This window comes from Trichomycterus rosablanca, chromosome 1, assembly GCF_030014385.1.
Source record: "Trichomycterus rosablanca isolate fTriRos1 chromosome 1, fTriRos1.hap1, whole genome shotgun sequence".
NCBI lineage: Eukaryota > Metazoa > Chordata > Actinopteri > Siluriformes > Trichomycteridae > Trichomycterus > Trichomycterus rosablanca.
The window spans coordinates 53678537-53800432 of NC_085988.1; the positions used below are offsets into that span (position 1 = coordinate 53678537).

Sequence of the window (121896 nt, forward strand, 5' to 3'; positions counted from 1 at the left end):
AGGATTATAAAACTCCTTCAAGAAGATAAATCATTGTGGAATGTCGCAAAAGATGTTGGTTGTTCCCAGTAAGCTGTGTTTAAAATCTGGACCAAGTACAAACAAAATGGGAAGGTTGTAAAAGGGAAGCATACTGGTAGACCAAGTAAGACATCAAAGCATCAAGATAGAAAACAAAGCAATATGTCTTGAAAACAGAAAATGCACAACAAAACAAATGAGAAACAAGTGGCCGGAAAGTGGAGTCAATGTCTGTGACTGAACTGTAAGAAATCACCTAAAATAAATGGGATTTACATACAGAAAAGCCAAACAAAAGCCACCATTAACACCTAAAAAGAAAAGAACAAGGTTAAAGTAGTCTAAAGAAAAGCAATCGTGGACTGTGGGTGACTGGATAAAAGTGATCTTCAGTGATGAATCGCGAATCTGCATTGGGCAAGGTAATGATGCTGGAACTTTTGTTTGGTGTCTGTCCAATGAAATTTATGAAGATAACTGCCTGAAGAAAACATGTTAATTTCCACAGTTGTTGATGATATGGGCCTGCATGTCAGGTAAAGGCACAGGGGAGATGGTCTTCAATAAATGCCAAAGTCCACATTGAAATTTTGGACGCTTTTCTTATTCCATCAGTTGAAAGGATGTTTGGTGATGATGACTTCATTTTTCAAGATGATAATGCATCTTGCCATAGGGCAAAGGACGTGAAAACTTTCCTTCAAGAAAACATATAATGTCAATGGCATGGCCTGCAAATAGTCCGGATCTCAATCCATTTGAAAATCTCTGGTGGAAATTGAAGAAAATGGTCAATGACAAGGTTCCAACCTGCAAAGCTGATCTGGCAACAGCAAGAGACAGTTGAAGGCAGATTGATGAAGAATACTGTTTGTCATTAGTTAACTCCATGCCTCAGAGAGTTTAAACCATTATAAAAGCCAGAGGTGGTGCAACAAAGTAATAATGGTGCAGTGTTTTCTAATGATTCCATAATTTTTTCCTCAGATTTGAGTGATTCCATATTTTTTTTCTCTACTTGATCTAAAAAAAAAGCAATTGTGACTGACCACAACTATTATATTTGTTTCTTTTTTTATTGTTTCTTAAATGCCAGAGGGTTGGCAGTTTGAGAAATGATAGTTTTGTGGCATGTCTGTGATTTCTTTTTTTTCTACAAAATTAAATAATTGAAAGAACATCTTCCAAGAGTGGTGATTCCATAATTTTTGCCAGGGGTTGTATCAGTTTTCTTCCAGAACTTTCCAGAGTTGTTCTCTAGATTCATGCGGTCTTTTATTTATTTCTCTGTCCAGGGAATTCCACACTGCCTCTATAATATTCAGGTGTGGACTCAAGTCTGGAGGCAAGATAGATGGATGGATGGATGGATGGATAGATACTTTATTGATCCCGAAGGAAATTAGAGAAAGTCCATGACCGTCAGTGTTTGATCAGCTGTTTTTTTTTGTTTGTTTTTTTTCCAAAAATTATTTCACTGCATAATCAATGTGCTTGGGATCAATGTTATGCTGAAAATAATAATTCCTAATCAGGTGCTTTTCAGAAGGAATGGCATGATAAATTAAAACCTGTTTGTACAGCCCTCATGTTCCCATCAATTCAGACATCACCACCAACAGCACTGGCAGAAATAAAGTCCCAAACCAAGATAGACCCTCCATAATTTTTCACTAAAGGCCGCAAGCACTCATTCTTCTATCTTTCTACAAATCTTAGCTTCTTTGGACTGTAGAAGAGTCAACTTGGCGTTTCTAAAGAAGCTTCCAGATGCTGAGCCAGGTCCTTGCTGTCTCTCTCGAAGAAACTCTGAGAAGCTTCTCATTTTTTTTTCTATTTTATTTATGCATTTTCTGCAATTTTTTCTCCCAATTTAGTGTAGTCAATTTGTCTTCCGCTGCTGGGGGAACCCTCATTGCAGTCGAGGTGGGTATATTGCTGCTCACGCTTCCTCCGACCCGCACGCAGCCCTTAGCAGAATCAGGGTCCTTGCACAGCGTTTGAAGACCCCACCCACATAGTCCGGTAACCCCCCCCCTAGCAGACAAAGTAGCCAATTAGAGTCTGCTGCAGGCACTGCCAATTATGTCCGCTAGATGGCACCCAGCTGGAGTTCAGAATCTCGGCGCTGGTGTGCTAGCGGAATATCCCGCTGCGCCACCTGAGCGCCTAGATTTTTACGTTTTCTTGGCCTTCCAGTCCTTTTTGTTTTTGACCTCTCCTGATTCCTCAAATTTCTTTATAATAGCTTGAATAATACATCTTAAAATATTCAATTTGTTTGCTTTCTTTTTGAGCATTGCTGATGCTAAATTAGGATTGCATTTCTGTCAAATTCTGCGTTCTTTGACAATTTAAATGAAATGTGATTGAAAGTTGCCACTTTATTTGGAAAAAGTGACAGCAACACTTGTGCTTTAATATAGTTTTGAATGAACCCTAATATATTAATACACAAGTGAGGAAGTAAAATTATTTATTAATAGACTACCATTGTCTGTACTCACCCGGCTGTAAAATGTCAGACTCAGGAAACTCATCAAAATTTGAGGTGTCATCAATGCTCTTGATCTCAATTGAAATAGCAGCTGGTCTTTCTCTGTGTGGGATTTATGAGCATTATTTATTGAAAAACAGCTCAACATAGGAAATGTGGCAGTGATGTACAACAGTTATATGAAAAAAAAAAAAAAAAAAAACATTTTGAGCACAGCTAGCTTTGCTTTCAGAATGTAGATTTTAAACAAAAAAGCTTACAATTTATTCACGATGGAACTCGGTAAACATGCTCGTCAGAAATATCGATGTAATCGTCGCTCTTTCTGACAAGTAGAAATGCACATTTTGCTAATTTCATTTAAATGATAAACCAACCATCATTATTTAACAGTTATTACTCATAAGTTCATACCACCTGATCAAAATAGAAAACACATCAAGTCAAACATGCTTAACTGATTAATAAACATGTAGTGATGTAGCAAACAGTAGTAATGTAGTGGTAGTAATGTAAAAACGTAAAGTGTACATGAACACGGTGAGCAGAAACTATTTTTTTTCCGAATGTACGGTACATTAAAATGTAGATTTTAAACAGTCATAATTTACTACAAGAGTCTTTAATACAAGCAGTATTATAAGATGATAAGCAGTTTTATATATTTTTATATATTTTTTAATATTTTTATTTTGCTAAAAGTTAATATAGTACTTGCTGAAAAAGTGCATCATACCTGATGTGCTCCCAGTCAACTGACTCAAAGAAAGGGTGACTCTTAATTTCATCCACGCTTACTGCCCCAATCCTGTTTTCAGCATCTGTACAATATCTGAAATACATACATACACAACATTTTTATATATGTTATATTTTTCTAAGCTTTATGATGTTAATACACTAAGAGCTAGATATACAAACTCAGTACAAAAAAAATTGATGCCAAAACAAAAACCTGTATTCAGTAGAAAACAAAATATTTAAAACTATTTAGCTTTATTGTTTTGTATATATATATATAAAGCTATACTTTATTGCTGTATATCATGTTTGCCAGGTCCCCGGCCATGAAAATTGCATTTTCATGACCGTGAAATGAGACGTTTCCCGTGAAATATTTAATTTGCTGTGAAATTCAAAATGTAAGGTTTGTGTTTAGTGATTTAACTTTTTTGTTCGTGTAGTGTATGAAATATGAGACGCATTATGCAATATGAGGCAGTCGTAGCAATCATACGTAAGCATCATAGCATCATAATTAAGTGTAACAGATTTTTCTCTGGTGTAGTGTGCTGATAATGGGTCTGTTCGACATCAAACTTATACAGCAGGTTATTCAGACACTACTTAGACAGCGATTATGTCACCGCAGTTTTCGCTTACTAAGCTAACACAGTTAGCCTTAGACCACTCAAACCAATGGGCTGAGGTGGCACAACCCGCTAGCATTCAAGCTAACATCTCTTAATCTCTTAATGACTGCCGTGAAATGTGGCACTTTTCTTTATAAATTCATAAAATCTATGAATTTTGAAAAACGAGGTCCGTGGAATTAAGTAAATTTCCTTGTAAATTTAGTAGGGCCCTACTTATATTTTTTCGTTGTTCCATGAGTTTACCGATTACTTTTAATATTTTGATTATTGTGGTGTTTTTAGATGTGTCTTCAAAGCATGGAGGCATGATTTGCAACTGGTGCATATTAAAATGTTGTATATATAAAAAAAATTCCAAGTCATTTACTTTTAGTGCTTTGATATGTGGACTGAAAGAGTTTTTAGTCTATGATTTTCTATAATCACTTCTTCATCCAGAGTTTTGGATTCGGGTGCAGTGTTTACCCTGGCGAAAATGAATACATGTGGTCTTGTTTTTTCATAGTTGAAATCTACTGGAATTTGTCTATTTGTGGGTTTTATTGATATATGTTTTAATTTTTCCGTTCTATTTTGTTAATATCTTAATTTTTGTAGTCTGCACAGAGGTGTTCAGTGGTAAGTCCTTTATAATGTTTTTTTATTTTTAGGTTGAATAGTGTAACTGTGGCTACATCCCTGTGTACTTCTGTTTCTTAAATGCTTTTAAAAAACTAAAATCCTTGCAATTGCTTTTTCTTTTGCATTTCCCCCTTTTTCTATTAATCTAGTTGTATCCAATTCCCCGCCTGCCTGCACCACTTGTCAGAGGAGAGCTGCAGACTATCATTAATCCTCTCTGACACATGCAAAGCTGCCGGACAGCTTTTTTCATCTGTCTGAGGCAGATGCCCACTGAGTGTCCTGTATAGAGAGAGACGCTATGCTGCTTGTCTCAACCAGACAGCAGTGGCCACATTTGTAGCACCAATAAGGAAACCAGAATACTGGTTTGTAGATCCTTTTAACAATGTTTACAGTAAGGTGTGGTTGTGATCGAGTCCCTATTCTTGCTTTTAATTTGTCTATAAGATCATAAAAAGAAAATGCAGACAAGCCTAAGAATTGAGAATTTTAAAGCAGGGACTTCTTTTTTGTTCAACAACCTTTAAGTCCATGTTTTAATTGTGAACAGCATCATCCATTTTCCAGTAGCTTGTTTTTGGTGCTTTTTAAATTATCTACATACAGCAGGGCAAGTAGTTTAAAGCAACAGTTTGTATTTTTTTTTAAGCCTTTACAAGATGTGATTTCTAAAAGTGTTTGTCATGTAATCACAAAAACAGAACAGTTAAAGAAATACTTAAAATTACAAAACTGCAAGGATTTACATATGTATATGTACAACCCCAAATCAAGAACTGCCACTCAATAATAGCTGATATTACCACATGGGCAAGGGATTACTTTGCCAAACCTTTGTCAAGCACTACAATACGGAGTTACATGCACAAATGCCACTTAAAACTTTACTGTGCAAAAAAGAAGTCTTATGTTAACCATGTGCAAAAGCGGTGCAACTTCTCTGAGCTCTGAGGCATCTAGGATGGACAATCACACAGTGGTAACATGTATGATGGTCAGATGAATCAGCATTCCAGGTCTTTTTTTGAAAAAATGGACATTGTTAGTTCTGGACCAAAGACAAAAAGAACCATTCAGAGTGTTATCAGCAACAAGTCCAAAAGCCAGGGTCTGAGTCAGTGCCCTTGGCAAAGGTAATTTACACTTCTGTGATGGAAGCATTAATGCAGAAAAGTACATTGAGATCTTAGAGCAGGGACGTCCATGCAATTTTTCAACAAGACAATGCAAAACCACATGCTGCACACATTACAAAGGCATGGCTGCGGCAGAAGAGGGTACGGGTACTGGACTGGCCTGCCTGCAGTCCTGACCTGTCCCCAGTAGAGAATGTGTGAATAATTTTGAAACAAAAAATGTGACAATGACGACCCTGTACTGTTGCACATCTTAAGACGTGTTTGCAGGACGTCTTTTAAGTGTGGTGAAAAGGAATGGCAACATTACAAAGTGGTAAATGCTTTACTGTCCCAACTTTTTTTGGAATGTGTTGCAGGCCTGAAATGCAGGAATGGATGTTTATTAATAAATGAAATTAAGTTTACCAGACAAAACATAAAAATATATCAGGTTCATACTGTCTGTAATTAAATAAAAGTTTAAGTAAATGTAAGAAACTCTGTGTTTTTTATTATTTGCATTTTCCATGCTGTCCCAACTTTTTACATTTAAGCAATAGAACACGAGAGAGAGTGTGTTATCGCGAATAACATCACGACTGTGATTTGGTTGCAGGCACGAGCCGAAGGCTTTTTGTGAAAAGGCTGTGCTGTTATCACAAATATCAGCACGGTTAGAACGCTTCTCAACCAATCAGATTGTAAGGTCGGAACTAACTGTTGTATAATGTTATATTTAATTATACGTAGGGATGTAAGATTTATGTTTTGTACCTGAGAATCAGGTCCTTAGCTTTCTCTGAAATGGGAACCTCAGGAGGGAAGATAAGAGTTTCTCGCCAGTTCATGACTTTTCGGTAAGTTTCCTGTGGTGTCTCAGAACAGAAGGGTGGGTAGCCTAGAACAGAATGAAAGAATAAAAACCCTATAAAAATTTTCAAAAGACTAAAAAATAATAAAAAAAAAGTGATTAAACAAATAAAGTGTGTTATCTGGACAGATTCTGTTGATTGATACTGATGCAGTATTAAAAAAATATTATACAATCACTACATCTAAATACCTATTAGCATCTCATACATGATGACCCCCAGGGACCACCAATCACACAGCTTATTGTATCCTGTCTGCATAAAGACCTCAGGGGCGATGTAGTCAGGTGTGCCAACAGTGGAGTATGCCTGTGCAAATAAATTACTGGTTGAAACTTGACCTAAAATAATTAATTTTATTGCAACATTGCCAATAACATAATCCAACATAAAGACTAAACCAACACACACACCTACCAGCTGTCGTCTGTTTTTTTTCCAGGTTTCAGCTTTCCTTTTTGAGTTCATATTCTGAAAAGCTTATAAAAACAACGTACATGCATAAAAGTATTAATGATAACCACAATATAAAATTTTACTCACAAATTATTGACAATTTCTTTTTGACTTTGTAAAACAGTACAGAGACAAGATATTTATAGTTTTTATTTATCAACTTTGTGTTCTTTTTTTAATTTGATGGCCACAACAAAGTGGAAATGTATTTCCTATTCTTGCTGGACATAACACTTCAGTCTAGACCTGTATCCTATTTATAATGTGTGGCACCTTATTAAGATCACTGTTCAACAACAGAGTCTACATGTCAACAAAAAAGGACCGTCAGCCATGACCTCAGAAAAGCAACTGTTACTGTTCATAAATTTAGGAAAAGTTAAAAGACCATCTCCAAACAATTTGAAATGCACCATTATACAGTTAAAAGTACAGATTACTGACCATGCTCAGCACCATGTTGGTATTTTTGGCTTGTTTTATAGCCACAGGACTTTGTAAACTTATTAACATAATGATGAAATTCACCAGAATATTTGAGTCTAATGTTGGGTCATCTTTTCAGCAGCTTAAAGCTCTGGAGTCTGAGGCCTCTCAGCTACTTCTAAAATAGTCTGACATGCCTTGACATTTTTAAAAATTTTACCTATCTAAAACACTGATCCTAAGTGCTACATACAGTTGCAATTAAAAGTAATTAACCCCCATTGCAAATTAGGTTTATTAGCAAGGTTTACAAACTTTCAGCTTATTACAATAAACCAAATACAATAAACCAAAGTCAAACACGAACAATTTGAATAGCTCTGCAGAACTAATATAACAAGTGGTTTCTCCAAATCCAACAAAATAAATGCTACTTTTAATGACTGCTGCAGTCTCAGAATTATTTAACTTCTCCATGACAAACATCTTTAGTACTTAGCAGAGCACCTGCACCTGTTATAAACTGCTGCAAATCGGCAATGGCCTCCAGTTCATTTACATTCTTGGGTTTGTGTGCAGCAACCGCCTTCTTCAAATCCCACCAAAAAATTTCTATGGGGTTCAAGTCAGGCGACTGGGACGGCAACTCCAGAATCTTCCAGGACTTCTTCTAAAACCAAGCCTTGCTAAACTTTGAGGTATGCTTGGAAGCATTGTGCTTTTGGAAGGTCCCATGAAGTCTAAGCTTTAGCTTCCTTACAGAAGCCATGACATTTTCTCTTAGGATTTCCTGTTACTTGATTGAATCCATCTTGCCATCCAGTGCCCAAGGAAGCAAAGCAGCCCCAGAGCATCACTGAGCCAATGTCATGCTTCACTGTAAGCACTGTGTTCTTTTCAGAGTATGCTTCATTATTTCTTATCTGGACAAATCACTGATCCACAGACCTGGAAAGCTTCATCGCTCCACAGAACAGAATCCCAAAACTTCTGTGGCTTCAATCAAATGTCACAATCAACAAACCTCTAGCCAGTTCAGGTATTTGATGTGTTTTATCTCAAGGAACCCAATGAAACTAATGAAGCCCTTGATAAGTTGCAACGGGTGTGCCTGAAACATCATCTAATTTGCAAATGTGTGCTCTTATAAGGGGTTCTATTCAGGGGGTTGACATTTTTCATATTAGTTGTTGAACTATTTAAATTGGTTTATTGAAAGTTTCAATTGTAAAAGTTTAAACTGTAATTTGCTTTTTTTTTTTTTTAAAGCCAGTGGCTCACATGTTGAATAATAATGTGCAGTGGTGGATACCTGAAAGCCATACTTGAGTAAAAGTACAAATATCTTACCAAAAATTTACTTTGATAGCAGTCTGCCACACATTTTACATAATTTAGCTACCAAATTTTTGCTATTTTATTTTGTAGTAACGAAAAACGAATTTGCATAGGGCAAATGTATCAGAGTTAAAGTATACATTTTATTTAGGAAATGTAGTGGAGAAAAAGTGACGATATTTAAAAACTCAAATAAAGTACAAATACTTAACAGTTTGGCAGTTTAAACTATTTAAAATTAAGAAAATGCAATACTCACAGAAGTCACTTGGAGGGTTGTGTGTAAGGTTTCTGTAAAACTCAGTGCGATGGGCTTTCTTCAGGCCTGTGCACAGGCCAAAGTCAGAGAGCTTAACATGACCCTAAAATTCAACAGGACATGTCATGTGTTTCAAATTAGGTTCAAATGACAAAACTTTGCACAGGGTAAGAAAGAAACACCAGACAGCATCAGTGTAAATCTGGATTTCTGTGTTTGTTTATATGCATATTACCCTCAAGTCAAGCAGTAGGTTGTCTGGTTTAATATCTCGGTGAATGAAACCTAGCTGGTGAATGGAGTCAATAGCCAGGACTGTTTCTGCTATATAAAACTGAGTGACCTCCTCTGAAAGAGTGTCTTTCTTCATCAGCAACGTCATCATGTCACCTGATGATGTAGAGATAAAAAAAAGAATTGGAACAAAAAAAAAAGAAAAAGAAAAAAAAGAATTGGAACAAAGATGCACATAGCAAACACTCAGTAGACAGACTAATTTGGCTAAAAAGCCAAAAAAAAAAAAAATCAGTGGAAGTTATTTTAATGTTAGTATTACTTAGCGCCAAGCTCTACTACAGATTCAACACAATTATATTTTATACAAGTGAATTAAATAATTAGAGTCTAAATTAAAACTTACAAAAGCTAAATTATACCAAATTATTTCATATTTTTGCTTAAATATTCCTCAGGTCTTACCTCCAGGCAGGAACTCCATGATGAGGTAAAGATTCCTTTTGTCCTGGAAACTATAAAACATTTTCACTACCCATGCTCCATCTGCTTCCACAAGGATATCCCTTTCAGCTCTGATATGTGCAACCTTTGTAAAAAAAAAAAAAAAAAAAGAAAAAGAAAAAAAGAGGAACTGTGAATCTATAATAAAGCACACACACACACACACACACACACACACACACACACACACACACACACACACACACACACACACACACACACAAAGAATAAAAATAATTATACCTGCTCCTTTTCTAGCATGTCAGCTTTTCTTAGGATTTTCATTGCATAGATGTGACCTGTGTCCTTTTTCTGTACCAGACGCACCTTATGAAAAATGCATCATAGAAAACAATTAGTGGTAAAAGGTTTTTTATCTTTCAGATTTGTCATCTAGATCTTCAAACCTATTAATATCAAATAAAGACAAAAAAACACAGTTAAAAAAAACACATGTATTAAAGACCTTGAGTGAAAAAGTAAACACCCTCTTTGTTACTTACTTAATCAGCCAACTAAATAAGCAATTAGACTACTCCCACCCAGCCTTGATTACAGCCAGCTAGTTTGAATTTAAACATCATATAAATTAGGGACACTTATGATTAACCAGTCAACAGATAACTGACAAAGTAGTCATTGTTTTGATAATGCTGTTGATAAAAAGGTCATTTAAATTCAGCTCACGACTGATTTCAACTGAGTAAAAGTACTCTACATAAACGCAATTCAAAGAGCTGATTTGAGGCTCACTTCCACCCACCCTCAGAGGACACTGGCAATTTTCTTCATTTCATTAATGCTGCTTTTTTACCTTAACAGGAAAAAAATACATATCTTTGCGATTTACATAATGAATGATGGAACTATTATTAATAAATTAGAATTGGTTAAGCTGTTTTGCAATGTTTGGATGTTAACCTGCATGTACTAAGGAGTGCGTCCGAATAATCTGCCCTATAAGTTAATGTCTTATATGTCAGAATTTCAATATACGCTCATGTCCATGACACGTGAGCGATGCACCTATGTTGGCTTATTGCACTTTTTAGTAATAAAAGTCTGCATGATTTTTCCGTCGTTAGGATGGAGAAATTTACATCCCTTTTCCTGAACAAGCTGAAATGTGAAACAAACATTTTGATTTATCTGAGATGTGTTTCTGCATAAAATTGATGTATAGTAAGAACTGTTTTTAAATTACTTCAAAGCCCATGTGTCTATATTTATCACAGCATGACGATTTCTCATGCAGTGCCATCTGGGGGCTTGAAGGTCACAGGGAATTCCAGCCTTGTCTTACATAGATTTCTCTTTATTTCCTTAATTATTTCACAATATTATGGGGGGCAGATAAAGAAAAATAAATTAATTATTTTCAGTCTTACATAGAAAATAAGGATGTATAATGAGGATATAATTTTTGTCAAATTCTATTAACCGATAACCATCATTAGTCAATGATTACCCAATAACAAGCATATAGTAACCTACTGCATTATAAAACACACCACCAAGTTTCGTGTCAACATTTAATAAACAACAACGTAATGTAGTGAACATGGCAGTGATAGAACAGCAACAGTAATATGAACACACACACACTTTTAGCAAAACCAGTGCAGCATTCAGAATGTAGATATGATATGGTATTCATTATCAAACCGTTTATTACAAGCACTAATTAAACATGCTAATTATAATAGTCAAATTAGTCAGCAGCTCTTTTGAGTGTTGTTATTAGAAGATAATGAGCAGGTTTATACTGAGACATGATGCAAAATCTTAACAATATTTGTAAGAATGAAATAGTAATTAAGGTTACACATATCCACATTTGTACAGTTTAACATGCAGTCTAACATCATACTGACACAAACAACTTCCATTTGTTATTTAATGTGTTCATTCAGAATGCATAACTGGTTCAGCTTACAGTGGTTATGTTTATCTTACTGGTGATCATTTCTGCCACATTTACTATGTCACACTTTGTGTTTGTATGAAGTCCCTGCCTCAGTGACACTTGCATGCTCTACAAGGACGGGATATTTTGTTTCTGCAGACTCTGTTTCAGCGCCTTTTGGCCATCACAGAGAAACCATCATTAAAAGGCAGGCTGCCTCTAAAGCTGGTGTGACTGCACCATTTTGAATGGCGCCACATAGACAAATTCACACTAGATGCAGGTGGCATCAGTGATGAAGTGGCCGCTCTGCTCCTTATTAATTGCCGCCCGGTGTACACTGAGCTTCTTTCTCTTTTATCTCTCTTTTCCAGAAACGTTATCACACAAGTAGCTAGTGTTGTGATAACTGAGCTTATACTGCTAATAGCATCCCTTTATTTTGTAGTTTGTAGCAGTTCTACCTATGCATACTGGGTTTATCCTACCTGTTCTTGCAGGTATGGGGCTATATATGTTGCTTCAGTGGCAGGGCATGCCCTACCCTGCATCATAAATGCATAATCCGTTTTTTTTTCTATTCAGATTACTGAACATTTGCCAGCAACATAAGACATATTTGGGGTCCAAATAATCCTTCAGAAATTACATTACTTAAAACTACGTTTTGTGTTTCATTTTAAAGTATGATCTAAAAACATTTAATGTCACAAATATGCAAAACATTAAATCTAAAAATCTAAAATACATTTTGAGCAAAAAACACAAACCTCTCCAAAGGCTCCTCTTCCAATGACTTTAAGGGACTCAAAGTCGTCAAGCCCCAGTCGAGTACGCTTCAACCGCAGAAACTCTGTTTCCTTACGAGCATGTTGGGACCGTCTCGTTATCTTCTACAGTATCAGCAGACAGAAAATCCAGCAGGGATTACATGCTAATTTAAAAACGTTACCTGCTAATATTAACAGAGTTAAATTTTATTTAATGCTCATCGGAGTTTAAAATTCTTTAATTAATGAGTTCACACCTGAAATGTTTTTAGTGTAGTTTAGTACAAAAATACATTTATGCAGAAGGAAGGTGATAGTTAGTTGCTCTGTAATTCTGACTGATAGATAGATATAGACAGACAGACAGACAGACAGACAGACAGATACTTTATTTATTCTGAACTAAGACCTAGACTTGTTTCCAAATGTGCTTAATTTGGGATTTCACCTCTTCATCAGGCAAGCCTTCCTCATCCATCACCTTCTCCAGTTTCTTTTGCCTAAAAATCAAGTATCTTTAATCAGTCACGGGTAGACAAGTATGTTTCAATAAAAAAGTTGGCGCAGTATGAAAAATGCATTTTACATTTACTTGCTCTTACAGATAGGACTTTTACTGTTTTGTCTGGTCAACTACATTTAATTTGTTAATATACATCAATTCCTGTGTTTTAGTCAGCAAATGCATTCCAAAAAAGGTTTAAAAAAAGGTTTAAAAAAATAAATAATAACAATGTAATGATGTGATTTCTTTTTTTTTATTATTGCATTTTCTCCCCATTTTTCTCCCGATTTAACGCACTCAATTTTGTCTTCCATTGCTGAGAGGTACCAGATTGCATCCGAGGAGAGCACGTCACTGTACATGCCTCTTCCAACACGTGCACAGCCCTCCTCTTCTCGCCCATGCATTCTGCACAGACGTCTCTTCCGCCAATCAGGGTCCTTACACAGCGTATGAAGATCCCCCACCCTGCAGATACGGTGGCACTGCCAATTATGCCCACTAAATGGTGCCCAGCCGACCAGTGGCAACACCGAGTTTCAATCCGAGGAGTTCAGAAACTCTGTACTGGTGTGCAAGCGGAATATCCCGCTGCACCACCTGGGAGCCAATGATGTGATTTCTAACAGATGATTTCAACCTGTCAAACCTGCAAGTTTGAGACTGCTGTGACAACGATGCCGTCCCTGCTCGATTTGACGGGAACCTTTAGTTTCTGTACTGTAAATGTCCATAACTCACCACTGACTTTATCACAGACTGGACTGAATAATGAGAAACCCAAACTGTTTTTTTTTTCACTAGTTATAACTTTTAGTTTAAACTATTTTTGTGTATGTATGGTTTGTTTAAATCCAATACATTCAAATTATTTTCCATGCCACCCAAGAAGGATGGGTTGGCTTGATTGTGTTTTGTAAATATATATATAAAAAAAACTTTTGAACCTAATGCCCACAACACACTCAAAAAAAAAAAAAAAGGTTAATAACTTATTCAGTTTACACCATTTTGGTTGTTGTTTTAAGTTAGTAATAAAGGGTACTACAGTAAAACATTCTGACTGAAGCTTTGAATGCAAAATAGACTAAAGATATTGCAAATGAAAGTATGGAAGTGTTTTAGTAAATACCTCATTTCTCTCTCTTCGTGCTGGGTAAGAAGGGTGCTGTAGAAGTTCTCCAGTGTTAATTTGGCCACAGTCACTCTCTCTCTAGTGTGGTTACTCATTGGAAGCGGTGCTGCCATTCCTCCCGTCATGGCCAAACTATTCTATAAGACCAAGACGCATTATTTAAATTTACAACATGGCATCAGTAGCTTAAGTGTGGAAGGCATCAACATTTTTGTACTGCTGCCTTTATTGAGCTGCACCATTTCAAATTTGTTACATAACCACACTAAATGCTTTTAAAGACAAAGGCCAAAACTGTCATGAATTATTGTCAAGTTAACTGCTTTTATATTCTATTACTAGGGCCCTACTAAATTCATGAAAAAATTTGCTTAATTTCACAAATCTCGCTTTTCAAAAAATACAGATTTTACAGAGAAGTGCCACATTCACGGCAGTCATTAAATAATGCACATATGTTGAATAACAGAATAAACAGAAGCTAAAGTACACAGCACAGCCTACCCTAATAGTTGAATGTAAACCTAGAACATCCAGCAATGGTGCGAGGCTTACCGCACTATCACTTACTATAAATAAATCTTGTAATTATAATTACATTTCAGTATTATTAAATAGACACTGATAGGTTTGTCTGCTAATGCCATTTTGAAAAACGCTAACACTATGAAACAGAAGTCTTTAATTTGTGCTCAAATCTTAGGGTTTGTTTGTTTGTTTATTAGGATTGTAACATCATGTTCACACTTTGGTTACATTCATGACAGGTCAGGTGGTTAGGTTACACATGATTCATCAGTTCAGGCAGTTCAAAAGTTCAATGTCAAACACAGTCACTGGCAATTCATCTCCAATTCTCCAATTTATCTCACTTGCATGTCTTGCACGCAGACATGGAGAGAACATGCAAACTCTACACAGAAAAGACCCGCACTGCTCCACCTGGGAACCGAACCAAAGACCTTCTTGCTATGAGGTGACAGTGTTACCCACTGAGCCACCATGATGCCTCTTGAATCTTAAGATAAAATTTATGAGTTCAGTTTAGTAGTATTACAGCAGCTAAAAACCTCCAACAACATTATTATAAAGTTGAATATTAATTGTCAATATGTTTATCTACAACACTGAAAAAAATATTACAGTCAAGTTGGTTGCAAAATAATAGTGTTTATATTAAACTGTGGAGAAATACTGCAGATTTGTTTTCTGTGGGTTGTTATGAACATAGCCAAACGTCTAAGCTCTGACAACCTCCATCTGACCAACTTGGTTTTGCTTCCCATAAATAAATTTAACACAGTAGGGGCCAAAAGTCTTGTCACCACTAGTTAACATGCTTTTGTTTTGCATTTCTCTTTAACTTAAATGTTTTTCAGAACAAATAATTTAGTCAGCATACCAGGTGAAAAGTTAAATCTAAGGAAAATACATAAATGTTATGACTTCTTAGTATTTGGCACTACTGAAATGCAGGTTAGGCCAATTATGAATTCCTTAATAATAATAATAATAATAATAATAATAATAACACACATTAAGAAAATCATCCTGTTCATTCAAACTGTTATGCAGGTTAATTTGTAATGAAAAACAATATACTTGAGAATATGCAAAAAAGAAGCAGGTTTATTACTGCTTTCACCCATTTGGCCCTACTGTGTGTGTGTGTGTGTGTGTGTGTGTATACACATCAAATATAACTTCTTTTTAATTTTGTATGTCTTGGTCGACCAACCTGATTGTATTTTATTCATATAAACACATTTCAAATTTGATCCCTGCCACACAATCAAAAAAGTTTGGATGGAGCAAAATAAAAGTTAAAAGTTAAAGTAAAAAGTTTAAAACATTTCACAATAAGCAGATGAACTGAAAATGTGTTGGTATCACAACTGGCTAAAATGGACAATCTACTAAATGTTTGGGGCTCACCACTTTGTGCCAAATTTTGTGAAAGAAATGTCAATAGTTTAAAAAACAGAACTTTTCTTAAAGAAAGTTTACACAATGTATACTATACATTTAACTTTGATTCAGGAAATGCAGAGAAAGCTTAGTTTGTGTAGGGCAAGACAGGAATCACTTCTGAATGTGCATGTCCTTCAAGTTCTCAGGCAACACTGCATAAGAAACCATAATGCTATAATGCAACAAGTATTGCTACATGAGCTCTGGAGTACTTCAGAAAACTATTATCACTTAACACAGTACACCACTACTTCAAGAAATGCAACCTAAAAGTCTATTAGTCTATATATTACAAAAAGAAAAAATCATACATCAATTCTCTGCCAAAATGCAGTAAAATTCTTTGGGCCCAAGCTCATCTCAAAACGAAACACACTGGAAGCATTTGCTATGGTCAGATGAGTTTACTTTTCTTGTTTGTTTTTTGTCTTGTGTGCACAAGACATAAAAAGACCATCTAGACTGTTATGTGTAAAAGGCAATAAAGCCAACATCAGTCATGGTATGGGTTTGCATTAGTCCCCATTGCATGGGTGGCTTGCATGTGTAAGAAGGTACCATTGATGCCAAGGCTTATATTGGGATTTTAGAGAGACATGCACTACCATCAATTTCCTTGGATTCTTCCCATTAGGGTAGCCGGCGGATCGTGGTCTGCATTATTGATTTGGCACAGTTTTTACGTCGGATGCCCTTCCTGACACAACCCTCCCTATTTTATCCAGGCTTGGGACCGGCACTACAATGCACTGGTTTGTGCATCCTAGCGGCCAGGTATCTATAGGACAATTCAGTGTCTCTAGTTAGCCTGGCTGCATGTTTTTTGGACTGTGAAAGGAAACCGGAGCACCCGGAGGAAACCCACGCAGACACGGGGAGAACATGCAAACTCCGCACAGAACCGACCCGGACCGCCCCACCTGGGGATCAAACCCAGGGCCTTCTTGCTGTGAGGCGACAGTGCTACTAGTGGTGGGTTTATAAAATCGATTTTTCGATTCGAATCGATCTTTATTTGAACGATCCGATATCGATTCATATAAACGCGAGATCGGTCTTTTAAATACGCCCCTTTTTACGGTGCACATGGAAATCTGTTACCCCCTTTAATTTCGCGTGACCAGCCAGTGTTTTTTCATGCAACGAGATCTGACCTGCACATCAGTTTAGCATGGCAGAAGCTCAAGTTATGACCACTACACAACTTTTTGCACTGATTTTCGATCGGCGACGGGTCGGTGCTGGATTCGGGAGGAACTCGGTGTTCGCTCTGCGATCAAAACTCGGCTCTCAATCAATGTGAGAAACAGTGAGGGGAAACACAGTGGAGAGGTTGTAAACAGGTGGTGGAGCGCAATATAGTTTCTATCAGAATACATCAGCACACGCGAGTTTTACAGTATTTCTGACCTGATCGTTCTCTACAAAACAAAATATTTATTAACCTCCAACTCACTATAGAACAAGCCATGCTGCTCGTGTTGCCAAATCCACTCAGATTCATTTATTTCATCAGCGCACAAACTTTGATCTCTCGCTACTTGTTGATGTGCATGTTTGGACGTGGTATCATTAAACCTTATATCACTTCTCACGTGTGTTTTCGTGACAAAACGTAGTTTTGGAGACCAGAGAAGCTCGCCTGTGATTCCCCCTGGTGATGGATGGTGTAGTGTAAAACCCCCCCATCGCCGATCAGTCGTGTAGTGTGAACATTACAGCGACCAGGTGTTAATCAGAGTGTCATGTAGTGTAAACTTGGCATAAGCTGTTCAACAGCCAGGTGTATGTTTACATTACATTTACAATGTTGTAGCATGTCAGACATATAAAATAATAATAAAAAATGAATGTTACTGTTTTCTGTTTTGGATTAATTATTTATGTAAACAAAATACACAAATATTTTTAATAATGAGTGTTCTTTGTACAATTATCACATTCGTTCTCTGAACATCTGTACATATTTAAACAAAACCTGTTAATGTAACTCAAATATGCCTAACTGTGTTGAATCGAAATCGAATCGAATCGAATCGGAAATCGAATCGAAACCTTGTGAATCGAATCGATCCAGGAAATTAGTGGCGATACCCAGCCCTAAGTGCTACCCACTTAGCCACCATGCCGCCCAGACATGCACTACCATCAAGGTGACATAATTTGCAGGTGAGTCTACAATTACGCCAGCAAGACAATGCCAGGCTTCAGCGTGGCTTTGCAGACACAGACTGAATGTGATTGACTAGCCTGCCTGCAGTCCAGATCTAACTCCTTTTGAAAAAGTATGACGCATTATGAGGACGAGAATTAGACAATGGCGACTACAGACTGTTGAGCAGCTGAAACCTAATGTCAAGAAAACATGGCTAAAATTTCACTTGTAAAATTGCAGTCTAAAAATTTTTTACATTGTTTTAATACATAAAAGACATGTACATATTTTCTTCTATAGTACAAATTTGTCATTTTTTAATGCAACACAATTTCCTTGTTAATCTTCCAACCTTTGTGCTTTTACAAATAAAATAAAATTAATGTTAAAATCCATGACCTTTGTTTCTTCTTGTTTTCCTTTAGCAAAGCCACAGAAAAATGACCATACACGTCGCGTGTATTGTAACGATTACTTTTGATCTTCTGTCAGACGCATCGACTATAAACTGTAAAATAGTTTCAACCAAGTCTACTTTGAAGCTGTCAGATTACAATCAGTTAATTCAAGCCTCCCAGCCAATCAAAAACCAAGATTTCCCCCGGCAACTGTATAGCGGGTAGGTTAACGTCGTTATACCTACAATTGTTATTCAGCGCATATTTGTGTTTAAATGGATCTCATAGTAGTGTTTTGTGCCGTCATGTTTAATCCATACTAGCAGGCTAAGGCTAGAAGTCGTTTATACTATTATGCAAAAAACGCATTTTAGTAAGCTGGGTCCTTGACATAGCACATGTTCAACAATTTACACAATTAAGTACAATCTTATATTTTAGGTACTCCGCACTCCAGAGGTCACACATAAATATGCAAAAATGAATATAGTTATTTTGGTCAAATTTATTTTCAGACCTGCCGAGGTTAGCACTGAGTGACATCGCTTATGTAAACAAGCGATTTGACAAGTATAATTGAATGCGTGATTATGCGTTTACATGGCTTAAGCACGAAGGAATGACGCTAGAAACAGCACTGACCACTTCCGACAAAACATTGATCGGTAAACAACCGCCATAACACTAGCGGCACCAATCTCTCTGTATCACTAATAAACGCTTTAAGACAAGCTAAAGGGTTATTAAAAATCAGAAATAAAGAAAGCTTACCTCACCGTTTTCCTCCAGAGTAGACAGTTCGCTTCGCACACCTACCTATGTTTACCAGTAATGTTGCACAGCCAATTCAGCTGCTGTCGATTCGCAGATTTAGAATACACTCTTAATTTGGGTACATAAGAATGTATTTTCGTATTTCTTAAAAGATCAAAATATTACTAGTGCTGCAGGAATCGCCAAAAAAAATCCCTCGGGCTACATCCAATTGCAGGAGAAACCGGTGCATGAGTAGCTCGCTAAAAATACCATACAGCTGATCCAGCCACTCAATCCACCCCTCATATTTGTATGTGAGAACGGCTACGCTGGGACACACACTAAAGATGGCAGTTAAAACTACAATGCTAAGCGTCCACAATAAAAGTTCAAATAACCCTGCGTACATGTAAAAAAAAAAGATTAATAACATTAATTCTTAACCGTTTTACATTTACATTAGCTACGTATTTGACGATATATGGTCACAATAAAAAAAACCTTATTATTTACACGAGTCTGTACTTCTATAGTTCCGTGTCCATTGATGATAATTAAATGTATTAATTTTTCAAAAATGCTATATTTTACTTATTAATGAAAATCGTGTTATAATATAACATACATTATTTGCATATTATCCTTCATTTAGCTTGAAATTTGCCATTATGGTCCAAAATTGACAGTTTTTGCTATCTCCATTTTTCAGTTGAGGGTGTCCTGGTTTCATGTCAACAGTTTAAATATCTTAATTTAGTAATGTCTGCAAAAGTTTACTTGTGTACTAATAGAATTCCCCCCTGTATTTCAAAAATGGTTTGGCTATATATACCATGTGACCAGCATCACATGATTTCAGTTTCTCTGTGGTCGTGGTGGGCATTTTCAACAGGCTGTGGTGAGTGCCCTGCTACCACCACCTTTCAGCATAGGGATGGTAGTATGATGCTGCTACTACCACGTTTCCAGAGCGGTAGAGAGAACAGAACAGAACAGAGTGGCGACACTCTCATAGGGAACCGTTGTAACGGGGGCGGGACATTTTTCTGCGCAGCTTCCGGGTTGTGGAGCTCTGAATAGTTCCAAACATCCCATAGAGCCCCATTCATTTCCACTACTTATCAAGCATTTTCATCTGTATGTTGCTTTGTTTAAAAAAAAAAAAAATGAATTTAATGTCATTAATATACTTAATACTGTTATTGTTTAGCATTTGCTCAGCACTAAATGTTACATGTTTATCTTAATTAATAGGTATAACCCAATTTAGCTTAGTCAAGCTAAATTAATGACACGAGTCTTTTCACCTAAAATGAGTTGATTAATCAAGAGTCTTGTTACAGAAATTATAATAAAACATTAGAGCCATAATAAATCATGCTACTTTTTCATATTTAAGTACATTTGAAGGTAAATACTTTAGTACTTTTACTTAAGTGGAGGTAAAGAGTATTTTTACTTTTACTACTACTTTACTGGAGTAATATTTTACCTTGGATATCTCTACTTTAACTCAACTATATGGTTTGTGAACCTTGTCCACCACTTACATTAGACAAAATGAACTTGTGCATATTCATAATGAATTCATTAATGTATTACATGTAGGAATCAATTATTAATCACTCATGAAATGAATGCCATGTCATGTACCTGCACTATAATGTTAAAGGTACGGTAGTGTGTTTATGAATCTGTTCATTCAGTGCAGGTAAACCTTATGAATCCAGCCACATGGCTTAGTGTTTAGCCAAAATGATTATTATTATGAATCCTCAAAAAAGTGAAGGGAGATTAGTTTATGCAAAAACAAAACATAAAAAAACTGTACTGTATATTGTCTCTACTACTTAATGATATGGCATTATGTAATGTATGCTAATATAATGTACTGTGTGTTAACAAGAACGACCTATTAACAAGTCATTATAAACATTAATCTTACACTTCATATACCAAATTGACATTAAAGCAGATGCAGTAAATGTAAACGCAGTTGAAAATACCCAGAAATTGTACAAATGTGTATTATTTGCCGTTTAATATTTCATTCACTGCTGCCTGTCCCATATGAGAACATGACAGCGCCGGGTTTGTTTGGAACTATTGGAGGGTTACATGAACCACGTGACCGCGTAGCGGCGAGATCAAGGAGTGTCACAACTCTATCTACGGCTCTGCACGTTTCACCATAAGGATGGTAGTATGATGCTGCTACTACCACGTTTCACCATAAGGATGGTAGTATGATGCTGCTACTGTTGTATCTGATGAATCTTTTCTAGATAATTGATCAGGTCTACACACTCATATTATAATTAAGAGGTTTATTGAAAAGTTGCAAAGAAATCAGCTCTCCCCAGGCTCTCAGGCTGCAGCGTTCTGAGTCTTCACCCCTAGCAGGAAGATGAAGCACAGACCCCGTATTGTGCGTTCAATCAGTTTTTATACTTTTGGCAAAATGCCCTTTGCTCGCGAAGTGACACATACCTCTAGACTCTGACTGATCTAATCAGTTTTCCTGGTTTTCGCTGAGCTGTCTTTTTGCCAAATCTTTGGGGGGTGTGTGTGTGTGCAGCTGAGCGCATCAGTTTCAGAGAGCAGGATGTGCAGACAACAGAGAAGTTTTTAAGCTCTTACAACCCTTTATATGGAGTTGTTCTGTATCAAGTGTTGTTACTGTGTATTTTATTAAGCACAATTCCCCCTTTGAATGCAATCTATTGCATCCACATCAATTGCTTTAGGTGAAGAGCCAGAACTCAAAATGTTATACAATCACTAAACAATACCTGAGGCCAAGGTTCGAGGCACAATCATAGGCCTATATGTAATAATATTGTGTGCAATGCCTAAATCCCTAAATTTGAATGAAGTTGGTAACATCTTTCTAATAGCAATTATAAAGAGTGACTTCATAGTGGAAAAAACGATTCATTAAACAAGCCGCCGTTTGAGGTTTTCTTTTCTTTTTTTTTTTTTTTTGTCTCTGATGCAGGGTTATGATAATCAGTCCTTCTGTTTAGTTGTTATCTTCTTCAGGCTGCCCATCTCGGTTTCGTCTTCCCAGGATTCTCCAACCCTGGGCTTAGGTCCCCATTGATGCAACACCTGGAAGTCATTTCATCATCAGCTTATGCGATTGTGCCTGCCTTAGGTTGTCCTGGATTCAGTCAGGATCTTACCCATCTTTGGCTAACCAGTCCTCTCTAGCTGGAAATTGATGGACGAATGATTTTGCTGATACCCTTCATGTTGCTGGTAGTTTTACTGGCTTGTAATTATCATTTGAAGCATCGTTGCAGCGGAAATAATATAAAATTCACATCAAACACACAAATTCCAGTGTAACTTAAACCAAATCATACTAAACTACTAGACTACTAGGCTACATGTGCCTATGTGTATGTAATTACTTCTACTTTATCATAATTCTATCAAGTGGACCTATATGTATATGTATTGTTGTTATGCAAGCTAAATGTATGGAATAACACAACAAATTGTTAAGCTCAGATATTCAATCATTTCAGTCATTCTTGGATTTGGCGGTTCCTTGTCCCCCTTTAGATGGTATCAGTCCTCCTTACTTGTTCTAACCTGCAATCATAACACAGTACAGTACACACAAGAAACACACAGACATACAACACTTAAGCCCAGTACTCCTCATCTTCTTCCTTGTCATCTGGACTGTTGGGTCCAGTTTTGTTAGACTGGACAAGAAGGATGGTTTCCTTAGCATTCCCTTCTCCACCTGCATCTTTTTGAATTACAGCGTTTATGAATTTTACCATCAGTGCCTTGATACATGGCACACAACAACAACCACAAACTATTAGTAATGCCAATCCTACACACACTGCCATGGCCAATTGAGTAATTGCACCCTTCCAGGACCCAAAGAATTGTTCTATCTATTTTGTGAATGGGTTATCTATTCCAGAGTTCTCCTTCCATTCCTTGGATAGGGCCTTCAACCCCTCCAAGGCTCTGGAAACAGTTCCATCTGGTGCAGTGTTGTTAGGTATAAAGGTACAACAGGTGGCCCCAATCATTTGGCAGACACCTCCTTTGTCTGCTAGTAGCATATCCAATGCCATTCTATTTTGGATGGTCATTAATGAGGTTTTGTCCAATTGATCCCTAAGTCCTTCCACTGCTTGAACTGTGAAGTTTACAAAACGTTGTTGGTTATAGTAAAGATAATTTATCCAATCTACATTCTTATTGATAGTTGCCCACCAAAAGAATACACTTTCAAACCCTGCTTCAATTTGATTTCTGGCCTTAAACTCATCTGGAACTCCTCTAGGAACACCAATACCATTAATCCAGACTGTTTTATCAAAAGAACCGCCAGGCTTCACTTCTCTAGTCGCACGATGGTTTGCCATCACTTCAGCAGGATTGTTCACACCTCTTTGCTTGTAGATCCTGAATGGCATTATCAAATACACCAAGGTACATTGTCCTGTCCAATCACCCCCTTTTAGCATTCTCCTAATTTTCATACCTCCACACAACCATAATAAATCCACTCTAGCATACGATTGGTTTGTGAAGTCATCCTTATTAAATTCAATATTATTTATGGTTAACGTTTCCTGACACCAACCCTCAGGAAAGGTTCCTCTGTCCATGCCACCACTAGAGTTTGATGAAAAACAGGTGTATTTGCTCTTGTACAGTGTATCACAAAAGTGAGTACACCCCTCACATTTCTGCAGATATTTAAGTATATCTTTTCATGGGACAACACTGACAAAATGACACTTTGGCACAATGAAAAGTAGTCTGTGTGCAGCTTATATAACAGTGTAAATTTATTCTTCCCTCAAAATAACTCAATATACAGCCATTAATGTCTAAACCACCGGCAACAAAAGTGAGTACACCCCTTAGTGAAAGTTCCTGAAGCGTCAATATTTTGTGTGGCCACCATTATTTCCCAGAACTGCCTTAACTCTCCTGGGCATGGAGTTTACCAGAGCTTCACAGGTTGCCACTGGAATGCTTTTCCACTCCTCCATGACGACATCACGGAGCTGGCGGATATTCGAGACTTTGCGCTCCTCCATCTTCCGCTTGAGGATGCCCCAAAGATGTTCTATTGGGTTTAGGTCTGGAGACATGCTTGGCCAGTCCATCACCTTTACCCTCAGCCTCTTCAATAAAGCAGTGGTCGTCTTAGAGGTGTGTTTGGGGTCATTATCATGCTGGAACACTGCCCTGCGACCCAGTTTCCGGAGGGAGGGGATCATGCTCTGCTTCAGTATTTCACAGTACATATTGGAGTTCATGTGTCCCTCAATGAAATGTAACTCCCCAACAGCTGCTGCACTCATGCAGCCCCAGACCATGGCATTCCCACCACCATGCTTGACTGTAGGCATGACACACTTATCTTTGTACTCCTCACCTGATTGCCGCCACACATGCTTGAGACCATCTGAACCAAACAAATTAATCTTGGTCTCATCAGACCATAGGACATGGTTCCAGTAATCCATGTCCTTTGTTGACATGTCTTCAGCAAACTGTTTGCGGGCTTTCTTGTGTAGCGACTTCAGAAGAGGCTTCCTTCTGGGGTGACAGCCATGCAGACCAATTTGATGTAGTGTGCGGCGTATGGTCTGAGCACTGACAGGCTGACCCCCCACCTTTTCAATCTCTGCAGCAATGCTGACAGCACTCCTGCGCCTATCTTTCAAAGACAGCAGTTGGATGTGACGCTGAGCACGTGCACTCAGCTTCTTTGGACGACCAACGCGAGGTCTGTTCTGAGTGGACCCTGCTCTTTTAAAACGCTGGATGATCTTGGCCACTGTGCTGCAGCTCAGTTTCAGGGTGTTGGCAATCTTCTTGTAGCCTTGGCCATCTTCATGTAGCACAACAATTCGTCTTTTAAGATCCTCAGAGAGTTCTTTGCCATGAGGTGCCATGTTGGAACTTTCAGTGACCAGTATGAGAGAGTGTGAGAGCTGTACTACTAAATTGAACACACCTGCTCCCTATGCACACCTGAGACCTAGTAACACTAACGTGTCACATGACATTTTGGAGGGAAAATGACAAGCAGTGCTCAATTTGGACATTTAGGGGTGTAGTCTCTTAGGGGTGTACTCACTTTTGTTGCCGGTGGTTTAGACATTAATGGCTGTATATTGAGTTATTTTGAGGGAAGAATAAATTTACACTGTTATATAAGCTGCACACAGACTACTTTTCATTGTGTCAAAGTGTCATTTTGTCAGTGTTGTCCCATGAAAAGATATACTTAAATATCTGCAGAAATGTGAGGAGTGTACTCACTTTTGTGATACACTGTATATATATATATATATATATATATATATATATATATATATATATATATATATATATATATATATATATATATATATATATATCGTGTTCAAGTCGTGTTCAAACTTTCAGCTCATTGAGGTTTAATGGCTATCATGCTGCAAGCGTTTTCTTTAAATCCCACTAAATTTCTATAGGATTGAAATCTGGAACCTGAGAGGGCCACTTTTGGGTATTTCAAGACTGATTTCTTAACCAAGTTTTATTTTACCTGGAAGTGCATCAGCTGGTGTGGGGTAATGACAAAAAGCCACGTGCAAGCAGTGTTCTAGCCTATGTTCTAGATAGAATTATTTTGGTCATAAGCCTTGCCTTTCCTGCACTAGACAAACCACTGATCCATATGGCCAAACAGTTACAATCCTTGTTTTATTATAGTGGTAAAATATCTCCAATTGCAAATGCAGGTAGTCCCTAATCTCTAATTTTCGCTTAGGGGTGGGCAATAACTACGAAATATTAATGGCCAAATGTTATATATTCTATTTGTAATAAAGACTTAGACGCCATTATTAACTTATTCTAAGCTTAAGTGTGGGTTAAACTTCATACTTCTTATGTTAATGTACCCCAGAATTCAGTCTAAAACCATTGGATTCACTGTAAACCTTTGGCTACCCTATAAACATTTTTTCAAAAGTGGATAGTGGATGAATTAAGGAGTGACAGTTCTAATGTTGGCTACTGTTTGAAGTGTGTGATGTGTAACCTATTTATAACCTATTTATTTTCCTGTCAAGGTATAAATATAAGGGCGGTTCTCACAGAATACACACTAAAAGTTTGAATAAAGAAAATTATTCTAGCTTAAAGAAAAACTATATTCTGTAATATGTGCAGTGTTTTATGTTTAACATCAGTTCTGTGTAAGCCACACATATATCTTGCATATTTAAAACCATACATTATTTGTGATATTTCCCAGACTTTAATGATATTTAAAATCTTTTCAAGACCTATCACTTTTGGTATATATACAGTGTATCACAAAAGTGAGTACACCCCTCACATTTCTGCAAATATTTTATTATATCTTTTCATGGGACAACACTATAGAAATAAAACTTGGATATAACTTAGAGTAGTCAGTGTACAACTTGTATAGCAGTGTAGATTTACTGTCTTCTGAAAATAACTCAACACACAGCCATTAATGTCTAAATGGCTGGCAACATAAGTGAGTACACCCCACAGTGAACATGTCCAAATTGTGCCCAAAGTGTCAATATTTTGTGTGACCACCATTATTATCCAGCACTGCCTTAACCCTCCTGGGCATGGAATTCACCAGAGCTGCACAGGTTGCAACTGGAATCCTCTTCCACTCCTCCATGATGACATCACGGAGCTGGTGGATGTTAGACACCTTGAACTCCTCCACCTTCCACTTGAGGATGCGCCACAGGTGCTCAATTGGGTTTAGTCCATCACCTTTACCAGTTTTCGAAGGGAGGGGATCATGCTCTGTTTCAGAATGTCACAGTACATGTTGGAATTCATGTTTCCCTCAATGAACTGCAGCTCCCCAGTGCCAGCAACACTCATGCAGCCCAAGACCATGATGCTACCACCACCATGCTTGACTGTAGGCAAGATACAGTTGTCTTGGTACTTCTCACCAGGGCGCCGCCACACATGCTGGACACCATCTGAGCCAAACAAGTTTGTCTTGGTCTCATCAGACCACAGGGCATTCCAGTAATCCATGTTCTTGGACTGCTTGTCTTCAGCAAACTGTTTGCGGGCTTTCTTGTGCGTCAGCTTCCTTCTGGGATGACGACATGCAGACCAAGTTGATGCAGTGTGCGGCGTATGGTCTGAGCACTGACAGGCTGACCTCCCACGTCTTCAACCTCTGCAGCAATGCTGGCAGCACTCATGTGTCTATTTTTTAAAGCCAACCTCTGGATATGACGCTGAACACGTGGACTCAACTTCTTTGGTCGACCCTGGCGAAGCCTGTTCCGAGTGGAACCTGTCCTGGAAAACCGCTGTATGACCTTGGCCACCATGCTGTAGCTCAGTTTCAGGGTGATAGTAATCTTCTTATAGCCCAGGCCATCTTTGTGGAGAGCAACAATTCTATTTCTCACATCCTCAGAGAGTTCTTTGCCATGAGGTGCCATGTTGAATATCCAGTGGCCAGTATGAGAGAATTGTACCGAAAACACCAAATTTAACAGCCCTGCTCCCCATTTACACCTGGGACCTTGACACATGACACCAGGGAGGGACAATGACACATTTGGGTACAATTTGGACATGTTCACTGTGGGGTGTACTCACTTATGTTGCCAGCTATTTAGACATTAATGGCTGTGTGTTGAGTTATTTTCAGAAGACAGTAAATCTACACTGCTATCCAAGCTGTACACTGACTACTCTAAGTTATATCCAAGTTTCAAAAGATATAATGAAATATTTGCAGAAATGTGAGGGGTGTACTCACTTTTGTGATACACTGTACCTCTAACAAAATAATGATGCATGTTATGAACAATTAAACACACCTGTTAAAAATGAGCAACATCTTATAATTTTGACACAGACAGCACTGCTAGTGTTGTAAAGCATTGGAAATGTTGTTTTGTTCAGTAGTGGTAATTAGTTTAAAAGCTCAGAGAACCACGGTGCTATTTACAATATGGATAATCCATGGATTAGCATTGTTTCCAATAACAAAACACAAATACTTATTAGTGTGTGAGTGGGATGTCTTACATTTATTTACACAATTGTCAGTCTTTATATTGTACATGTTGTTGTGGAAACACACTATGCTACTAAATATCACAGTAAACCATTATATCACAAACAATAATAGTGGTGCATAATGAAATATATCCTAAACCACTAAACCACCCTCCAGTTGTCTACATTAAAGTTATTCGTGCTTTGGAACCACTCTAGTGTTTAGAGTTTTTTTAACGTTCTCACTTTCCTTAAAATCTAAACTCTGTGTTTTAATAAATATAGTCATGTTGGGTAAAATTGTATCCAAACAGTTAGCCACAAAGAATATCAGAGAGATTTTAATTAAAAAATATACCTTAATGGTATACAGAAAAAGAGAAACGTCAAGTAACGAGAGAAGTCAAATAAGAATAAAGAAAACTAAGTTAAAGTACAAGAATAAAAGTAAAAATAAGTGCAAGAGAAATGATCTTAATGACATTTGAAGGTATGAGATCTATGACTGGTTGCAAAGGGAGAGATAATAGACCTATTAGACTTAATAGTTTTAATGGTGATGTGGAACTGGCAGGGGCACTTAACTGCTTTTATTTGAGATTTGAACAGTCTTACTTTCTTTAGATGAAGACAGTGTCTTTAGACAGAAAGTTTTGAATGCTCTGATTTATTCAGTGTAAAAACATGCTTAAAACAAATTAAACAAGAGTCCTGGACCAAATAATATGTAGGTGAACTTTTCAATGCATGTGCGGAGCAGCTAAGTGATACATTTTCATCAAATTTTAAAGGGTTTTAGAGCAAGGATAAATTCCTATGCATTTGGGAAACTCATCAAAAAGTAACTGAAATCTGAAACGTGTTTTTTTGAGGCAAAACCCAAAATTGCAGAAGAACTGTGGAATGTAGTCTAATCATCCTGGACTGGAATACCTGGTCAGAGGTGCCAGAAGTTGGTCGACTCCATGCAACGGAAACAATTGTTATGCCACTGAATATTAGTTCAGTAATTTAAAGTAAAGTGAAACCTCAAACATTTTTTTATGTTATAGATAAATTTTTTTAGTTTTTAAAGAAAAATGCTGCCACTGCTATTTTTTTGAACAGCCTAATATTAATTTTTCTTAACTTTCTGTAAAGGATGAACACAAACTGGCTACATTTAGTTAATGTTTTGATTTAGAATTGAAAGTGTAGTATTTTCAGTGCGTTTGCATTTATGGAAATAAAAGTTATTATAATGATTTTGTGCTTTATTCACTTTTTTAAAGTCACTGCTATTTTTTTGAACACTACTGTACATGCTTGCGTCATACGTAACCTGGTGTCGCGATCTTGTCACCATGACTACCATTACCTCAGTTTGGAGCAACTCCATTGTGTCAGGAAATGCCAATCAGTCATAGTAGTAATCAGGATAAATTAGCAACTAAAGAATTAGGGCCACCCAGACCAAATTTAAACATCAAGCAAGTATCTACAAAGGGGGGAAAATCATATGTTACAAGTAAATTATGTAAGTAAGTAAGTAATATAATTTTTAAATTGTGAATTGTGTATTGTACTTATTGTAGATTTATTCTGGATCTGCTGCACCTAAAATAAAATGCTATCTGATGAAGACTGGATTAAATTGTTAGTGTGAAGGCTTTACTTAATTTTATGATTAATGGTAAAGCTGGTCTCTCTCCATGTTCAAAGTTATTTGTGAGGGCAAACTGACAGATGACTTAAGATGTTAATTATTTAAGCTTTAATTTACCCATTGAACAAGTCACCTTGGCCATCATCGCAACAATTGCCCTCCCTGAGAGATCTGGCACGAGCCGCCACTGCTGCTGAGCCTTTTTTATTGAGATCTTGAAGGTCGTAAAACCCATGCAAGATTTTTGTTTCTGGATTTTTCATCTGCCTTCAACACAATTAAACCTCAAATTTTATTAAGTGAACTTTTAACACAATTTAATGTTGACCACAGCAGGTTAGGGTTAATGGCATTTTTTTTTTCTTCCGCTGGCTCACCACATGATTGTGTTTTGACTCCCCTGCTGTATATTCTTTACTCAAACAACTGCATAAGTCGATATCAAAACAAATTAGTCTGCTGCAGGATGAGGGAAATGAACATGGCCCAATTGTTAAGAAATTTGTGCACTGGTGTACAGACATGAAATGACTTCTAAAAAGTGTCCCAGTCACCTTTATTGATTATTGGTATGGCAACTAAATTTGTTGACACAATATCTTATTACAAAAAGGCAGCAAAGACTGCACTTCTTGAGGACGTTAAACATGTTCAGTGTGGATAGAAAGATTATGAGCTCGAAATGTATTACATTTATTTTAACGTTTTCAATGACTGCTTGGGTTGGGAACCAAATGTCCAGAATAAGAATCATATTTTAAGGTGGCTAACAAAAAAACAGCATAGGTCAAACTCCCTTAAATGATACATTTATTGGTCAGGCCATCTGGAAAGCAGGACAAATACTCTAGATCAGTCACTCAACTTTGAGTTTCAGCTTCTCCCTTCTGGACATTGATTTAGGCTCCCAATGGTGAAAAGAAATAGATGGAAGAATTATATCATACCCAGTGCTATAGGATTATTAAAACTTGTATTTGTATCTATGTATTTGATGTATATGAGCTGTATTGAGATTTTGAAGATGTTGCTGAATGTTATTTTTATGTTGTATAATTAGTATGCCTGGCTTCAAAACAAATGTCCTTATTGGGGTATAATAAACTGAACTAAACTAAACTGAACTAAAAGTACTGACTAAAGCTTCCGTTTAACAGTTTTTACTTAAGATGGATTTAGGACCAAAACTAAAACTTTTATCTCAGTGAGGATGTAGGGCTGGTCTTGCTGCTAGGTATGACACATTCTTTTAATGGTTGTCAACCACCCTCGCACCCAACACACACAAACAAAAGCATTCTTGATTATAAGCTTATTTTACCCTAATCATTTTATTTACAGGTTTATTTAACATGCTGGTAATGTTTGTACCTAATTTATTTGATAGTGACTGGAGAAAAATGGCTTTGCTCTTTTCAGTTACTGTGATTGCTGCAAGATGTGAATATCCAGTGCAAACAAAATAAACTGTGACACGATATGAGGTTCTATAAGTGTTGGAATTGTTTGCATGATCACTCTGCTGATGGAAGGTCGTGACAGACCCAAGTCATTGCTGCTTCACTGTTGCATTTTTCCATTTGCCAAATATTTTAAAGTTATGTTGACTTTCATTCTTGGTATTATGGCATTTTTGCGCTGGTTAGGAGATGTGAGTGCATTTCAGCTCAACCACACAAATTATTCTTGCACTAATCTGTAGCATTTTATAAACTCACTGTTATTTAGTGCTTGAAGCACATTTCTTCCATTTCGTTATCTTTCCATTATTTTATTCTCTGCTAAAGAAACTCCTAAGCCTCTTAAAAGTCCTCTTTCTAACTTCTAAATGTCTTTTAAGGGTTAAGATGCTTTATGAATAACTATCTTTACTGGGATTTACTCTTAACTTTAAGTTTTTTCCTAGAATTTCATTAATAGAAGCAACTATTTGCACTAGGAATCTTTATGAATACGGCCACATTAAAAGCTGAAACTCTTAAGTGCATGCTCATTGAGTTAGGCTGTAGAAAGTTTGCAGTGCACTTCCTCTGCAAAGGGCTTTACCTTGCTCGTTATTAGGGGCACAGCAAAAAGCCATCAAGGCCATCACAGAGGCGCCTGAAAGGCCTCTAGATTGTTGTGGATCAGGAGGGCAAATTTAAAAGTTGTTCAGCCAAGACATTAAAAGTCATTTATTTTGTCAGCTAAATAAAAGCTCAACAGATTTTTGTTTTGTGTACATTTTACAAAATGTCCCAATTTTCCAGAAATGGGTTTGAATTTGCTACCGTCACATTTGGCTGTTACTGCATTTTTGGCCCAGTGAAGGATTTCAGATCATTAAAACATGTTTTGTAAAACTTGTTGTATACAAATGTATACAACATTTAAATAACACTTAGTAAAATAGTAAGTGAATACCTAATCACCCAGTTCATCAAATTCAATTATTTATTTTTTAATTAGTAATGCATTAGTTATTAGACAGGGGTTGGTTTGATTTCAGCCAGCCCTATAGAATATACACCTTATGGACAAATGTATTGAAACACAACTAAAGGGACTAAATAAACCATCAACCATCAACAGGTATTTCATATAGTCCCATTACCACAGATGTACAAAATCACCTAGCCATGCAGTCTGCTTTTACAAACATTTGTAAAAGAATTAATTCAAGTGAGGTACTGTAAAAGGATGCCATTGTTGCAACAAGTTTGTGAAATGTCTTCTCTCCTAAATATTCTATAATCAGCTATGAGTAGTATTACTAAAAAGCGAGCAGGAACCAGAGCAACTCAGCCACAAAGTGGCAGACCACATACAGGTACAGAGCAGGGTCGCTGAGTACTGAGGCATATAGTGCATAAAAGTCCCCAACTCTCTGCTAACTCAATAACTGCAGAGTTCCAAATTTCCTCTAGCATTAACATCAGTACAAAAACTGTGCATCAGTAAATTTATGGCATGGGTTTCCATGGCCAAGCAGATGCATGCAAACCTTAAAACACAAAGCACAATGCCAAGCATCAGGTGGAGTGGTGTAAACCATGCCACCACCGGACTCTGGAGCAGTGGAAACATTCTCTGGAGTGACGAATCACACTTCTCTATCTGGCAATCTGGGGTTGGTGAATGCCAAAAGAACTTTACCAACTGTAAAGTTTGGTGAAGAAGATGTAATGTAAAGGAGTCTCAATAATCTTGTCCATATAGTGTACATCACACTCATCTTTAACCCTCCAAGCAAAGTGAACATCTCACTCATCTTCATCACCTAACCTTACAAGTTTGGTAAAGAAGATGTAATGTAAAGGATTCTCAATACTCTTGTCCATATAGTGTACATCGCACTCATCTTTAACCTTCCAATCAAAGTGAACATCTCACTCATCTTCATCACCTAACCTTACAAGCAGTCACCATAAAGCCTCTGAAATGAACATTATACCAAAATCTGAGGAAAATTTAAAAATTGCTGAGAAAATAGGGCTCACCAACAACTAATAAAGATGTGTAATTAAATTATGCAGCAGAACAACAATCTAAGTTTAACAGATAGCCAAACGTGAAACAAGTAGATCATGTCCTAGCAGTCTGTTTTTAAGCAGTCAGAGTTGAACAGCAGCCCAACCCTCCATTTGCTCAAACAAGGGTAAAAGGGGATACGAATCATTGCCCCCTGGGATTCTCTCGCCTCCTGTCCACAGCTGTGTGGAACCAAAACCACTGCCAGACAACCAACTACACGATCCACCAATTAACTGACACTCTCCAGTGCTTCTCTCCAAAGGATAAGCTAAAAAAGAGAGGGTGAGAGAAAACCAACAAATAAATGAGTCCAGACTGGGAAATGACTCAGAAGAGGTTCAGATGTTTCAAATCAGGAAGAAAATCACATCTCAGTAATGGCTTCCAAGACGTTGAATTGAGTGTAGGGTAAACAAAGAGATACAGAGTGCAAAGCATGAAGAGATCTCTTAAAAAGTTAAGCAAGGTGGTAATGCACATCAGATGATTTATTTATCAAATGAGAAAAAACTCACTGGGGGTTTCCTTAAATAACTCTGAAAACAGGTGAGAGTGTTAGTGCTGATTAGCACTACAGCTTTTGCAATTTGTAGTTTACTTTGAACCACGATCTGCGCTTCATGTGATTGGCTGCGTCCAAAATCGCATACTTCCATACTGAACAGTACGTGAAAGCAGTAAGTGAGAGTGGTTAGTATGTCTGAATATGTAGTATACATTAAACAGTATGCGAAAAGACCTACTGCCTGGGCAGCCATTTTTGAGCATGCAAACGATGCACACTTATGCCCCGATGATCTATCCCATAATTCAACTAGAGCTGCAAAGGCGTTCGTAGCGAAAAAGAAAGATGGAGGAAAGTGAAGTAAGACAAACATTAAACATATTATAATTAAGTGCAACCCTGAATAACGTTATGGGTTGTGACTCTGACCAGAATGGAGCATTGATAAAACAATCAAGGAATGAATGAATCAATGTTTTGTTTAATGACATGAAATTTAGTGTAATAATTATGTCACTTTTTCCAACATGCATGAGGCCTCATATTTTCATATTAATAGGTGGTTTACACCTAATCATATTATTTAAGCTTATGTATACAAATAAATTTGGACAAATTTACAACTAGGTTTAAAACAAACCTGCCATGCTGTTAATAGTCGGGGTGAACTATGTGTTCTGTGTCTTTGCTGACCCTTTGCTGTGCTTTGACCCTTACTTCCAGTAAAGTAGGGTATATGTGTATAAAAGAATTTAACAGTACACATCTACAGTATTTGTATATATAACAATATAGGCATTCTATATATTGATTATAACTTTGCTATGCAATCACTGTCCGCTTTATTACATACACCCACCTTGTAAATACACTACTGGCCATTTGTAAAGACATACCTACCACATAAAAAAAAAAACTGGGACATTTTGTAAAATGCAATAAAACAAAACATCTTGTGATTTGTTCACTTAAACCTTTAACTGACAATAGTACAATAAAATGGTTTCCATTGTTTTTACTGACCAATTTAATTGTATTTAGTACAGAAATCTTAAAAATCTTGAAAGAATCAGGTTTACTGCTATTAAATTAGCCTTCCTATTAATCACACTTTTTAATCAGATACTCCAGACAATCCAATGACAATCCAATTGGATCAATGAGAGGAGTGTTGGCCTAGAAAACATTACATCATCTTTACATAGAATTAATGTATGGCTTTCTCTTTGTGTAATAAATGTGCACTTAAACCATGGTTTACAGCCAAATTAAGAAAACTTCGTCAAGCAAAGGAGGATGCCTACAGAAGTGGGGACAGATCCCTGTACACACAGGCCAGGAACATGCTGAACAAAGAGATCAGAGTCGCCAAAAACAGCTACACTCAAAAGCTGAAAAACAGGTTTTCAGCCAACGACTCTACATCAGTATGGAGAGGCCTGCAAGAGATAACCAACTACAGGAGATCACCCAACCCCATTGAGGCAAACAAAGACCTGGCTGATGACCTTAATGTTTTCTATTGTAGGTTTGATAAGGAAACATTCACACCCACCCTTCACCCCTGCACATCAACAGCCCATATCACACCTTCAGCTATCACCACACATTCTTCCATGGATACACAATCTGCATTACAAATAGGTGAGATGGACGTGAGACGACTCTTCCAAAGACAAAAAACCAGGAAGGCACCAGGCCCAGATGGAGTCTCACCGTCATGTCTCAAAGCCTGTGCGGACCAACTGGCTCCTATTTTTACAAAGATCTTCAACGAGTCACTGGAGCTGTGTGAAGTCCCATCCTGCTTCAAACGCTCCACCATCATTCCAATCCCCAAGAAACCCTCCATCACAGGACTTAATGACTACAGACCGGTTGCCTTAACATCTGTGGTCATGAAATCCTTCGAACGACTGGTTATGACACATCTGAAGAACATCACTGGCCCCCTGCTGGACCCTCTGCAGTTTGCCTACCGGGCAAACAGGTCGGTGGATGATGCAGTCAACATGGGATTGCACTACATCTTAGAACATCTGGACAGCCCACGGACTTATGTAAGAATCCTTTTTGTGGATTTTACTTCTGCATTTAACACCATCATACCAGAACTCCTTGACTTCAAACTGTCTCAGCTCAGTGTGTCCCCCGCCATCTGTCAGTGGATCACCAGCTTTCTGACAGACCGGACACAACAGGTGAGGCTGGGGGATATTACCTCTGACATAAGAACAGTCAGCACAGGGCTGTGTCCTCTCTCCACTGCTATTTTCTCTCTACTCTAATGACTGTACCTCTACAGACCCAACAGTGAAACTTCTAAAGTTTGCAGACGACACTACGATCATTGGACTAATCCAGGATGGAGATGAGTCTGCATATCGGCAGGAGACTGATCGGCTGGTGCTCTGGTGCAGTCAGAACAACCTAGAGCTGAACACACTAAAGACTGTAGAGATGACAGTGGATTTTAAAAGGAAACCTTCGACACTGCTCCCCATCACCATATTCAACAGCACTGTGTCTACCGTGGAGACCTTCAGGTTCTTGGGAACTACTATTTCCAATGACCTAAAGTGGGAGGCCAACACCAACTCCATCCTCAAAAAGGCCCAGCAAAGGATGTACTTTCTGCGTCAACTGAGGAAACACGGTCTGCCACAGGAGCTGTTGAAACAGTTCTACACCGCAGTCATTGAATCTGTCCTGTGCACATCCATCACAGTGTGGTTCGGTTCAGCCACAAAACAGGACAGATGCAGATTGCAAAGAGTGGTGGATAGAGCAGCAAAAATCATCGGTGCTCCTTTGCCTACCCTCCAGGACTTATACACAACAAGGACAAGAAACCGGGCAGAAAAAATTATCACAGACTCTGCACACCCTGGACACGAACTCTTTAACCTCCTACCCTCTGGCAGGCGCTACAGAGCCCTGAACACTAAATCAAACAGACACTGTAACAGTTTCTTTCCAAATGCCATCAAACTCATTAATAACAAAAACTGAACTACTGTTTACTGTTGTTTACATGCCACACTGCACTTTATACATGCTGTATAATACCGTAACTGCATCTTACCTTACTCAACTATTTATCTTACACTATTTTTATATTTTCTGTACATATGCAAATTCTGCTGAACATGTAAATTTGTACATTGTCTACATAGTCTTGTATGTATATTGTATTGTTTGTAAATTGTAGAGAGTCTACATAGTCTTGTATGTATATTGTATTGTTTGTAAATTGTAGAGAGTCTACATAGTCTTGTCTGTATATTGTATTGTTTGTAAATTGTAAAGAGTCTACATAGTCTTGTCTGTATATTGTATTGTTGTAAATTGTAGAGAGCTAACAACAGCCGGAAACAAATTCCTTGTGTGTGTAAACATACTTGGCGAATAAAGCTGATTCTGATTCTGATTATATGAGCACAGAATACTGTTTTTATCTAAGACGTGCTTGTTGGCCGAAAACCGTTTAATGCCGTTAACTTTGTATTCCTAGTTGGCTTTTGTCCCAACTTTTTTAGTGTGTTGTTTACAAAATATGAGCAGGTTGGTTACCAAATTATAGAATCTTGTTATTATGCCATTTTACAAAATGTCCCTAATGGGGTTCATATCATAAATGGAGGCTACCCAGATGCTAACACTGTCACCTTCCTATATATATATTATTAAAACATTACTAAAAACATACCTCCAAAGGACCCTAGCAATGACACTAGTATAGTAGTGTGTGCTGTCTTGGTATAAGCAGTACAGCTTGGGCTTTATATTTCCTACTGGCCTCTTTATTAGGTACACAAAACTGTTTTAACACATATTGCTATTGTCATTTCAGTGCAAAGAATAGTGCACTCATATCTGGGCAGGTAATAGGCTGGTTACAACGTTTATACAAAGTTGGGGCATTTAGGACAATGCAGTAAAAAAAAAAAAGTAATTAGTTTTTTTTTCTTTTTAACTGACAAAAGTAAATGAAAAGATTTCCAGTGCTTTAATTTCCAACTTATTTGTACTACCAGAAAAAAATGCAAGTAAAAAGAAAACACATTCTAAAATAAGTTGGGACGGTAGACCATTTTGAAATTCTTCACACAATCTCTATTGGGGACAGGTCTGGACTGCAGGTAGGCCAGTCCAGTACCCAGACCCTCTTTTTTCTGCAGCCATGCATTTGTAATGTGTGCAGCATGTGGTTTTGCATTGTCTTGTTGAAAAATGCATGGACGTCCTTAAAAAAGATGTCGTCTTGAAGGCAGCATATGTTGTTCTAAAATGTCAATGTACTTTTCTGCATTAATGCTGAACTCCGTATTGTTGTGCTTGACTAACGTTTGCCAAACGAATCCCTTGTCCATGTGGTTATATCAGCAATTGATGAATTATGTTTTTTGATGCAGTGCTGCCTGAGAGATGTTCAGCATAGGTGTTCAGCAAGGGCTTGCACCCTTGCCATTTACACACTAAAATTCTTTCAGATTTGTTGACTCAATAAACAATATTACACACTATTGACGGAGATCTTCCAAACTTTCTTTGAGAATAATTTTCTCACACATTTGTTGACAAACTGGTGATTGCTTCTTAAAGATTCAGTAATAGATGTATATTAACAAATAAAAAAAAATGACAAAACAAAATATAAAAAATAGCAGTTCATCCTGTCTGTAATGAAATGTCAAAGTAAATGGACACTGCATTTTTTTATTTGCATTTACTGTCCCATCTTTTTCAGATTTATATATAATATTGTGAAAAGATTTAAAGAATCTGAAAAAAGGGAAGAACAGTAAATACTACTAAATGTGTGTGACCTTTGAGCCCTCAGACAACATTGTATGAGAAACCATCATGCTACTGTGATAAATATAGCCACATTGGGCTCGGGAGTAATTCAAAAAACTGTTTTAATTTAACACAGTCTACCACTGCATTAAGAAATGCAACCTGAAACCCTTTTGCACAAAAAGAAAGCCAGAAGTCAATTCTGTGCCAAAACACCACCAAGTTTTCTAGACCCAAGCTCATCTTAGATGGATTGAAAGGCAGTGGAAATGTGTTCTCTGGTCAGTTGAGTTTAAGTTTCAACTTGTTTTCTGAAAAAAAGGTGACTGAGTTCCTCCTGATAAAGAAATTAGTGAAAGCTGCAAAAAAGCAAACAGATGTAATGGTATAGGGGTGCATCAATGTGGGTGGACGCTGGCGCATTTGGCTGCCGCTACAGTTACCGTATTTTATTGTATTTTTATCGTTTTTTTCTTTCATTTTCATCTTTTTACACACTCCTGTGACTCTATTTCTTTTTATGTTACTTTTGATACTTTTATTTGTTCTTTTGATACTTTTTGTTCTTTCTACTGTGCATCGCGTCTGCGGCTGGTGGCGAACGGTGGATGAGTTTTCCTGGAATCGGCACAATGTTGAACTATTCCGTTGACCAGCTGATGAAGTTCAACAATTGCACTACTCCATCGTGTATTCTAGTCATCAAACAGCTTGGACTCCTTCGCCGGCCTCGTTATATTCATAGGGGCTCCCGGAGAAAGCTTGTTTATTTTCGAAACGGTAACGCTATTCTGTCCTTCTGGTCATATGTGCGCACTGCCGCTCCGCAAACACGTCATCAGAGCGCTGCTGCCTTGCACACTAGTAGCGGTGTGGTCTCCATGACAACGCTGTCCACGGAGTGGGATGGGAAACGCGGAGTGGATTTTCATCTGCTTCGACCGATACCGAGATTCACTGCATCATCTAATCTCAAAATTGAACTGTTTAATGTACAATCATTAACAAACAAATCTCATTTTATACACGACCATATCCTGGACAAATATCTGGATTTAATGTGTCTCACAGAAACCTGGCATCAACCAGAGGTTCTTTCTGTTTTAAATGAGACGTGTCCTCCTGGCTATTGTTATCTTCAGAAAGCCCGGAGCACTGGTCGTGGTGGTGGCCTGGCTGTTATCTACCGGAGTGATTTGGATCTGTTTACTTTGCCTATACCCGAGCTGTCTTCTTTTGAATGTTTGGCATTCAGATGTAAACCCCCTTTCCCTGTGACAATTGTGCTCATTTATCGACCTCCTAAATATAACCATTCTTTCTTCTCTGAGATGTACAACCTTCTCTCATCATTCTGTACTTCTTCTGCCAACATTATAATACGAGGGGACTTTAACATTCATGTTGACACACCCTCCTGTTGCTCAGCAGTTGAATTTCTGCAAACAATTGACTGTTTTAATCTCAAGCAGCTTGTTAATGTCCCCATGCATACTAGGGGGCACACTCTTGATTTAGTTATTACTGGTTCCACCACTGTCAACAAACTATCTGTTTTTGATCTGGGTGTGTCCGATCATAAGGTGGTGTCTATGGATCTGCCATTTCTTGCACCTCTCCCTAGGCCCAAACGCCAAATTTGTTTTAGGAATTTGAAAAATATTAACCAAGAAACCATGACAGCTGATCTATGGCATCTTCTTCATTCAAATCCTCCTGGAAACTTTACATCAGTCAGTGATGCAGTGGATTTCTATAATAGAACACTAAGCAACATTTTGGATCTCCATGCCCCTGTTAAAACCAAGACAGTCACCTTCTCCTGCTCAGCCCCCTGGTTCACTAATGAACTACGGAAAATGAAGACAGCTGGGCGTGCCCTCGAGCGTTGCTACAAAGCTTCCGGTCTCACCGTCCACAAGTTGGCCTATCGGGAACATCAGAAGGCATACTCAAGGTCCCTTAGAGAGGCTCGCTCACAATTTTATTCAAGCGTCATTAACAACAGTCCAGGGAATTCTAAACAGTTATTCTCCACTATCAATCATCTCCTCAACCCACAGGTCCCCGCAATCACTACAGCTACAGAAAAGCGCTGTAATAACTTTATGACTTATTTCAAAACAAAAATTTACTCAATCCGCTCTGATCTCTCTAGTACCAACTCTCTACAAGTGCAGACTCTTTTTTTATACACAGGCAGAGGTTTCCCAGCCCCTTAACTGTTTCCCAGAAGTCTCACAACAACAGATTGAAGACATTATCAGGAAGATGAAATCCTCCACCTGTGCCCTGGACCCCTTTCCTACCGCTCTAGTAAAAGTGCACACCGTTACTATAAGTCCTCTGATTACAACTGTAGTAAATTACTCCCTCCAAGCTGGCTATGTTCCACCTTCTCTAAAAACTGCCATAATTAGACCACTTCTAAAAAAAACAGCACTTGATCCTGAAGTTTTGGCAAATTATAGGCCTATCTCCAATCTTCCTTTTCTCTCTAAGGTATTGGAAAAAGTAGTTGACACTTATCTCTAGGATCACCTTAAACACAACAACCTTTTTGAAAAATTTCAGTCTGGTTTCCGCTCTGCTCATAGCACAGAAACGGCCTTGGTTAAAGTTATCAATGACCTTCTGATGATGGCTGACGCTGGCTCACCTTCTCTGCTTGTCCTCCTTGATTTATCGGCAGCATTTGACACCATTGACCATGGTATGCTCTTACGCCGGTTATACCACACCATTGGACTCACTGATGCTGCTCTGGCTTGGTTTCAGTCCTATCTTACCGACAGAACAGAGTACATCTCTATTGGAAATGCAAGGTCCCAGTCATATGCTGTGACATGCGGCGTCCCCCAGGGGTCAGTCCTGGGCCCCGTCCTTTTCACCCTATACATGCTTCCCCTTGGCCAAATTATAAAGCGCTATGGAGTTTCATTTCACTGCTACGCTGATGATATACAACTTTACATGAAAATTGACACAAATTCCCTCCATTCTGCTGCTCCCACATCATCATCTTCATCAGCATCTCTTTCAATACTCTCTGCCTGCCTGAAGGAGATAAGTTTGTGGATGAAACACAACTTTCTTCAGCTAAATAGTGCAAAAACTGAAGTGATGTTGGTTGGCACCTCACTCCAGACCCAGTCATCCCCTATAACCAGTATTACACTGGCTGGTCATACTATTTCTCCCTCTTCAACTGTTATCAATCTTGGCATAAAACTTGACCCTCAACTCACTTTTGAAGCCAATATTAAACATCTATGCAAGACCTCCTTTCATCATCTCAGAAACATTGCCAAACTTCGTCCTACCATCACCGTCTCAGATGCTGAAAAGCTGGTTCACGCTTTTGTTTCCTCCAGGCTGGATTACTGCAATGCACTTCTCATCGGGATTTCTACCAAGAGTCTCCAGAGAATACAATATATCCAGAATAGTGCTGCACGGATCCTGCTGAGAGTACGGAAACACGAGCACATTACACCTATCCTTCATTCACTCCACTGGCTCCCTGTCTCTGCAAGGATAGAATATAAAATTTCTCTCCTTACATATCAGTGCATCTATGGAAATGCACCGCCCTACATGAAAGAACTTCTTACCCCTAAAATGTCATCGCGATCGCTCCGTTCTGCAAAATCAAATCTTCTCCACATTCCCAGAACTAAACTAAGTACCATGGGTGATCGGGCTTTCTGTTCTGCTGCTCCTCGTCTATGGAATGCCCTTCCCAACCATCTGAGGGCACCACAGACGATTGAGAGTTTTAAAAAGGGTCTAAAAACGTTTATTTTTAACAGATGTTATGACTGTTAGATAACCGCTGATTTTATGATGTATGTCTCATAATGCTATGTTTATATTTGTTTTTATATTTCATTTTTTTTTCTGTAGCACTTTGAGATTTGTTTTCAAATGTAAAGTGCGTTACAAATAAAATGTATTATTATTATTATCAATGTCCATGGCATAGGTGACTTACATATGTGTGAAGGTACCACTGATTATAAGGCATTTATTTTAAAGAGCTGTGTTGCTATCAAGTCAGTGTCTTTTCCAGGGAAATCCATAGTTATTTCAGCAAGATTCTGTATACTCTACAACAGTGTGGCTTCTTAGACACAGTGTGTGTGCTTGACTGGCCTGCCTTCAGTCCAGATCTGCCACCAACTGAGAATGTATGGTGCATCATAAAGATGAGAATCAGACAACAGTGACCACTGACTGTTGAGCAGCTAAAGTTTCATATCAAGCAAGAAGAACAAGAAGAGCAATTCCACTTGCAAATGCCTTTGTCTCAACTGCTTTGAGTGTGTTGCAGGCATTGAATCCCACATGTGTTTAAATTTACAAAATACAATGAAGTCAACACATTGTGAAGACATTGGAAATCTTTTCTTTCTACTTTTGCAAGTTAAATACTCAAGAGAGTTAACAAATGACAGATTTTTTTTATTGCATTTAACAATATCCTAATTTCTCTGGAAATGGAGTTCGTAGATAAACAGACATTTGAACTGATCTACTGCTTTTAAGTAGGCATTTACAGATAAGGAAATGTAAATAAGTGCTTCTTCATACAAACTGTATGAATTTAGGAGGTGCCATTTCAGTTTTGTTTAATACATTTCAAAACAAATGCAATTTCCTTACAAGAAAATAAAAAGAAATAAAACCACTGAAAACAAAGGTGTTTAAAGTAATTACATTACATCATCTAGGTACAATGATCAGCTTGTGACAACTACTAATAATTTCAGAATACACTAGAGGCACTTCCAGCATATCTGGTTATAGTTGAGCTATAGGATATTAGGTTAATTACAAAACAGTATAAATAAATAATGCAAAAATTGCTATTTTAATTTAGTCTATGCCCTGTACAGCACTGATTTTTGTACAAAATGAAACAATAACCAGCAATAAAATGAATATTTAATTTAAAGAATACTGGTAATTTTACAGCTCCCCTTAGAATATGTATTGCTACATGTCTTAAGTGCAACATACTAGTTAGAAGTGAGGTGTCCACTATTTTTTATAAAATTACATGTTCAGAGATGCAACAAGCTTGTGTTTTTTCATGAAAGTGTGTCCAAGAACCATCACTATCAGATGCATATAATGTAAGATTGAACTGAAAATATTACAGAAAACCATTCATAGGAATAAGAATAAAATACAATTAAGAATGGCAGTGAAAGAAGAACAATGACAGTAAGAAAAGAATCATTTTGTGTTTTAACAATCACATGATCAATATAAAAAGTCATTCCTACTTAAGTAGATTGCTGTGTCTGGAATGCCATAAGATTATCACATACAGGTCAAGCACATGTGATTGTTTACCCTGATTTCTTGAATAAACAAGCTATATACATCATACTTCTGCCCATGGTTTTACAGTGGAAAAATTTTATGTACACTGTGTGAAATGTGCACTTAAAACACTCAAGTTCAGATAGAAATTTGCTAGTAAATGAGTATGGAGTAACACAAATAATATCAAAATTACATCACATAAAAAGCATTAATTTCCTGACTTACACAAAACCCAAGGAGAGGAAGGATTGTCATTCATTATGAAATTCATTGGGAAATCAGTTACATTTAGACATAGACACAACACTATCTAGGCCTTGCTTTTATGCACACAAGAGTGGTTTAGTGGTCTAACACTTCTATTAATAATTTGGATGGGTTTAAACCAATTTTTTCATGATCTTAGTCATTCTTTTCGAAACCTGAAATAACAGCACCTCTGTTGACATGGGTGTACACAGAGTGGTATATAACAGTTGCTGTTGAAGTTGTATTTTCTAAATTCAAAATTGTGCATTTATTAAAGTCTCATGACATCCAGTTTTTTAGTCTTCTGACACACACAGACAAAACAAACAACTCAACTGCAAATCTGATAAGGGCTTATTAACAGAATTCATGGAATTAAAACAGGAATAAGATATTTGTTCTTCTCTAGGAATTAACATAAACCTTTCTGTCCTACATTCTATTATAAAATTTGCAAACCCCATTTATGGAAAAGTTGCAAAATTTGGTAGAATAAAAACGAGAATCTGTGATTTGTTAAATATAGGTTCCATGTAAGTTACAAAAGTACAAAGAAAAGGCCAGTCAAACACATGCAATCTTTGTCTACAAAGCTACTACGTTGTAGCACATGAATGAGACCAGTTAAGCACACATGATCTGTGTCTAAAAAGTCACAACATTGGTGCAGGTGAATGTGGCCTGGCATAGGTCTTGCACCTTTCATTGAAAAGTATGGATGGTACGTTTCGTCTTCTGCACAGAGAACTCACCATTCACTTTCCACAAAAACAAGCTAAACATGGATGTGCTTCCACTGTCTTTTGGCCCATCTAAGATGAGCTTGGAGAACTTGGTAGAGTGTCTGCATAGGAAATAATTTATGGCTTTTGCTTTGTGTAATAGAGATTCAGGTTGCATTGCTTGATGCAACGGTGGACTGTGTAAAGTGACACGACCACAGTTTCTCATGCAATGTTGTCTGAGGCATGCACATTCAATTGTGGTTTCCGGATTTTAGCTACACAGACTGAGATTTTTACAAAATGATGTATATAATTAAATAAGAAGACCAAAATAATTAGCATATTTGCACTAAGATATATTTTTCATGAAATAATTGACAATTCTCTTACAAGGTTTCGCACAACATGGTGAGCCATGATCTTTAGCTGTCACCAATTTGCTAATTCTGGAATAAATAACTTTATTCAAAACTTGAATATTCTCAAATAACAGATATAACAGATTCTCTTTTACTGCATTTTACAAAATGTCCCAATTTTCCCAAAAGTTAAGTCACTGACCCAGCTAAACAGTCTGAAAGGGGACATGTTTTTTTAAGTATCAAGGGACTCCAGGCGAGTATACTATAAAGTAGATTTGGGATGGCATGGGTGACTTGCATATGTGTGAAGGTAGCATTGATGCAGAGGCATTTATTGGGATTTTAAAAGGGACACATTCTGCCATCAAGGCAACATCTTTTTCTGAAAATAGCATTATTATTTCAGCAAGGCAATGCCAGACAATGACATTCTGTATCTGCCACAACAGCATGGCTTTGTAGACACATAATGCATGTGCTTGGTTGGCCTGCCTGCAGTCCAGATCTGTGTCCTATTAAAAATGTGTGGTGCAGCATGAAGAGGAGTATCATTCAATGGCGACCTCAGAGAATTAACAAATCATGGATTTTTTTCTGCACATTACACAATGTGCCAACTTTTTCCAGAAATGGGGTTTGTATTAAAATTACTTGGAAGATCTGAAACATTTAAATGCAACAAATGAGCAAAAACAGAAGAAAATAAGTGGAGCAAATACTCACAATATTCTATAAATATTGCTAGCTGATGATTTTAAAACCTGAGTTATGCTACAATTTAGGGTGGAGCTTTTTAAATAATGATGCATAAAGATGTTGGACTGCCGAACATCCAGTTCACCTAGTCTCCGTTTTACTTAGGTCCAATTTAATTTCTGAATACAGAGGTTTTAGGTGCCATCTGATCAGGTTTAAAAAAGGTTTTATCTTTTAATACCTATTAACAAAAACTGCTTCCCTCTGCTGCTCACAACAGTGCTGCTTTTGTGGTAAATTATACTGAGAAACTGTTTACTTGCATGGATCGCTATGCCATATCTAATGTAATAAGAATGATGAGCTGCTCACATGACTGTGTGTATGACTACAGTGCCTTTAGGTTATAGCTGCTACTTGAATGGATGAAGTATGATTGGCCTTTCTTGTTTAGGATGGGTGCATGGCTGCAAGTCATCTTTGCTTTAATTTTAGCCTCAAAATATGGCATGTCTTTTTTTTATTTCCAAAACTAGTTAGAGGTTTGTTTTGGTGGAACTGCATTAAAAGTATGGATAAATAGAAACTATTTTAGCATGCTGACACACTATAACAGAGATTTGTGTGTGTATGCAATACATACAGGTATCAGCACTGCTTTACCTATGATTATAATTAAGGGAGACTGAACATGAGCTTAACTATTAACATAAACTTAAAAGATCTACAATATATCCTTTGATGATTAAGCAAGAGAGAAAAGATGGAATGGATGCATGACTTACTAAATAACCTTGCAAAAATGTATTTGTCTTTGATAAACTACCTAGTATATATATACACACTGACAGAATAATAATTTAAAGAAAATAATAATAATATTAATAATAATAATAATGTTATACCAAGTAAATTACTACTGTACCTGTGAGAGTAAGGTATCTTATTTGACATGCAGAGGGCTGTAAATGCATAATATCTGACTCCACATAAAAAAGTGGCAAACAAAATAAATCACAGATATTTTAGAATAATATTAAAAGGGTTACATTAGAAAGCATATTTTTAAATGCAGATTATTGTGTTTTTGAGAGTTTAAGGAATGTGTACTCTTGTACACATTAGTGTGCACCTAAAGGGTCTGTTGGCATTATTGTGGATTTCTACACAGCATGTCTCTCTGATACCAGGCTTATCAGAAATGCTCATTGCATTAAATAGGAACACTCTCAACTGCAGGTCACCAAGACTCCTGTCATGCAAGTTAGGTGAAACTTCAGTGCTAAATTGTGGAAAGAGTGAAAAATGTTTCTGGTATTTACAAGTTAAGTAAAAAAGTAAGAATCCCATTTTATAACCCAGCTTGGCATTTATGGCCAACCTTCACCTTCTAAATTTGGCAAGTAAACCCTAGCCAAAGAAACTCAGATCCTTTCAACCCTGCTTTTATTAGGCACATGTTCTTCTGATGTATCTACAGTATTGTGTCTAAGTGAGGTGCTGGCAACTGTTTGTCATTAAACATATATGCCTTGTTAAAAAATAAAATCCAAAAACAATGTTCTTCACTAAAACAAAAGATAAAATTGTGTTTACTACATCTCCTCTACACTAATCTTTTAAAGTCTTATCTTATTCTTGCATTGATTCCCTTTAATTTTCTACAGTTGTGTGTCTTCATTTACAGTTTCAGGATATATTTTTACTGTTTATTGTCTTTAGTCTTTTAGTAATACCTCCCTTTATGCTTTATCTGTTTGCCATAACTCCTCTTTTTCTGCGTTGTGCTCCTGGACTGGCTTCTTAAACACTTTCTCTTCTTCCTCCTCATGGATGGCCATTATTGGCTGAGAGGGACTGCTGAAATATAATGACTCCTCCTCCTCTATCTCTTTTTGGGCCTCCTCAGAAATGACCTTCTTCCACATTTCATGATTCTCCAAAAGGTGCTGAGTTATCTGACAGAACACTCTTCGCCGCTTCTTGGGCACCAGTGTCTCTGCAAGACATACACAATTTATCTACATCATTTTAAATTACAAAATGTGCAAACTCCAATTCCAGAAAAGTTTAGTACATTTTGTTAAAAAAATTACATTTTGGCCATTTTGTAATATGCTTACAATTTGTAATAAAAATCTGTAATTCTTTGTTTCTTTGTTTTGATTGACATTTTTTTTTACTGTCAAAAGTACAAAGAATGTCTGTAACACTCAAAAAAGTTAGGACAGGGCAAAATATGTTGATAGAGTATTACAGGTACAGTGTTTTAACACATTCCACAATCAGCAGGTGATTTGGTTAAAGAGGAAGAAAATCATGGTTGGGTATAAATCTAAATAAAATTGCATTTTAAATATCCCAACTTTTCTGTAAATGGGGTTTGTAAAAGAGGACTCTTTAGTTACTCGTGTAAGTGACCACAGACAAGAGAGTAGCTCCTTATGCTTTTATGGTGGATATCAGAGCTCTATGGAAAGGTTGGGTGAGTTGTGTTAAATGCCTTTGTACATTACACTCCTTTGTCACCAGCAACTAAAAATGTTTTTATCAAATAAGACATTTACTACAAAGGAAGAGCTAAGCTAGATATATGTATTATTGCTGGACACAAAAGAACACAATAATTTGTATTGCTTTGGATACCCTGTCATTCAGCAGTAATAATTACAACTAAATGTATTTTTATTAGTCATCTTTTTGCTTTAGAGGGATTTTAGCCCAGTCTTTGCTGAATTGCTTTTGCAGAGTATCTCTGGAATTTGACAAGACCACTTAATTCTGTTTATTCAAAGAATTTAAGATGTGATCTTGCTTATGTATTTCAAAAAACCATCCAGCTTCATAAACCAATTACACACCAAAAGCTTATGGACCAATTATCTTCACATCAAAAATAGTCATTTAGATCCTCACGGAAAAAAGACGATCTCAGTGTTTAACCTGTAACGGGTTGATAAGCTTCATACATCCACTCACAGCAAGAAGGGCAGTCCAAAAAATGCACTAATGAACTGCACCAGAAAATCGAGGTTATTTAAGGGAACCCTGGTCATTCGTGCAGTGCAGACTAATTTACTGAGTTAATTGCTTTCTACAGACAGCTCTCTATTCTCGCTGTTCCAAGCGCTTATTGTTAACATTTGCAAACAAGTTCCACTTGCCATTGCTTACACTTTGAACCTGGTTCCTCCCCCTGATCATTTCTCTTGTTCTCTGTTCTTTTTTAGCTTAGCTCTGGAAGAAAAGCATTGGGACTTTGACTGTGTGTCAGTGAGTTGGTGCACCAAGTAGCTAGTTTGCGGGCTGTGATTGTGGATCCACTTAGTGCTCTCTCTCCTTAGTTATATTTAGGACCACAACAGTGTCACTGCACGATACAGTTGATTCCTTAACTCAGTTCTTCATGCTTTAGTTGATGACCAGTTGGGCCACTGCCTGGTTAACATTGTAGAGCGTTTGTCTCTAGCGCTGTGCATTCTGATATTAAATTCTGCTTCTGGAGTTGTATTTCAGTACATTTTTTCAGTATTTTTTCTGAATTTTCTAGACTGTTTTACCCACTTGCAAATATTTATTTATTTATTTATTCAAATTTTATCATCATGTTTTACTCTTTGGTTACATTTATGACAAGACGGGTAGTTAGATTACACATAACTCCTCACTAGTAGATCAATGTCAAACAGTGTCATGGGCAATTTTGTAAGTCCAATTCATCTAACTTGCATGTTGTTACATGTTTGACTGTGGACACTGATAATGCAAGAAAACATTCTTTTGATTAATTGCTAAAAAGCAAAGGGCCGGTAAAACTTAGGTGCTTAATCTGGCCATCAAGTCAGTAATTAAGTACCACTGATAAACAGTTTGATCAACTTATTTTGTTTTTGTAATTTTATACACTTCCAAAACACATATTTACTTCAAATTTAGAAACATAATGTTTTTGACATTGTGTATTTAAGTTTGAACTAAAACTTTGTATATTGGGAAAGTGTAACAGACATAGTGAGAGGGAAAGTATGTGTACAATCCTTTAAATTATTAACTTCAGATGTTTTACTAACAAGTGTATAAATCAAAATGAGATCAATTCTATACTTTCAACATTGTGAGGTGGGTTTTATAAATCTTTTGTCTGTGAATTGGCAATAGTATTGAAAGTAATGTTTAACATGTTTACTGTGGCTTTAAAGCTTTTCTCCATGTCAGTGTTGTTTAATTACTTTTGCTCCTGGGGATTTTAAGAAGGTCCTTAAACCGTCATCATGACTGTTGGGCCTTGCATTTTTTTTTGTATAATTAACATATTAAAGTTAATAGATTTTATTTAGTGACTTAAAACTTCTCTCACTGTTTGGTTTTTTAAAACTTTTTTTGTTTATGATTATGAATACATACTCTGTTCATATTTAAAAACAAAACGGTCAAAATACATTGTGTGTAAATTAAAAGGGATGTACTAGAAGCATATTAAATGACAAAAACAAAACAATTGTTGCCCCCCCAAATAGATATGAACATAGTAGAGTGATCTGAGTTGGTGTAACCACCTTCCTCTGTCATTTCCTCTTCTTCTTCATCAGTCTCATCCACACCAGATCCTTCTTCACCCTTGTTGAGATCTGGCTCCACCCACCGGCCAGGCATGAGGGCAGCTGTGTCATAAGAACTGCAAAGTGGCCCGACAATGTGCGTTATGAAGGACTCCTGCAACTTGGCTAGCTGTGGTGCTGAGCGGTCCATAAATGGGCTGATTGGTAATCCCAGACTGGCCTCTTCATCACCCTGACAAATTAAATGAATAAATGGAAATCAGAGAGAAGGAGAGTATTGATACATCAAAAGTAAACAAAAAACTTTTAATGACAAAGTAAATTGACTTCAGCTGTTACAAACAATGGCAGTACTGAACAGAGGTACTGTGTTGGGTGTGTGTGCAGCATACATCTCCCCTCTCTCTCTTATTCTATCATTCACAAGGGTGTTGTCATGGAAACATGCAATGAATTGTACCAGCAGGGAAGGTGGCAGAGATAAAAGTGATAGGCCATCCCATCCCACCATTAAAGTAAGATAACAGTTGTATGTTTTATCTTGTGTATCATAAGGATTATGTCTCCCAATAGATATCTATTTTTTCCACAGTACAGCCATAAGTAGTAAATCTAATCCTAGCCTTCAGCTGTATGGGGTGAAAGCCAATTTTCAGGATTTCAAATGACAAAGTTTTCTAGGTCATCTTTGGTGCTTCCCTGATTATTACCCACTAGCTGAGGGAGTCACATTTTCTAAAACCAAAACAATAAGACCTTTTAGCTGAATGCACAAAACAGTTTAGACTTCCAACTGGGACTCCGCTACCAAAAACCAGAGCCAATTACGCTCATCTGTGTCCCTCACTATTCCTATATTTGTCTTTTGCTGAGTGGTTACTTCAGATCTTGTTCTTTGTTTATTCTTTGTTTGTTCTTTGTTTACTCCTGACAGTCCCATTACTACAGTGAATGTCTCAAAGTAACAAAGAAACAATAATAAACAATTATGACATCCACAACCAGCTACAAAAAACAGGAAATGGAAAAGGGATAGCATAATAATGTATTAGCTGATATGTGATGGACTTACACCCCTGACAAGCCAATCTCTAGGAAAGCAGAACAGTAAGAAAACTTTGTACGCCTCCCAGTTTCAGCCATAAAATGGTAAGCACCCCAGCCACACTACTTGCGCTTATTCCACGTCTATGGTGGATTTACAGAAGTGCCTCAACTCATGAAAATGGGGCATTGCATTGCTACTGGGGTATTCTGCTCTCGCTGGATATTATTCGGTAAACAGACGGCCCTTATTCTGATTATTCACCACCCACACATCCTTACACTTCTGGACATTTTTGTACAGATGATCTTTTCAACAGAATACCAGTTGACAGCTCAACAGGGTTTACCAGCTTTGTCTGATGTAAGCTCAGCTTTTCATTTGTCATGGTGGGTGTAATGGACCAGGATGTTATAGTAATCCCTTTACTCATAAATCGTCTTGTTCCTAACCCAGCTGCACAGCTACGGCAAAATGTCATGATGAGTTCAGGGTCCAAGATAAGTCCCGGAACTTTGAAATTTGGGTTGATGCACCAAATCCCTACATGACAGGGAGGAACCAGTTGTCTGCTCCAGTTGGTGCTGTGAGTTCAACAACTTTAAACCAACTGTCACTCAAACAGCAACATGCTCAGTAAATTGATGAAGGCGTACTCCACCTATAGCAGGTGTTGTGCCCCTTATGGAGGGATTTGTGGAGGCCAAGCACTTTAGAATCTGCTCTAGATTCTGGTACACCCTGACGATTGGACTGAGGGTGGAACCCCAGGGTTGTAGCACATGCAGAATAAGGCGTGGCATTGTCTTGCTAAAATAACCGTGGACTTTCTGGGAAATGACCTTGCCTTTATGTCAACATAAGTTTTTCTGTGAATGGTACCTTGGAACATGCTGCAGGCACTGGTACACCCCCATACCATGACAGACAACAGTCATTTTCAACTTCACATAAAATGGCCATCACTCTATTGCCATTTTTCCTCAAAACAAGCTGTAACATGGACTCATTTAAAACACAGCACACATTCCACTGTCTTTTGGTCAATCTCAGTTGGGCCTACGGAACGTGGCTCTGTGAAATGACAATGGTTTTCCAGAGTACTTCCATGCCCATGCGGCAGGTGTTGAGCCCATAAGAAGCGAAAAGTGGAAGCCAAGCACTGTCTGCTTCAGATCGTGGTTTTCCCTAGTCATTAGTTTGAGGATAAAACCCAGAGGACAGACTGGTAGTGACACCCGACAACTAGCAGAAGTCCCTTTAAAAGCAACCTAAGAACTGGAGAACCCTGTCTGACACCTGACTGTGAGGGAGGACATGAACCCTAAATCCTAAATACTAGCAAAGCTATACTGCAACCCTTCGAAAAATGATTAACTATGACTTATATCACAGTGTTGTCCCAAGATGCAGCCAACACAAAAATAAAGTCTAGTCAGATATGGGACTGCAATTAGGAATTAGAGGGTTCCTGGAGGGCCCCTGCTTGGGTCAAGCTCTTGTCAGTGAGCCTCCCTCAAGTCTCCATCTCAAAGGGGCCATGATATGAGGCCTGATAACTATTTGGCATAAAAGGGTAATGTGACAAGAAAAAATTGAACCAGCCAAAGAACAGAGTCAATCTGACCTGGTGGGAATTAAGATGTTTGGTGCCTCTGGTTTCTTCCACAGTCCAAAGACATGCAAGTCAGGTGAACTGGAGATTGTCTGTGGCTGTGTTTGATATTGAACTTGAACTGATGAATCATGTGTAATCTAACTGCCTGTGCTGAATGTAACCAACGTGTAAAACAAGACATTAAAATCCCAATAAACAAACAAACATAAAAATCATATTAATTATCTTTAACATTGAATTTGCAGTATTGTACTAAGCATAGCAAAGTCCTTTAACCATACTTTTTAATTGTCAAATGGTAACAGCATGTTCTAAATAGTGACACATTTAAATAACCAATTAAATAATATATTCCAAACCTACACATCAAGACAAATGCAAGTTACAGTCAATAAATGGACTATAGTCTATAGAGCATTAATAACATTATAAAACAGAGTTTATTTGCTTTATGACATTGAGGCATTAACAGTGAAAACTGAACCACTGCTGCCAAGGCCCCCTGTTGTTATGGCAACCAGTGGCAACGGATCCAAAGGGCCATTTGATATGTGCGATTGATCTGTCAGGTTTAGGAGATGAATCATTTAAGAACCAGGAAAAAAGAGAAACAGAAGTATTCACTGCATATAACTTGTCTCTGTAAATGTTGTATTGGTTGGCTGGTAGCTGTCATAAGACAGGGTCTTCTCATGCTTTGAATAGGTCCTGACATAACTGGGTCATCTCTTCGTTGTTTACACATAAGCTTTTTTAAACGTACAGATGCCGTATAAAATTGTGCAAAGAATTTAGCAATATAACATTTTCTAAGGGTCTGTGTATGTAATTGACTACTTATATCCCTGAATACAAATCCGCAAAAGTTTTGTCACAACACCTTCCTTATTAAACTGTTAATTGTTGTCAAAATTACAGATGTAAAGCTATTATTTTCAATCATGTTAAAAAGGAAAAGAGCTGGTTGCCAGGAAACAACCTGCCAGTCAGTCAAAGTACAACTATGTACAACCCCAAATCAGAAAAAGTTGGGACAGTGTTGAAAATGCAAATAAAATAAAAATGCAGTGTTCCTTGCATTTACTTTGACTTTTATTTGATTGCAGACAGTTTGAACCCAAGATATATCATGTTTTGTCTGCTCAAATTCATTTCATTTGTTAATATACCTCCATTCCTGCATTTCAGACCTGTAACACATTCCAAAAAAAGTTGGGACAGGGGCAATTTAGGGCTAGTAATGAGATGAAAAAACTATATAATGATGTGATTCCAAACAGGTGACGTCAACAGGTGATTGTAATCATGATTTGGTACAAAAGCAGCATCCAGGAAAGTCTTTGATGAGCAAAGATGATTAGAGGATGATTAGAGGATTTGTCAACAAATGCGTGAGAAAATGATTAAAATATTTAAAAACAATGTACCACAAAGAAAGATCGGAAGGGATTTGCATATTTCTTCCTTCTACAGTGCATAATATCATTAAACGATTTAAGGAATCGGAAGGAATTTCAGTGTGTAAAGGCCAAGGGCGCAAGCTTAAGCTGAACGCTCGTGATCTTTGATTTCTCAGACGGCACTGCATCAAGAACCACCACTCAACAATAGCTAATATAACCACATGTGCAAGGGATTACTTTGGCAAACCTTTGTCAATTTGTGTGATTTTTTTATATGATTAGCTCCAAATCGAAGTGGGCGGAGCTATATGGTTCTTGAAGCTTGAAACAAGTAATTAAGAATAAAAAATTTTGTTTCTACGTCATACGGGGTATGAGATATGGACCCTACCCTTTAGCACCACCATCAGGCCAGTCAGACTGAGCTCAAGCGCCTAGGTAGCGGGAGGGACTGCTACCCAATGACCATCAAGTTTCATGTCCCACTTATGGTTTGTTCTGTGTGTTTTTTTTAATTGGAGAGGAGGAAGAAAAAGAAGAAACGGAAGAAGAAGAGAAAAAAAGAAAAATCTTAACAAAAACAAGAGGGCTCCAACGCCTTTGGTGTTTGGACCCCTAAAAAAACATGCAATGCATACCTGCTCATAGAACTCATTGACAATGCCGTCTGTCCACTGAAGATGAAGATCTTTGTACTTCAATGGCCCATTAACATCAGCTACCTTGATACACATCTGGCAGACCAGGAGCCGGTCATTTTCATTGGACCAGTCAATACCTGAGCAACCTTCATGCCCCACCTGTATGCACATGACAACTTTAAGCTAAAGCCTTAGTTTAATATTACTTATTAGCTGAATTGAAAAAAACAATAGATCACCTTAGTGTTAAACTCAGCCAAAAAATCAAAATGCTTTTTAAGGTCTGTGGCTAGAATAGCCTCAATAACCAAAAAACGAAAGCGCTTGAATTCCACATGGTTCAGGTTTCCAAGAAAGTTGTACTCAGGATGGGACATAAATAGATTCCAGGCAGAAGCAGCATGGTGATTTTCCAGAACTGAGCGGTCATTGTACAGCACTGCCTAAACAAGCAAGAGCAACACATTGGCTTTACTGGGATTAGACAGTTCTACAAATACATGTCATGGAGGAGAATACCCCCCAAAAATTTGGGAATACCCAAGTGTAAAAAAAAAAGAAGAAAGGAAAAAAGTGTAATAAAATAAGAACAGTGACCGGTATCCAGCATGTGGTAAAACAATAATTAACAGACATTTTTTCAGTATAATTAAATGTATCTCAATATATATAAAACTGTAATATGAAATATTTAAAAACAATATTGTCCATACACTGTGCTTAAAGTGAGGGATGAAAAAGTAAATGTTTATTGTACAGCTACATGGCATACTGTATATTATTTTAGCAAAGTGCTTCATGTGTCAATTGTATTGGCATCAACTATTGCTGATTGTTGTACAATACCCTTCACAAATATTGGCACTCCTTTATGTGAACAGAACAAACTGTAAAAAACATACTTTATTGCTTGAAACTTTCATTTAAAATATTAACAAAAAGCAACCATTTATTAGAACTACAATAATACAATGAAATAACCTTAATATCAAGAAAAAAAAAACATTTCTCAAATTTGTGTGTTATTGGCACCCCTTTGTTTAATACATTCTCCCTAGCTAAAATAACAGATTGGAATATTTTTCTATGCTTCATGAGACTGCAGAAAACATGTATTTGAGAGCATTGCACCTAGACAACCTCTCTAGATCTTTCAGAATCCTAAGTTTGAGAACTTTCTTCTTTCATTTCATCCCACAGGTTTTATGGGGTTAATGTGAGAGGACTGGGATGGTCATATGAAAACCCAGTAAGGTTTTGGTTTAACATCTGCTGTTTTTTGAGTATATAGACAGCTGTCCTCTGATAATGGATGCATCTCTTTTCTTGTTTTATTAGATCTTAGTGCAGCGTTCGATACTGTTGATCATAACATTTTATTGAATAGGCTAGAAAATACAGTAGGTGTTAAAGGACTCACACTCTCTTGGTTTTTACTGCTGTGCAGACAACACACAGCTGTATATATCAGCCAAACTCCAGTTGGTTAAAAATGTAGCAGTTCCAAGTGCTAACTAGAACTAGAAATTTTGATCATATTAGTCTTGTTCTCTACACTCTTGTTGTGATTACTCTTGTGTACAAAAACCAAGTAAATAAAATATTTCAGTCCTCCTTTGTAAAATGCTCTCACAGCAATATATGTTTGCTGGACATGCAAAGGAAAACAAGAACTTATTACAATAAGCCAATAAGTTATTTGGCCGAAAGTAAATGGACTTCTCTACATACTTATTAAGTTTGTGTGTTTTAGTCAGGCCCATTGCTGATAGAAATAAAATACATTCTAAGCTTTCAACTTGGTTCGTAAAGGCATGGTTTGGTAAGTCTGATGTAAAGGAACTCCAGTCCTACCACTGTGATGTTCTATGATAAGAAATGCAACCTGCTTTTGTTGCTGTCTCAGCTCATAATGTGTCTGAACCTACTGTTTAATTTACATAAACTTGTCCCAAAAATCTCATATTCATTGTGCTCTAGATGGTGTTAAAAACTGCTGTAAAATTCTGTAAATAGTCAAGCAGTTGTCATTACACAGAATTGACATTTATTGACAAGGAGACATGCTTGTTATGGGTTTTACCATTAAAACACAAGAAATTCCCAAATAATAAAAGTATTTCCTTGCTCATTCGCAAGTATTTTTAATTCGAACTGTACATTTGGCATTTAATCTTGGCTATTTTTACTAGTGAACAGCAGTAAGCTTTTTCATCCAAGTGCCCTGTCAAAACATGGACATTGCATTATTGCCAGATCTCTTTCAGATTTATCTATTTTAGAGGAAACCATATAAAGCCTTAGGGCTGCTTTAGCCCTTGCATTATCTCCAGCAGAACAAACTCAAGCAAAAATGACTTGTCTTTCAAAAGAAGAAACTTAAAAACGCTTCTAAAGACAAGCCTTAAACAACTGTTGAATATAGTGGTGGACCTGCTCTTGTGCTTAGGATCATAGGGAGCGATTACATGTGCACGAATAAGATGATTAAGCTAGAGTTCTAGCAGTAATCTGAGAATTCAAATGACCATGTACACAGCATAGTTTACCTATCTTAAGTCATACTCAAATTGATAAGTAATCTAAATAACATACCACTGTGAGAGCATGTGTCTCTCTAAAATCCCAATATACACCTTTGCATTATTAGTATCTTCAAGCATATGCAAATCACTCACTAATGCAAACCAAAACCATGGCAGGTGTTGGCTTTTGCACTTTTCACTGATAACAGTCTGAATGGACCATGGACTCATCTGACCAAAGTCTTTAAGGCTATCTGAGAGATAGACCTAGATATTTTCTGTACTCCCGAGTCCATGTGGTTCTATTTATCACTGTAGCATGATGGTTTGAGAGCTGTCTGAGAGCTCAAAGTTTACACACTTTTAACAGTGGTTTCCACTTTTGCCTTAAACGAAGATAATTAGATGAATATCTAAGAATATTAGATGATGAAAGATGAAAGACTACATTATGTGCATTGAGAGATGTTCTTTTTAAACTGATTGGCAATTCTCTTGATGTAAGCCACAACCCATTATTGCTTGTAAAGACCAATTCCCCTTGCTTATTATGGAAAGCTGTAACTTGAATGTTCCATAAACTTTTCACTATTATTTTGCCTCTGTCCCAACTTGAGTGTGTTATATGTTTCTATTTACAAAATACAGTACACTGAGGTTGATCAGTAAAAACATTGGAAATCATTTGTCTACATTTGTCAGTTAAATAAAGATTCAAAAGAATTAACATACACCGATTAGCCATAACATTTAAACCACCTCCTGGTTTCTACACACACTGTCCATTTTATCAGCTCCACTTACCATATAGGAGCACTTTGTAGTTCTACAATTATTGACTGTAGTCCATTTATTTCCCTACATACCTTTTTAGCCTGCTTTCACCTTGTTCTTCAATGGTCAGGACCCCCACAGGACCATCACAGAGTAGGTATTATTTAGGTGGTGGATCATTCTCAGCACTGCAGTGACAATGACATGGTGGTAGTGTGTTTGTGTGTTGTGCTGGTATGAGTGGATCAGACACAGCAGCGCTGCTGTAGTTTTTAAATATTGTGTCCACTCACTGTCCACTCTATTAAGACACTTCTACCTAGTTGTTCCACCATGTAGATGTAAAGTCAGAGACGATCTCTCATCTATTGCTGCTGTTTGAGTCTTCTAGACCTTAATCAGTGGTCAAAGGACGCTGCCCACAGGGCACCGTTGGCTGGATATCTTTGGTTGGTGGACTATTCTCAGTCCAGCAGTGACAGTGAGGTGTTTAAAAACTCCAGCAGCACTGCTGTGTCTGATCCACTTATACCAGCACAACACACACTAACACACCACCACCATGTCAGTGTCACTGCAGTACTGAGAATGACCCACCACCCAAATAATACCTGCTCTGTGGTGGTCCTGTTGGGGTCCTGACCATTGAAGAACAGCATGAAAGGGGGCTAACAAAGCATGCAGAGACACAAATGGACTACAGTCAGTAATTGTAGAACTACAAAGTGCTTCTATATAGTAAGTGGAGCTGATAAAATGGACAGTGAGTGTAGAAACAAGGAGGTGGACATAATGTTATGCCTAATTGGTGTATTACAGATTCTTCTTTTTACGGCATTTTACACAATGTCAGAAATGCAGTTTGTGACAAAATGCAAGAAATCTGATAGGGTACATAAAGAAGCACAGAGAGAAAAAAACATATGGCTTGGATTACATGGATTAATTGTGTTGCATATATCACAGCAATCACTGACAGAATTAGGATAGAATTTAAATAACTGGGACTTGGAACAATGGACTCTATGTAAAACCTTAAATTGTATTAGCTAAAGTCTGGAACACGGTGCACTTGTATGTATTTTACTTATTGCTCTGTCCAACCATTGCTAAATACACACAATGCCCAACTTCTGCTCCCAAGCACTTTTAATTTTGGTAAGAGAATGTACGTCTACAGCCATAATATATGAATACATTTTGGAAACAAGACCTTTAAGGGTATGATTTTCTATAGACTCTCAGCCCAAGAAACTTCAAAAAAACTCAGATTATGTCAGAAGCACCACTAAACTAAAAATCAATTAACCAATTAATTAAAGAAGAGATTATAAGAATTTGGAAGCCATACAACTTTGCGAAAACTGACTAGCCTAGGATACAGAGGGCGAAGCTTATAAAGCATTGCCCCAGTTTCAAAGAACTACAGCTGTTGTTGACCTGCACACCCTGACAGTCAAAAGGGGAATTAGGTCTGGATGCTAGAGCATTCTAATTATTATTCTTTAATTTTGCAGTTGCACATGTGTGTAGAAATACTTACTGGCCTGCATCATGCTGAACTCTGACAAAGTTGTATAAAAATAAAAAAACTTGTGGCACCGGAAGTCTTTTAAAAAAAATTGGTTGTCATTATGCTAATACACTGTCTGGCGCACTACTCTGTAATAAAAGGATATACAATAGTTAAATGCTTAAAAAGAGGCTTTAAATTTATCAGTACTTTAACATCAGTATTATCAGTACTTTTATATCAGTACTTTAGTGAAATGTTGAATTTTAAGTGAACTAAATTTAAAAGGTAACAAATTCATTTTACTTGAAAGTAAACAGCTTTACTACAGATGAACAATCAGATTATTAACTGATTTTTTTTAATAACTAGATTACTAAACCCAGTAATTTGATAATTGTTTTAATTTGAATTATAGTACTGTAGTTGCAAGCTACACTTGAGCTCAGATTACAACCTGATGATCAGACACTCTCCTTCCAAATTTGTCTTGCAAACAAATTAATGATTGGTTCCATCTTAAATGGCCGGCCAGCCAGCCAGGTCCTGAAGTAGCAAATCACCTTTACACCATTAGACTACCAACTACCACCACATTTGACTGTTGGGATAATGTTCGTATTGTGACCCATGGTGTACGAAAAGTTTCCTTTTCATTAGGTCACAAAGCATTATGGTTGGGATCAATAAAGACAAACTGGAGATTCTCTGCCCATCTTCACCTTTTATCAAAGTCACTTAGGTCTATTTGCCTGTTCATATCTGCTGTACACATACTTCATTACTGTACTTAAATATTTTTTATGTATCTTGCTTACTTGCTTACTTCTGTAACAATAACTTTTAATTTTACTCACTACATTTCAAAATAAAATGTTACTGTAGCTTATATGAAACTATGTATTTATCTTTCTATTTTTTTATTTTTTTTATTTAGACAATTCTAATCAGGCACCTAATAAAGCACATAATCAAAATCTGCAAGTAAAACAGGTGAGCGAAAAGGGGAACTCTTGACTGGCTGCTTTTACATGGCTTACCTTAAGAAGTGATCAGGTGGGAAAGGAAAAAAAAAGGTAGACAGTTCCCTATTCAAGCGGTGAGTCAGAAATTAAAAATCCTTTAAGGAAAGCCATGGATACCTTTTTATGTAGCTGTGTTAACAAATACCTTTTGGCAAATGCAATGCATGTTGTGTCTCCCAAAGAAGATGGCATTTAAGAATGTACTGTCAAATTTGAAAATGCAAATTAAAGTAAGTGAAGTCATTTACTTTTTTAACTTGTCATTTCTACAATTCAGTGCCTTTTGCATCACCAGCTGACAAAGATGTTTATTATGTTAAACTCAGAACAGTATAAAGTCTAACACCTTTTAATGTTCAGCACAATGCATTCTACAAAAAAATAAACACCCTACTTTCTTAATTAATCATACACTAGAGGTTTTCCCATGTCCCTGGGCCATCAAATTCTATTTCTGTTATGAATTGAAGAGGCACACTGTATGGCCAAAAATATTTGGACACCTGACCATCGTTCATTGGACATCCTATTTTAAACATCGAGGGTATTAAAATAAAGTAACCACTATGCAGTTTGCTGAGAAAGTTTCTCACAGGACTTATATTTGTGAGAATTTGTGCCTATTCAGTCAAGAGTGCATTTGTATGGACACTGGAGGCATATAATTTCATTTATATAATTGATTTATTACACCTGTTATCTGTTATGGCTGAAGCACAAGCATTTAATAAATAGAAGGGTGTAGCAATACTTTCCATATATTGTATAAGTATACTGATTTTAAAGGTTTTGCCCAAGTGTTTTGGGGCTTTGTATAAGCATTTTTAATTAAGATTTTTTTCTGGCATGATTGTATTAATTTTATCAAAGATTATAAGAGTTTTTTTAAAAGTTACTGCACATATTCCCCAAGCCAAATGGCAAAACACTTGGTGACCAAAATAGGATAGTGTAGTGGAGTGTTTAAAAGAACAACTGGTCTAAAAATAGTGAAGATGCAGTTTGTTTGATTAGAAGAGTCGGTGAGAACTATAGACCATATAACATGGACAGAATGTACTCCCATCTAGACACTACAGGCAGCACTGTGAGGATTATGTTTTTTTATTTCTCCAGTGTGTTCAACACCTTACAGCCTGTCTTACTTGGGGAGAAACTTCAGCAGATGAAGGTGGATGGGTCTATCATCTCATGGGTAATGGACTACCTGACTGGTCGACCCCAGTTTGTGCGATTGCAGGGCTGTGTTTCAGACATGGCTATGTGCAGTACGGGGGTTCCCCAGGGGACTGTATTAGCACCGTTCCTGTTTAACATCTACACCTCGGATTTCAGATACAACTCTGGCACATGCCATCTGCAGAAATTCTCCGACGACACAGCCACCGTGGGGTGCATCAGGAATGGGCTGGAGGCTGAATACAGGAAGCTGGTTTCAGACTTTGTCGACTGGTGTACACTGAACAAACTTCAGCTCAACATCAGTAAGACAAAGGAGATGGTGGTGGACTTCAGGAAACTCAGACCTCCCCTGGCACCAGTCACTATCAATGGAGCAGAAGTGGAGGTGGTTGACACAAGTACCTGGGTGTGCACTTGGACAACAAACTGGACTGGAGTTTTAACACCTGTGCAGTGTTCAAGAAAGGACAGAGTCGTTTGTACTTTCTGAGGAAACTGAGGTCCTTTGGAGTGTGCACTAAACTCCTGTGGACATTCTACCAGTCTGTTGTTGCTAGTGCCTTATTTTATGCTGTTGTGTGCTGGGGCAACAGCATTAACAAAGGTGCAATGAACAAAATAAACAAACTAATTAAGAAGGCTGGCTCTGTTGTTGGAGTCAAATTGGACACTCTGGAAGAAGTGGCAAAAAACCAGACACTCAATAAGCTGCTTTCTATTATGGACAAAACATCACACCCCCTGCACACTACAGTGGAGAAACAGAGAAGCACATTCAGTGGTAGACTGATACAGCTGCGCTGTACTAAAGAGCGCCGTGTGAGATCTTTTCTTCCCACTGCAGTAAGACTCTACAATGATTCTCCTCATTCCAGAAACACTACGGATCTCCTGCCACCTGAACAGTGTTGATTAATTTCTTTTATCAGTGTAATATCTTTTTATCTCTTTTAGTGCAATATACTTTTGTAAAATGATATATTTTTCTCTTAGTGCAATAATACATATGCTGCTGTTTTTTGATAATGTCCTGTCTTTTTGCCTATGCCCTGTTATGTTTAATTGTGTTGTTTTTTGTCTTCCCTTGTGTAATTTGTACTGTAATTTGTAAATTGTAACTTGTAACAGTGTAATTTGTAAAGTACTGTGACACTGCAATTTCCTTGGGATCAATAAAGTGTTATCTTATCTTATAGTTTGGGTTAAATACTATTTTTTTTTTTTTTTGAAAATTCCAGTATTCAAGTATTTTGTATATTCTGGTTCCAGGTGTCAAAATGTTTTTAATTCTGTTTTTGCGATGGTTAGCAAAGATGTAATTTGTATGATTTTAGCATGCTGTTTCAAAAACTGAGTTAGATAGGCTTTTTAAAGAAATACTTATTAGGGTGCCTGCGGTAGCTGGTGAACTTACCCCGGGTTCCCAGCGAAGCAGGCGTTACAGAACAACCAAACAAAAGGCCTTAAATAAGAGGCCCTGTAATTAGGGCTGACGACCTGCAGCTGCAGCTGGCTCATTTAAGCCAGCGCTGTGCAGCAGCAGGCGTCGCACCTTTGGTGTTTGTTTGTGGCATGTTAGCGGTGTCCACGCACTTTTTCAGAGCAAGCTGGTTACCCCAGGCGACTACTAGGTCGGTTGGGTGTGTAGGCTGTAAGGCCGAGGTAAAATAGGTTTTCTTTTACTCCTGGCAGGGAAAGTGCGGTGCAACTCCGTTCAGCCCTCGCGCTGAGTTTGTTTATCTCTCAAACCTGCTAGCATTCTCCTGTAGCAACCACAGGAGGCTAGCGGCAGCCATTTTGCCGGTCTTTCTAACCTCTCAGGGCTTTGCAGTTCACTAATTCCCGGGTGGCGTAGCTTGGCTGTGCTTGCCTCCCACGCCGGCATTCCCGGTTCGAATCCGCCGTTTGAGGTGTAACTAATTATCCTCTCTCTATCTTTTACAGGTCGTCTCTCCTTCACCAGCGAGCTTCGTGGTGGGACGAGGCGATCCTGTTTTGACCCGTTCGCGCGTCCGCGTCCAGCGTTGCTTAAACTATTTTTTTAAGCTTTGCTGCCTTTTCTATTTTTCACTTTATTAGTGCCCGGAGCATTCCTTTCGTTACTGCCAGTGTGGCTTGTGGTGAGCGCGACTGCCTCGCAACCAAGTGACCGGGGTTCGTGTCTCAACTATTGTGTTTTTTGGCTTGTTTCTCTTTTGCAGTTTACTTTGCCAGCAGTGATCGGCGTCGTCGTCGGGGTTCTCCCGATTGTTTTTTTTGTTCTCGTTTTTTCCCTTTTGTTTTTGGTTCTTTCATTAAATACAAATAAAATTTTTATTTTTATCTGCATTTTTGAGTCCTCCTCCTTTCCACGTAACAATACTTACTTTTTTTACTTTGGGAACATTTAATAGCATGAACTTTTATACATCTATTTGAGTAAAATATATAAGCCATACTTTTTAAACTCAGATTAGTATTCTTTTGACTTAAGTAAAGAACTTGCGTACTTCTGCCACCCCTGCAAATCTGTTGCAGGCATTACATTCCAAATTTGTTCACACTTACAGGAAAAAAATCAGTCAGTTAAAAAAAAAAAAAAGGTTAAAGAGAATGAACAAATAATAGATTTTTAAAAATTTATGAAATTTCTTTTTAACTTTTCCAGGACTTGGGTTTGTACTTTGGACTTGATTTATATGCTGTAAATGTTAGTTTCTCTATAGGTTTGATTAAGACCATAGGTTTGATTAGGAAACTGAGTGTTTTAATTTATTAAGATTTCTTACCTGAGGGGCACTGGTGGCCACCAGAAAGGCGTTGGTTCTGCCAGGATGGTCATAGTCATGCATAGCTGCTGCTACATACAGTGCCATTAGTTCCAGGGCAGGAATTAATCCTGAGAGACAGCCATAGTGATCAGCTGTTTCTGAATAAGTCTTGGAGAACAGATAATCCATATGACCATGAGTGAGCCCACAGTCTGAGTCTACACAAAAATGCAAAAGGAACAGGTCATAATGAATAAAGAAAGAGAACCCTATCATGCACACATTATTCTTAACAGAAACATCAAGTTTTTAAAGGATCTGGCACAGGAAAGAATTTACAGTACATTAATTTACAACTGCATGTCATGTCTTATCACGTCAACGTTCTAATTATTCTTACTTGAGTCACTGACTGATTCAGACTTGTGGGCCAACATTGGTAAGCCTGGCACAGGCTGTGTGGTCAGATACCAGACAGCATGGAGGACATCTGTTGCATGAATTCTGTTGTGATCTGGAGAGGAAGAGAGTGTCACGGTGGGGCTAAGGACTAAACAAAGACAAGACAAAGGGGGCGGACACACACGCAGAGATGTAGGGCAAGATATTTATTAATGAACTAAACAAGGGAATGACAAGAGTATGGAACATGAACTAGGTACACGGACTGGGAACACAGACTGGGAACACGGACTGGGAATATAAACTAGGGATACAGACTAAACATAGGTTAGGAACATAGGCTAAACATAAGCTAGGAACACTGGCTAAACACAGGCTAGGAACACTGGCTAAACACAGGCTAGGAACACTGGCTAAACATAAGCTAGGAACACTGGCTAAACATAAGCTAGGAACACTGGCTAAACGCAGGCTAGGAACACTGGCTAAACACAGGCTAGGAACACTGGCTAAACACAGGCTAGGAACACTGGCTAAACACAGGCTAGGAACACTGGCTAAACACAGGCTAGGAACACTGGCTAAACACAGGCTAGGAACACTGGCTAAACACAGGCTAGGAACACTGGCTAAACACAGGCTAGGAACACTGGCTAAACACAGGCTAGGAACACTGGCTAAACACAGGCTAGGAACACAAACTAGGAACTGACTACAAACAAGTGCCAGAAACATAGAGCAAACCAGAGTCAAAAGAAACCAAAGTAATCACCTAGGAAGTCCAACACAAACAAGTCAAAAATAACCACCATAAACCAAAATAACCCCTGCCAGCCTGTTCCTCAGCTCTCCTTTTTAAACTGGTCCCTGATTAGGAACAGCTGGGGCTGATTGCTCAGGGGGACCAATCAGGAGTGAGGCCTGGCAGGAGTGAGTGTGCTCACGGAGAAGAGGGGCGTGGCACATATAAGCACACCAAGGCTAGCAGTGTGACAGATGCCCCTCCCAAAGGCACTACACCTGGAGTGCCTAAAAAAAAAAAAAAACAAGGAGGTCCTGGGCCCTGCGGGGTAAATTTGAAGTCATTAAAAATGTCCTCAGGCAGGCATGACAAAAGTTCAGATGCGCCGTCGGTGGGTGCTGATAAAGAACCAGGAGCACCCTCTGGGGGTGCTGACTTGACAGGAGCGCCTTTGGAGACAGGAGTGCCATCAGGGGGCACCGACTCGGGAACAAGAGCGCCATCGGAGGGCGCCAACTCGGGAACAGAAGCACCATCAAAGGACTCCAACTCTGGAACAGGAGCGCCATCAGGGGGCGCCAACTCAGGAACAGGAGTGCCGTCGGAGGACACCAACTCAGGAACAGAAGTGCCGTCGGAGGACACCAACTCAGGAACAGGAGTGCCGTCGGAGGACACCAACTCAGGAACAGAAATCAACTGCGGTGAGCCTGGCGAAGAGGCTTCGGGAGTCAGCTGCGGTGAGCCTGGCGAAGAGGCTTCGGGAGTCAGCTGCGGTGAGCCTGGCGAAGAGGCTTCGGGAGTCAGCTGCGGTGAGCCTGGCGAAGAGGCTTCGGGAGTCAGCTGCGGTGAGCCTGGCGAAGAGGCTTCGGGAGTCAGCTGCGGTGAGCCTGGCGAAGAGGCTTCGGCAGTCAGCTGCGGTGAGCCTGGCGAAGAGGCTTCGGGAGTCAGCTGCGGTGAGCCTGGCGAAGAGGCTTCGGGAGTCAGCTGCGGTGAGCCTGGCGAAGAGGCTTCGGGAGTCAGCTGCGGTGAGCCTGGCGAAGAGGCTTCGGGAGTCAGCTGCGGTGAGCCTGGCGAAGAGGCTTCGGGAGTCAGCTGCGGTGAGCCTGGCGAAGAGGCTTCGGGAGTCAGCTGCGGTGAGCCTGGCGAAGAGGCTTCGGGAGTCAGCTGCGGTGAGCCTGGCGAAGAGGCTTCGGGAGTCAGCTGCGGTGAGCCTGGCGAAGAGGCTTCGGGAGTCAGCTGCGGTGAGCCTGGCGAAGAGGCTTCGGGAGTCAGCTGCGGTGAGCCTGGCGAAGAGGCTTCGGGAGTCAGCTGCGATGAGCCTGGCGAAGAGGCTTCGGGAGTCAGCTGCGGTGAGCCTGGCGAAGAGGCTTCGGGAGTCAGCTGCGTTGACCCCTGAGAAGAGGCGTCCGGAGTCAGCTGCGTGGACCCTTGAGAAGAGGCGTCCGGAGTCAGCTGCGTGGACCCTTGAGAAGAGGCGTCCGGAGTCAGCTGCGAGGACCCTTGAGAAGAGGCGTCCGGAGTCAGCTGCGAGGACCCTGGCGAAGAGGTGTCCGGAGTCAGCTGCGAGGACCCTGGCGAAGAGGCGTCCGGAGTCAGCTGCGTGGACCTTTGAGAAGAGGCGTCCGGAGTCAGCTGCAAAAACACTGGAGAAACGTCATTAATCAGCTGCACAAATCCTTGAGAATCTCCTTGATTCAGCTGTGAGGACTCTGGAGTGGTGTCCAAAGTCACTTGCGAAAACACTGGAGAAACGTCAGTCAGCTGCGAGGACCCTGGAGAGGCGTCCAAAGTCAGCTGCGAAAACACTAGAGAAACATCACTCAGCTGTGAGGACCCTGGAGAGGCGTCCGAAGTCAGCTGCGAAAATCCTTGAGAAACTCCTTGAAACAGCTGTGAGGACTCTGGAAAGGCATCCGAAGTTACTTGCGAAAACACTAGAGAAACATCACTCAGCTGTGAGGACCCTGGAGAGGTGTCCGAAGTCACTTGCAAAAACACTGGGGAAACGTCACTTAGCTGCGAGTACCCTGGAGAGGCGTCCGAAGTCAGCTGCAAAAATCCTTGAGAAACTCCTTGAAACAACAGTGAGGACCCTGGAGAGGCGTCTGAAGTCACTTGCGAAAACACTAGAGAAACGTCATTCAGCTGCGTGGACCCTGGAGAGGCGTCCGAAGTCAGCTGCAAAAATCCTTGAGAAACTCCTTGAAACAACGGTGAGGACCCTGGAGAGGCGTCCGAAGTCACTTGAGAAAACACTAGAGAAACATCACTCAGCTGTGAGGACCCTGGAGAGGTGTCCGAAGTCACTTGCAAAAACACTGGGGAAACGTCACTTAGCTGCGAGTACCCTGGAGAGGCGTCCGAAGTCAGCTGCAAAAATCCTTGAGAAACTCCTTGAAACAACAGTGAGGACCCTGGAGAGGCGTCTGAAGTCACTTGCGAAAACACTAGAGAAACGTCATTCAGCTGCGTGGACCCTGGAGAGGCGTCCGAAGTCAGCTGCAAAAATCCTTGAGAAACTCCTTGAAACAACGGTGAGGACCCTGGAGAGGCGTCCGAAGTCACTTGAGAAAACACTGGGGAAACGTCACTTAGCTGCGAGTACCCTGGAGAGGCGTCCGAAGTCAGCTGCAAAAATCCTTGAGAAACTCCTTGAAACAACGGTGAGGACCCTGGAGAGGCGTCTGAAGTCACTTGCGAAAACACTGGAGAAACGTCACTCAGCTGTGAGGACCCTGGAGAGGCGTCTGAAGTCACTTGCGAAAACACTGGAGAAACAGTACTCAACTGTGAGGACCCTGGAGAGGTGTCCGAAGTCACTTGCGAAAACACTAGAGAAACGTCATTCAGCTGCGTGGACCCTGGAGAGGCGTCCGAAGTCAGCTGCAAAAATCCTTGAGAAACTCCTTGAAACAACGGTGAGGACCCTGGAGAGGCGTCCGAAGTCACTTGAGAAAACACTGGAGAAACGTCATTCAGCTGCGTGGACCCTGGAGAGGCGTCCGAAGTTAGCTGCGAAAACACTGGAGAGGCGTCCGAAATCAGCTGCTTGGACCCTGGATATGCGTCAAAAGTCAGCTGTTTGGACCCTGGAAAGACCGGACTCAGCTGCGAAAACACTGGCGAGGCGTCCGGAATCAGCTGCTTGGACCCTGGAGATGCGTCAGAAGTCAGCTGTTTGGACCCTGGAGAAACTGGACTCAGCTGCGAAAACACTGGAGAGGCGTCCGAAATCAGCTGCTTGGACCCTGGATATGCGTCAGAAGTCAGCTGTTTGGACCCTGGAGAAACTGGACTCAGCTGCGAAAACACTGGAGACATTGGACAGACTTGGACAGATGAACTCGGCCTAGGACTGACCCGAACTTGAGAACACGGCACTGGGGCCGGTGAACAAACAAAAAGACCCCTGGAGCCCTTGGGGTGACGACGAGAAAATTGAGCTCGCATGAGGCCCTCAAACTCTTGCACAGAGTTCAGCACTGCTCCCTTCTCAGTCCAGAGCTGCCTCGCCCATTCTCGCGCAGCACCCTTCAGCCTAGACATCATGAACATCACCTTTTGTGTTTCAGAAGGCTGCGGGTCGAGAAGGTTTTGCAGGTAGAGCTGGCTCTGAAGCAGAAAGCCCTCAACCAAAAGGCCGCTTCCATCATAGGGAGCTGGCTTGTAAAGTAAGAAGATTAGAGGAAACCTCATGGAGTCAAACTCCGGAAAATTACTAAGACTAAACATCTCGCTGTGTCCTAGGGAGGGGTTATTATGTCACGGTGGGGCTAAGGACTAAACAAAGACAAGACAAAGGGGGCGGACACACACGCAGAGATGTAGGGCAAGATATTTATTAATGAACTAAACAAGGGAATGACAAGAGTATGGAACATGAACTAGGTACACGGACTGGGAACACAGACTGGGAACACGGACTGGGAATATAAACTAGGGATACAGACTAAACATAGGTTAGGAACATAGGCTAAACATAGGTTAGGAACATAGGCTAAACATAAGCTAGGAACATTGGCTAAACACAGGCTAGGAACACTGGCTAAACACAGGCTAGGAACACTGGCTAAACACAGGCTAGGAACACAAACTAAACATAAGCTAGGAACACTGGCTAAACGCAGGCTAGGAACACTGGCTAAACACAGGCTAGGAACACTGGCTAAACACAGGCTAGGAACACTGGCTAAACACAGGCTAGGAACACTGGCTAAACACAGGCTAGGAACACAAACTAGGAACTGACTACAAACAAGTGCCAGAAACATAGAGCAAACCAGAGTCAAAAGAAACCAAAGTAATCACCTAGGAAGTCCAACACAAACAAGTCAAAAATAACCACCATAAACCAAAATAACCCCTGCCAGCCTGTTCCTCAGCTCTCCTTTTTAAACTGGTCCCTGATTAGGAACAGCTGGGGCTGATTGCTCAGGGGGACCAATCAGGAGTGAGGCCTGGCAGGAGTGAGTGTGCTCACGGAGAAGAGGGGCGTGGCACATATAAGCACACCAAGGCTAGCAGTGTGACAGAGAGAATACAGTACTAAACAAGTAATTAATGGGGAGTACAAAGTCAAAGGAGAGGAATGAGTTGAGATGGCCCTATATACCATTTGGTAATGAGGTATACAGAATAATGGAATAGAAAGCAAGTCCTATGTAAGTGGAGATATTCAATGTTGTAACTTATTAACAGTTCTATTTTTGTAAATATGCACTAATTCTTTTTTTTTTACACCTGCAACACATTTGAAAAAATAAGACAGGAACATAATGTTAAAAAAAATTAAAACAAAAATTATTTTACAGCTAATGTCATCATGATTGGCTGTAAAATTAATTTCAGTAAAAGTCCTTTACTAGTAATTGTGGATCCACTTTGCAAAATAGATTGAGTTCTTTTTTATCACACAATGTTTATTCTACACAAAATAGTGAAAGCAGGTTTTAGACATTTGTGCTAATTTATTAAAAATTACAATGTAAAATATCATATGTACACAAGTGTGCATACCTTTTGATATGACACCCAAAAGTGAGTTGAGCTGCATTTTGTTTTGCTTGAGATGTTTCTACAATTTAATTGGAGTCCACCTGTGGTAAATTCAATTGATTGGACATGATTGGGGATTGCCAACACCTGCCTATATAAGGTCCCACAGTTGACAGTGCATATCAGAGCAAACTCCAAGCCATGGGGTCAAAGGAATTATCTGCAGACCTCAGAAACAGGATTGTGTCAAGGCATAGATCTGGAGAAGGGTACATAAGAATTGCTGCTGCTTTACAGGTCCCAAATAGCACAGTGGTCACCATCATTCATAAATGGAAGAGATTTGAAACCACCAAAAATCTTTCTAGACCTGGCTGCCCGGTCAAACCGAGCGAACGGGGAAGACGGGACTTGGCCAGGGAATTGAGCAGGAACCCGAGGGTCACTCAGACAGAGCTCCAGCGTATCCTTGTGGAGATGGGAGAACCTATCAGAAGAACAACCATCTAGGCAGCACTCCACAAATCACGCATTTATGGTAAAGTGGCCAGACAGAAGCCACTCCTTAGTAAAAGGCACATGACGGCTCGCTTGAAGTTTGCCAAAAGGCACCCAGAGGACTCTCAAACCATGAGAAACAAGATTTTCTAGTCTGATGAAGCCAAAATTGAACTTTATGGCCTGAATACCAAGTGTCACATCTTGAGGAGGCACCAGGCACCATCCCTACAGTGAAGCATGGCGGTGGTAGCATCATGATGTGGGGATGTTTTTCAGCAGCAGGACACGGGGTGACTAGTCCTGATAGAGGGAAAGATGAATGCAGCTAAGTACACTGAGATCCTTAAAGAAAACCTGCTCCAGAGTTCTCTGGACCTCAGACTGGGGTGAAGGTTTACCTTCCAACATGACAATGACCCGAAGCGCACAGCCAAGAGAACAAAGGAGTGGCTTCGGAGAAAGTCTGTGAATGTCCTTGAGTGGCCCAGCCAGAGCCCAGACCTGAATCCAATCAAACATCTGTGAAAGGAGCTGAAAATGGCCGTGTACCGGCCCTCCCTATCCAACCTGACGGAGCTTGCAAGGATATGCCAAGAGGAATGGGCAAAAATTTCCAAAAACAAGTTTTCTAAGATTGTTATCCCCATGATGTACGTTTGTGGCAGTCTGAGGTTACGAAGGGTAATATTAAAAAGGTGTGCGAGTTAGCTAGGTCTATGTCCGAGGCAGTAGTGTGCTCTGGCCCCTTTCCCAAGACACCTTGAAGCTGTAATTGCTGCCAAAGGTGCATCAACCAAGTATTAGTCTAAGAGTGTGTACAGATATGTAACCCCTAAATAAAGGATTTTTGTCAGTAAAATAAAATTGTATATTTTCTAAACCCTGTTTTCACTTCGTAATTATTGGTGATTGTGTGTAGATGTTTGAGGCAAAAAAAGAACTCAATCTATTATAGAATGAGTCTGTAACGTAATAAAACGTGCAGTGATGATGATGTGTGCAGACTTTCCGGCTTGGCTACCTAGAGTCCAGACCCCTATATTAATATTATTAAGATAAAAGGCTTACTAAGCAGTGGTTATGTAAGACAGCACAACATTCTTGAAGTAAAACATAGTAAATTTTAAAATGTGCATTAAACCAAAAAATGTAAATGGGATTTAAATATTTTGGCATTGAAGCACTTATGAGAGAACCAAAATCCTGAACAAAACCCTCTTTATAATTTTGTGAACTTTGAATCTATGAAAGATTATTTATAGAAACCTCTGCCTTTTCTTTGGGTAGCCTGACCTGAGGTAATACCTAATATGTGCCTGACTAACACATTAAATATAAATATCATATAATACTCTAGTGTTTAGCTCTACGATTTAGCTAGAAAGCAGATTAAACACTTTAAATATTTAAATTTTTATTTTGTGATAATTAAATTCTCTTTAATAACTGGATGTAGCAAAGCATAGGAATGTTAATGCTTAAAGTCTTAATGTTAGAAATCTCAGCTTTTTACACTACCAATTGGGAGAAGGCCAAGGTAGTTGTTAAACAGAGAGGTCATTAACTCATGTTTGTCAGAAATGGCTCAGTAAATAGTAACATGTTTCAAAAGCTTAGGCATTTTGTACCAACAAAAAAACCCAAATAGTGATAGTTGTCATTTAAGTGTTTGAACAGTGTGTAATGGGTCCATTATGTCTGAATGGGTGCCGAACCAGTAAAGTCACTATGTATGACTATGATATGCACAAACAGCAGATAATAAGTAAAATATTAGTCTTTGTTTACAATGACTTAAACTGTTGAGGTTATACGATCTAAACATGGCACTTTTCAGTCATGCTTAACAAATTAAGTAGAGATATTATGTTAGAATACATTATGCAAACATCTTTTTACTATTTACTAATGTTTAGATTTTTTAATGTACATCAATATTGGCATGACACTTGCTCTTTTATTGTAAAAATAAGTTTTGTCAACAAAAAATGTTAACTTCTTCAGCTAATTAACAGAAGATTAGACAATGAAAAATGCTTTGCTGCAGTCTTGAACTTACATGGAATGTCCCTGTAACCATTCTCCAATGCATGGAAATAATTCATAAATTCCCTTACTGGGATCTTGAAAGTTTTAAAGAGGCCAGTATCTTCAAACAGCCTGTAAGACACCTACAAGACACAATCACACCAAATCAATTTAGTATATCATTGGTAAACTATTACACAAGCCAGGCTTTTCTCATTTAAGATTATTTTAGCCAGTGCACTTTACAAATGGTGATTATGTTATGTTAAACCAAACAACAGGGGCGGTCTGTTACCCTAGCCCACCACCGCCAAGATCTGAGTTCGAACCTCAGCAATGCTATTAGCCAACTGGGTGTCTACACAGAAAGGATTAGCCATTAAAGAAAACAAACAAACAAAAAAAACCTCTACTACCTTATTCAATATCATTTGCTTTTTGAGAACATATTAGGGCTTTACTTTTATTAACATCTTCAAGTCCAAGTCCTATTTTCTCCGTTAGATGGCAGTACATCTCTGTTCCAGTCCCTCACCTGGCTTAAGATGCGACCACACTTGCCATGAGTTTTCTCCACCAGATTAAAGATTGGGAAGTTCCAATTATTGACCTGACTCATTAAAGACTCCAATCCCTCCATCACTAGTGGCTCCGGGGCTAGAACTGGTTTGTCCTGAAAAGAAGCAATAAGACAAACAAACTACAATAATTAGCAGACATTTTTAATTAAATCGTTGCCTAGTAAACATAACTAAGCAAGTTAGGCTAAATAACATTGCTTTCCAGAAAGCACATTGTGTTAGATATTCTGCAAGTGACTAAGCAAGAGGGGACTAAATTAAGAGATGAAAATTAAATAAGACTTTGTCAGTGCAGTTACACAATGAAACACTTTTACTTTAATACACAAAATCATCCATAAAAGAGTATCACAGATAGATTAATACAAATAAATTTTTACATATCACCTCTGATGGTATTATGGGGTGTAGGAGTATAGTCTTTTGAAATGTTTTGCACAAATCTTGAACGCTGTTGGGCTTTATCTGAGTATCCCCATTCTCCTCATTCTGTGCAAAATCGCTGCTGTCACTGTGATTCGTCTCATAGGTACTGTCATAATCAGAAGTCACTAGCCCTGGGTCATCTAATGGAGAGAAAAGGACAACAATAGTAATGGGAATATTAGTTTATTATAGACAATATTTCTATTAATCACCACTAAAACTGTTTTAGCCATAAGATAAATAAATAATAAAATCCCCCAATTACTGAGGGAAACAGGTCTTCCATGCTGAGGTTAATATAGGCTTATAATGCATAAACCATTCCTAAACTAGCCTTATAACCACTCAAACATCATAAACCATTTTTAATGTGCCATCCACACTCACATTTACAGAGTTAGAGACTTACTGAAAAAATAGAGAGAATGCAGTCATAATATTTATTTATTAAGATTTTAACGTCACGTTTTACACACTTTGGTTACATTTATGACAGGACAGGTAGTTACTGATTACACAAGATTCATCATTTCAAGTCTTTAATGCCAAACCCAGTCCTGGACCATTTTGCATCTCCAATTCACCTCACTTGCATGTCTTTGGACTGTGGGAGGAAACCCACAGACACAGGGAGAACTCCACACAGAAAGGACCGGTCCACCTGGGAATCGGACCCAGGACCTTCTTGCTGGGAGGTGACAGCACTACAGCTGTCTGTACTACAGCTGTCTGTTTCTAGCTGTCTGCACTACAGCTGTCTGTTTCTAAAGCATTTACAAATGTTAGTAGATTTACTAATATTTATACAAGTCAGTAAAAACTTGTATTCCTGAGATGTTTCTTGTTTATTCAAATCGGTTTCTTGGTTGATTTTCTTAATTTTTCATGTTTATTTTTCCTCTTATCTGTCTTAATATGCTATAACAGATTTAAACTATTTTGATCCCTGACAAAGCTTCACAAGCAGGTATATTGTTCCCTTGTCATTCTCTTAAACACATATATAAAAACTGCATGAAATGCTAAAAGAAACACCAAGGACATGATAAAATTCTGTTTAAATTCTACAATGGCGGGCAAAAGTTTTAGACCACTAGTGAAAATTACTTACTAATTAAATTATTACACTTTGCATTTTTCTTTAATTGAATACAATGTTTAATTAAAATTACAAAATTAAAACTTTGGCCATTAATTTAACAATGTTTTCGTTTTTGGTATATCCTGATCGGACACACATGCAGAGATGTTACTTATTGATGTTAACAAAATATTAATGATTACAATAAAACAAAACTAGGTTTCACATGACAGAAGACACACAAACACATGAACTATGCCAACCACTACACTAACTACTATGATAAATGCTAGTGCTAGTCTAAACACACAAAACATGATCCAAAACTATCCTCAACCCTAAGCTAAGCTACACCCTGAAAGCTAACACATTGCTAATGCTAAACATGATCTAGGCTTAATATAAATCAAGACAGGATTCTCTAAGATTCTTAAAGTCTCTTTAAGCAAGCTACATGAGCTACAATAAAATACATGATTCTTTTAGCAAGATTCCTAAGCAACACATGATCTAGAATACAACGCATGATTTACAAACTAGGATACAATGATTCTCCATGCAATTCACCAAAACAATTCACCAAAACACAACACCACCTCCAAACTAACTTACACAATAGCCTTTGATGAATGATCCACAGCACAGTCCTTATCTACACTGATCATTCATCCTGCCATGAGGTTCAGCTGTGGATCAATAGCTCTGTTGTCCAATCATCAAGAAGAGGTGTCGACTTGAAACCATAAACAAAAGCACTTAAACTATGAGCTCGGCACATACACATAAAACATGGGTTCCCGGGAGCACAGAGAGGCTGGATTTGTGACACCATTATATCCCAGTATGATGTCACAATATTTCAAAAGGCATCTTGTGATGCTATCGAATGCTTGGCATTCTTAGTAAGTCTTTTTCATTTCAAGTGCCTTAATATATGCTCAATGGGGTTTAGGTCAGGTGACTGTGGACCACTGCTATTTATCCTAACCTTACTAAATCAAACAAAACATCGCAAGCCAAATTACTGAGGGTCTATATCAATATCAATATTGAATCAACAGTATGTGTAATGATGAGAGGCACATTATACATCCTGTAGTCCAGTTTAAGTAGGTTAAGGCCAAAACTTAATGTTGAATGTGCATGACCTTTGAGTCCTCAGAAGGCATAGCATGAGAAACCATTATGCTACTGTGATAAATATTGTCACACAGGCTATGACATACTTCTGAAACACTTAATAAAGTCTGCCGCTGCATCGAGAGGTACAACCTGAAGCTCTGTTGTGCAAAGAAAAAGCGATACATCAATTCTGTGCAGAAACAGCATCAGGTTTTCAGGAAGTTCAGCAAGGCAATGCCGGGCCTCATTCTGCACATGCTACAACAGTGTGATCTAGTAGACACAGAGTGTGTGTGCCTTACTGGCCTGGATGCCGTCCAGATATGTGTCCTTTCGGAAACATATGGCACATTATGAATAGGAGAATCAGACAACAACATCAAATTCTAAATATGTTTGCAATATAAATTAAATATACTTTAGCCAAAACATTAAAAGTTATTTATTTTTATTTTTGACATTTAAATGAAGAGAATTAACAAAATGTCAACAAATGGGGTTTGTAAGTTGATTAAAACTGGCAATTATATCCAAAATCAAACACACAACACAGTAGAGTGTGGAAAAAGACAGGGTTTCAATATGTTCTGAATTCACTATAGGAAAAATTTGGTAAAATATTGTAGTGTATTAATTTTATGATGCACTGAAAAATCTTTCTATGTTAAAAAAAACAAAATACGTGTAGTCTGATAATTCATCAAATTTATTTTAACCTCCTCTAAATGTTCAAAGTAACTACAGGTAAATACAAATACCTGCATATATTTGTGCATTTGATTCCAGTATAATTTAGAAAATACTATTAACCCCAGAGATCTTTTATATTATCACCTAGTCTTGCTGTTAAAGACAAGGAGGCTTGTCCTAAAAATCATTAAAAAGTGGTTACCTGACAGTTGTTTTTTATCACCTTTTTCTGTAGAATCTTCTGCGTGACACAGTTTGCTATATGGCCTTCCACAGCTGTATGAGACCATAAAAAGTTGTAACAAAGCATGAAAGAAAGAACAGGATAGAATAAATAAGTAATGTCCTTAGTAATGAGCTGTGGGTATTCAGTAACTACGAGACAGCTCCTATCTCTGTCTCTAACTGTTGGTTTTACCTGCTACATAGAGATGTAATCGCCCATTGTGTGTTGTTGGAACTCAGGGCACTTTGACTGCAGGTCAGACTTCTCTGAGAAGTCTGTGGTGATGGGCAGTTTCCATTATCATGCAGACCCATTAAAGGGAACTTATTGGTGGGGCTGATGACTGGGGATCCCTGGGTTGGAGGTGAGTGGCACTGTGAGATGCTAAGGGGAGAGTAACCTAATAATTGAACAGAAAGTATGCCTTAATTCCCTTTAAACACACAATATTAATACACAAAACTCAAGTATGCATGTTTACCTCGCCAGCCTTTGTTGTAGAGGTAGTTGGGGGCAGAGGTGGTGTAGGAGGCAGATATGGCCCTGCTTTTGAAAATAAGCATGACAGAGCTGTTAATAAATTAATGACCATAATACTAACAGCAAAAAAACAAAAACATTTGACAAACCCTTTTATACGTATTTCTAGTCACATGAAATGTATGTTTCAAAGGACAATATGACTACATTGAAACTACTGTCAAACTACAAATTATGTAGGTAACCTAAGCACACAGCAAACAACCAAAAAATGGGTTGTAATTCTCATTAGGCTGCATTAGTTAATGAATGGCAGAAGTGGAGTTTTAGATTCCTAAATCTAAATGTAATCTAAATCAGTCTTGGTGTAAAATGTACAGTATTTAACAATAACCAGACAAGTCAAAATACACCATGTTTTATGTAAGTAATGTTGCACACTGCCACCAGCCCAACTAGCTAATTGCTTTAAAATTAAATCAAATGTATTAATTATGGGTTATAACAAGTGAATAGTTCCTAAACCATTATATCATTTTGTTTTTATACCAGTAATAGTCAAGCACAACATTTTAAAAACACGTGTCAACTGATCATAGTCCAAGCTGAGACATCTAATGGAGAAAAGTCAAAAGGACTGCAAACCTCATTTGCCTCAGTTTGTACAAAATAGCATTCATGGAAGTTGCAGAAGGGAATACTGTTGACCAAAAACTACACAAAAACTCATCTTGTATTTGTCAAAAACATCTAGATAACCAGAAGACTTTTAGGATAATATTCTGTAAAGTGATGAGTCAAAAGTGGAAGACATGAGTCCCATTACACAGGGTTTTTTTAAACTCTGGGTTGTCACGAGCCACCATTGTCATTAATTAAGCTTTGTGTTTCATTTTGATGCATTGTTTGTGTTGCCTGGCTTGTGGTAAAAATCATGAATAAATTGTGGGTCGCTTAAAAAAAGTTTGAAAAACCCTGTCTTTACATGTGGCATAAAGCTAACACAGCATTTCACTATAAAAACATCATAACAACTGTCAAAAATGATGGTGGTAATGTATGGGTCTTCAGCTGTTACTGCAGGACCTGATGGACTTGTCATAATTAATGGAACCACAAATTGCTCTTAATCAGAAAATAAAAAAGAAGAACATCTTTATTAATTTTTTACCTATAGCTCAAGCGTAGTTGGGTTAAGCAGCAGGACAATGATTCTGAATGACTCACAAGAAACAAAATTAGAACTTTAGAGTTGCTGAATCAATATCCTGATTTGAATTCCATTGAGAAAGCTGTGGAAAGACCAATATTTCTCCACTGCCAGCTATATATATATATGTAGCTGATTCTCCAGTCTTGTCATTAATCCCATTAATCCCAATAAGTCCACTAGTCCTGTCACTCCTCTCAGTAAGTCCACCAGGCCAGTCATTGGTCACTGTTGATCCTCCAGTAATGTCATGGATCCCAGCCCAGCTAATCCTTAAGTCTTGCTCCTGCTCCCAGCCAGTCCACCAGTCCAGTCAATGGTCCCAGCATGTCCTCCAGACATGTCACTTGTCACAGCTGGTTCCATAGTCCTGTCACTGGTCAGAGCAAATCCCACAGTCATGTCACCAGATAAGTCTGGGAAAACCTTTGTAATGGTGGTGATGCTACCATGGGACAATACCAGCCTCATGTGGCAACTATCAGTGGAGATGTTTTTGCCCCAAGGCCCAAAAAACCCAAGTCATGCGTGACAGGAGGGACATGTTGTTGGGGCTTGATTTGTTCTGTAACGTCCTCCCTGGCCTCCCCGCAATATCAGTGAAAGTGCTCTAAATGCCCTCTGTTTCAGAGTCTTCAGTCTCTGTTTCTCAGGGTCTACGCCCCTTGTCTATGAGTAGCAAACATTGTCTTTGTCCACATCTGTTTTCTCTTGTGTTCTATGGTTACTTTGTGTTTTTGTATCGCTGTTTGTTCCTTTGTACCCTGCCGAGTCATGGTCTTGTTTCTTGATTTCATGTGTTTGGCAATGTGTATTTCGTATTCTAGGTCTAGTTTCACATCCTCTTGTCCCTCCTTGGTTTTGTGTCTTTGTTTTATTACCCTGTTTCTTGTTTTCTATGTGTATTGTTCTCCAAGTTTTGGCCCATACCATCTTTATGGATTTTGATTATTGATTCTGCATATAATGAAGTGTTTACCAAACTTAAGCATGTGTCCAGCAATGCAATCTATTCTGGACCAAAGTGCAGAACTAAACAGAACCAAAGGGGCCATTTATTAACATTAATGGCCAACATCAGGTCATGTTCTTATCCTAATCAGGTCCTTTTTCTTAAAGCTACTCTTGTGTGGGGAGCCCAGCAAGACAAAACTACAGGCTTCCGTTGACTTTGGAGCATTTGGCATTTTTATTGATGCTGCTGTGGCTACCCACCAGACCCCACCCCCTTACCATGTAAAGACTGGAGAGGTCACAGTTTTTAAGTGGACACCATAGCTTTTCTGGGCTTTGTGGTTTCCAGGAGACAAGAGCAAACTGATCTAGCAGAGGCCAAAGCCATTAATAATTGGTCACCACCAATGTTTTGGGCACAAGTTAAATTAATCTCTAAAGTCTTTAGTCTCTAAAGAGCTTTTAACTTCTGAATAGAGTCATTTTATAGCCAAATTATTTACTCTTATTTATAAGGTTAAGTTATTCCATTTCTAATTATACATGTATTAGTTAAGTTACACCATTAATGATTTTATTAAAGAATTTTTCAGATTTATCTTACATTAAAAAAATAATTTAGCAAAAAGTGTACAATTGTAGTACCTGCTGGAAGAACCTTCATGAACAGATTTGATGATGGCACTGTGGTCTCGCCTGACCGGACCAGGCTCAATGGTGGGAAGTCCTGTGGCAGAAGTTGTGGTTGTCCAAGAGGAGGAGAAGCGTCGGAGAAGCCCAGGAGGCAAACTTCTTCGCAAACGCTATTAGAAAAAAACACTTTGTTTCATAAGTGTGTCAACTTAAACTCTACTATTATGTAAGATACTACAGTCTTAACAATAAAAAAAAACTGCTACTTTTGCACCTATGTGCTTTAAATCCAGTGTAAATTTATTTATCAAATACTTGACTAAGACTTGCCATGCAAGTTGTTAATGTACAACCCCTATTTCCAGAGAAGTTGGGGCATTGTTGTAAATTTGAAATTTGTTATTTTTGCTGAACCTTTATTTAATTGTCAAAAGTATGAGGGTTCTTCAAAAAGTTTCCGCACTTTTTTTGAACTCTATTTATTAAGAATTTCAAAATCACTTTTGAATCACCTTCTGATGCATTTTTCCAGCGTCGTACCAACTTTTTAATGCCATCAGCAAAAAACTTTTTTGGCTGAGCCCGTAGCCACTGATGCACCGCTTTGTTAACATCACCACCACATGAAAATCTTCTTCCCTTTTTGAGCAGGCCAAAAAGGTGGAAATCAGATGGCGCTAAATACAGACTTTAAGCTCTCTCGTATTTTCTCAGATACGACCAATTACTACTCCTCCCGCCTTCACAGTATCCAATGAAAATATAAAAGTGTGGAAACTTTTCGAAAATCCCTCATACAAAGAAATTGCTATTAAGAAATTACTTGTTGTAGCTTAACAACTTGACTTTTTTGAAAATATAAACAAAGTTTGAATCTGATGCATGCAATACATTTAAAAAAAAGTGGAATGGGGCAATTTAAAAAAAAGTTTATAGAATGTTTAAGATGCACCATTTTAAAACATTCCTCAATACACAAGTAAATTAATAAAAGGTTAGGGTATCATTATTGGTTTTAAAAAGGGTCCACCAAAATGCTCTGTTTTTGCAAGCAAAGATGGGTTATAGCTCATCACTTTGTGCTAAACTTTGTGAAAGAATTGTCAATCAGTTTAAAATGTACAATGTTTAATGCAAGATTGCAAATAATTAATTATTATAATTTCACCATTAACTGCACATAATATTGCAAACATTTTACAAAAGTACAATTTAAAGATTTGCAATGTTTTTACTGACCAACTTAACTGTATTTTGTAAAAAATAAAACATTTTTACACTTTTTTAATTGTGTGGGAACTGGAGATGCTAAGTGTTTTGCAAACTGAATTTTGCCCATACATGCTTTATATAAGATTTCATCTACTCAACAGTCTGTGGTCTGATAATCCTCTTTATGATGCACTATACATTTTTGCTAAGAGATGGATCTGGACTGCAGACAGGCCAATCACATGCACACTGTGTCAAGGACGCCAAGCGTTTGCATGCAAAAGGAGAACTAGCATTGTACTGCTGAAATAACAGTGGAAAAGGAATCAACTTGATGGTAACATGTCTCTCTAAAATCAAAACAAATTCCTGTGTCTATAGAAACTTCACACATATGCAAGTCACCCATGCTGTGAGCACTGACACACCGACCATACCATGACAGATGTTGGCTTTTGCAGCATTTGCTAAAATCAGTTTAGATTATCTTTTTCATTTTTGGCAAGGAAAACCTAGCCTCTGTTTTTACTGAAAACAGGCGCAAATGTAAACTCATCTGACCACAGCATGTTTCCACAGTCTTTTAGTCCTTCTGAGATGAACTTGGGCCCAGAGAACTTCTGTTCAAGATTGCATTTATTGATGCAATGGTGAACTGTATTAAGTGACAAAAGTTTTTCTGAGTCCATTTACAGTAGAAAGATGGTTTCTCATGCAATGGCATCTAAGAGCTCAAATAGTCACACACATACTACAGTGGATTCTGGCCTTGTCCTACAAAGACAGATATTCATTTGGATTTCCTTAATCTTTAAAAAAAAAAAAAAAAGCACAGTAGTGATCTTAATTTTTCTACTAACTAATCCAGGTTTACAGGTCAATATTTATATTGTGCAATATACACCAATCAGCCATAACATTAAAACAACCTCCTTGTTTTTACACTCACTGTTCATGTTATCAGCTCCACTTACCATATAGGAGCTCCAACTGTTTCTCTGCATGTTTTTTTTAGCCTGCTTTCACCCTGTTCTTCAATGGTCAGGACCCCCACAGGACCGCCACAGAGCAAGTAATATTTAGGTGGTTGATCACTCTCAGCACTGCAGTGACACTGACATGGTGGTGGTGTGGTAGTGTGTGTTGTGCTGGTATGAGTGGATCAGACACAGCAGCACTGATGGAGTTTTTAAATACCTTGTCCACTCACTGTCCACTCTATTAGACACTCCTACCAAGCTGGTCCACCTTGTAAATGTAAAGTCAGAGACGATCGCTCATCTATTGCTGCTGTTTGAGTTGGTCATCTTCTACACCTTCATCAGTGGTCACAGGGCGCTGCCCACGGGGCGCTGTTGGCTGGATATTTTTGGTTGGTGGACTATTCTCAGTCCAGCAGTGACAGCCCTGCTGTGTCTGATCCACACATACCAGCACAACACACACTAACACATCACCACCATGTCAGTGTCACTGCAGTGCTGAGAATGATCCACCACCCAAATAATACCTGCTCTGTGGTAGTCCTGGGACAGTCCTGTCCATTGAAGAACAGCATGAAAGGGGGCTAACAAAGCATGCAGAGAAACAGATGGACAGATGGACTACAATCAGTAATTGTAGAACTACAAAGTGCTTTTACATGGTAAGTGAAGCTGATAAAATGGACAGTGAGTGTAGAAACAATTTTTATTTTAATGTTATGGCTGATTGGTGTAGCTTAACAGTATAGTTTATTAATGTACTTTATTCTTCTGTCACTGCAACACAAGTTTATGTAGTAAACCCAGCATGTTAAAGTAATATCCCTAAATATTAAATGCCCAAATAACTTGCAATTTTTAGTTTTTCATTCCTTTTCAGTATTTAATTTTGGTTGACAAAAATTGCTTATGTTTTTATTAACTAAAACTATAAACTAAAACTAACTTGGGGCTAGGGGAAAAATATATGAATATACTTTAGTGCACTTCAGATTCATTGAATTCATTGAGTTCATTCAATCAATTCATTGAGTTACATACATAGTGCATTTAGATTTTTTACTTACAAATGCATATTAATAAACATGAAACATAATAAACATGAACAAAGATTAGCTTTAAAAAATAACAGAATAAAAGAATGAAATAATAGAGCAAGAACACATTCAGACACCACAAATTATTAACATTTAAGCTTTTTGCAATATTATGGTTAAATATTTAACTCTGTTCTTCAAGTCTCCAAGAAATTAGTTATTCTGACTGTTTTGGGTTATGTTTTGGGTTATGCAGGTGTTGAAATGCTAAGTTTTCCAGTCCTATGTAGAGATGGGAGAATGTGTTGGACAGACAACCAAATCTGCAGCACTTCATAAATCAGTCTTTTACGGCTCTCAAAATGGAGCAGCAGTTCACCTTTTAACACAACAATAACTTAATGCCGCCGCAACAACGATGGATTGGCTTTGGGGCCAATGTATTTGTGTGGGCCAGCCAAAGTCCATACTTAAACCCCCTATTGAACATCTTTGGATCTTCTTTTCTTGTCCTGTCATTAAAGGAGCATCCAGATCTGGCCAATTTCATGTACATTTAATTAGTTGTTGCTAGCTATTATTTTAAGTTTAACTACAAATGTTATAACAGTTCACATAAAATAAAGCTCTGTATTCCTCTTCCATGCTTTTGAAATAAAAATATATATATTTGACCTTGGAGTTGCATGTAACTAATTTCTGTAAAGTTTGTAAAAATCCTCTGACTACAAATTTGAAAGTAAGGAAAGTGTTGTGAAGTCTAATAAAATATGCTTCCAGACACTGGGTCCTTTGGTATTACTACCCACTTTTCACAGTTCTAGATGTAAGCAAGGGCAGACAGGCCTTTAATCGGAATGTGAAACAGCTTCTGCTTTCTGCAAACCTTCTGTAAATTTTGTTATGATTATGGAAGTCTGAGTGCACTTTTTCCTTACTTTTCAATCTGTCTCATTTCTGTTGACACAGCTGCAGAAAGGACCCATAGATCAGTGCTTAAGGAACCAGACTTTCTTCTCACTCTTGCTGCCAGAATACTACCTTAAATTCATCCAAGACTTATAATGAACTGTTGGGAGGAGTCTGTGCAACCAAAACCAAATCAGTGCTGTGTGACCTACTTAGGGGTCTGGATTAATGAACAATAAACAGCTCTCTGTGCAGTTTGCTATGATGCCACAATTTCAGTACTGAACTTAATAGCTGTTTGGTTGGAAAGACATTTATGCTTTTTTCTATATCATTTCTATATCACCTTTTTTTATTTTAAACATAAAATTTTTTACAAGCTTTGGTCAGCTACGGGAAGTGAATAAGTATGTATAGCAGAGTTATAATTATGAAACTGAGCATGTTAGCTGTGACAGTAAATATTTTAACCCTTTATCAGAATGTAGACAATGATTCCACTGAGAAGGAACCAGTAATCATTAAAAAAACAGTCTAGAAAAAAATATTCTTGCACGTTAGTAACTTCGTTTTAAAAATGCAAATTTGAGTGTTTCTGATACTAACAAAGCTCCAAATTATGAATTACTAGGTCCTACCCTAGGTATTGCCAGCCTTTCACTCTTATCAGGAGCCTCCTCAGAGTCAGAGCAGCTGTGTCCATCAGTCAGCAGGGGGTTTAGACGTGGTCGGTGGTGCAGGGGCTGAAAGGTGAGCTGTGTGTTGAGCAGGTTACTAACAGTTCTTAATGAGCTACATGTGTTTGGTGGCAGTAAGGGGTCAGCCAGGAGGTCTGAGATGAGCCCATGAGCTTCACCCATTACAGCAATGTCCACCATCACACTGGTGCCTGTGGACTGTGTAAACAGACAGACAGAAAGACAGATCAACAGTTGTAATTATAAATAAAAGACAAAACATGTAATTATAAAAAAAGACAAACCATGTAATCATAAATAAAAGACAAAACACACATACAATAGAAATAGCGACATCTTTGTAATCAGCATCTTAGTACTAACAAGAATCTCAGTTTGATGACAAGCTGAAGTAATGTTACTGCAGATAAATGCTAAATTAAATATTTTAAAGCATTAATATTTTAAAAATGTTATCAAATAATAAACTGGAAGACAAATAAATTATTTTCATTTCTAATGAATGTATTGCTAATATGCGTTTAGTAGCTGTAAAGACATCCTTCTACAGAGCAAAACCTCAACAGTTCACTAGAGAGCCATATCACTATTAACATTGTCCTTAAACCAGAATTATTTTGATCAATAGTCTAGAACATTAACAGCTGCACTACCCCAACCTACTCCTTTTTGTTCCATATACACCTGCTCTAATAGTAAAGCCATATTCTCCAATGACTTCAGCAATTATAAAGTCATATCCTCCAATCAGTCTGGCAGTTATCTCATTATGAATGTCGACTTATCATCTGTCACTTACATGTCACTATATATATATATATTTCTAGGGACAAGTCTCCATGATAATCATTTTGCTCAATGACTTCCAGATGAAACCATCTAAAATTATATGAAACCTTGGTGTTGTCCTGAATAGCCAGCTATTCTCTCTGTGCCAAACTTTTCTGATCATGCTAGATGTTTCTCTACATCCTCAAAAGGTTTCCTCTTTATGGAAGCCACTGAGATTCTTGTCTAGTCATTTTGGGACTTCTGCAAGCCTTCCAGTGTACATTATGACTTTTCAAACCCTATATACTTGTCAGAACATCATGTGTTTTTGGACCCTGAAAAGCTACTAAAATGAAGTTTATTTAGTTAACACTAAAAATAAATCAAATAGCAGCTTTATAATTTCCATATATTGAATATTCAGTGAACACAGAGACTGACCTGAGTTCCACGAGAGCTTCTTTTCTGGTCCCATTCCTGTTGCATATAAAGAGACAGTTTACAATTAACAACACTACATAAAGTAACAAAGAGTCACAAGACCAAGTCATATACAGTCAGATCCACAATAAAGCAGTAGCCCAGTCAGAGCCCATACCATAATATTATGTAATTAAAAACAACCCAAAATCTGAAAATATGGGACAGTATGAAAAAGGCACGTTGTCCTAATATTTCTTGTGAAAATAACTGCTGTAAAAAGGTCTATTACACTAGATCTGTGCAAGACATGCTCGTGCATTACTTACACATGTTGTATAAGTTTAATTCACTGAAAGCTTGCTAATATGAATAAAACGTTTAATCAGATCATTCTATTCGAAATGCCAAAGATCAGAGAATTTGCATTTGTCAGAAATTCTGACATGATTTTATGCAAACAAACTGGATACTCAAGATGTGATATTCAAGCTATTATAAAGAAATCTGAACAATCAGGAGAGGTCAAAGACAAAAAAGACTGGAAGGCCAAGAGAACTTTCAAAATCTGATGGGAAATATTTGAACAATTAGTGAAAATAATTGAGAAATTGCAGAGGTTTGACTGATGTGGCAAAAGAAAAAAGTCAGGCATGGGAAGCACAGTACAATAAAGAAAGAGGATAGAAAAGAGATAAATAAAAAGCTGCTCAGAGCACCTGCAACAACCGAGTTCTTGGAAAGAGGGTAAAGAAAGAAAACCCAAAACAAGCCGGGGACAGCAGTAAACAACTGCCACTCCACCAGCTAGCACAGCTCGCACCCAGGAAAAATCCATATGTGGGGCCCGCTCCAGAAAGGACTGTCATGTCACCTCTAGGGCATATTGTTTATCCAGGGCAGTTGTCTTGGGACAGCCAAAAGATGTTGCAACACCGGCTGAGTTCCTTAGGAAAAGATAAAGAATACCGGCTGACAACAGAGGAACCAGCAAAAGCAAATTAAAGCCACCTGAAGTAAATTAAAGCTCATTGTAGTGCAGGTGACTGTTAAGAGGAACTGACATATCAATCAACTTTCCCTCATGTCCTCTCTGCTGGCCAAGAATGGGAAGGTCATTTGTTGTTTTAGCAAGACTAGTCCACTGTGCACAAAGCAACGTCCATGAATATTTGGCATAATGAGTTAATTAATCAAATTAGTTAATTAGAGCTTTTTAAGTAATGTGGTTAACTATGATCAGCATTTTTACAGTAGTTTTACAGGAGTTTCTTATGCAAAGTACCACTGGTAGATGGTATCAGGCGCATTTAGCTCACTTATCCTTTGCAGTTTCTCTTCAGCAAGGTGACTATTCAGCCCATAGAGTTTCATTAAGGAGTAGTACAAAAAAATTTAAACGTTTTGATTTACCTGATTTATCAACGTTTTGCATAGGTATGTAAATGTTTATTTACTAACATTTTTACATAGAATTGGGAGTTTAAATTGGGCAAATAGCACGTCTGTTTTGTTGTGTCAATAGAGCTTTAAAAATAACAGAAAAATGAAAGAAAACAATGTCTGGATCTACCAGGTAAACTTAGCTACAGTGTATCACAAAAGTGAGTACACCCCTCACATTTCTGCAAATATTTCATTATATCTTTTCATGGGACAACACTATAGAAATAAAACTTGTATGTAACTTAGAGTAGTCAGTGTACAACTTGTATAGCAGTGTAGATTTACTGTCTTCTGAAAATAACTCAACACACAGCCATTAATGTCTAAATGGCTGGCAACATAAGTGAGTACACCCCACAGTGAACATGTCCAAATTGTGCCCAAAGTGTCAATATTTTGTGTGACCACCATTATTATCCAGCACTGCCTTAACCCTCCTGGGCATGGAATTCACCAGAGCTGCACAGGTTGCTACTGGAATCCTCTTCCACTCCTCCATGATGACATCACGGAGCTGGTGGATGTTAGACACCTTGAACTCCTCCACCTTCCACTTGAGGATGCGTCACAGGTGCTCAATTGGGTTTAGTCCATCACCTTTACCTTCAGCTTCCTCAGCAAGGCAGTTGTCATCTTGGAGGTTGTGTTTGGGGTCGTTATCCTGTTGGAAAACTGCCATGAGGCCCAGTTTTCGAAGGGAGGGGATCATGCTCTGTTTCAGAATGTCACAGTACATGTTGGAATTCATGTTTCCCTCAATGAACTGCAGCTCCCCAGTGCCAGCAACACTCATGCAGCCCAAGACCATGATGCTACCTCCACCATGCTTGACTGTAGGCAAGATACAGTTGTCTTGGTACTTCTCACCAGGGCGCCGCCACACATGCTGGACACCATCTGAGCCAAACAAGTTTATCTTGGTCTCGTCAGACCACAGGGCATTCCAGTAATCCATGTTCTTGGACTGCTTGTTTTCAGCAAACTGTTTACTGGCTTTCTTGTGCGTCATCTTCCTTCTGGGATGACGACCATGCAGACCGAGTTGATGCAGTGTGCGGTGTATTGTCTGAGCACTGACAGGCTGACCTCCCACGTCTTCAACCTCTGCAGCAATGCTAGCAGCACTCATGTGTCTATTTTTTAAAGCCAACCTCTGGATATGACGCCGAACACGTGGACTCAACTTCTTTGGTCGACCCTGGTGAAGCCTGTTCCGAGTGGAACCTGTCCTGGAAAACCGCTGTATGACCTTGGCCACCATGCTGTAGCTCAGTTTCAGGGTGTTAGCAATCTTCTTATAGCCCAGGCCATCTTTGTGGAGAGCAACAATTCTATTTCTCACATCCTCAGAGAGTTCTTTGCCATGAGGTGCCATGTTGAATATCCAGTGGCCAGTATGAGAGAATTGTACCCAAAACACCAAATTTAACAGCCCTGCTCCCCATTTACACCTGGGACCTTGACACATGACACCAGGGAGGGACAACGACACATTTGGGCACAATTTGGACATGTTCACTGTGGGGTGTACTCACTTATGTTGCCAGCTATTTAGACATTAATGGCTGTGTGTTGAGTTATTTTCAGAAGACAGTAAATCTACACTGCTATACAAGCTGTACACTGACTACTCTAAGTTATATCCAAGTTTCATGTCTATAGTGTTGTCTCATGAAAAGATATAATGAAATATTTGCAGAAATGTGAGGGGTGTACTCACTTTTGTGATACACTGTATATCCTTTAAAATCCAGATTTACTTTTTCTTATTAAAATTTGCACACCATACTTAATGTTTTACTCTGTATTATGCAGACAGTGTAGTATCCAGTTTTCTCTTTCTGTTATTTCGTGTAAATAAAGCTTACTTTTGTTTATAGGCACAGTGTTGTGCAGGCATTATTTGTATATTTTATAAAGCAAATCAAATTTATAAAAACATTTTTACCAGTTGAATACACACTGTACTTTTATTTTAATACCATATTAATGATTAAAACACAGTACACAAACACAGTCCACTAGTCATCCACAATATGCTAATTAAATATATGTAAAGGGCGTGTGGCTTGGTCAGATTTATTTTAACTGTGATTTATACACATCATATGGTGGATTAAAATAAGTTTTTGTTATACACCAGATTATCAAGGGAATAAAGAAACACAAATGCAAATGTCCACCTTGAGCACATTTCTGTAGTATCTTGGTGATTTTGTACATTCTAATTACTTTGTTGATAGCGACATTAAACAATGCATTTTTAGCATCAGTCAAGCTCATAGAAGCACTTTAGGCTTAGTTCTTTAGCTTATTATTAATTTTGTTTATTGTTATTAATTTCGTTTATTCCTAATAATATATTAATAATTAAATCAGACACTGTATTTTAAGCGTGCTGCAAGCACATTTTTGAAGTGTTTAGTGTTTTTGAACGTTACTAATACTTTGTTTGTAATTACATTAAACAATGCCTGTTCTACATCAGACAAGCTCACAGAAGCGCTTAAAGCAAATCCCCACATACTTTTTTATGATCAATATGTTTGTTATGATTGTAACATTTATCTATTGTTTCCTTCATACAGCCCAAAAACTCATGCTCACTTGAACACCATTCTGGCTCAGGCTGTTCAAGACAGAAAAACATACATTGGCCTATTAAAGCAAATTTAAGTGTCATTTCAGCCCTACCTCATTACTAACATAATGTTACAAAAATCTTTGGATTTAACCCATTTCCAATTGGGACACTTTCTAAAAATGCAATAACAACAAAAAAGTGTAATATGTTAAATCACTTGAACTTTAATTTATTAATGTTTAACTAATTGTATATTTTAATTAATTGTATATTTTAAAAAATGTGATGTAAATGTGATGCTTGCAACACACTCAAAAAACTGAGATAGAGGAAAAATAAGATAAAGTAACACTGTTCTGGAGGTTTCAGAGTTAGCAGTTTAACTGGTAACAGGTGTGGCCATGAAGAGTGAGTACAAAAGCAGCAGCCATCAAAGGCCTATTCTTTTCAAGCAATGTCAGGTCGTGGTTCACCACTTTGTGAGAAAATTGTCAGTCAGTTTCTCAGTGCAAGATTGCAAAGAATTTAGAACCTAGTCTGTAATGACACAACCTAGCCAACCGAGGGCACCATTACCCAAAGTATAATTCTCAAATCATCACAGCAGACTCACAATTGTGTTTAACCTGTTCTACTCATCTAAAGACTGTTCAGACACGCACTATATACATCCTAGTCAGTTAAATATTTAAGACAAAGCTGTATGTATCGTTGTTCGTTTGTGTATTCTGTGTACAATCCTCTTTTGAGTTCCTGACTCTCAAGTTGTTTTGGATTATTTTTGGTATTATTTTGGTATGTTGGCTATTGCCTAGTTTCCTGAATGGCACACTATAGTCATCTTTAAAAAAAAAAAACTATGGCGAGTTTTGCCATCATATGTGGGTCAACTTAAATTTGTACAAAACTAATAACTTACAAATAATTTATCAATTGACAGTATAAAATGGAATACATTAAAAAAATTTTTTTTACAGTACCAGTACTGTGTTGTATAATAAAACTATTTAACTGTGTAGCACACCAAAACTAAAGCACAATGTCTAGCATCCTGAAACTTCTGTAAAGGACATGTACAATTGATCTACTAAACAAAAAACAAATGTATTACTTTGGGTGTTGCTAAATCTAACAAATACCTGGCAAATAATTTTTTTCTGTCATTTTACCATCTTTCGTCCTCTTCTTTTCTCTCATCTTAGCACATAAGTGCTTCGACATTTTTGACATATTGGCTGACAGCTCCTATGCTGTTTGATCATTTTTGTGTTTACCATTAATAACACACTGTCCCTCACTCACTTTATAGTCTAGCTAAAGCGTTAGGTCTGATGTGGCAGGGGGATACTGGACAGGCATCTCACACATCACAGAAAATATTAAGGCTTATATAAAGAGGGGAAGGTAGTTCCTCAAAACATGCCTCTGTGTCCCCTGCCAGGGATTTCTGCCTCTGTCCTACATTTTACTTTAGCTTAGTTTCTATGGAAACTTTTTTTTTATTCTTTCAATGGTACACAAGAATTCAAAGTGAGAAAAACAGGTAAACCCCAGGATTAAAAAAATAACTAAAGCAAATGCACTCTCAAATTGGTTTGTAATCAACCTAAATCTCACCGGAACTGGGTATGAAGGTTGAATATGGTTTCTCTGTTTGGGTCACCCAGGTAATTAAAAGACATTAAAACTAACCCACAATCTATGTCGGTGGCCTTCAGTGAAAAGAAATGTGAAGGTAAATGTCAAGTCTTGTGATGTTTGTTCAAAGGTATGCAACTCTTGACAGCTGTTTGGTAGTCTACTTCATCTTCTTCCTATTTCTAGAACATTCTGTCCACACCTGGCCATCAACTTCATCAGAGAATCATTATGTCTGGAGTTTTTCTAAAGCATGTTGTATAATCCCACTACCATAATCAAAACATTTAAAAAGTGTTTGTTCTGTTGGCACCCAATTTCCCAGTACACTTGCACTCATACACAGCCAAAGTCTGTTGAGCCTTCATTGTGGTAAGATAGCATATTAACCAGCTGCGCTACTTGATTGCCCTCTAAAACTCGACAATATGGAACAATGCAATCCATACCCTTCTTGGCCTGCAAAAGAAGCAATATTAGCAGTATGAAATACTGGTACAATTGCAGGCCAAGGACTGACAGATATTTTAAATGTTCCTGTATTCCAGCAGATGTGCAATCCACATCATCCCAAAATGATGTACAGAACTAGCCAGAGGCATTTGTTGAGCTCTTTGTAGCAGCATATAGTTGACAGAAATTGAATTTAGCCATCTGCCTGCTGTCCCCACTTTAGAAGAAACTAAGCACAAAGCTCAGCTTCAATGGCAGCCTAAAAAGCCATACTGCAGCAAGGCAGCCAGATCCAGGACAACTTCACCAATGATTTAATATACAAACAGACCAGTAGCCATTTGTCTACACATTGCAGCTTTTTTTTGCCATTTGCAGTTTTTTCCTGAGGAAAGCCATGCAGATGCAGTCATTATTCTGGAAGTCAAACAGTGAAGTCCACTGACCAGTGTCACCAAAAGACTGAATTAGGGCATGTCCAATAGCGGTAGCAGTCTTTCTTTATTTTTTTTATTTTTCTTCACTGCCGTCATGGAAACTAATGTGTACAATGTTTGTCTGAAAAGGTGGTCCCTAGATTATCAAGAACTGCATTACAGCAGGGGAGACCAGGGCAAAAAGCTGGGAGGCTGGATATTTTTTTGGTTGGTTGACTATTCTCAGTCCAGCAGTGACAGTGAGGTGTTTAAAAACTCCATCAGTGCTGCTGTGTCTTATCCACTCATACCAGCACAACACACACTATCACACCACCACCATGTCAGTGTCACTACAGTGCTGAGAATGACCCACCACCCAAATAATACCTACTCTGTAGTGGTCCTGGGAGAGTCATGACCATTGAAGAACAGCATGAAAGGGGGCTAACAAAGCATGCAGAGAAACAGATGGACTACAGTCAGTAATTGTAGAACTACAGAGTGCTTCTATATGGTAAGTGGAGCTGATAAAATAGACAATGTGTGTAGAAACAAGGAGGTGGTTTTAATGTTATGGCTGATTGGTGTACAATTACAATCAGAAATATTCAACCTCTCAAAGACATTGTGGATTTATAAATCTAAACTTTCTGAAGAGCTAGACTTTGCTTTAAATTAAGCCCATATCAGCGAATTGATACAGCAAACTAACAAAGAAAATGAATCATTTAAAAGCTATTAATGAAGGAGACAGAACACCAAAAGGACGAAAGACGAAAAGGACCATCCAGACTGTTATCAGCAACAAGTCCAAAAGTCTGTCATGGTATGGGGCTGTGTCAGTGCCCTTGGCAAAGGTAATTTACACTTCTGTGATGGCAGCATTAATGCAGAAAAGTACATTAACATTTTAAAGCAACATATGACGCCTTCAAGAAGACATCTTTTCCAGGGACGTCCATGCATTTTTCAACATGAAAATGCAAAACCACATACTGCACACATTACAAAGGCATGGCTACAGAAAAAGAGGGTATTGGTACTGACCCTGATGAAGAATGAGTTGAGAATTTTTAAATGAAAATGTAAGGACATCCCTGCAGTGTTACACACCTTAAGACATGTTTGCAAGTTTGCAAAATATCACCTAAAACACTTCATTACTGTATACTCTGTGCCAAAAGGTCTTTTAAGTGTAGCGAGAAGAAATGGCAACATTACATAGTGGTAAATGCTTTACTGTCCCAACTTTTTTGTCTTGCAGGCCTGAATGCAGGTATTGATGTATAAGAAATGAAATAAATCTTACCAGACAAAACATGAAATATTTTGGGTTAATACTGTCTGCAATTAAATAGAAGTCAATGTGAGAAACAATGCATTTAGATTTTATTTGCATTTTCCACTCTGCTTGGCAGCAAAATGCAGAAAGGTCATCAGCATGCCATCCAATAAATCTGTGACTCGCAAATGTATTATCTGCCCTGGTTTACAACAAGTGTGAGTAAAACATCATAAGGGGTAAAAACATTCCAAGTCGAATTGGCATGTAAGGATTAATAGGTGTCCACCTCACAGTTTGTATCTAGCATTTCATACACATAGAAAACCTGTAAGACACTAGTTTTAAAGTTATAAAAAACAACAAGAAAAATGACAAGATTAACTTGATGACTGGAGAACATACATACATGTTACTACATAACAAATTGTCTCTTTGGAAAGGCTACTAAGTGAGAGAATCATTGTGACCTCAACCTCTGACAAACCTCAGGAAAAAAACTTATAAAGCAGCCCTGAAAATTAAGAAAAACTTAAATATTTTTTCCATATTCCTTATTTACAAAATAAATGATTATTTTCTGACAATTGCCCTATTTTAATTAATAGAAAAGCAGACATATTGTCCTGGTAATTAAATGACCTTACTGGGGAGAGAACAGAGGAAACTTTTTATTTAATATCTTCTAAGAGCAAGAGTGCTAATTTGTAACACACCCTTACCCATCCTTAGTGCACATTAGCCTCTTTTGTTTACAGACACAATTGAAAATTCTGACCTAAACAGGACAACCTATTTTAACCATGCATATGGTTAACCATGCATAATAGTCATAAATGACTATTAAACATTTAAATCAGAAACAAAAGCTTTTTGGATCAGTATTAAGTCAAACTACATTGTAAACTCGTGTAGATATTTTGGCTTTTTTTTTTTCCCAAAAATGTGGATATTTTGCAACATATACCAGTATATTGTAAAGGTAGCACTATTATTTTAACTAATAATGTTGTCAGGAAGGGTTTAAAGGTTCTGAGTGCATCTCTATTGTTGAATTGGCATGTTTTGTAAGCCTATTTAATAAACTGACTACCAATTTTTAAATCTACATTCTGAATGCTGAACTGGTTATTCGCATAATGTTGATGTTCACTGTAATTTTCTACATTACTGGTATGTTCACTACAATACAATAATACATTATGTTATCAATAAAATTGACTCACTGATGTAAAAATAGGTTGTTTACTGCTTGTCAGTTAATGGTTAACAGTCAACTACAGTTGATCATCGGTTAAAAAAAAACTTTGCATCCTTATTTGAGACCCAACCAATTTCAGTGCATTCTGGATTACCAACCTACAGTAGTTTTCCTTTGTAAGAGAGACAAAACGTGTCCCTGCAAATGAAAAACCTTTAACCAAATATAATGTGGCTATTAAGACAGAACCTATATATTGTTCAGTCTTTGAAGTATAATTTTAAAGTAATAAAAGTTGTATTGATTTAAAAGTGAAGTCAAAGTCTTATGTCTTATATATAAAGTCTTATATATGAATGCCTCTAAATTATGTCGTCTTATGTCTAAGCCTAGATATGCCAGGCTTTTTTTAGTTGTGTTCTTTATGGCCTCTATTAATGTCAGATTCAATCAAATAACCTGCATTAAAGCCCAGAATAGAGTATTCTAAGAGCAGAGAATTTTAGTCATGCACAAAGTATGTTGATATAATTTATTAATGAGCTATCTGAAATGTTAGGGAATGGTTAAGAAATTACTCCAAACAAAAACATGTTTTCTTGAAAATTCCAAAGCTCCAGTTTCTTTCCACAGACCAAAGGCATGCAGTCAGGTTAATTGGTGTTACCTAAAATGTCCTAAGTGTGGGTGTGTGGACTCAGTAAGAAAATACCAAACCATAATCTGTAACAAGATTGTGTCTTTATGGTAAAAGTTTAAGTGATAGAATAGCTTGACTGCAGTCCAGATCTGTCTTTTATTAAAAACAAGTGTTAAATCAAGCGAGAAAGTCAACTTTCACAATAAGCTGATGTTATCAGTTTCCAATTACAGTCAGTTGTTAAAATATATGAAGGTGATGTAATAGCATAATCTTTGCAAAAACAATGCAAATTTACTTTATTTATTTCAAAGGAAACTGAAAAAATGCCAATGAATACTAATACTTTAATAGCTGGTAAAATGTTAGATATTTCTCTATATCTGGCTATTCAAAAGCTGTGACAGCCAGCACTAATCAACATTCATAACACTATCGGCTGTGTGATCCCAATTACCCAAATTCTGAACACCTGGAACAAATGTTCACCACATTTGTCTTCTGCACAGACTCTCTTGTCTGTTGCACAGCATTCATTGTGCTGTCACTCTGCCAATATACCTAAACTGTGAATACTCTATTTTAGATCTAGTTTTGTATAAAATTTTGTTTATCACTGTTTTAGTATTACTTTTGTGTCCATTCTTTGATAGCGATAGAGTTATTGTGTTTACTGTGATGGCATTAGTCTTAGTTTTGTCTTAGCTACACTGTTTACCAGAGTGATCATGATGATACGACTGTCCTTGGTGGTGGTCGTTATTTAGCTTTTTGCTTCTTGTTTGTGTATATATTAATCATTCACTGTAAATAAACCCACACTAGTGTTTGTGACTTCTGGTTTTAGTGTAATTTATTAAAGTGATTGACCTCAGTATTAAAAGAGATATGTGTACTAGTGTCATGTATCATTTTTCAGTTTTTTTTTCCTTATTTATTTTTGTTCATTCAAATTGGGACCCCTAAACCCCATGTCACAGACCCCACAATGAAAACCACTAGGAGACATACAGTACATAAGTAAAAACATGGCAACCTCGGAAGAGTGAACTAAACACATTTATATTTTGTAACGTAAACAGGCCCCTCTTCACAAAACATTAACACCCACATAGTGCAAACTCTGTTTTCTATTTAGGAGTATTTTACGCTTTTAGTATTTTACTAAAAAGCAACACTAACTATGCCATTTGGTACATTCAAGAAAGTTTTAGGCTAACATCTGCCTGGTAGAAGGGCCAAATGGATTCCTTATTGCTGCTGCAATTGTGGCCTCTTTTGGCTGATCAATTGCACCTGCACAGAGACAGTGCAAGACTCTGTGCACGATACTGATCCCTATGTGAGACTACCTAGGCTGGGTGCAAAGAAGCGGGGGTGTGTGCTATGGACAGTCTGCAGCGGGGCGGAAGATATAATCGAGGTAATGGGATATAACCAGATTGGGAGTAAAAGGCAGAAATGCATAAATATATGTAGAAAACAAATGTATTTAATAAAACAAAAAAATCTGGCATTCTTAATATTCTTTTTAATATGTTGGAAATACAAGGTTTTCACATGTATTTACGAGTTAAAACATATTCCCTGTCATAAAGTTTGTTTTTTATTGTAAATTTTTTTGTTCTGACAACATGAAGTTTCTGTTTGCTGAAAATAATAGTATATAGGGCATAATAGTATTAATAACATTTCCATATATCTGCACTTATACACAAAAAGCATGTTTTAAGCATAATTGATAATACTGTATGTCTTTATAACTTAAGGCACCAAATATTAATAAAATAAGCACTTTTTATGTATTAGAACATTGTTCCAAAATGTTCTTCTAATTTGCCTAAATGCTTGTTTGCAAATTTGATATTTATTTCATTTAGCAGTCCCCTTAAATCCAAAGTGGCTTACAATTGTGACCAAATACAAGGTGATCAATTAATGGTTTAGGGCTTATTTCAGTGGCTCAACAGTGGTGGTGCTGCTTGTACCAAGCTTGAACCATCTTGTAATCACTAGTCCTGTACCTTAACCACTAAGCAACCACTGTCACAATTTTTAACTTAAATGCACTTTTTAGATGATCTCTGGGGGTTCCTTTCATAGGCTAAATATGTCATGCAAGCACTGGCAAGATGGGGGAGTATGGATTTAATTAATAGCAGGTTAGTCTGATTTTATGATTTGTTTCTAACTGAAAAAGAGTGCCAATAATCGTGTCCAAGACATCTTAAGGAGAAATGTTATGCATATATTTTTATTTATTTCTATATAAATCACTATAATACCTTTTAAAGTGCATATTTCTGACTGCAGTTGTACTGTAAACCCTACAGGTGTTGCAAACAAGTGTAATTATCAAACAATATCAATTTGAATTTAAATAAACCTTATCTAATGTGATATTAGAGATAATTGCACTGCAGATGTAATCTAACGAAGTCTAGCAATTATATTTATGAGATCATTAATGTTATTACTGTATCAGATTAACACTAGATTAGCACATCGGTGATTTGACTTCACGCCCTTAAATTTCTCAGGAATAAAAACGCGGAGCGTCGGTCACCTGACTGCAGCGACAAAAATGTTATTTTTTTGCACTTAAGCAAATTCCCGAACCCTTTTGACTTTTCTTAGAAATTTTGTTTTTCGCCTGGCACTATTACATTTAAAAAACACGTCGGTACAAAGTAGTTTAAATCAATTTTGCCCCTATTTGTGTAATATTGCCTGAAGCCTCGCGTTTGGCCGTGCAACTACCTGGCTTTCAATAATGGGATTCTCTTTTCTCTCAGCAGATGTCGCAAAAATTCGCTTTTACTAGTCTGTAGCCATATAATACAGTAGACCTGTATCCTGCACTGCTTTCATGTTGTAGCGCAGCCAAACTTCTAAGACGAGGTTTTTGGAATCATATTTGAAAATTTCGAAAGGGAAACAATTATTTTAGGCGCCAAGCAGACGCATCAAACGAATTAAATTTTAAAACCTTATACAGATGAAGAGCAGAAAAATTCGGAAATTGGGTTAGAAAATAGGCTACAGAAAAGAAGCAGTTTGAGTCCTGAAACAGCGTTCAGTTCGTTCATTCATAAGAAACGAAAAACGAAACAAAAGGTGGAACCCGAGAACAAACACACACACGCGTGCGCGCTAGTGTATGTATATATATATATATACTGTGTATCACAAAAGTGAGTACACCCCTCACATTTCTGCAAATATTTTATTGTATCTTTTCAGGGGACAACACTATAGAAATAAAACTTGGATATAACTTAGAGTAGTCAGTGTACATCTTGTATAGCAGTGTAGATTTACTGTCTTCTGAAAATAACTCAACACACAGCCATTAATGTCTAAATAGCTGGCAACATAAGTGAGTACACCCCACAGTGAACATGTCCAAATTGCGCCCAAAGTGTCAATATTTTGTGTGATCACCATTATTATCCAGCACTGCCTTAACCCTCCTGGGCATGGAATTCACCAGAGCTGCACAGGTTGCTACTGGAATCCTCTTCCACTCCTCCATGATGACATCACGGAGCTGGTGGATGTTAGACACCTTGAACTCCTCCACCTTCCACTTGAGGATGCGCCACAGGTGCTCAATTGGGTTTAGTCCATCACCTTTACCTTCAGCTTCCTCAGCAAGGCAGTTGTCATCTTGGAGGTTGTGTTTGGGGTCGTTATCCTGTTGGAAAACTGCCATGAGGCCCAGTTTTCGAAGGGAGGGGATCATGCTCTGTTTCAGAATGTCACAGTACATGTTGGAATTCATGTTTCCCTCAATGAACTGCAGCTCCCCAGTGCCGGCAACACTCATGCAGCCCAAGACCATGATGCTACCACCACCATGCTTGACTGTAGGCAAGATACAGTTGTCTTGGTACTTCTCACCAGGGCGCCGCCACACATGCTGGACACCATCTGAGCCAAACAAGTTTATCTTGGTCTCGTCAGACCACAGGGCATTCCAGTAATCCATGTTCTTGGACTGCTTGTCTTCAGCAAACTGTTTGCGGGCTTTCTTGTGCGTCAGCTTCCTTCTGGGATGACGACCATGCAGACCGAGTTGATGCAGTGTGTGGCGTATGGTCTGAGCACTGACAGGCTGACCTCCCACGTCTTCAACCTCTGCAGCAATGCTGGCAGCACTCATGTGTCTATTTTTTAAAGCCAACCTCTGGATATGATGCCGAACACGTGGACTCAACTTCTTTGGTCGACCCTGGCGAAGCCTGTTCCGAGTGGAACCTGTCCTGGAAAACCGCTGTATGACCTTGGCCACCATGCTGTAGCTCAGTTTCAGGGTGTTAGCAATCTTCTTATAGCCCAGGCCATCTTTGTGGAGAGCAACAATTCTATTTCTCACATCCTCAGAGAGTTCTTTGCCATGAGGTGCCATGTTGAATATCCAGTGGCCAGTATGAGAGAATTGTACCCAAAACACCAAATTTAACAGCCCTGCTCCCCATTTACACCTGGGACCTTGACACATGACACCAGGGAGGGACAACGACACATTTGGGCACAATTTGGACATGTTCACTGTGGGGTGTACTCACTTATGTTGCCAGCTATTTAGACATTAATGGCTGTGTGTTGAGTTATTTTCAGAAGACAGTAAATCTACACTGCTATACAAGCTGTACACTGACTACTCTAAGTTATATCCAAGTTTCATGTCTATAGTGTTGTCCCATGAAAAGATATAATGAAATATTTGCAGAAATGTGAGGGGTGTACTCACTTTTGTGATACACTGTACACCGATCAACCATAACATTAAAACCACCTCCTTGTTTCTACACTCACTGTCCATTTTATCAGCTCTACTTACCATATAGAAGCACTTTGTAGTTCTACAATTACTTACTGTAGTCCATCTATTTCTCTGCATGCTTTGTTAGCCCCCTTTCATGCTGTTCTTCAATGGCCAGGACTCTCCCAGGACCACCACAGCAGATATTATTTGGGAGGTGGATCATTCTCAGCACTGCAGTGACAATGACATGGTGGTGGTGTGTTAGTGTGTGTTGTGACGGTATGAGTGGATAAGACACAGCAATGCTGATGGAGTTTTTATACACCTCATTGTCACTGCTGGACTGAGAATAGTCCACCAACCAAAAATATCCAGCCAACAGCGTCCCGTGGGCAGCGTCCTGGGACACTGATGAAGGTCTAGAAGATGACCAACTCAAACAGCAGCAATAGATGAGCTATCGTCTCTGACTTTACATGTACAAGGTGGACCAACTAGGTAGGAGTGTCTAATAGAGTGGACAGTGAGTGGACATGGTATTGTCACTGCAGTGCTTAGAATGATCCACCACCTAAATAATACCTGCTCTGTGGTGGTCCTGTGGGGGTCCTGACCATTGAAGAACAGGGTGAAAGCAGGCTAAAACAGTCTGTAGAAAAACAGATCAACTACAGTCAATAACTGTAGAACTACAAAGTGCTTCTATATGGTAAGTGGAGCTGATTAAATGGACAGTGAGTGTAGAAACAAGGAGGTTGTTTTAATGTTATGGCTGATCGGTTTATATGTTTGGTTGTTTTATAAGTGTTTCTAAGTGGTGATATGTTAACACGTCATAATATGTTAACATAATATGACATTTTATATGTGACATTTTCCTGCACAATTTTTATTTTTGCTGCATTTACCTTCAAAGAAAAAAAAAAAACATTATTGTATTAGACTAATTTTGTATAGACCACAATACAGTGTATTTTTTTCGATAAGTTAAATACATAAACAGTATGTGCATACAAATGTAATTTAGAGCTGCAACATTAATTTTTAATGTGGATTATAAATGTGTTTTTGTGTCACAAACATGAGTATAACTAGCCTAATTAGCCTATTATATAACTTCGATAATTCATAGAAATTTTGCAAATAACCCAATTAATACAATAACATCTTTATGGCAATTGACAGGTGATAAAGGCAGCATGGGTGTGGCTCATATAATCACTATGTTCATTTCATTTATTATTTCTGAGACACTGAGGGCTATAAATTTGTTGCATGCACTGTGTAATGGGGTGGCTACAGAGTATGGGCAGTTGCACGGCTGCAAGTTGCATTTGGCTGTTTACAATGTAAAATGTGATGTACCCCACAGCAAGTACTGGACTTGTTGAATACTGATGAGATGAAATCAGAGACTGAGCAATGTGAGGTGTCATATGGAGATAATGAGGGAGAGGGCGAAAGTGAATTGAATGTGATTTAGGTTCAGAATCAGACTGAAATTGAGTGAAATTGGGGACTCATTTCAAGAGGCAGGCCCACACGTTATGCCAAGGACAATATTACAAGTCCATTGAGCAGTTTACTGTGTTTGACAAAGAAATTTGGAAAAAGATGAAGCTGAGCAAAATAATGATAAGTTCAAACTGACAAGTGACGAACTGAAAGCATTTGTGGGTCTTGTTTATTTGAGAGGTATTATGTGAGGTAAAAGCATGAAACTGAATGATTACTGGTCTGCTGACTTGGGAAATTCTATTTTCTTGGAGACGATGTTTTGACAGAAATTCAGAGATTTCATGCAATATCTGCGCTTTGATGACAAGAACACAAGGGGTGGCCACTTTGTGACAGATAAATTTGCCACAATATTGGAGATATTCGATAAGTTTGTGAAAAACAGTATTGCTTCTTACACACCTGGTGAGAACATAACTGTAGATGAACAGCTGTTCCCTACCTAAACTTGCTGTCGTTTCACACAGTACATGACCAATAAACCAGACAAAATTTGGTAATAAATTCTGATTAGCCATTGATGTTAAAACAAAGTACATAATGTACACAAGTCCCTATTCAGGGAAAGGCGACAACAGGGCATAAGTCAAAAGTTATCAGACAATATTGTGATCTGTTTGGTAAAGCCTTTCCTAGTGAAAGAGAGAAATGTAACAATTGACCTCACTGGCACTGGCAAACATAAAATAAAAATGACATTTTAAAGTTTTGATTGTTTGCCATGTTTTTGATTATGCCAACTTTAATATTTTTAGAATTATGACACCAAAAAAACAAACATCTGTTAAGCTGTGCCCCATGCTCTCCCTATGGAGAAAATGTGTTGCCCCGCTTCCACTTGACATAAAAAAAAAAACATTCATATGTAAATATAAAAATATTCATATGTTCATAAGATTATAAAAGGTTATTACTATTTAAATTTTACATTTTTATTTTGACTCAAAATACACTGCCTTTCCAAAAAAAAGGTCACACACACTAATATTTTGTTGGACCGCCTTTAGCTTTGATTACGGCACACGTTTGCTGTGGCATCATTTCCACAAGCTTCTGCAATGTCACAACATTTATTTCTGTCCAGAGTTGCATTAATTTTTCCCCAAGATCTTGTATTGATGATGGGAGATTTGGACCACTGCGCAAAGTCTTCTCCAGCACATCCCAAAGATTCTCAATGGGGTTCAGGTCTGGACTGGATGGTGGCCAATCCATGTGTGAAAATGATGTCTTATGCTCCCTGAACCACTCTTTCACAATTTGAGCCCGATGAATCCTGGCATTGTCATCTTGGAATATGCCCGTGCCATCAGGGAAGAAAAAATCCATTGATGTAATAACCTGGTTGTTTAGTATATTCAGGTAGTCAGCTGACCTCATTCTTTGGGCACATAACGTTGCTGAACCTAGACCAGACCGACTGCTGCAACCCCAGATCATAGCACTGCCCCCACAGGCTTGTATGGTAAACACTAGGCATGATGGGTGCATCACTTTAGCCGCCTCTCTTCTTACCCTGATGCGCCCATCACTCTGGAACAGGGTAAATCTGGACTCATCAGACCACATGACCTTCTTCCATTGCTCCAGAGTCCAATCTTTATGCTCCCTAGCAAATTGAAGCAGTTTTTGCCGGTTAGCCTCACTGACAAGTGGTTTTCTTAAGACTACACAGCTGTTTAGTCCCAATCCCTTGAGTTCCCTTCGCATTGTGCGTGTGGAAATGCTCTTACTTTCACTATTAAACATATCCCTGAGTTCTACTGTAGTTTTTCTACCATTTGATTTCACCAAACGTTTACGATCATTCAAGATTTTTTTCCGACCACATTCCTTCCTTGAAGATGATGTTTCCCCACTGTCCTTCCACTTTTTAATAATGTGTTGGACAGTTCTTAACCCAATTTTAGTAGTTTCAGCAATCTCCTTAGATGTTTTCTCTGCTTGATGCATGCCAATAATTTGACCCTTCTGAAACAGATTAACATCTTTTCCATGACCACAGGATGTCTTTCGACATGGTTGTTTAATAAATGAGAAGCTACTCACTGCATCAGTTAGGGTTAAATAACTTGTTGCCAGCTGAAACATAATCACCCATGCAGTAATTATCCAATGGCAGGCTCTTACCTATTTGCTTAGTTAAATCCAGGTGGTGACCTTTTTTTTTTGGCCAGGCAGTGTATTTATTAGTATTATTTCTAGTAAAGTAGTGTGTGTGTGGTGCAGCTCCAGGATTCTGGGGATCTGATGCTCAACTTTGGTCTTTTGCATTAGTTCTTCCTGTTTATACGTAGGTTTTCTCTAAATACTCCACTTCTATCCATTCAAAAAACATGTCAGTAGGTGGACTGGCCACCATAAGTTTACAAAGGTGAGCAAATACAACCCCAACTCAGAAGTTGGGACAGTATGAAATTTATACTTAGTTATACTTTGACGTTTTGTTTCTCAACTTAATTTCATTTATTAATAAACATCCATTCCTGCATTTTAAGCCTGCAACACATTCCAAAAAAAGTTGGGACAGAGACAATTTAGGGCTAGTAATGAGGTAAAAAAAACAGCTAAATAATGTCAAAATCAATAGCCACAAAAATCTGTGTGGATCACAGATGGTCAAAGAATCTCCAGTTTGTCAACAAATGTGTGGGAAATCATTGAAATGTTTAAAATTTGAAATGTAACTCAAAGAAAAATTGGAAGGAATTCAATTTACACATTTCTTCCTCTACATTGCATTATATCATTAAACAACTCAATAAAACTGGAGGAACTTACACTTTGGTAATGGCAGCATTAATGCAGAAAAGTATATTGAGATCTTAGAGCAGCATATGCTGCCTTCTTTTCCATGGACGTCCATGCATTTTTCAACATGACAATGCAAAACCACATTACAAAGGCATGGCTGCGGAAGAAGAGGGTACGGGTCCTGGACTGGCCTGCCTGCAGTTGTCCCCAGTAGAGAAAGTGTGGAGAATTTTAAAATGAAAAATGCGACAACGACGACCCCATAATGTTGCATATCTTAAGACGTGTTTGCAGGAAGAATGGGACAAAATAAAAGCTGAAACACTAAATCGCTTGGTATCCTTGGTGCCAAAACGTCTTTTAAGTGTGGTGAAAAGGAATAGCAACATTACAAAGTGGTAAATGCTTTACTGTCCAAACTTTTTTTGGAATGTGTTGCAGGACTGAAATGAAGGAATAAATGTTTATTAATAAATGAAATGAAGTTGAGCAGACAAAACATGAAATATCTCAGGTTCATCTGGTCTGCAATGAAATAAAAGTCAAAGTAAATGTAAGAAACGCTGTGCTTTTTTATTATTTGCATTTTCCATGCTGTCCCAACTTTTTCTGATTTGGGGTTGTATATTAATACATAAATGAAATTGACCAGACAAAAAAATTTAATATTTTGGGTTCATACTGTCTGCAATGAAATAAAAGTCAATGTAAGGAATACTGTTTTTATATGCATTTTTCACCTTGTCCCAAAATTGTGTGATATGGAGTTAAAGATGAGTTATATGCAATGGATTGCTGTCCTATATAGGATGTGTTTCTCAGGAGGTTATGAAATCAATGCAGCCAAACACATGATGAAATTTTATGACAACAAATAAATAAATGAATGAGAAGTAAAGTGTTTAATATTGTAAAAGCTAAGCATGCTATTAAAAGCACTCTGCCTTTTTAGAGTGGTTGATTCTAACAAAGCTAAAAAGACACATTGAAGGCAAAGGTTAAAGTCTAAAGCCATTGTCCTTAAACTTCATTATCAAAAACCTAAGTGAACATGTGAGGGTGACAGAATGACAGAATCAATACAAACAATAAAGTTTGGCATGCATCATCATGCCTTACAATCTGAGGTTTGTCCCTGGCAAGTAAATCTTGAGTCTTTAATATGTCCTTCTCTGTTGATAAGTTGTCTGTTGATAAGTCATTGTCAACAGCAGACCTTGTAGCTGCAATACATTCTAACAATCTGCTTGACCTGTGTCAAGCAGGATCGCGTCCCAGCACAGCAGTTATTTCTGTGGTACATCACAAAGGTACTCAGAGAATGCTGTCATATAGTGATGACAGTATTTATCTGTCCAAGCTAAGGACCATTTGCAGTGCCTCAAACCTGTGGTTTTCAACTTGTACAACTCATACCCATTTTGGCCTTCTGCTTACCTTGTACTTCTGAACATGGGACTTTCAACTATAGTCCTAAATTATCTCTGTACAAGGAAGTCATCAAATGTGCATAATTCTTCTTTCAGGACTATAGATTTTCTCTTAACAAGAGTCACCTAATAGTCACCTTACTAGCTTAGCTCATGGATAAACAAACTTTCTGGGCTACCTACTACTAGGTTAAAATATTTTGTAGTTATTTGCAAACATGGAGGGGAGAGCAAGCCTGTAGCTATAAAATAAACATGGAGGGTCCTACCATTATAAAACATTCCTATAAAACGTTCCATACTAATAGGAACACTGATGAATCCTAACATTACACAAAGCTTGTGAGTGGAAAGTTTTATTTGTGATTATGGTCTGTGTGGTAAAGGGGGGGAGTATCTGAAGTTAAATTTTTTCATTTTTTTGCAGGCAGTTAAACTTTACAATAAACACTTCCCTTTCTATCTTTTTGTAAACACATTTTTAGTGACATATTTATTTCTTCTTTAAAGAGTTTTTGTTAAATAGTAGATTACTCATATACAAATGTTTTGACTGCCGTTTTATGGCTTTTCTTATAACCTTGACTACGGCTGTCCTCAGTCACGGTGGTCTCAGCTGACTGTAAAGTATGCCAGTGCCTTCTATGTTTAACATATGCTTCTGATTCAAAGTCTTTGCTTTTGGTAGGTCAGCAAATTCAGTGTTTCCTTTTTTACAGATTCTGTATTTTCTGGAAGTTTGTTGTGGAAAATATTTATGTTGTGGAAATAAAACATTTCAAGAAAATATTTTTCTATGCAGCACTCATTTTGACATTAAAATAAAGCAAGCAGTTTATCCAAATATATATGCTTTTTTAAATTAATGGTATTTGACATATTAGCCACTTGAGACTTTTTATAAAAAAATCAAATTACAGCAACAATATTTACTAGAAACTTCACTAGAAGCTTTAATTCCAAAGATGTAGGGAGTACAGAATATGTAAAATAAAAAAAGTTATGTAAAATGCAAATAAAAAAGAATTTTTAGTAAGAAATGCTGTTTTTTGCATTTATTCAGTTTGCGCCACACAGATGATGTGTCAATAAAACGCTTGATTGGCTTTCTAACGAGTTAGTGTTTTACTTCACAACCAGGAAAAGTTTGGAGGTTTTTAATTATAAGCACACATTTACAAAATAACAGATTATATTCCTAATGGGACAACACACGGTTATAAATTTAATAGCATCTGGAAGAACATAAGCTAAGGTAAGCAGTGGTTATGATTTTTTTTGCTGTGCTTTGGATTTTGGTCGCTGTACCGTGATTTATCACATGCTTTTGTTTTGCAATGAAAACAAAACATATCAGTTTAAGCTTTTAACTGGTACCTTCTTGTTAAGGAAATTACATTCATTTGGACAATGACTAGGAAAGTAAAGGCACTAAGTAAAATGGCAAAATACAGTTGCTAATCTGTTGTTGTTTTTTATCTGAACTTACATATTATTTGTTTATTTCTATGCTACATTTCCAATATATGTTTTGTGTTTATTATATTGACTTGTGACTTGACTCTGACTCTAGCCTAGAGACTCGTGACATGACTTAGACTTGTGACCTTTGAACATCTCTGCTTCCAACTAATTTTAATATAAGACATCACAAGTAAACACAAAATGCAGCTTTTAAAATTATCATTCCACTTACTGAAGATAAAGGTTTATTTAAAACCTATATCACCCATGTGAAAAAGTATTTGCCCCCCCCAAACTTATAACTGATTAAGCCAACCTTAGCAAAAACAACTGCAGTTGAATGTTTGCGATAACTTGCGATGAGTCTTTTACATCACTGTACAGAAATTGTGCCCCACTCCTCTTTTCAGAATTTTTTAATTTGTCTACAATGGCGGGGCGGACATTCTCCTTTAAGTCATCCAGGTCCTGCAGAAGCAAATCAGACCCAAGCCATTATACTACCACAATCATTACTGTTGGTATAATGTTCTTATGGTGAAATAGTGTTAACTTCATGTCAGATATAACGGGACCCATGTATTTCAGAAAGTTCCACTGTTTATTTATTAGTCGACAGAACAGTATCCCAAAGGTGTCGGGGGTAACCTAGATGTTTACTGCAAGAAGAGCCTCTTTATTGTTTTTGGTTAGCAGTGTTTTTCTTATTGTGGATTCGTGTACACTGATCTTACCTTAGGCAACACTTCTTTAGATGTTTGTCTGTGTTATTTGTGACCTTCTAGATGAGTCGGGTGCGTTCTGGTGACATTTTGGTAGACTGGCCACTACTAGAAAGGTTCAACACTGTTCCAGTTTTTTCTCCATTTGTGGATAATAACTCTTACTGTGGTGGAATCCAAGCCCAAATCCAAGATCCAATGGCTTTGTAACCCCCTCCAGACTGGGGATAAATTTTAAATACTTTTCCACAGCACTGTATAATGGGAATTAAGTAGAATTAAACTGAATTAATGGAGCAGCAAATGCTGCCTTTGCTTTCAGAAACATGAAATCTAATTTCAACATGGCCACTGCAAGCCACACTTTATAATCACAATGGGAGTGTGGTTGTCAATATAATTTACTTGAGCTCCACACCTGTCTCTTATTAAAATGTGTTGTACACAATAATGCGAATGAATGAATGAATGAATGTGCCAGTTATATAATAATAAGCTTGTTGAGAGGTGTTAACAAATCAGATTGTGGTTGTGCTAAAGTAGAAAAGAAAAATAATCCAGGTAATAAAATAACCTGAGATTAATCTGTAATGAAACCCAAATGAATGCCACTCAACCTACCATAGAAAAGTTATGTTAAATCCAAGCATCATTATTAATGAACGAAATATCCATGAAGGACCCCTGAGTACAGAAACACTCACATTAAAAAATTTGTTGGTCGGGTACACACTAAATAGCTAGGTTGTAATCAACTAGCTAAATAAACTAGCTAGGTTTCTGCATCAGAGCCTGTCCAGTGCAGCCAGCTTCATGACAGAGAGCAGCCAGACCAGCTGTGCTGTGTTTATTTGACAAGGCAGTCTGCTGCGCAAGCTCCCACGTTTGTTTGAAATGTCTAATGTTTAGTTACAAGGGAGGCAAGAACTGGAGGAATGGGGGCGGGGCAGACAGTGGGGAAGGGGGTCAACCTCCAACCTTTACACAGAACACAAAGCACACAGCTGGAAAGACTACGTGCCTTTAATGGAATCTGCAAATATCTCATACAGAGGACATCGTTTTTAGCATAAGTCCCAAAACATATTAGTGGACTGTCACTGAGTGTGTTTACACACACAAAGTAATCTGGTGACTGCAAGAAATCATATTTTGGCAGAATAACTTGGCAAAGCAGAGAAGAATAGTTGGCTGACTAATATAAATACAGGGTGGGCCATTTATATGGATACACCTAAATAAAATGGGAATGGTTGGTGATATTAACTTCCTGTTTGTGGCACATTAGTATATGGGAGGGGGAAAACTTTTCAAGATGGGTGGTGACCATGGCGGCCATTTTTAAGTTGGCCATTTTGGATCCAACTTTAGTTTTTTCAATGGGAAGAGGGTCATGTGACACATCAAACTTATTGAGAATTTCACAAGAAAAACAATGGTGTGCTTGGTTTTAACGTAACTTTATTCTTTCATGAGTTATTTACAAGCTTCTCCTTGTTTACAGCCATTGACATGTCGCAGAGGTCAACACGTGAGGAGAGGATAGAAATTGTGTTGATGTATGGTGAACGCAGTACCCGGGTCATTGCAGCAGATTTCAATGCAAGACACCCTACGAGACCACCCATCTCCCATGCCACAGTTAGCAAACTGCTTGCCAAGTTTCGTGAAACTGGTTCAGTGTTGGATTTGCCAAAATGTGGACGCATGAAAACTGTCACTAATGAAGAAACATCAGTGGCTGTCCTAGCTTCATTCAGCAAGAGCCCACAGCGTAGCACTCGCCGCATGTCACTGGACAGTGGCATCAGTCGAACATCCCTTCGGCGGATATTAGCTACTCACAAATGGCACCCTTACAAACTCCAGCTGCTGCAGCATCTCAATGAGGATGACCCAGATCGGCGCACTGAATTTGCAGAATGGGCAAAACAAAAATTGGAACAGGACCCTCAGTTTACACAGAACATTTTGTTCAGTGATGAGGCAAACTTTTATGTGAATGGTGAAGTTAACAAACAAAACCACCGCTATTGGTCTGACACTAACCCACATTGGATAGATCCCTCCAAGACTGTTGGAACACAAAAATTGATGGTATGGTGTGGTATATGGGGTACAAAGATAGTGGGGCCATTCTTCATCAATGGAAACCTCAAGGCCACTGGATATTTGAAATTGCTACATGATGATGTGTTTCCCCATTTATGCACTGAAGCTGGCACGTTCCCTGAGTTTTTCCAGCAAGATGGTGCACCACCACATTATGGGTGTCAGGTCCGAGCATTCCTAGATGAACAGTTTCCTGGAAAGTGGATTGGTCGTCGTGGGCCAGTTGAATGGCCCCCAAGGTCTCCCGATCTGACCCCCTTAGACTTTTATCTTTGGGGTCATCTGAAGGCAATTGTCTATGCTGTGAAGATACGAGATGTGCAGCACCTGAAACTACGGATACTGGAAGTCTGTGCTAGCATTTCTTCTGCGGTGTTGCTATCAGTGTGTGAAGAGTGGGAGAAGAGGGTTGCATTGACAATCCAACACAATGAACACATTTTACAAGTGGTCAGAAACTTGTAAATAACTCATGAAAGAATAAAGTTACGTTAAAACCAAGCACACCATTGTTTTTCTTGTGAAATTCTCAATAAGTTTGATGTGTCACATGACCTTCTTCCCATTGAAAAAACTAAAGTTGGATCCAAAATGGCCGACTTCAAAATGGCCGCCATGGTCACCACCCATCTTGAAAAGTTTTCCCCCTCCCATATACTAATGTGCCACAAACAGGAAGTTAATATCACCAACCATTCCCATTTTATTTAGGTGTATCCATATAAATGGCCCACCCTGTACTATTGAGCACCCATAAAAAAGAGGGAAACAAACAGTTGACATATTGCAATCTCTGCTAGCTAAATGACGGCACCTGCACAGGGATGGTGGACGATGGAGATCGGTGCAGTGATGCAAAATACGGATCCCCATATGAACCCACCCCATGCAGGTGAAAAAAAAAGTGGAGTGCAGGCAAGTAAATATGAATAGATTGGGAGGAAAACTGGGGGGAAAGTTTTCCAAAATGAACTAAAAATAAAAAAAATAAATCAGTTAATTACAAACGTATTCAGACCCTTTTGCTGCTGCACTCCAAATTGTGGTCAGGTGCATTCTGTTTGCTTTAATTAACATTGAGATGTGTTTTAAGTTGACCTGTTGCAATATGATGGAAGTTGCAAAGGCCAAAGTTGTTGTTGGCCATCCAAACAAATTAAGCATCCAAGCAAGAAGGGCTTGAATCAGGAAGGTGAGAAAGAGACACAATCAACCCCAAAGATCACTGCTGGAGAGTTGCAAAATAATAGCATCCTGGGGTCACCAAGTCTCAAAAACTACTACTATCAGATGGCACCACCCTAGGGGGTAATTACTTTTTCAAATGAGTGATGTTTAACATTTTATCATTTTACTTTGATAAATAAATTGATCATTTGTGCGTTTTATGTGGGTAATACTGTAATACAAGTAAGTCAGGTAGCTAATTCCACATACAAATTACTTAAAAAATGCTGACATTTCTACTAGTACATCATCACACCTGATCTCCTATATTTATATACACCAGTAAACAGAAATTCCATGCCTGACCTATTGCTGATGAGTGTAGGAATAAGAGATGAGAATTTAGCTTTTAACTGGTAACCGACCGCCATTAGTCGATATTTAATCGAAAACTGTCAACTATCTAATAATAATACAAAACACATTACTGAGTTTATATTATCAAGTCCTTATACTTATTTAATGAAAAACAGTGTAATGTAGTGAACATGGCATTAATGTAAAACAGTAAAATGAAAATAAACAGAACCAGTTTAGCTTTCAGAATGTGGTCAGCAGCAAACTAAATACACTAACCATAACTACTAAAGGTGCAGTCTGTATAATAAGGCATGTTGAGTTTGCTACTAAACTCCACACACACACACACACACTGACACAGCAGTCTTTTAATGTTTACTAGTTCTGTCATTCATAGATTAAATAATTAAAAAAGTTATTATGTAAACAGCAGCGCTTTCTCTGAATATTTTTAAACACTAAGCTGGTGCATGCACATTCAGGGCAAAAGAGTGAGTCACAAATCAGTCTGAACTCTCACTGAAGCTTTGCTCTCTGTTCGAATAAAGCATCAACTGCTGGAAATTAATGCAAATGACATTTTTACTGACCACATAAACAAAATAATAAATTATTTGTCGGCTGTCAGTTGACCAGTCATTTGTTAACATCCCTAGTAGTAATCCATCATGCAAAAACAACATCTGATTAGGTAAATAATAGTAAACATAAACATAAATCCCTGCTGTTTTATTTAATTTACTTAATGTATCAATTTATCCCTGTTTATCACTTTCACATATTTACACCTATTTACACCTGTTTACTTTTGCGTAAACCCAAAGGTGTCTTGTAGTTAACATAATATTTGGCAGAAATCATGTTTATGTTATTTTTTATTTTTGTGCAATTAGTTAACACATTCGAATCAAAATTTTTTTTTACCATAAACAGTTAAACTGAGTACTCTGTGATAAACATTTAGTAATGCCAGCTCCATCCAGCAATGAATATATGTTTGTGCACACATAATAATGGTGGCACTTTCTAGGCCCAGAACATACACTGTTCCCCTTTACACTTTGTCAATAAAACTATACTATATAATTTAATATAGTGTTATTCCACTGTTATCCTGTACTTCCTGTTTGGCTTAAAATATCTGTGTAATCACTTTTGAGACCAATTTTACACATATTTGCAAATTGGGCTGTATAAGTACTAGGGTTGGGCGGTATGACGATATTACCGTATACCGCAGTATTTAAAAATGGTGACGGTATTCAAAAATGGTGACGGTATTTTTTAAATGTGAAGCACCAAATTTCTGCTTCAGGTTTACCTTGAAAACTGAGACTTTAGGACATGCGCGCATCCACAGTAAGGGAGGGGTGGGAGTGGTAGGCGGTTGGAGCTCGCTGATTGGCTGTGGGGTGCTCACTGGTGATAACACAGAGAGACGAGTGAAGAGCCACACTGGCTAGCGTTAGCTGTGAGCTAACAAGCAGAAACTGAAGTCTTTTAATTTTTCAAAATCAAAATTTTTTATCAGTTCAACCGGAAATGAACACAAGCGCGTGCATGCGCGGACATGTACTTATTTACTAAATATATCTTCAGTGTAAATCGAGCACAAGTGTTGAGAAAAAGGAGCAAACAGTAATAATAACGTTACGCCCAATCCGCTGTTCTGACCCTTGTCTGCCATAGATTTTCCTGCCTATGTAAGAACTATTTTTTCCTAAATAAAAGCGCTATATTAAGAAAAAAGAACGTCTCACCTGTCGTGTAATGTGAATTATAAAATATATTGTCTGGTGTGTAGGGAAGAGATCGGATTTGTACCGTTTCCGTGCTCGTGTTTTGCACTGAGCTTGTGTGACATGTAAAGTAGCGTTCTCGTTAACCACTCAAATGTTTGGACTTTGAATTATTTTAACATTATTTTACATCACCGTCATCGCAACATGAACATTTACATTCATATTTTTTGTTACGGTATACAACTTAATTCTGGATTACAGGCATAACTAATCATACACGTTCATACACTTTTAAGAAATATCTGTAACTATAAACTAAGCAGTTAACTTTTGAAATATATTGAAGTGTGTAGCCTGCTATTATTCTGTTTTGTGTGGGCAGAGAGAGATTACAATGCCAAAATGTTATGTGTTAATGTTTGTGTTAAAGTGTAATTGATACACATGCATTTATACTTATGCGTATTTATTATACTGTAGATCAGACAAGATAAGCAATGTTTGACGTTCAGATTGTTAAATATTTTTATAATAAAACATTGAAATATTGTAATTACACTCAAGTGTGTACACTGTAAAGTTTGTCCGCGACACCCCCCCCGCGGTAATACCGTATACCGCGGTATTTCCTGAAGACGGTATGAAAATCGGCAATATCGCCCAACCCTAATAAGTACATAGTTTTGCTGCTGGTGTAGCTTAGGTAAATAATGAACAAATTTAAGTGTGTTCATTTTGTGTCACTACAACAAAAAACATTTGCATTTTGGTCTCAACAGACTGTTATTGTGTTAGCTGTGTTAAGAGTTTTTAAAAGTGAACTGCGTACTCCTTTTTTATGATAAAATTACAGCCTAACCCACTACAAGAAAAACATGCATCACATTTTACACTTACACTTTTCAATCATCTATTAAAATCATGAAAAAGAAAACAAACACTTACTTAAAGTCTTAAACACTATTTAAACAAGAATCAAACATAATTTTTGCTGATGGCTGACTCAATCTTTGTACCCGCTCCCTGGCCCCATTTCCATCTTCCTGACATATTCTTGAAAGTAAAACATACCACTGACTAGCCTAACAAGACGTGCCTTGTCTTGGGAATGGAGCTCATATGGACAGCTAGCAGGGGACCTACGAGAGAGATGTTGGGCCATGGCCAGCCCAGGTTAAAATAACAAGCTCCCTCACAGCAGCTATAAGCCATTGAGCTTACTGAGATGCATGTGGTACATATGCACACATATTTCAGCTGAGCATGCAGTATATGCAAGCAAACACAAGCCAAAAGACAATTAACAAAAGTTAATGATTTTCCATTGCTTAGCACAGTGGAAAATTTGCATCTTGCCTATTATTTTTAAAAAACTGAACTGCAAGCGGGAAGTTAAAGGACGTTCTACATCTGTAAAACTCATCTGTGCCTTGGTCATACCAATGTATCTGATATTTTCATTGAGCTAACTGAAGACTTCCTGGTAATGAATATATCTGCCTTTTTCTGATCCAAAATTCTCTATATGACTAGACAAACTTGTGAAATTACAGGTACCATGTTTACAGAGGTCTTGAAAAAAATTATTTCAGCAGAGAGTTGGCCATGCAAGCAAGACAGCTGAAGCTACACATTTCAGTCTAGGCACAGACTAGCAAGATGACTGCTGGCTCTGCCAGCATCTCAATCTGCAGTAGCAAATGAAATGAGGTCAATTAGGCCATGGCAGATATTTAAAAGGGTGTCATTAGACAGAAAAAAATGCAGAAAAGAAAAATACAACTTTTATGTCTGAAATATGCCACTACCACCAGTACCAGGTAATCAGCATTTGTTTTGGAATTTGTTCTCCAGATTTGTACTGTCTTCAAAAGATTAATAATGACATGTCACATGGAAAAATCTACCCACTAGACTTCCAACTCTAGCAAATTAAGACGATCCCTTTCACACAAAAAATCCATGCCACCAAAATATGCTCACAGTCTCTATGGATCTTCTCTGAATCAGAGAGAGAATATTGGTCTTATCCACTCTTCTTTAAATAGACCCAGACACACCCTTATTCTGCTTCAAAATCTAATCCATTATAATCCTTCCCCCTAAATTCAAAAGAGCCTAAAGCTACCATTTTAATAGGAGCAAACACGATTCAGGCCCACTTTAGGGATTTATCACACAACCAGTATACTCAGTTGGCAAATTAATGTAAAACAACAATGTAAGTGAGAGTAAAAAATAACTGGCCAGGTTTAAATAGCCCCTTAGGCTTTATTAAAACATTTGGCTTATAAGCAACTGCAGCCTTTCCATAGAAGAGTTGACTAGAAGCTGTCCATTAAGCAGAGGATCTCAATGTCAATCTACACTACATTTACTGCAAAATTAGCTTGCAAATGATCTTACCACCCATGTCTTTTTTTAATGTATCATGTTTTTATACCCCATTCTCCGAAGCTTGTGACTACAAGGAAAATACAGAGTGAATTCCTAACATTAAGCAAAGAAGGTAAAAAGAATAATTTTACTGCTGTACAATCCTGCAGTAACAGATTATGTAAAGAAAAAAAAAACCTCCACATTGCAGAAATGATTATAATATGCCAATTTCCAGTCATCCATTGACAGCCCACAGGGCAGTTAATTTGGATTCATTTCCTCTTTGGCTCACTTGTTACCCAAAAGGAGGTGGTCACTCATGCAAAGCTACCCACATCTGTATTAACCTTATACCACAATGTGTGTGTGTATAGGCTACTGTTAAAGAATGACAAAGTACTGTGATGTGTTCACCCAAGCAAGAACATCTGCACAACTGTACACACTTTATCTGAATAAGCATGTGTGTATATATTGTTTAATAACTGAAGCAAGGAAATATATTTTTTAATTGTTCCATGCTACATATCACTTCAACTGACAGATAATACCCTGAAATCACATAAAATATTGCAGTGAAAAGAGAATTACAAATTATGTATATGATAAGGATTTTGTTATGATGGAAACAGGACAAATGTAGAGCCATGTTAATCTGTGTGCCGCTTAAAAAACTAAAAATTTTGGGTGTAAATGTGTCAGGTTTCATCAAATAATGTTGCTGCATTTTAGTTTACACTGAATGCCATGTAAATACATGTGTGCTTGTTGTTTCTGTGTACACAGTAAATTGAAATAAAGTGATGTTGGCACAGCTTGTCACAAACATTTATAAAACAACATTAAACAACAAGAGCCAAAAGGTTATGTTACAGAAACTTGTGGGCAAATGATAAAGCACGCAAAACAGCTGGAAAAGTTGTATAATGCCAAAAGGTCCGAAAGGTATGGGTATCTTTTACAATTTAAAAATAAATTAATAACTTAAATAAATTCCTAAGAAATAAAATAATCTGAGATTGTCCATTAAATTATACAAACTGTCTTTATGAAAATGATTGCCCCCCCCCCCTCCTGTTTTTAAATAATGTTTCACACTACCAGAACTCTCCATCCGTTCCTTAATGTAAAATCTCTGTTATTATTATTGTTGTTGTCACTGTTGTTGTCTAAAACGGTTGGACTAGTCATTGTAACTGGGCTAAATAAAGAGGAAAGTTTTACCTGGTCCCTCTGGATGCATGGCAGGGAGGTCCTCCTGTGCGACTTGCTGCTGGTCTGTCCGTAATGTGCCATGTCTGACGATACAAACGAGCTGGACCTCCTGCGCCTTTTTAAAGCAGGAATGGCTTCTCTGGATCCTGTGTAGCCCTCTTGGTGGTTTCCCTGATTCGGCAGCAGCCGATCAGCATATCTTGCGAGCAGGACGCCTAGAACCCCCACCAGATATGCAAGGTACGGTCTCCAGCTGGCGCGCACTTTATGCAGTGAAATGAGGGAGACGGCTTTGATGATGCTGATGAAGACAATGACGGAGATGCCCTGGCCCAGTCGCATCACCATGAGTGCCCCGCTTGCCAAGCAAGCAGAGCACCACTACGCTGGCCCACAGCAGCTGGCCATCCGGGCCATGAAAAACGCGCCTGCGCCGACCCTTTCCCCAAGTGACACTCTGGCTATACGAAAACGTAGTTCGGATAGCCCAGCACTCCGCAACGAATTAAGTAAAGACCGTCCCAGAGGAAAGCTCCCGCTAAAGTAAAAATGGGGGCGATCCGATGATACAAGAGCAAAAACGCGATCCACGAAGCTGCAGTTCACAAAAAGAAAATGGGATCCCGAGTGTGCGTGGCGAGCGCCGCTGCAGCTGTGCTCCACACCCAGCCAACGAGTTTAGGCAGCAGGACAAAAAAACGCAGACGAGAGGTTTCTACACTTTCTCCTGTGTTAGGCCCCCACCTAGATTGGCTACCTCTGTACTGAGTGGTGGCTCACGCATTCACACACATAAATATAAGATTAGGTAGCGCGCGGTCTGCTCTCGCGCACAGTCCTCAATACTCGTTAGTTTACTGCTGTCCGATACTACTGCCGTCCACAAGGAAAGATGCGCAATAAAATTACAAATTGCATAGGCATTTCATTAAAGGATATAGTGTGGAAAAACGCCACAGAAACTGTTTCGTTTACTCTACAACACGCTTAATCAAACTAATGTGAATATAAAAAAGAACCGTTAATTTTGCGGGTACAAACCTCTGTCTTTCTCTTGCCCGCCATGCCGTGCTTCCACTGAAGCCTGTCTAATAATTGTGCAGTGAGGCAGAAGTAGAAATGCTCCTGGCTCTGCTCACACAAGGCCATTGCCTTCTTCTACATTCTCTTTCTCACTTCTTCCAGCTTCTTACTTTATGATATCTCCCTTTTTAAATTTGGTTTTTACACTCTAGCCGGTGACCACTGTTATGTCACCTGTATTGCTAATTATAACCTTAAGCCTACTCAATAATACAATACAAAATTGTGTTCACAACTTTTAGCTCACATGCTGCTAAGTTTACATTTTCATAACTCTTCATCTCAGTCCACACATATATGAAACAATCTGAGTCTATCATTTGCAATTTAAATGGATTAAACATAGTTTGAACAAACACACACCTGGGTCAGTAAGGGCCCTCAATTCACACTTGCATTGTGAGGACAAAAACCAAGCCATGAAGTCCAAGAAACTGTCCATGGATCTTCTAGATCAAGTTGTGGCAAGGCATAGATCGTGACATACAATATGTTAGCATGTTCACAGGACACAGTGGCCTTAATAATTTTAAATGAAAGAACTTTGACACAAAAACAAAACTTCTTAGAATTGGGCATCCAGGCAAGAAGAACCATGGTTGGGGAGGTTAAAAAGAATTAAACCATCACTCTTGCCAAATTCCTGTGCAAAGATGTGAAAATCTAATGGACGAACAACACTGACATACGCCATATATCGGACCTTTATGAGAAGACAGAATCCACTTTAAAATAAAATGCATATTGGACTATCGGACTATTTAAAATTCTATTAAATGTAAACTCTCTCTAATTAGACAAAACTAAAGTCTTTAGACAGCAATAGCAAGCACAATATCTGACAAAATGTCAGGCACTGCAAATATTTAAATAAAGGATCTAGATATTTTTGTTTTAGATTTTCATTTTTTGAAAAACAATAATCATGATTTTTAGCTGTGGATTGATGGGTAAAAATGGCAATTACAGTGGTACCTTGAAACTCGATGCCAATTGGTTCTGGGAGTGGCGTTGAGTTTAAAAGGCGTTGAGTTTCAGGGTATTTTTTGCCATAAGGATGTTTGGGAAACCTGTTAATGCATTCCATAGTCCTGTGGAACTGCATATATTTTAGGCTATTGTAAAATAATGGGGTTGTTTTTGACACCGAAAATAACACAAATACAATATACAGTGTATCACAAAAGTGAGTACACCCCTCACATTTCTGCAAATATTTCATTATATCTTTTCATGGGACAACACTATAGACATGAAACTTGGATATAACTTAGAGTAGTCAGTGTACAACTTGTATAGCAGTGTAGATTTACTGTCTTCTGAAAATAACTCAACACACAGCCGGCAAATAACAACAAACAAATAGCTGGCAACATAAGTGAGTACACCCCACAGTGAACATGTCCAAATTGTGCCCAAAGTGTCAATATTTTGTGCGACCACCATTATTATCCAGCACTGCCTTAACCCTCCTGGGCATGGAATTCACCAGAGCTGCACAGGTTGCTACTGGAATCCTCTTCCACTCCTCCATGATGACATCACGGAGCTGGTGGATGTTAGACACCTTGAACTCCTCCACCTTCCACTTGAGGATGCGCCACAGGTGCTCAATTGGGTTTAGTCCATCACCTTTACCTTCAGCTTCCTCAGCAAGGCAGTTGTCATCTTGGAGGTTGTGTTTGGGGTCGTTATCCTGTTGGAAAACTGCCATGAGGCCCAGTTTTCGAAGGGAGGGGATCATGCTCTGTTTCAGAATGTCACAGTACATGTTGGAATTCATGTTTCCCTCAATGAACCGCAGCTCCCCAGTGCCAGCAACACTCATGCAGCCCAAGACCATGATGCTACCACCACCATGCTTGACTGTAGGCAAGATACAGTTGTCTTGGTACTTCTCACCAGGGCGCCGCCACACATGCTGGACACCATCTGAGCCAAACAAGTTTATCTTGGTCTCGTCAGACCACAGGGCATTCCAGTAATCCATGTTCTTGGACTGCTTGTCTTCAGCAAACTGTTTGCGGGCTTTCTTGTGCGTCAGCTTCCTTCTGGGATGACGACCATGCAGACCGAGTTGATGCAGTGTGCGGCGTATGGTCTGAGCACTGACAGGCTGACCTCCCACGTCTTCAACCTCTGCAGCAATGCTGGCAGCACTCATGTG

General features: G+C 38.2%; 2 protein-coding genes across 4 annotated transcripts in view; both read right to left on the reverse strand.

Moving 5' to 3' along the window:
* The window catches only part of stk38l (serine/threonine kinase 38 like), a 23737-nt gene extending 4252 nt beyond the window's left edge, over positions 1 to 19485 (reverse strand). Inside the window, exons 1-14 of one of the 2 annotated variants that reach the window (XM_062994621.1) lie at positions 19337 to 19485; positions 14039 to 14178; positions 12850 to 12901; positions 12402 to 12524; positions 9969 to 10052; positions 9687 to 9810; positions 9223 to 9377; positions 8988 to 9090; positions 6926 to 6987; positions 6700 to 6817; positions 6411 to 6534; positions 3255 to 3350; positions 2779 to 2843; positions 2531 to 2620 (exon numbers count right to left, since the gene is read on the reverse strand). In XM_062994621.1, coding sequence (XP_062850691.1) covers positions 2786 to 2843; positions 3255 to 3350; positions 6411 to 6534; positions 6700 to 6817; positions 6926 to 6987; positions 8988 to 9090; positions 9223 to 9377; positions 9687 to 9810; positions 9969 to 10052; positions 12402 to 12524; positions 12850 to 12901; positions 14039 to 14166 — 1227 coding nt within the window. In that variant the 5' untranslated portion in view covers positions 14167 to 14178; positions 19337 to 19485 and the 3' untranslated portion in view covers positions 2531 to 2620; positions 2779 to 2785. Of the gene's footprint in view, positions 1 to 2528; positions 2621 to 2778; positions 2844 to 3254; positions 3351 to 6410; positions 6535 to 6699; positions 6818 to 6925; positions 6988 to 8987; positions 9091 to 9222; positions 9378 to 9686; positions 9811 to 9968; positions 10053 to 12401; positions 12525 to 12849; positions 12902 to 14038; positions 14179 to 19336 lie in introns of those variants that run through there. The other variant, XM_062994620.1, reaches the window with a different exon arrangement.
* Positions 19486 to 47299: 27814 nt separating this feature from the next.
* Positions 47300 to 119721, reverse strand: pde3a (phosphodiesterase 3A, cGMP-inhibited). 2 transcript variants are annotated; one of them, XM_063004157.1, is made up of 17 exons: positions 119688 to 119721; positions 118656 to 118909; positions 87371 to 87406; positions 86099 to 86356; positions 81332 to 81489; positions 78524 to 78588; positions 78235 to 78442; positions 78040 to 78092; positions 74885 to 75063; positions 74452 to 74589; positions 73948 to 74059; positions 65646 to 65759; positions 65264 to 65463; positions 55716 to 55919; positions 55474 to 55635; positions 50767 to 51001; positions 47300 to 48209 (listed from the first exon to the last, which is right to left on the reverse strand). In XM_063004157.1, the coding sequence occupies exons 2-17, from the start codon at positions 118725 to 118727 to the stop codon at positions 47953 to 47955; spliced, it is 2451 nt and encodes an 816-aa protein (XP_062860227.1). In that variant the 5' UTR covers positions 118728 to 118909; positions 119688 to 119721; the 3' UTR covers positions 47300 to 47952. The 2 variants fall into 2 exon arrangements, with proteins under 2 accessions (XP_062860227.1, XP_062860219.1); XM_063004149.1 differs by lacking the exon at positions 119688 to 119721 and having other exon boundaries at positions 78524 to 78585; positions 118656 to 118876.
* Positions 119722 to 121896: the final 2175 nt, after the last annotated feature.

What these genes read in the sequence shown, in the direction of transcription:
- pde3a (XM_063004157.1), bottom strand. Translation starts at nt 118,727, where the DNA reads ATGGCACATTACGGACAGACCAGCAGCAAGTCGCACAGGAGGACCTCC. An exon ending in AGAAGATTCTACAGAAAAAG is followed by an intron (nt 75,064 to 78,039) that starts GTGATAAAAAAC and finishes TCTCTCCATTAG; the next exon opens with ATGACCCAGGGCTAGTGACT. An exon ending in AGAGGAAATGACAGAGGAAG is followed by an intron (nt 48,210 to 50,766) that starts GTGGTTACACCA and finishes TATGTCTTGCAG; the next exon opens with AGACACTGGTGCCCAAGAAG.